The sequence below is a fragment of the Typopeltis vanoorti genome, chromosome 6 (assembly GCF_054136105.1).
Source record: "Typopeltis vanoorti isolate ZY-2024b chromosome 6, IOZ_Tvanoo_1.0, whole genome shotgun sequence".
NCBI classification, from domain to species: Eukaryota; Metazoa; Arthropoda; class Arachnida; order Uropygi; family Thelyphonidae; genus Typopeltis; species Typopeltis vanoorti.
In genome coordinates, this window is record NC_143554.1 from 97,231,336 (window position 1) to 97,348,665 (window position 117,330).

At 34.9% G+C, this 117,330-nt stretch overlaps 1 protein-coding gene across 2 annotated transcripts; it reads left to right on the forward strand.

Annotated features, from left to right (window-relative positions):
- Positions 1 to 2,747: 2,747 nt before the first annotated feature.
- On the forward strand, positions 2,748 to 107,187 carry LOC150105735 (N-acetylglucosamine-6-phosphate deacetylase). Of its 2 annotated transcripts, XM_090395042.1 has the most exons (10): positions 2,748 to 2,790; positions 12,259 to 12,519; positions 43,199 to 43,338; positions 55,453 to 55,507; positions 58,504 to 58,713; positions 67,611 to 67,699; positions 71,619 to 71,763; positions 85,596 to 85,725; positions 100,731 to 100,777; positions 106,942 to 107,187. In XM_090395042.1, the coding sequence occupies exons 2-10, from the start codon at positions 12,315 to 12,317 to the stop codon at positions 107,130 to 107,132; spliced, it is 1,212 nt and encodes a 403-aa protein (XP_090251168.1). In that variant the 5' UTR covers positions 2,748 to 2,790; positions 12,259 to 12,314; the 3' UTR covers positions 107,133 to 107,187. The 2 variants fall into 2 exon arrangements, with proteins under 2 accessions (XP_090251168.1, XP_090251169.1); XM_090395043.1 differs by lacking the exons at positions 100,731 to 100,777; positions 106,942 to 107,187 and adding an exon at positions 88,308 to 88,493.
- Positions 107,188 to 117,330: the final 10,143 nt, after the last annotated feature.

Consider the following 117,330-nt stretch of genomic DNA (forward strand, 5'->3'; position numbering starts at 1 on the left):
GTGGGAAATCCCTTCCGGCTTGTCGCAGAGTGGCGTTTGGGGGGGGGGGGGGGGGAACAATTTTCATGGGGCCAGTTTGCCTGTTTTGGAGGACGAAAAATTCAAGTTTCCAGTGAAAAAATCCCCTACTTCCGCATGAGACCGGCTAACTCACCTTTAGTCAAAAGAGACCAGATAAAGTTTCCTCACGTGTTGAACGGGAATCGAACCTAGGTCTTTCCAACAAAAGGGCTTCGTCTATACTGACTGAGCTACGGAGGCTCTATAATGAACATTAATAAATACTGTGCGAAAAAAAGAGAGTGGAGTGCACACGAGAGGTAGATCGTTAATCATGAATATTCTTTTCTATACTTGAGTCAGTTTAATGAAGCTGTTAGGGTCACTAACAGAGATGTGGAAATAGTATTCAATGGTTAAATGGATTCATACTGTTTAAGATTAATAACTATTCATAGGTAAATAACGTGAGGAATGAAAGACAAAAATCTAGTTTCTGAATTCTAAGGAGGTGATACCTGTAATATTTTATACCACGATTAGAGTTGTAGTTTATTCCAAGAGGAAGAAATCTCTTCTTATCTACGAATGTTAAAGTATTGTTATAGTTTAAGTCTTGTTAAAAAAAAAGTGGGAAATAGGGAATCTTGTGTTACTTTTGCAAAAAAGTAACATGAGATTAAGTTCACTTAATCCAGGATTCATTCACAAGACTTCAGGATTAATTACAAATTTGATAAAGATCCGATTACCATTACATGCAATCCTTAGTGAAAACTGGGCAATCCATTAGAGAAAAAGAAGACACACCATAGAATAGTATCTTTCTTAATAGACCTCTATCCCAACCTTAAAGTCTATGTTCAATTATTTGAGTTTCTTTTATCATCATCAGGGTTCTACAGAGTGCGCTTAGGACAGCAACAACACGAACTCCACGAATATCTGGTTATTGGATATATATTTCTATTCTCATATATCTGTTCTTCATCCTGAGCTTTTTTTTTTTCCACAAAGGGAGTAAGTTAAGACTAAATGCCATTCAGTTGTAACTTTTGACGAATAGTGGGCCGCTAGAATCCATCCTTATAGCCAGTCACAGGACAGTGGCCTCTAAGACTATCAGCGAGTTTAAATGGCGAATAAAGTACAGTAAACAACTGTCACCTTCTCGTGATTCCTATCCCTATATATTATTATTGTTTGAAATAGTGCGAGTCCTACGATCGATTTTCTTCAGTTTACCAGATGAAAAAAAAAAGTTTTCGGGAGTAAAAAACCGGCTTGCCCGTGCTAGAGATTGACTAAATCAGGAACAGGTCGAAGAATGACTAAATCGGGAACAGGTCGAAGAAAGGCTCTAAAAAATCTTTCTTATGGATGCAGCTGTTGTTTCCTCTACAGGATTACGCGGCCTTCTCAATTTTTTCCCAAATTTTACATTTTCGTCAGAATCAAGTCTGATACCAAATACTGTGTCCCCTCTCCTTCAAAATACATAGCTGGGTATGTTCTTTTAATACTCTTTTAATATATAAAGCTCTAATGAGATATAGCTTAATTTTAGCTGTAAGTTGAAACAGAAGGGCAGCTCCATTACCATAAGAGCTTTCCTATTTTTTTATTTTTAAGTTGTTGTTGATTGTTTAAAATAGGAGCTAGATGAAAAATTCAGAATTCCATAAAGAAGATGGGAATGTTGATGAAAGTCGATTGTGATTTCTTATCTTAGTTTATAACTCTCTTTCTTTCAATTTGATTTTCGTTGTACTGTTTAACCTGTGATTGTCTAGGCTTGGACTTTTCTTAGTGCTATAGTGATACGATATCAGATTTTAGCAACTGCTTAGGGAATCACTCCCACTTTAATACCATGCTTTACAGAAAAAAGTGTACGAGCTGTAAAGTTATCTTCTAGATTTTTCACTAGCAGGTGTCACAAAGCTATGGCAGAGTTTTTCCCCACTTAACCTCATTATTTCATAACCTACCTATGAAATTATTATTATTATTATTATTATTATTATTATTATTATTATTATTATTATTAATTTCATAACCTACCTGATAAGCCCTATCTGTATCTGAAATCGAATGACGAATCAAAGAAACGGCTAGCACATGGTCATTCATGTTGCTGGCTTGTTCATATTACAGATATTTAGTTGTTTAATTTTTAATTAATCTTTTAAAATCTATAGTTTCGATCCTTATTTATTATTTTCATTATTGGTTTTATTCTTGTTTTATGCTCATTTATTGGTTCTTCTTCGCCTTCAACATTTTTCCAAATTTCATACTATTTTCGGCCCAGTCAACAGTCAACAAATTCTGTACTAAACTCTATCTTCAAAAATATCCAGGTCTTAATAGTGTTTAATATATAACATTTCAATCATTAAAACTTAATTTGTAGCCTATAGGTTTGAATACATGGGGACTCCGTTACTGTAAAAGACTTGCTGTCTTCTTCATCTTTCCATCACTAAACGCTAGGATGTCAAAGTACAGAACTTTTGTTACCATACGCAAGTTACCACCAACATTGGATAAAAAGAAGCCTCATAACTTAAAGTTATGACCAAGACTACCGACGGAGCAACCTGTGTTTCGATCAAGATTGAATTCATGGTTGATTTTGTTAGATGGTACATTTTTCTTAGGGAAGTTGATGAGTAATTTCCGGATTGTATTTATAGGTGGCGTTATCGTTCACTGCTGTTTATCGAAGCACGTGAAATCAGTGAAAAGAAGTGTGCTTGGTAGGAATATGCTTAAGTTTGTTATAAGGTGAGCGTTTGCTAACCTTGTTGTTACTGAAAGTGTCATGCTGAATTTTACTTAATTGTGAAAGCTTTTGATTTTGGGATTATATGACATAATCGCCGAAAGTATAATTTTCACCTTATTTATAAGTGCTGTGATGTACTAGGAATTCGTTAAAAATAAAGATTTTTATAGCAAGTTCTGGGTTATAAGAAAAATAGAACAGATATTTTATATATTTATTTTTGCTCCTTTCTCACTTGCGATCTGTATATCCATTTAAGGATATAATGAGACTAGGTGCGTTTATTTGCGTGATAAGGCCGTGCTGTTATTCGTTTATTACACCATACACATGTAAACATCTCCCACCCTCGACGAGTCTGACATCACGAGAGTTAATGTAATAAAATATATGTATTTCTCCCCCACCCATCTCACGGTATCGGTCTTGTATTCAGTATAAAAGGAAGAGAAGGGAGGGGGGCGGTGGAGAGACATGATCGAGCCGTATAAGGGATAATTACCAGATTAACGTGGATGAGAATTTTCATAGAAAATCTGGAGATGGGAGAAGCCATTCCTGGAAGCTGTATAAGGCGAGTGTGGAGTAGGGTTTTTTTTTTTTTTTTTTGGTATGGAGAGTGGTGGGTGAATGTATTGCCTTCCAGTCAGTGAATGCATTTAAGTCAAGGTATGATGATCTGTGTATGTGAGGGTGGGACCTCGTGCAATGAGTGTCATGATCTGATCTGTAATACAAACCAAAGCAATTAATTTTTGTGATAGGGAAGTTTGTCTTCATTAGATTTTGTGTCATTATTTGAAATCAGTCAGGTAAAGATAACTTACTTGAAATGGTGGGATTCAATACAGCTTTCTACAATCATGTTTGTCAGATCTACAGTGCTTTTGCTGATATAACAAACTGTGCATAGAAATGTGACTGCTTCATTTTATTCTTGTTATATTACAACAAATATAAGCAAGAGTATAATGCCATTAGACAGCAACAAAATCCACTATTGACAGTTTTTTTCACTTGGTTATACTATAAATTGAAGGTGCCAAGAAATTATGGGCTTGGTTTCATCCTTTATCCAAGCATAAGCAAAGTTTCTGGGCATGAAGTAGCTTCATGACTGGGCTACTTGTATATTAAGGCTAATGACTTCATATCAGTTGCCTTTGTATCCCATAATGCAAGACACATATCCTTACAGACATGTATAATGCTACTATGCATTATGGGAAGGGCCATGACCCTGACTGGTTTCGACCCTTATTGAGCTATGTCAAAAGTGTGGGGATACCTTCCAAAAACTCTGGATGATCTACAAGATCACTCCAAATCTCACTGAGTGACCCTAAAGGAACACTACTAAACTCATCACTCCTGACCTGAATCATTCCTCAAGGAATGATTCAAGGCAGGCAGTGGCTCCATTCAGTGACAGGAAAAAACCTATCTCCAAGTAGTCTCTCTCTACTTCCTAGGAAGCAAGCAAACCCAAAGATGAACATCATTAAATGTTATCGCTGGGAGCCAGACTCAGACGAGATTGCGGTATGTTTAAGTGCAGGAATACCTCTCCCAAAACTCTGATTGATCTACAAGATCACTCTAAATCTCACTTAGTGACTTACTCCTGACCTGAATCACTCCAGGACAGGAAACTTAGCAGTGGTTCCACCAAGTGACAGGCAAAAAATATCTGCCACTGAGTGGAACCTGTCTACTCCCTAGGAAGTAAGCAAACTTAATGATAAACATTAATAAATGTTATCAGTGGGAGCCAGATCCAGAAGAGATACCAAGGTCAAAGTAATGCAGAATTTATATATTGCCCATATACAAATAGACAAAAGGTGTCACACCTTATTACTAAAATACTCTGGATTAGAGGATGTTGAAAATTTTTATCACTTGGTTATACTATAAATTAAAAATGCCAAGAAATTATGTTCTTGATTTCATCCTTTATCCAAGTGTAAGTGAAATTACTTGACATGCAAACTTTGTTTGCTCACACTTGCATAAAGGATAAAATCAAGAGCATAATTTCTTATTCTTTAATTTATAGTATAACCAAGTGATAAAACTTTCAGCATCTCTAATCCAGAGTATTTTAGTAATAAGGTGTGGCGCCTTTTGAGTACTTGTATATGGAAAATATATAACTTCTAAATTACTTCAACCTTGGTATCTCTTCTAGTCTGGCTTCCACTGATGAAACCTCAATAAAGGTCAAAAGTGGTCTGGGTTGTGGCCCTTCCCATAATGCATAGCATTAATGCAATTCATTGATGCTTAATGCATTAAGGCAACTGATGTGAAGTCATTAGTCTCTATATACAAGTAGTCTAGTTGCAAAGTTGCTTCATGCACAAACTTTGTTTGCTTATGCTTAGATAAAGAATGAAACTAAAAACAATTTCTTGTCATCTTTAATTTAGAGAGAAGTTTGTTGACATTTTTTGAAGGGTTGTAGTTGTTGGACAATACTTCATGACTGGTTCTCTTCTATTCCTTCCACCATTTTCTTATTTATGCAATTCAACACTGATTATTTATAGTCAGTGAATTAGTATAGTTCTTGCTAAATTAAAGTAGTTCAATATTCTCTCTCTCTCTTTTTTTTTTTCCTCAGTAAATCATTCCAGTTAGTGCTTGCTTCTTTCAGAAATTGTTTTGCTATTTACCCACTAAATTTTCATACACATTTTGTATTTCAACTTTCAGTTATTTTAACTATCTGTTGATATGCATTACAAAGGAGTTATTAATGATCAGTAACATTTAGTCCCTGCTTATGTGGTGGCAGGGTTTTACATTCTGCAAAACAGTCAGACTGTTTAGAGTAGGGGTCAGCAAACTTTTTAGACCATTGATCCCTTCATGGAATCCTTGATCCCTTATTGACTCCCATCATATTAAATAAATGTTATCAATAATAAATTTCTCGATTAAAAAAAAATAATAAAGAGATACTATATGATGCCTTCAGTCCTCCTTCATAATCTCTACTAACAGGTGCTTTTAAATTAAATTTGGTCGTTTGATGATCTTTTCTTTCAGAAAAGATCAGCCTTAAAAAAAATTAAGATCTTTGTTTTTCTTATCAGAGTGAACTCTTTCGAGATGGTCATTCATCTTTTCAGGCTTTGTGGCATCATTACTGAAAGTCTTTTCACATAATAGCGTAGACATTGTTTCATTGGTAAATGATGGTATAAATCCAAATTTTAAATACTCTTGTGAATACTGTCGGCACTTCTTACTATCAGGGACTGCCATTATGGGCACTATAACTTTAAAAAAATTATACAGTAAATTCAAAGTTATCAGATCACTGAACACCACTCTGATAGCTAAATGTGCACTAGCCCTGATTGTCTCTGTTCTAGATGTCTTCATTGGGGAGAGTGCATGCTGCTCCCTCGTTGGATCAGCCAGTTGGCGTTTCATGTTTACTAGGTGTTACTCAAAATCTTTGTAGGTGTTTATTGACCCCCCCCCCTTTTGACCCCTAGACATTTATCGGCCCCCAGGGATCAATATCGACCACTTTGCTGATCCCTGGTTTAAAGGAACACACCCATGCAGTTAATAGACATAATACACTAACCTTAGGGTACTAGTTGTTTCAGCCATAATTTAAAACAGCAAGAGTCCTAATGCCATGTACATTATTTTTATAAGTGAGGATGTAGTCCTTGGAGGATATTTCATGGACTGCTCCAAAGAACTGAGATAGATGGAATAAAAGATTGACTGAATAGCAGGGTTCAGTAAGTTTCTGTTCAACTGTTGCTTGTATTTCTGTAGGCTTAGCAGAAATGAGAGGGCATAATTCATGCTAGTTCTGCTGAGCAGCATCCATAGAAATCTAGAAGAGATGCAATGCAGAAACTGATTATGAGGTGAAGAGAGTGTGAGAGAGGGACTGAAAGGGGATCATCAGTCACCTGAACCACTATCTTCTGAATTGCATCAAGAATTTTTAGGACCCCTTGCTAAGTCCACTACTCCAAATACAAGAGTAGTATTCCAAGGGGGTGGATGGAATTGAGATTTTTACTGAATATACAACTGGCCAAAAGAGAGAGAATATCTGGAGTGAAAAAGAATGCCATGTTTTTTGGAAACCAAAGATGCCATAGAAATGACTAGGAGTAAGAGCTAGTCTGAGAAGAGAGATCTGGTCTTCATCAGATCTCTCTTCTCAGCAGTGGTTTATAGAAGTAGTTAATTTATTTAGTTTTAAAAAAGAATTAGACAGTTGTTATGACTTGAGATATGCTAATTATAAACTCGTAGTATAATGATTCTCTATTTTAGCACCATTTAGCATTTCAGTATAGATGTGTTTCTCCAGAAATTTGTATATAAAAATAATTAAAAAAAAAACATTCATAATCATCATCAGTGCTATGACACTTACTGGTTCCTGGCCTCTACGAGAAAGTTTTGTTACCTGTCAAGGTTCATTGCAGTTATTCTTCACTTCCAGATTCTCAGGTTTTTGGTATTGCTTCTCACTCCATTGCCTCATCTCAATCTTGGCCATTTTACTCTCTTCCTCTGCATGGCACGTCTTATCTGTCTTATCCATTACAATCTCATTAATTTTATGCACTTTATAATAACTGTATTCCTTAAAATGAGAGACAGAGAGAGAGAGCAAAAAATATAAATATCTTTGTTATGGCACCTTCTACATGACTCGCCATCATTGATAGACCTAATTCCTCTTCAGGACTCTCCTTACAGTTTGAGTTCTTGTCCATCTGATATAGTCATGACCCTATGTTTCATTGCCATATATAAGTACTGGTCATATAAAATTTTTTATCAGTTGATATTCTTATTTTTTTATAGTATAATTTTTTACTTCAATAAAATTTTACTTCAAATTCAATAAAATACTACAAACAGGAGAGATCCCAGATGACTGGAGAACTGGAAAGATCATCCCAATATACAAGAAAGCAGACAAAAGAGACTGCAGAAATCAATTTACTCCCTCACTGACATTGGTCAGACCAATCAATTTACTCCCTCACACCTATAAAATATTCACAAGAATTATACAAAATAGATTAAAAAACACCTAAGAAGAAATGATAGGCATAGAACAAGCTGGTTTCCAAGGAAACTATTCAACAATAGACCAAATTTTCACATTGCACCAACTAGCAGAGCTCAGCTGTTTGAGGCAGTCATGAGACTGCCTCAAACATAAAGAACTATATTGTTATTTTGTGGACTTTAAACAAGCTTTCGATAACATCAACAATCGAGAAATCCTTCTTAAAATTCTACTAGAAAAAGCAATAGACAAATATATAATACACTGTCTGATAAAATATTACTCTAAGACAAATGCAATAATTAAAAAGGACACACTTACAACAGAACCCATAGAGATCCAAAAAGGAGTAATGCAAGGATGCCCATTATCCCCATGCCTATTCAACATATATCTAGAAGTTGTAAAGAAGGCAATAGACAATGAGCCTGAAATCAATATCAATGGTATAAACATAAATAATATCAAATATGCAGATGATCTCGTCTTTCTCGCAAGAACCCCAAATGAACTACAAAAGTTGATCAACAAGCTAAACGAAACTTGTAAAGTATATGACATGACAATAAATATACAAAAGACAAAAGTGATGAAAGTAGGGAGGAACGGAATAGAACAAGTAGACAACTTCTTATACCTTGGATCAAAACTAAAAACAATAGATGAACTCAAAACAATCAAACACAGAATAGCGATAGGATGGACCACCATGGGAAAATTACAGAAAATCTGGAAAACATACAAGATATCTAAGCAAGCCAAAATCAAATTATATGAAGCAATAATTATACCAACAGTCATCTATGGTGCAGAAGCGTGGACAGTTAAAAAAAGAGTGTGTATATATCTCATAAATCAACAAATTTGGCTGCATGAGACTGCCTGAAATTTGGGAAACCTACATCAGAAGACCTTCAGCCCAATTGCCCAAGAATACCAACATTGCCCACTAGAGGGCACCATCAGGACTTTAGGAGAAATAATAGCTTCCTACTTCTTCCTCAATTACTATTTTATTGTGCCTGTGTGCACGTGTCTTTTACTTAAGTTCTTGAAAATGGCAAGAACTTATTGGAAATATTGAAGTATATTAAAATTTATTTTAATGTATATCCTAGTACGTTGTAATTTCCTTAAATTATATAGTGAAAATGCATAACCAATGTCTAAGCCTTTCCACGAGAATTAAAAAAAGAGAGGAGAAAAAACTGCTGGCATTTGAAATGAAATGCTTAAGAAAAATAAATAGAACAAGTTGGATAGAAAAGAAAACAAACATCACAGTCAGACAAGAACTATTGTATAAAAAGACAATAATAGAAAAAATTAGAAAACAACAACTGAGATGGTTTGGACACACTGTATGTATGGACGCAGATAGACTTCCTAACGTCCTAATCAATACTTTTCCGACTGAAAAAAGAAGACCCGGAAGACCAAGAATTACCTGGCTGAAATTAATAAAGAACATCTCGGGATGCAGAACATATAAGGAACTTTTTCGAACAGCAAGGAATAGAGAAGACTGGAAGATCCTGTTCAAGAGAGGACTCAACCCGTCTTAGATGGAAGAGAAGAGGATAATTTTTTAAATATGACATCACACAGGTAAGAGAAAACTAAATAGAATTTATTACTCCTATATATTTTGCTCAATATGTCATGAGCTTCATTCAGGAAGAAGGCAGAAAAACTGGTAACAACATTTAAATTATGAATACAAGAATGAATCATACAGCATGCATATAATATCACGAGTCTCAGTTGCAGTTATACAGTAGGAGGAAACATGGGTATAAATGTAAAATAATTTTAAAAAATTATAAACAGTTAACTGCACATCACTTTCCAAAACTCAGAGATAAGAATACGGTTTTGATTAATATTAAGATGGTGACATAGGGTTTCAGGATTCTAAAAATAGACTATCAAATTTGAACGAACATACTGTAGTGTAGCATATTTTATAACTCTGTTAGTGTCAGCATTAGAAGCAAGGTCTGAACCTTCAGATTCCAAAAATCTTATATAATTTTGATGTTCTTGGATTCTAATAGAATCCAAGAAAATAAATAGAACAAGTTGGATAGAAAAGAAAACAAACATCACTGTCAGACAAGAACTATTGTATAAAAAGTAGCAGAATGACCAGCCTGTCCAAAGTAGCACAGATAAACACCAGGCAAGATAGAGGTGATAATGTATCTTTGATAGGTGGTAAGAAAGATGACAACTTCCGGGATGGTTTGAAGGTAATATACAAATTATCTGCGAAGAACCTTTGCTATTTGTTCAGATGTTCCTTTAAGGCAGGATATTCTGATTTTTTAACATCGGATTGCAATCTGGAAGAGGGATAATAATTATCTGATATTTTCTGTATCAAGGTCTTGCTGTATTCATTAAATAATAGAGAAAGTTTTATTTTATTTACCCTGAGAAGAATAAATTGTGTATGTGTGCTCAGTGCACAAAGCTTTTGATAATACATTAGGTCCCCCCCCCCTGTATCTGTGGGGTTTGGTTCTATCGTCTTCCGAGGATACCTGAAACCGCGGATAGTAGCCAACCCTATATATACCATGTCTTCTCCTATACATAAATACCTATGACAAAGTTTAATTTATAAATTATGCACAGTAAGAGATTAACAACAATAACTAATAATAAAACAGAACAATTATAACAACATACTGTAATAAAGTTATCTGAATGTGAATGGAATCTTAGCAACCTCAGATGTGTGTGTAGCTTTCTCCACCTTTGCAACGAGTTGCCCTGGTGTTGGACAATCTCTGCGATCAGCTGAACTGTATTACCAAAAGAAAGAGCCATACGCTTCCTTTTGGCGATGTAAAATTACATAAGCAAAGTGTATATTAGATCCAACATTATCTCAAAGCTGAATGTTTGTAGAGACTATGAAAGTTTTGCAAGTTGACCTTTCATATGTTAATATCTTCGGACCAGGGTTGACCGCGGATGCGTGGGTCCTACTGTATTTACTTTTTGTGAAGGGATGATGATGTGTAGATATATCTGCCTCTAAAGGATGGCTTCCTGTAAACAGACAATTCAATATTACCATATAGTTATGATGTTTAAAGTATCCAAAAAAGGGAGAATATTGTTAGATTTTCATTCAATAGTGAACTTAATGTGAGTATTTAAGAAGTTAATTTTACCCAGAAATTGAAATAGTTCTGTTTCAGAGTGAGACCATATTGCAGAGATGTCATCCACAAAACATAGCCAAATGAGAGGTTGAGGAGGAGTGTTAGAAATACGATCCTTTAAATTCTCCATAAGTAATCAGCCAAACCATGGAAGTAAAATTCCTACTCATTTTAATGGGAATTTCTATTAAAAAAACTTTTATTTTTTGAGGATGCTACATAGGAAATTAAAAACAAAAAAAAATTTTTTTAGTGGAAATTTTCTCCTTCTCTCTCTCTTTCTCGTATGTTTCAATATCGTAACTCTTCCTCCCCTACATTCAAAATGACTTTCTTGCATTTTACCCAAATTTCATTAATTTGATTAAAATTTCTATAATTTAAGATGTTAATTTCTCTCAGTTGATTCTGCAAGTTGTTGTTTATATTTTTCTGCTTCATTTGACACTCGATGTTTGGAACATTTCATTTCTTGATTCTTATTCCCTTTACTTTTTTGGATATTTAGAATTCTGGAATGTACATGAGTAATTACCAAAAGGCAGTCAGAATCCATGTTTGCACCACTGAAGGTTTTTATGCTCATTAGATTAGACTTCTGTCTGGCACTTATCAACAATGATTTATCTGATTAAATGTTAAGCCATTCATTATACCCCCCCCCCATGGAGAGGCATTGGGTAGGTGGTTAGTCGGTGATTACTTGATATATGGTTACTCTTGTTCATCTCCCTTCCCCCCCCCCCAAAAAAAAAAGAAAAAAATCAACCTGAAACACATTTGAAGGTAATGTTATTTGTACTGTCAGGTATGGAATAGGAATTTGGGCAATTCATTCACAGAGTTCACTTGATTGCCATCCCAGATGGATTTAAGTCTTTTGGGGAAGATTTGTAATAAATTAAATGACATCAAATAATTGGAAACTGAGGATGGAAAAAAATTAATATGCATGTGTATTATGGCTCTGCAAAAGAGTCATAATGCAAACATATGTTAAATGCTAAATACCAACTGCTTCTGGTTTAATTGATCTTCAAATAAATAGTAATGTGTAAAAGGTTTAAAAAAAATAGTGGTCAAAATTTAGTGATGGCTGGTATTAAAAAAAAGTAGTAGTATTGCTTAGCAAGGTAAATTATTAATAATGGACACTAATAAATTAATTCAGTAATGGAATATAATTATGTTTATTATGTTTTGATTTTGTTTTCCTTCTGTAGTGCAATAGCTTTTCCTTGACTAAAATCAGAAAGAAAAATAAGAGGAAATTGGTATAATGGCCTCTCCAAAACAGATTCTTCAATTTCAAAACTGTTATATTTTGAGAGATCATAAGATTATCAGAGAAGATCTGTGGGTACGTGACAGAAAAATAATTAATCCAGAACCACTGTTTTTTGAGGAGAAAGTTTTGGCAGATGTAAAAATCGATTGTCAGAATGCCCTCATTGTTCCTGGTTTTATTGATCTTCAAATAAATGGTATGCTTTATTTATTTATTTATTCTAATTTAAAGCAGTAACATACTGTTTTTGACTGGTTTGTACTATTTTGGAATAACTAACTCAATAGTTCACTTTAATTTTTTGCATCCTGTTTGATAGGACTTGTTTGAATTCCCTTCAGAATACAAGGAGGAGCCACATAAGGGCTTTTTATCTGAAGTTGAATTAGTTGGTCTTGTTTGGAAGTAGCTGAATTTTTCATCTGCAAATTAACAGGCATAACATATTAACCTTGTATTCTTAGTTGCTTTGGTTGTAAAGATAACTACTCCAACCTTTCAGTGTACATTTCAGTTTCCATGAAAGCTTTTTGTATAGTTTTCATTTGTTTATTATTTGTTTGATAAAGTGGTTAAGCATCTCCAGGTTTTGATCATCAGGTTTTTGTTTGTTTAAACTCCATCATTGATGGAGATATGAAATGCAGAAAACTTGAGTAGATAATATTCAAACAGAATTGTTTACATATTATTATTATTATTATTATTCGTGACACCTCCGAGGAGTCTGAAGACTCATCGCGGGAGGGCACCTACTATACAACTGTCTCCACCACTACACCGAACCTCTACCAATCATCTCCATCAATGCCATCTACCGCCCACCACAACAACTAGTTTTTTTTTTTTTTTTGTCTGTAAATTGCGTGTGTTCTGAAGGGCCGATTTGTCTGCATGCGGGATGAAAAACCCTAGTTTCTGGATATGGAATTTTAAAAATTTTTTCAATGGCCAATGCATAATTTAGAAGGTAAAATTGCAGATGATTGGAGTAGAGCATTCAAGAATGCTCATCTATAAAAAGGGAACATAAAAATAAAACAGGATGTAGAAATTACACAGGAATTTCCCTACAGGGTGTTTTAGGTAATATTTCCAGCATACTTGAAAAAAGGCTAAGAAAAATTATTGAAGAGAAAACTGGTAAAAGCAGAGTGTTGGCTGAAATGGTTATCAATACCAGATTATTACTTTTAAGACAAATAGACAAGAATATGATATCATCAAATTTATGACAAGCACCCTTGGAGGGGGAATATGGGATATTATTATGATAGTATTGTACTACATGCCCCTTCCCTGGAATCCTCACCTTCACATGTTTCAAGGATGATTTTTATTCTACCAACAGAGCCTCCCAAGCTGGACAAGTCAATACTGAGGAACCAAACTAAGAGGGATTCCAACTAGGTGTAATGGCACTCCAAAGGAGCAGCTTCCCACTTGTGTCTGCTGCCTCTTGGGGTAGAGATTTATTAGTCTAAATGGACAAATAAAAAGTGAAATAGATTATATTTTATCATCTCATATAAGAATATTTAAAGATGCTTCAAAGATGTTTCAGTCATTAATTAGATAGACATAGGAAGTGATCACAGGAAGGAAACTAACAATAGAAGAAAAAATTTATAAGATGAAACAGAATAAAACAAAATATGTAAAGATAATGATACATTAATAGTCAACAAAAAATTATATCAAGAAGAAATTGCAAAAAAAAACATATACAATCAAAGAAATAACATGAATGAAAACAGAAATCCACAAATGGATAATATAGAGGAAAATTTTAATCTAATCATTATAAAAGTGCACATAAGTTACAAAAGATAAAAAGGTTAAAAATAAAATCCTCTCAGAAAAAAGGGGAAAAAAATTCTGGTGGAGAAAAAACAACTCATTGGAGAAGGAAAAGAAATACAATATTATTTACAAGAATCAAAAAAATATTAAATAAGAAAATAGAAGATAAAACTAGAAACAACATAAATATGCAAGTACTACAAAACAATCTCACACTAGGGAAAAAAAAAATAGAAGATGAAAATTGATGAGATATCAAAGATGAAAAGAAGCATAGCAGAAAAGGCTAGATAGTATTTTTCAGAATTGCATAACACCACAAGCATTGTTGAGAATATTACATGGAAACCAGAAGAACAGGAAGAGGAAAGTATTCCATAAATACAAAATTTTGAAATGGAATAAGCATTGAAAAATAGGAAAAATAATAAAATGCCATAATTTGGAATTATAATAGAGTAATAGAGGTGATGAAAGCAGCAGGAGAAATTTTAACAGAAGAATTAAAAAATATATTTAATAAATGCCTAAAAGATAAAGATATACCAAACAGCTGGAACAGTGCTATCATGATAATCTTGTTCAAAAAGGATAATAAGAAAAAGAGAAAATTACAGACCTATAAGCTTGCTGTCACAAGTATATAATAGTATAGAAAACTGTTTATGAAAATAATAACAAGCAGAATCATTAAATGAAACTTGGCCTAATGAACAAGCTGGATTCAGAAAAGGAGATGAGCAATAATGCTAAACTGCAGACATTGAATCAACTAAGAGAAGAATGCAGAGAATACAACATACCGTTGTACTTAGGTTTTATAGACTATAAGAAATATTTGATTCAGTTGAAAAACAAGCAATTCAGCTAATAAACAAACTATGAAAAAGCAACTGCTAGTATCCTTATATATATAAACAGAGCAACCCATTCCAAATAGATACCATCTCACCCAAATTATTCAGTGCAGCATTAGCATATGCCTTGAGTGAACTAGACTAGAGAGAAACAGAGGGATCAGCATCATTGTAAAAAAAACTAAATCATTTATGATATGTTGATGATATTGTAGTAATAGCAAACAACAAAAGAGAACTAGAAGAAATGAGTAAATTAAATACATATCAAATAAAGTAGGATTATGCATAAACTACAAAAAACTAAAATAATAACAAATACAGAAAGAAAAGATAAGACAACAAATAACGGACTAACAAAATAGAGCAAGTACAATAATACGTATACTTTGGAAGAACTTTTACATTAAGGAAAAAGAAGCATTCATGAAGAAATAGCAAGAATAATTAATCTAAGCTGGGTGGCTTTTGGCAAACTGAAAGATTCCTGTGTAGTAAAATAAAACTAGAAAATAGAACAAAACTTTTCATCCAGTGTATCATCCCAATTATGACCTATGGATCATAGACATTGCCAATAATCAAACAGATATTGGACAGAATGAGGAAAACTGAGAATGGAGAGAGCCATGCTAAACATTAGACTGCAAGACAAAATCAGGAATGACGATCTAAGAAAAACAAGTTTTGGATATAGGAGAAGAGATTTTTAAACTGAAATGGAGATGGGCAGGACATATTGCATGGATGAAAAGTGATAGACAAAGACAATCACCTTATGGCATCCATACTAAGGAAGATGAATGCTAGGATGACCAGAGAGAGAGAGAGAGAAGATGGAAGGATGACCTAGTGGAGATGGCTGGAGAATGCTGGCATCAGGAAGCCTTCAACAAAGAAAAATAGAAACAGATGGGGGAGGTCTATAACCAAAAATTGTTATATAAAAAAAAGACTTAGTGGAAGAAGAGACTACATGAAAAACTTGTGTCATTACTAACTTCCTATAGTCTGTTATCTATCAAGACTCTAATATTATTAGATTTATATTTCTTTCTTCTGAAGCACTTTTTTACTCTATCAATCTACATAGATATTGGTCTTTCTCTGGACTTTTTTTCCTGTCATCCTGACAAAGAACACTTGTTTCGCTAACCTTTCCCTACCCATCCTGTTTAAGTGACCATACTACCTGAGATTAGCTTGCTAAAACACACCTGAATGCTAACAGTGTCAAGTTCTTTCCTAATATCATTATTTTTAATATATGATACTGCCATGATGTCATCTATCCACTCCTAATTATTCTTAGAATTCTCATATCTGTGGTCTTAAATCCTTGATCAAGTGCCTTATTTCTTATCCACCTCTCAGAACCATAACATTCATTTGAACACCATCTTATATACAGCTAGTTGTGTTTTGACTAATTTCTCTTTTGTCCCATATAAATTTATGACTTCCTATCATATCAGCTTTGTTAATTCTATTGTCTATTTCCATATTTAATTCCATATGAAATGTAGTAGTTATTCTATAGGTTATTCTATATTCTATATTAGTTATTCTATATTCTATATCTTTCATTCAGGATGCAATTGATGTGTTTTCCGTGTTTCTGGCTATTTTCATTGTGTTTGTCTTTTTATTGCTGATTTTTACCAAATTTATTACAATGGTTACTAAACTCAGGGAGAGAATTCTGTAGACCCGTGTTTGATATATTTAGAAGTATGACATTGTCTGCATAAAAGAAAGAACTTAGATTAATATCTCCAATTTTAATAGTAGGTTCAGTACCATGTTTCTTCATAATGTGATCCATATAGATGATGAATAACAGTGGAGATAACGTGCACTCTTGTCTCACACCTGATTTACCATCAAACCATCTTCCTGTACCTCTGTCACTTCTAACTGCTACTTACAACTCTACAACTCAAATATAGGCTGTGTAATATTGCTTGATATAATGCCCCATTTACACCATATAACTATAGTGTTTTTGAATAATTTTTCTTTTGGCACCTTGTTATATGCCTTTTCGAGAATGACAAAACTTAAATACAGATCCTTGTTATATTCCCTTGATTTCTCAACTAATCGTCTTAAAGTGAAATTCTGATCCTAACAACTACTATTTGGCCTGAATCTATTTGTGCTTTTCTAAGCTTCCCTTTCACAATTTTTCTTAGCCATTTCTCAAGTATACTTGCATAAATCTTACCAGAAACACTCAGTATGGAAATTCCTCTGTAATTCTCACGTTCAGTTTTATTTTCCTTTTTATAGATGGATACTATGAGAGCTCTGTTCCAATCATCTGGAATTTAGCCTTCCCTGACTAAGCATCCTGAATTATGCAGTGTAGCTACTGTAAAATTGTTATACCTCCATATTTAAGCATTTCTGGTCAAACATTTAGAATATCTATCTTGAGTTGTCACCTGTATCATCTCTGATTCCTTTTACAATACTCTTTCCTCTATTTTTAGCTTTTTTTTTTTTTTTTTCAATATACTCCAGAATACTTTTCTACCTTTCAGATATTTATTTTCTATATGCAATTTCAAAGTTTTCCCATGATTTTTGTTTAGCTATTTTTTACATAGCTCTTCACTTTCTTAAATTTTTCTCTGTATTCTCAGCTGGCATGGTTGGCCAAGCGGTTAGTGTATCCGCTGTCCAGCCCAACGGCTGCGGGTTCGAATCTTGCTGTAGGCATGGATGTTTGTGATTGTCTATGAAAATACTAATGGTGGTGGGCGGTAGATGGCATTGGTGTAGATGATGGTAGTTGTAGTTGGTGGATTGAGTGGTGGAAAACGGAGAGTTGTGGAGTGGGTGCCCTCCCCTCGATGAGTCTTTGGACTCCTTGGAGGCGTCACATAATAATAATAATAATAATTCTCTCAAAGTTCAAGCTGACTTACTTTTAAGTAACTTTTGATACACTTTTTCTTGACTGCCTCTTTGACTTTCTGAGTCGACCATGAAGTTCTGATTTTTCTATCCTTGCATTAACCTCACCACATGCTTCTCTGGCTGAATCAATTATTTATTTATTTATTTATTTATTTTGAAAGTTTGCCACCAAATCTCCAAGATTTGGTTTTCAAACTGTTTCGTTTTTTCTTGAATAATGTTTTGAGTCTACAGTTCACCTCTGAAAGCTGCTCAACTTTAATTCATTTTAAAACTTTGTTACACTCTCTTTTCAATATGAATTTCAAATCCTTGCATATAACCTCACCACATGCCTCTCTTTATACTCTTGTGTCTTAAACCAGTGTTAAAAATTGCTATCAACAATAATATAGTCAGTGAGACTTCTTGATAGACAAATAAAAAAAATAAGCATAGAATAGAAAAAGATAGACAGATCAGTAATAATTGTTTAGAATTAAAGAAATTAGGTAAAGAAAATAAAATTGTAGAGTTGCATTCAAAAATAAAATTTCTTAAAAGAAAATAAGTCAACAGTTAAAAGATAAGAATGTTATTATAAATTCAGAAGACAAGATACAAGATGAAATACTTAATAGAACTTTATAATGACCACAGGCTGAACAAACAGGCATACTACCAAAAGACTTCATAAAATCTATTTGCATTCTGATACCAAAAAATAATAATGCAGCAGAATGTAATAATTTTAGAACAATTAGTATCATATCCCATGCTTCAAAAATATTATACTATTAACAATAAAAAAATAGAATGTTTTCTAGAATTAAATACCATATATGTATTTAAGTGAATAGTAAAAAGGATTCGTGCCAGGAAAAAGTAGAATGAATGCAATTTATGAATTAAAACTGTTACTGAAAGATCAGTAGAAATAAATAATAGCATATACCAATGCTTTATAGACTTTCAAAAAAGCATTTGATACAGTAAGCCTTGAAAAGTTAATAGAAATATTAAAAGATATTCAAATTGATACAGAAGACCTCAGAATAGAAACAGAATTATACTGAAATCAGAAGACAAAAATTATAAATGAAATTAACAATGAAACAATAGATATTACCTGTACTTTTCTATATATGCAGGGAAATGATAATGAAAGAATATGATGAAATGAAATGGGAATAAAAATAAATGGTGATAGAATTAACAGTATTAGATTTGCTGATGATTTGGTCTTCATAGCAAAATCAAAAACAGTTACAAAATATGATTGAAATACTAATCAAAAAGAGTCAGAATTATGACTTAATATTAAATAGAGCTAAAACCAAGTATAGAGCCTCCATAGCTCAGTTGGTATAGACAAAGCCCTTTTGTCAGAAAGACCTGAGTTCAATTCCCATCCATGATGTGAAGAACCTTTATCTGGTATCTATTGACTAAAGGTGAGTTAGCCGGTCTCATACAGAGGTAAAGGATTTTTCACCCAGAAACTAGAGTTTTTCATCCCTCAGAACAGGCAAACCAGCCCCGTGAACACATGATTTTACAGCTATGAATACCTACGACAGTATGGAAGAGATATGGTCCTCACCACATATCATTATGTCCGTAGTTAACCATGAGTCACACATGGTATTCAAGCTCCTGGATAGGAGATAGCACGTGAAGAGAATGGAAACCCAAGTATATGGTAATATGCAAAAAACAGCAAAAAAAAAAAAACACAAATTTAAGAGCATCAACCGGATTCATTCAAAATGTAAAGGCTTATAATTATTTAGGCGTAATGATTACAGAAGATGGAACAACAGTTATGCAAATAAAATCAAGAATAGCTAAGGCAAAAGAAGTATTTTGGAATAATAAATTACCAATGACCGCTGGAATAAACAAAAGACTAAATGAGAATAATAAATGTATGGTCCACATTGAATTATGGATGTGAGATGTGGACACATACAAAATCCATAATCAGGAAATTGCAGTCCTTTGAGATGTGTTGCTATAGGAGAGCACTGACAATTTCTTGGAAGGAGAAAAAAAACTAATGAAGAGATTCTGAAGTTAATAGGAACCAAAAGAGCACTTGTGGAAGACCTTATAAAGAGAAAGTGCAAGATGGCAAGACACATATTAAGAGGATCAGCAGGGAAAACATTTCTGTAAACACTGGAAGGAAAATTAGAGGGAAGAAGATCTCCTGATAGACCAAGAACTTCTGGTTGATTGATGTAAAGAAATGGATGGGTAACATGTGCTATTACAAAATAATCAAAAGGATGGCAGAGGAATATGGACACTCTGGCATATTTGCCAGATTGCTAACTTCCAAATTGGAGAAGCTACTTAAGAAGAATTCTTATTTCTTTCATCTCTCTCTTTCCATGTGAATTTGTACACATTTTTATCTTGGAACATGTTTATAGTAACTAGTCCATGTCGGTCCTCAACAGAAATCTAGCATGCACTTACCATTATTATTAGTTTTGCTCTTTCATTCAAATTTTTGCAAAATAGTTCTATATGTCTGGTAATCATTTTCTCCTCTGCTGTTTAGATCTCCAATTAGGACTGACTTTTCGTTTTTCACTATATCAGTTGCTTTCTCTTGTGTCTTGAAAAATTCTTCCACTTCTTCTTTAGTAGAACCTTCCATGGGACCATAATCAAAAATAAGTCTCATTGGCAGTTCTCTATTCTGATATTTGCCCATATTACTTGCCATTCAAGATTAATATCCTCATATTTAGTGTGGAAGAATATACCCATCTCTTCTTTTTTCCCGGATTGTTCTTTTTTGAATATAACATCTTGTATTTGTAGCTCAGATAAGATCTCACCAGTTTTTTTGTTTTCATTGTTTTGTATCATCTGTTATGCTGATCTTCTTCTTCTTTCACTCTGCCTTATCCCATGTTAAATGGGATTGGTGCACCAATCTTTAACCTTCCTCTTCCAAGTTCTCCGGTCCAGAGCATCCTTCGGACTCCATCCTTTCTCCCTAAGATCCTCTGTCATCTTATCCCTCCACCTGAGCTTGGGCCTGCCTCTTTTCCTCCTTCCCTCCAACTCCATATACTCCACTCATTTACCAACATACTCCTCACCCTTCCTCTCAACATGTCCAAACCACCTCAGCCTACTTTCTTGTATCTTCTTGCCAATTGGTCCCACCTTAACCGTCCCTCTGATGTAGTCATTCCTTATCCTGTCCTTCTTTGTCACACCACTCATCCATCTCAACATCCGCATCTCCACTACCTCCATCTTCCTCTCCTGTGCCTTGGTTATAGGCCACGTCTCCACACCATGGAGCATCGCCGGCCTCGCCACCATCTTATAGAGCTTTCTTTTCCTCTTACAACTCACTCTCTTGTCGCACAGGATCCCACTCATCTTTCTCCAATTCATCCAACCGCATGTTATTCGGTGCTGTATTTCCTCATCCAGGTCACCATTCCTCTCGACAACCGACCCAAGGTACTTGAATTTCTTCCCTGAAATTAGCCTTTCACCCTGCAGTCGTATGACGATATCCTCGTCACTCCCCGTTGATATATATTCAGTCTTCACCCTGTTAATTCTCATGCCGCTCTCCTCCAATGCCTTTCTCCACTCTTCCACGGTATTTTCAAGCTTCTCTCGGGATGATTCGCATAGAACAATGTCATCGGCAAACAGCATGCTCCATGGTGCCTCCTTCTTGACATCCTCCACTAGTACATCCATGACCAGGTCAAAGAAGTAGGGGCTCAGAGCTGACCCTTGGTGTAGCCCTACGACAATAGGGAACCCTTCTGTCATGCCGACACTAGACCTGACCTGAGTTTCTGTTCCCTCATACATCTCCTTCACCAACCTCACGTACTTCTCCGACACCCCTTCTTCCTCATACACCTCCATACCTCCTGCCTGGCCACTCTGTCGTATGCCTTTTCCAGGTCTATAAACACCATGTGCAGATCCACTTGCATCTTTCTATATTGCTCCATCAATCGCCTTAGCACAAATATTGCATCCATTGTCCCTCTTCCTGGCATAAATCCAAACTGCTCCTCACCAATTTTCATTTCCTGCCGTAACCTTGCTTCAATTACTCTTTCCCATATTTTTAATGTGTGTGACATCAGCTTGATTCCTCTATAGTTGCCACAGTCTTGAACATCTCCTCTTCCTTTGTAGATTGGGACGAGAATACTTTTCCTCCATTCCTCTGGTATCTTTTCCTGTTGGGCTATTTTACACATCAGATCCCATAACATATCCACACCCTCACAGCCCAAACTTTTCCACACTTCCCCAGGTATCTGGTCTGCTCCCACAGCCTTTCCATTCTTCATTTTCCTCAGTACCCAAACCACTTCCTCTCTACTTATGTCTTGCACCGGTCTCTCATTTACCTCTCCATCCTCGCACCTCTCTCTTGGAATCTCCTTATTTAGTAGTTTTCGGAAATATTCTTTCCATCTTCCTCTGATTTTGTCCTCGTCTTGTAATACTACTCCTGAGGCATCCTTTATCTGCTTGACTGATGTTATGTCTTTCGAGGCCTTATCTCTGGCTTTCGCTTTTCTCAACAACTGAGCTTCGCCACCATTTCTCTCCAGTTCTTCATAAACCTCATCAACTGCCCTCACTTTTGCCCTTGCCACAGCTCTCTTTGCATTTTTCTTTGCTAATCTATATGCCTCCTTGTCGGCTCTAGTTCCAGTCATGTCCCATTTTTTCTTTGGCTCTTTCTTTTCCTTGATCTCCAACTGCACCTCCTCATTCCACCACCATGCCTCCTTATCCTCAGGTGGTCCCTTTCGTGATGTTATACCAAGCACCTCTTCTCCAATTTTTCTAATATTCCGACTATTAACGTCCCACCATTCTTCCACATCCTCTGATAACTTCATTTCTTTCAATACCTCTTCTTTAAACTTATTCCTTGGTCCTTCCTCTTCCAATTTCCACCACTTTATTCTCCTCTGTACCCACCACTTTCGTCTATTCTTCTTTTCCCCTTTTATATCACGGTCTACCACAACCAACCTGTGCTGTGCTGCTACACTTTCTCCATTAATCACTTTACAGTTTTTCACCTCCTTCAGATGTTTCCTACGGCACATAATATAGTCAATCTGACTCATTCTATCCCCGCTCTTATAGGTTATCAGATGCCCAACTCTCTTCTTGAACCACGTGTTAGCTATAGCCAGATCAAAGGCCACAGCATATTTTATGATTTTTTTACCTTCTTCATTTCTTTCACCACTACTCCAACCTCCATGTACCCTTTCTTCACCACTTTGTCGCCTTCCTACATGCCCGTTCAGATCTGCTCCGACGATCACTCTCTCACCTTGAGGGATTCCCATTACTACTTGGTCAAGTTCTCTCCAGAATGTCTCTTTCTCCTCATCATCACAACCTACTTGCGGGGCGTAGCCACACACTATAGTAGCCACACTTCCTCCCATCTCAAGCTTAACGCTCATAATCCGATCATTCTTCCGGCACACCTCGTAGACTCCACTCTTTAGCTCCTTATCGATGATAATTCCAACTCCGTTTCTTCCCTTCTCATTCACACTGCTATAAAACAGTTTATATCCCTCTGCCAGTTCCTTTGCTTTATTGCCTTTCCACCTTGTCTCCTGTACGCACAAGATCTTCAGCTTCCTTCTTCTCATCATGTCCACTATCTCCCTACTCTTCCCATTCATCATACCCACATTCAGTGACCCGATTCTTACTTTACACACACGCTCTCTTTCTGTTGGACTCGCTTCTTTAGCTGAACCCGTCCATGGTTCAGTAGCCCTAGCCCACTTCTCACAGTCCTCAGGCAACAGAACTGTGCGTTGCTTACGGGGGACGCCCTAGCCGTGATCCTTTCTCTGTTATCTAACATTTCATCCTGGGTTTTGGCATGGTTTTTTTACGGCCGGATGCCCTTCCCGATGCCAACCCTCCCCATTTATCCGGGCTTGGGACCGGCACTGAGAAGACTAATTTGCCCTCCCCAGTGGCTGAGTTTCCTGTTATCTGTTATGCTGATCTGATACTTATTAATTTCTTCTGCTAGATTCATATTTTTCCTTTGATGCATCTTATGTTGATGGTGCCAATCTTGAACTCTACAAATGTTGAGTTGGAATTTGTTTCAGTAGCTGACTTTTTGCTGTTTGCTTTTGTTCCTTGATGAAAACAACAGTGGCCTTGTGTAACCAGGCAGGTGTCATGTTGTACCATTATTTGGTATAAGGCTTAGGCCATTAAGAATACCATTTGTTCAGCTAAATCCCAAAATGCTAGCCCATTTTCGTTCGTTCATTATCCAGCTAGATACCTTCAAGAAGGTGAAGATTAGACATTAGTTCAGTAGCCCTGGCTAATTCTCTACATTCCTAAATGGTATATTGAGCTCTTCTTCTAGTTATTCAGACTTGATCCTTAAGCATTCCCATTTCTAATTGTTTGTGTAATGAATTGTATAAATTCTTGCCATGTTACTCGATAACACTAATATCCAGTTTTCATGCGTAATTTAACAATTCTTTACATGACTGGATGGATTATTTTTAGCAATAAAATGTTAGATTGAAAATGACAGTCGTTTGCTGAAACATTTTTCTTTCCCTTTTTTTTTAAACACATTTCCCAAGTAGAGTTTTTTTATGGCTTTGACCGGTTACCCAAACTTTTGGCACACTTAATGTATTGAGTAGATTTTCTGTAATTTAAAAGTTTTCATTTAAAATAGTATAATAAAACTTTATCTAATTTTTTAAATTTATTTTATTTTATTTTTTATTTATTTTATATGCCAGCCTGGTTAGCTGAGTGATTAGCATATCCGCTCTCCAGCCAAAAGGCTGTGTTCGAATCCCACTATGGGCATGGATGTTTGTGATTGTCTTTTAAAATACTAGTGATAGTGGTGGGTGTTAGATGACATTAGTGTAGTTGCGGTTTGTTGTAGTAGATGGATTGAGTGGTGGAGACAGTTGTAGAGTAGATGCCTTCTCTCAATGAGTCCTTGGACTCTCTGGAGGTGTCACATAATAATAATAATTTATTTTTTTGCATTGAAGGCTTTCAGTCAAATAATAAAACTTGGAACAAATACTGCACAATGCTAAAGTTAAAGTGACTTATAATTTAGCCAGCTAGCTTTGAAATTTCTTCTTTTATGAATTAAATTTGTTTTTATTTTAGCCTTTCATTGGACAAGAATTGTCTATAGGATTATGGAAATTATCTGCATGGTTGACATTGTTTCTCTTATTTTTATTACACCAAAAAAAACATATGGAGTGATGACGTTTTTGATTTCTTGCACATTACTCATCTTTAATGTTTAAAATAAAGAATGTAAAATATAAAATTTTTCATTGAATAAATGTTAAACTTATGCACTCAAGGGGGAAAAAATCAATCAAATATGACACACACTTAGGCCAACTATTAGACAGAAATGAGTACTGCATGCTGTTGAATGTGCACCTGACAACTTGTAGTGATTCTGCATCTCACAACCATGATCATGTGACCCTTGATATGCAAGCACAAGATAATTACACAAGCCCAGCTATGATGCCAACCACTGAAAAACAGAATAGCATAATTATCTTTAATCATGGCAGAGAAGAACACTATGTACTGGTTATGGTGATACGGTATTATTATTATTATTATTACGGGTATCTCCATGGAGTCAGTAGACTCATCGCGGGAGACCCAAACTAGCAAAACAATATCTGTCATATCTCTTCTTGAATTCATTTACAGACGAAGAGCTCACAACTAAGTCAGGCAATGAATTCCACTCATTCACCACCCTCCAGGCAAAAAACCTTGTTCTGACACCTTTGTTAACCACACTCTTCTTTAATTTCCAGAGATGACCTCTTGTTCTTCCATCACTATCACACAGCTGAAACATTTCCCCTGCATCAATCCTATAAAAACCTTTTAGTAATTTGAATGTTTCTATCATATCCCCTCTTCTTCGCCTATCAACCAATCTCTGCAATCCACAATCTATCAATGTAGGGAGCATTTTTTATATCACTCACCAACTTGGTCACTCTTCTCTGAACCCTCTCCACAGCCTCCTCATCTCCAAGGAATCCAGGTGACCAGACCTGAGCACAGTAATCCAAATGTGGAAGTATCAATGCTTTATAAAGGGGAATAATAACCTCTTTATCTCTGGATGTCAGTGTGTTCCTCAACAACCAAGTAATCCTATGTGCAATCTTGGACACCTTAGCAATGTGTCCTCTGAACTTCATCTCCCTATCTACCAATACCCCTAAGTCCCTAGCCTCATCAATCTCTTGGAGTACCTTTCCATCGATGTAGTACACAGCTGGTAATCTTTTAATCCCAAAATGCATGACTTTACACTTTTCCACATTGAACTGACATCCATTTTCTTTTGCCCATTTTACCAGCTTATTTAAATCCTCCTGCAAACTTTCAACATCAGCTTGATTTTTTATTGCACTACACAACTTTGCATCATCAGCAAACAACTGAATATCTCCCTTTAAGCCGTTTCCTATATCATTTATATACAAATTAAACAACATTGGCCCAAGCACAGAGCCCTGAGGCACACCACTGGTCACCTGCCTCATTCTGGACTCGGCTCCTCCATACACCACCTTATGGTATCTCTCCCTGAGCCATTCTCCTATCCATATCACCAATTTAATATCCATTCCCATCTGCTCCAATTTGCGTAACAGTGTTCTATGGGGTATCCTGTCAAAAGCCTTAGCAAAATCCAGAAGTACCACTGTGTAGCCAGTTCCTTTGTCCAACTCAGATGTTATTCTATTATGAATAGTTAATAGATTGCTAAGGCAGGATCTACCTTTAACAAAACCATGTTGGCCTCTATAGAGTATCATATCCTGATCCACCCATTCTTGAATTTTGTCTTTAACCAACTTTTCCAATACTTTTACCACTACTCCTGAGATGGTGATTGGTCTGTAATTCAATACTGCAGTTTTAGAGCCACCCTTATGCAAAGGAACCACTTTGCCTAACTTCCACTCCCTAGGGACCATACCAGAGTTCAAACTTAAGTTAAATATCCAGGTGAGAGGGGTTGACAGTTCATTTGCACATTCACGCAACACCCGAGCTGATATTCCATCTAAGCCTACCGCAGTGTTTGCATTTAAGTTTTGCAATATATTTAATACCTCTGATTCTTTAGCTTCAATTCTCACATTAGGTATTGCTGTAGGTATAGAGATATCCTCACTTGGGTGATAGACTTTTGAAAAGGAACTTTTCAAAAATCTATCACCCAAGTGAGGTGGTAGTCTATCACCCAAGTGAGTGAGTCTATCACCCAAGGAGTTATACCCAAATATAACTATCAATAAGTTATTATGGCCGCATTGTTTGACATTATTTAAAAATAAAATAAAATAAATCTGTATTTTCTTATTAAAGTTAAAAAGATATTGTTTAGAAAGTTTTTATTAAATTAAAAAATTCCATTTTGTTCAGTCTGCAGTTACTTGTCAGCTGATAAAATCTACTTGTCACATATGAGCGGTATGTATTTGTCGAGCTCTGCCCTTGATTACATATATAATGAAATGATGGGATAGATTTTTGGAATAATAGTACTTTGTCAAATAAGCACACTTGTTGCAACTTATTTTAATTCAGAAAGTCTTTTTTGACACTTAGTGTAATTGGAAATCACTGAGGTAACCGCTTCAGAGTTAGCTCAAAAGACAAACAAATGTTCATGCAATACTTGCTAAAAAAACACAGCACAGTCTTACAAATGACAGCACATGCTGACTAGAAAATGTAATTTTGTTTCTACACTAATTAAAAGAAACACACGTATTAAACACAGTGAAAATTATTTAATTGTAAATATTTCATCCTAAGTATCCTAGGATATCATCAGTACAGTAGTTTTAAAGTAATAGGAATAACATACAGTTAGGGTGCATGATTACAATAGAATCTGATTAAACGTGCATAATATGCTACAGTAGTAAAAAAAAATAAATAAATAAATAAAATAAAATAAATTATTTAACACAATTTTGTATGACAATTTCCCATACTCTTTAGGAATAGTAAGAACGTCGTTGCGGTTTAAGTTTGGTCTGTGTAGTAGGGCTTCAGAACTTTCTTTGTATAAGCGTTCATGTTTATATAAAGATCTATGTAAAAGTTTAGACTTTTCCCAATGGATCCTATGGTTTGAAATATTATATGGTATGAAATATTTACAATTAAATAATTTTCACTGTGGTTAATACGTGTGTTTATTTTAATTATGATCACACTACAGGTTTCGTTATTTAAAAAAAAAAAAAAAGTTTCTACATTGATATCACACTATATCGATTATTTTTAAATACGCAGTTTTAGCAATTCACAATTACTATTTTAGATCTTTGTTAATGTCATTTTACTTATGAGGGCTGTTCAATGCATCTGTGCAAAGTCTAAGAGATGGCACCACCAGTACAACATATCAAAGTTATTTTTAGTTGCTGGCAACTGTTGGACGATCATACACTAAGTTTCAGTCAGATAGATCCATTACTCTGTGTTTGGCGTTCATTTGAATCGATCAAGTACCGTAATTTGTGAAAAATGGATGAGAAAGAATTTCGTGTAGTGATTAAACATTACTTTTTGAAAGGCAAAACTCCTCAAGAAACCAAAGCTAAGCTTAATGAACATTATGGTGAGTCTGCACCTTTGATTAGAATGGTTTATACAGGGTGTTTGGGATAAATTTGACAGTTTCGTAAGGAAAAAGAAAATCTTCTTTGTATCTATTAAATTTAATGAATTGACAAAAAAACATTACAGGCAGAGTTAATTACAATACGATCAACAAGATTTACTCAAAATAACCACCATTAGCATCGATCACAGCTTCAATTCTGCTTCGGAACCTCGAACAAGCTGATGCTACAGTCTCCCTGGGAAGGGCTGCAAAAACTGTTTTAATTTTATCCATTAACTGGGCTTTTGTATTACTGGAAGTGCGATTGGTGTCTTTTTCAACTGCGCCCCATACAAAATAATCCATGAGGTTAAGGTCTGGGGAGTTTGGAGGCCAAACATTTGGACTGGTGAAGTCGTAGAAATTTTCAGACAACCATTTTTGACTTTTCCCAGAGGTGTGGCAAGGGGCCGAATCCTGCTGCCATACATACGGCCTACCATTGGCTACCCTTGTTATCCAGGGCTTGACTACAGTTAGCAACTCCACAAACAAAGCCCGAATTCCAATGCCAGGGTTCTTCAACACCTGTTTCTGCAGATTTGCGAGGAATTCTGCTGTACGAACGCAATCAGATCGTCTGCTAGGGATCTTTCTTCTTGCTACATCCTCGTAGTCACCATTGCAAGTCTCTAGTTCATGCCTGATTGTTTTTACTGTATTCAGGGAGCATTGGGCAGCAGTCGTAATATCCTTATTTTGATGGCGGGCACGAATCATCATGATACAAGTTATTCTCTTCCATGATTCAGGTGGGTTCCAGCTATCCATCCTTTCTGACATCTTGTATATGAATGAAGAAGGGTCCAAACTTTTAAATGAAGAGAAGTGTGTGTTAATACATGTAACTTACGGAAAAATATAATTAATTATAAATATGTCAAATTTATCCCGAACACCCTGTAAGTGGTTTAGTAACTTTTGAAGTGGCCATATGAGCACAAGTGATGCTGAACTTTTTGGATGCCCTGTTGAGGTTACTACTCCAGATATTATTGAAAAAATCCATGATATGGTGATAAATGATAGAAAAGTGAAGGTGTGTAAAATTGCTAAGGCTGTGGGCATCTCAAATGACCGCATACATAATATTTTACGTGAACATTTACATGTGAGAAAACTATTCACAAGATGAGTGCCACGTTTGCTCACACTGGATCAAAAGCATCAATGTGTGAACTGTTGCAAGGACAGCTTGAAGCTGTTTCAACGGAATCCAGAGGAATTTTTGTGTTGTTTTGTAAAACAACATTAGTGGACAAAACATGGATTCATCACTACCATCCTGAGATCAAGGAACAGTCAAAACAATGGGTTGCAAGAGGAGGAATCTGCACCAAAGAAAGCAAAAACTATTCCTTCAGCAGGAAAGATTATGGCCACCGTCTTCTGAGATGCTCGTGGCATAATCTTCATAGACTTCTTGGAAAAGGGCAAAACAATTACTGGAATGTATTATGCATCTTTGCTGGATCATTTAAATAATGAAATAAAGGAAAAATGACCACACTTAGCGAAAAAGAAGATTCTTTTTCACCACGACAACACACTTGCTCACTCTTCTGCAATTGTGACCACAAAATTGTTCGATTTATGCTACAAAGTCCTTTCGCAACCCCCCCCACACACACTCTCCAGATTTGACTCCCTCAGACTACTATCTGTTTCCAAACATGAAAAAAACATGGCAGGAAAGAGATTTTCATCGAACGATGAGGTAATTGCCGAAACAACTGCCTATTTTGAAGAATTGGACAAATCATACTATATGGATGGGATTAAAAAACTCGAGCATCATTGAACTAAGTGTATAGATCTCAGAGGAAACTATGTTGAAAAATAAAAAATGTTTGTCCCAAAAAAAATTTTTTCCTTCATTGTTGCACGGACTTATCGAACATCCCTCGTATATGCTTTTGAGTTTAGAGTAAAGGATATGCTGTATGTTCATAGATCATGGGATCTTAAATATAATTCTAGATATTAAAGAAAATGTGAATTTTATCCAGACTATTGAGTAATGCTTTTAAACTTCACAGCACATGTCATCCCACCAGCTTATGTCACATGAAGTAGCAAACTGAGCACATATAGTAGAGTCAAATAAAATTAATTACAAATTTAAGAGAAATAAAGTCATTATAGTCAATTTATACTAAGTAGAAACCATAAAATCTAATGGAAAAATGTTGTCATCTGAGGGATAATGTCCACATGCAGGTGAAATATAGCTGGCATTGAATTGCATGCATTTTAAAGTAGATTAAAGCAAATTTTGAAGATTAAAATTACATCTAATTTAATTAGATGGGAAGAAGGGGGGGGAGGAGATATATACATACAGAATACATTACACATCTTCTGCATGTTACTGCAGTTACTTTAGTAGTATTTAGGGGATTTATCATTATTTTTATTTTTTTATTTTTCATTATTTTGATTCTTGATTAGCTTATTACATTTTCATATCCTTTTGCTGAGACTTCTTCAGGATACTACTTCAATATCTATCCCTCTCACCCCATAAAGAAAGAAGGAAAGCTTTATATACATATAAACTATAAATGTTTGTACTTTATATAGTACAACCAAATTACACATAACAGATTAGTCTTATTTCCATAATTTATCTGTCATCAGGAATGAAACCTGGTCATACAGTATTCATTTTCATTAATAGTCTGGAAAGAGCTTCTGGAAAGAAAAAGATGAGATCTGTTACTCCATGAATGGACCACTTCTCTGGATTTGATTTCTACACATTTGATTTGATTTCTCTAGATTTGATTTCTTGCTATAAATACTGTTAACCTCTGCGCTGTTCACAGAATTGCATGAACTCAATTCTGTAAGTGGTGCTGTGTGCAGCCAACATTCGAATATTTATCTGTAGAGAGATTTATGGCAAGAAATCAAATCTAGAAAATGTGTACGAGTTAATATGCAGTGGAGAGATTACGAGAACTGTGTAGCTGTAATAGCACTTCACATGGTTGAAATACGGCCACCTGTTATTTTTGACATGCTAAAAACATTTGGGATCAGTAGGATGTTTGCATATCGGACTATTAATTGTTATAATGATGCAGAAATGTATCTGACCACCAAAGAATAGGTTGATTATGCTAGGTTAGAATGCAACAGCTTGTGAGGGCTGTGAAGGCACGCCTCCACCGTAATCCTGTGAGAAAGTGATGTTGTGAAAGATGAACATTTCACAGAGAACGATGTCATGTATACTGACTGACCTGTTGGTGGAAGCCTGTTGTCATTCTGCTGGACATTTCCTAACACCACAATTTATGTAGCTGAGGATGATAAAATCAAAGACACTTCTCTGGTAATATGTGAACAACAGACACAGAGCTATCCTCTTCACAGATGAGAAGATTTTAACCATTGAAGAGTCATTTAACTACCAAAGCAATGGCCACACAGTACAGTGGTACCTTGGTTTGCGAGCATAATTCGTTCTGGAAATGTGCTTGTAATCCAAAGCACTCATATATCAAAGAGAATTTCCCCATAAAAAGTAATGGAAACTCAGGTGATTCATTCCAAAACTCAAAAATATTCATATAAAAATGATTAATACAAAATACATATACCTTTGTATACCTTTTTTTGTATTTTTATTATGTACTGTATTTAAATGTAATACTGTATACATACATAAAGTAATCGAATTTATTAATCACATTACAATTACATATTACAGTAATTGTATTGGGTAGGACGACTTTCTTGTCACTAACGGAATCATTGCTATCTGTTGACTCTTTTTCTTTTTGTGCAACTTTAACAAGGAACCTATCCAATGACACTTGCTTTTGCCTCCTTTTGAGGATTTCACGGAAATATGACATTGCATTGTCGTTAAACAGATTCATCGCTCCCAGTGCCACAGCCTTGCTCGGGTGGTGCTTTTCTACAAAATTTTTTGTTTTTTGTAGATGTACCTGGCAGTTTACTTACGAGGTCGGCGTACAAGGCCTTTACCTTCTCACAGATCAAGTTCTCGGTCACATATCACCTGCTAGTAGCTTCTCGTTTATCCACACCAAAAGCAACTTTTCTACATCTTCCAGAATACGTGGCAGTTGCTTTGATACTCTCGTGACTCCTTTTGCTACATCTAGCCCCCCTTAGTTCTTTCTTCTTTAATACTGTGCAAATCGTTGACGTAGACTTCTTATAAAATCTTCCGATGGTGGCCACTTGCATACTTTGTTTGTGCTTCCCGATGATTTCCTTCTTAACTTCCACCGTAACCATCTCCTTCTTACCACCTTCCTTTTCAACTCTTTTCTTCATTGGGACCATTGTCGTAGTACAGTTAATAAAAAAACAGTCACTACATTTGGATACAGAATAAAAAAATGCTTTATGCACACACACACACACACGTGGTCACAACACTAGCACGAATGTTGACTATATGAATGAGGTATGTCGACTGAGACCGAGCATGCGAGACGATTACTCACAATCTCGAGCGGCTTGTGATCACGTGATGCTCGGCAGACAAAGCGTATAGGTAATACTCGTATTGCAAGACCTCGCTCGTTTATCAAGTTAAAATTTATTAAAAATTTTTGCTCATCTTGCAAAACATTTGCAGACCAAGTTACTCGCAATCCAAGGTACTACTGTACATGCCATAGCACCCAGGATTCAGTGATGGCTTGGTGGTGGTGGTGGTGGTAGTGGGGATGACATCGGGGGGCGGGGTATCCAAATTGCACTTTTGTGAGAAAGGGAGGGGTCAAACCCTCTGCTATAGTGTATCAAGACACCGTGCTGGAACCTGTGGTACAGCTCCTGAACAACACCTTGTTTCATTGTAGGCAGTGGACCTTCTAACAGGACTCAGCTACACACAAAACAGTGGAGGCAAATGTGCCAACCCCCATATAACCATACATCTCAATGGCTGTGTGAAAGTCCCAAACTGAATCTGTTAGACTTCATTTGTGGTTGGAGCTTGAGAGAGTAGCCTGCAATAAATGACATCTCAGTATCTTCAGCCTGAAGGTAGATTTGGAGCAAGCAGTGGCACCATCAGTATGCCTCACAGATTTTTATCTGAGCGAGAAGGCAAAAGGGGAACATTTTGAATACTGAGTGCTGCTATATGCACATTTTACATGTAATTTGTATGTACTGAAAGCTGTAAAATGATTTACTGAAACATTAAAGATTTATTTGCTGTTCACGTTGTAACAATACTGTTAAACCTTGATTAGGTAGAATGGTATCACTATACTAGAATGCTGACTGAGCAGATAACAGCATATAATAATTGCCTCAGTTGTCAACAACTGTGATATCATGTTTATCATTTCTAATAACTATCATAGTGTGTTATAAACTGTCAGTTGTGTTTAGCCTATGAACAAAGCGATGTCAAAGATTGCGCTGAGAAAGGTATCTTGCCTTTTAGAGATGTTCAAATTATTTAACCATCAGCTCACTCATGGTATCAAATGTTCTATTTTAATATTTTTTGTGCAAATAACAGACATTGAAATGCATCTTTTTATTCTCCACATTCATGATTTTTGTTTTATCATTTTTCCTTTTATCTTTCAGTTTTTTTATCCTTTGAATTACTTTTATGTATCATTTTGTTTCATACCTTTTAGTGTATTCTTTTATTTTCTATCTTTTTGTTTTTAATTTTCTCAATTTTTTTTAATTGTTTCACTGGCTGTACCAAGATAATCACTGGATTTCATCTTGTACGTTTCCTGATTCTACAGGTTTTTTATCTAATATCTATCTATCTATAGAGCAGACAGATATTAGATAAAAGCCAGTATTTTAATGCATGAATCACTGCTGGCTATATTAATATAGGTTTATATAGTTTTGAAATTTTTCTTTATAAAAAGCATATCAGTTTCTTCTTTCTATGTACTTTGCAATTTTTTTTTATTATGCTTGGCTAGTTTGTTAAAGCACAAGAATAAAAAATATTTAATCTAATTTCAGTGCCAGATATCTTATTTTCAGCACAAACTTTATTTTTTTTTATATCAACATACAAGACGTTTTTTTTTTCTTTCCTTTGATATTTTATTATTATTTTTCAAGAAATTACAACATATCGATATTTATTATGATAACATTAATTAATATTAATACTTCCTTTATTTTCAACAATGTTACATTGCCATTACAAAACAATGATACATTCATGCAGTACTAACACCTGGGTAAATGAGGCTGAAGAAAGACCACTCTATTGCACCACAGCAAATACAAATATGAGAGGTTATTCATGGAATCTGCCTCAGTCCTGAAAACTTGTCAAACTTCACCAAATTTTGGTGCATGAAACTCCCCAAATTTGGGAAGCACTCATCCTCAGATCTACAGCCGAAGAGCCAAGACTACCTAATTTAGCCACTACTGGATGCCATTTAGGACTCTAGGCATGACTTTGGCTGCCTTTCTTCAACCTCATTTACCCAGCCTGCATGCACATGTTGTTTTATCCCTGATGATGGATGTAACATTGCAAAAATATAGGAAGTATTGATTAAAGTTATTATTATTAAGAGAGACCCCAAGGGAGCTCATCGAGGGAGGTCATACTATTTGCACCAGCTGTTATACCTGTTCTTGAATTCATTCACACTAGTTGCATACACATCATCCAACAGCAATCCATTCCAATCACACACTACTCCATGAGAGAAAAATCTAGCCCTAATCTCCTTCTTGAAATTATTCATTCTCAACTCCCATGGATGTCCTTGCATCCTTTCCCCACCTTCCATAAAATGAAAAATTCCATTTACTGAAATTTTGTATAACCCTTTCAGAAGTTTGTAAGTCTCAATCATTTTATTTTATTTTATTGTTTGTTTGCTCCTGCCCACAAAAGATTTATTGTGGGTGGGCTAAGGATTTTTTTTTCTATTTTTATCAATTTTTATATATTTTTTTGCATTTTTAATTAATTTTTTTTGCATAGTTTGGAAACCCTGCTCTAAAGACCAAACATGGAACTTTTTCAAGCCATTTCGGGTCTCCAATAAGCTGGCCAGTGGTCTCACACCAGGCAATGACATTCATCTTCCACCTAAACATAATCACAAACATCCATGCCCATGGTGGGATTTAAACCCATAGCCTGTTGGTTGGAGAGTGGGTACACTAACCACTCAGCTAATCAGGCCAGCCGATAGTGTCTTAAGCCTACAAATTCTCAATTAGTCTTCATAATCTGTATTCCACAGTTTTGATTGCACTCTCCACTGTATCAGAATCACAGGTGAGATCTTATCAAGGCCTTGCAAAGAAGCAAAATGATCATCTTTACATGTTAAGGTTTGTTTCAGCATTGCCATTATTCTGTGAGTTGTATTTACAATTTTTGCTATATGATCCTTGAACTTCAACTTCCTGTTTACTAAAACTCCAAGATCCCTAGCCTCATCGGTTTCTTCAAGCATAATCCCACCAATGTAGTATGACATTGGATATCTAATCACACCAAAGTGTATGACTTTAAATTTATTAACATTGAAATGACAGCCATTTTTACATGTCCAACTTATTCAAATCATTCTACAAGTAGTGCATATCAGCAGTACTCCTAATTATTCTACCTATTTGCATCATCAGCAAATAGCTTTGTCACATGTCAAATCCTTCCCAATGTCATTGATGTATAGATTGAATAACAATGGACCAAGGACTGATCCTTGAGGCACATCACTGGTTACCTTGAATCTTTTAGATTATGCACTCCATATACAACTTTTTGATATCTGTCAGTCAGCCACCTCTTATCAAGGCCAATAGTTTATAATCCAATCCCATATTCTCAAATTTATGCAGTGGTCTTCCATGCAGTATTCTTTATCCATTACCCTTGTCTAAGTCAATGGCAACATTGTTATAGAATGTGAGCAGGTTGCTAAAAAATGACCTTCCCTTAGTAAACCCATGCTGTTCATTGCAAAGTAGAGATTCTCTGTCAACCCATTTCTGAATGCGAGCCCTAACTAACTTTTCCAAAATTTTCGCCACCACTCCTGAGATACTGATTGGTTGATAGTTGGATACATCAGTCTTCACACCATCCTTGAAGTTATCATAATTAATATTGATTATATGTTGTAATTTCCTGAAAAATAATAGTAATGTATAGCCAATGTATAAGCCTTTCCACCAGAATTCTCTGATTTATTTTTCAAAACATTTGCTATGATAAATACATATGAAGAGAAAAGCATACTATTTCTTTGTTACTAATGGGCATGTATAATAAAAGTGAGAGCTTCTTTGAAGTTTAGAGGGTCATGCTGTACTATAACTTGGCTGGTGAGGAGGTTCATTTTTGAACATATATATATAAATCTTATTAGTATCTGCTCATATTAGTTTTACATTTATGCATCATCCCGGAACAACAACTCAATTCCAGATAGTGATAAAATGGAGTATTAGGAACTCCTTTAAGACCTGTCTGTCATAATAATGGATTAAATATAGTGTTATTGAGCAGCTCCTAGATATAAACTAAAATACACAAACATTATTCAAGAAAAAATGAAAGAGTTGAGTACAGGAACCAAACTTTGGAGATTTAGTGGCAAGCCCTGAAGAAAACACTGATTGATTCAGCCAGAAGGGCATGTGGTGAGGTTGTCTGCAAGGATTGAAAAATCAGAACTCTATGGTGGACACAGAAAGTTAAGTGAAGGAAAAGAAGAAAGCATATCAAAAGTTCCTGGCAAATAAGTCAATTTGTGCTTTTAGAGAATACAGAGACAAATGTAAGAATGCTAAACACTGTGTAAAACTAGCTAAAAAAAAAAAGTCATGGGAAGACTTTGGTAAGAACATAGAAAATAAATATCAAGAAGGTGGCAATATATTCTGGAGGTTGTTGAAGAAGCTCAGGAATGGAAGAAAGAATGCTGTAAAAGGACTTAGAGATGATACAGGTGACATGAAAACTGGAGAAAAAGATATCCTTGAAGTATGGAGTAAATAACTCTGCCTGAAGTTGGTTACTCTGAGTAGTGATCAATCCAGCCAGTCCCAAGCCTGGATGAAGGAGGAGGGGTTGTCATTGGGCTGGCAACCCAATCACATAAAAAATTTGATGCTACAAAACCTTCGAACAGTACTCATTGGCAACCGACCTGGAATGGAAAAAAGGATATGATTGGATTACGAAGTAGACCAAAAAAATAAGAATAAAATAAGAAGAGATATCAAAAATGGAATATGAAACAATGAAACAAATAGGAAAGATGAATGAAGTTGCTAATGAAATGCTGAAATATAAAATAGACCTCATTGCACTACAAGAAATGCAATGGCAAGGACGGGGGAGAATTGATAAACAGCATTATAGTATTATTTATAGTGGTCCCAATGAACAAACTGGTCAGCTGTGTACTGGCTTCATAGTAAGCAAGGAAATACGGAAAAGTATGTTAGAATATGAAGCTATCAGTGACCGAATATGCAAAATAAGATTAAAAGGAAAATTTAGAAACATTACTGTCATTTCCCATGCACCAATTGAGGAGAAAGAAGAAATTGATAAAGATCAATTTTATGAGCAACTTGACGAAGTCTGCTGTAAGACACAAAGGTATGATATTCTGTTAATCATGGGAGACTTTAATGCTAAGATCGGGAGAGATGAAAATCAAAAGCAAGTGGCAGGAATATTTACATTACGTGATAAAAACAATGAAAATGGTGATTTACTGATGCAATTTGCAGTCAGAAAGAAATTATTCATAAGAAGCACATTGTTTGCACATAAAGCAATTCACCTGGGAACTTGGAGGATACCAGGCATGAACGAAGTAAAAGAGATTGATCATGTTTTAGTGTCGAGACGTCATTTTTTTCTCTGTCATTGATGTGAGGAGCTGTAGAGGCCCTAATTGTGACAGCGATCATTATCTAGTGAAAATGATTATAAGAGAAAGATTATCAAATGTGATAAAGATGAGAAAAAATAAGGCTGGGTTATGGGACATAGATAAACTTCGTAATGATGTAAAGGAAGCTAAGAAATACCAAGATAACTTAAACTAAATTAAATAAAACTGAAAATAACATAATTGATGGATTCAGTGGTATTAATGGAAAATGGAATAGAATAGAAAATATTATTAAAGAAGTGGCTTCTGAAATGATAGGTGAAAACAACTCATAATGAAGAATGGTTTTAAGAATGTGATGCAGCTATGAAAGAGAAGAACAGAACCAGAACACAAATGATGCAGCTAAACACTAGAAGTAATCGGGAAAGATACAATGAACTTAGAAGAAAAGCAAATAATATACTAAAGAAAAAGAAAATTATTATGAAACAAATAAAAGAAATAGAGCAACTTAATACTCAAAATGAAAGTAGAAAATTTTATGCTGTTGTCCAAAAAATGAAAAAAGTATTTCAACCAAGAATTAGCGGATGTAAAGATAAGAAAGGAAATTTATTAGGAGAGGAAAATAAAATAGTAGAGAGATGGGCAGAATATTTTAAGGATTTATTAAATAGAGAAGAAAATGGGGAAAATATTCAATTAGAAACAAGAAAGGACATTGATGTAGAAGAAAATACCCATATAAAACCACCGACAACTAGTGAAATTGAAGCTAAAATACAAAAAATGAGAAATAATAAAGCACCAGGAGAAGGTAATATAGTTGCAGAATTACTGAAACATAGAGGGGATTCAATATGTTTTGCACTACAGAATATATTTTTGACAAGGAAGAAATGCCAGACAGCTGGAATGTTGGCATAATCTGTCCTATTTATAAAAAAGGAGATAAACTCGACTGTAGTAATTATAGAGGTATTAGGTTAATGTAGTTTATAAAATTCTTACATCCATAATAAATGACAGGCTTAACCACGCTACCGTCCAGGACGTATATATACGTCCACATTACCATGGATGCTAAGTGCATATTAAAATTGTAATACCATTGATATTACATTGAAATTTATGATGGATACAAAGCTTTTGAGGATGCGTATTTGATCTTTAATGGCTGGTAAGGTGATTAAAGAGATTACTGAAAAGAAAATAGGAGAATATCAGTGCGGATTTAGATCAAAACAGAAGTACCATTGATCAACTTTTCATTATCAGACAGATGATGGGAAAATGTTTTGAGCATGCAATAGACCTATATATGTTATTTATAAACTTTAAGCAAGCATTTGACAGTCTAAACAGAGATAGTCTACAAAAGGCTATGAAAGAATTAGAGATACCACCAAAATTAATTAGATTAGTAATGATGACGATGAAAAAAAACAAAAACAAAAGTTAAAATAGATAATAAATTTAGTGACCCCTTCAAATTTAATAAAGGTGTAAAACAAGGAGATGCGCTATAACAACATTATGCGATTAAAGATTTAGATCAAAGAGGGACAATTTTTAATAAATCAAGTCAGTTATGTGTGCTTATGCTGATGATATAGTCATTGTGTGAAGGACTAAGAAACGGTTAACTGAATTGCATAATGAACTGGAAAGAAAAACTAGTGATATGGGATTAGAGATCAATGTAAATAAACTAAATATATGGAGATGTCAACTTCAGAAATAAGAAGAACACCACAGAATCTACAAGTTGGACAGAAAATTTTTGAAGGAGTGACCAGATTTAAGTATCTAGGAGATATTGTTGAGAATGAGAATTATAGCAACTAAAGAACACATTTAAACTGGTAATAAAGCATATTATGCAAATATGAACATGATTAAAAGCAAGCTAATAAGCAGAAATACTAAAATACTTATATATAAAACTCTCATTAGACATGTGGTTGCATATGGAAGCAAAGCATGGACTCTTAGTGAAAAAGACCAAGACAATTTGAGGAAATTTGAAAGGAAGATTATAAGAAGAATTTATGAACCTGTTGAAGAAAATAGTGTATGGAGAATATGTTACAAAGAAATTAGTCAGATACTATAAGAAAATATTGTTAGGTACATAAAAGCACAGAGATTGCAATAGTTAGGTCATGTAGAGGGAATCGAAGACTTCCGTATGCCAAAAAGAATACTGAGAGAAAAGATATATGCAACAAGTGAAAAAGGAAGACTGAGATTAAGATGGATTTATAACATAATCCAAGACTTGACTACTATGAAAATAAAAGGCTGGGAAAGACTAGGCAAGGATAGAAGATCGTGGAGGTAAGTTGTACAGGAGACTAAGGCTCACAGTAGGCTGTAACTCTGGATAGTAGGTAGATTTGGAGTAAATACTTGAAAAAATTGTTAAACGAAACAAGCAATGATAGCATAGTGGTAAAAAAAGACTCAACAAACATGCTGTCAAGAATACATATCCATACTTGAAGTAGAAAAAGCCATCAAAGGCCTGAAATGCAGAAAGGCAGCAGGAGTAGATGATATTCAACCAGAATGCTCAAGTCATATTCCCCATGTGCCCTCGAGGGTACGGAAGTCTGACATATGTCAGTTTACAGGCCGAAGTTAACCCTGTGAGAATGGCCAGTCCTCAGCAAAGTGCCAACAGCATCGAACGATTGGTTCCCTTCCAACTACTTACCACTCAGACTTGCTTAATGTTTTGCATGAGCCATTAGTAGCGGAGACGCTCTACCAATCGACTAACCTTTGCAGAAATGCTCAAGTATGAAGGTAGTATAAAAGTCTTACAATAGCTGCACTGCATAGTTCAGAAGACCTGGACAGAGGGACGAATTCCAGATGATTGGAGTAGAGCTCTCATAGTACCCATATATAAAAAGAGAAATAAAACAATGTAAGAATTACAGAAGTATTTCTCTACTGAGTGTTCCTGATAAGATTTATCCAAGTATACTTGAGAAATAGTTGAGAAGGATTGTGGAAGAACAAGCTGGATTCAGACAAATAGAGGCTGTCAGGATGAGATCTTCACTTTACGACAAATAGTTGAAAAATCATGGGAATATAACAAAGATCTGTATTTAAGTTTTGTAGATCTGGAAAAGGCATATGACAAGGTGCCAAGAGAGAAGCTATTCAATACGCTGCAGTTATATGGTGTCAATGGGGCATTATATCAAGCAATACTTAGTCTTTATTTGAGTTGTAAGTCAGCAGTTAGAATTGAAGGAAGTACAGGAAGATGGTTTAATGTTATATCTGGTGTGAGACAAGGATGTACATTATCTCCTCTTTTATTCATTATCTATATGGATCATGTTATGAAGGAAAGTGGTATTAAACGTGATATCAAAATTGGAGATGTTAATGTCAGCTCTTTGCTTTATGCAGACGATGTTATCCTTCTAAATAAATCTGCTACAAGTCTGCAAGATTTCCTGACTAAATTGAATAACTGTTGTAATAGATATGGTATGAAGGTCAGCAATAACAAGACGAAGACAAGGAAAATAGGCAGAAGATATCAACTGCATCGTGAAAGGAGAACCTATAGACCAAGTAAAACATTTCAACTACATAGGCACGATTTTTAGTGAAGATGGTAAATTAAATATAGAAATAGACAAGAATCAACAAAGCTGGTATGGTAGGAAGTCAACTGAATAAATTTATATGGAATAAGAGAGAAATTAGTCAAAACACTAAATTAGCTGTATACAAGACAGTGTTCAAACCAATTTTAACTTATGGATCTGAGAGCTGGGTTAGAAGTAAAACACTTGACCAAAGACTGGAGACCACAGATATGAGAGTCCTGAGAAAGATTAGGGGCATGAAGGGATGACATCAATGGCAATATCATATTAAAAACGAGGATATTAGGAAAAGACTTGACATTGTCAGCATCCAGGAATGCGTTAGCAGAGCTAATCTCAGATAGTATGGTCATTTAAACAGAATGGGCGAGGAAAGATTTGCAAAACAAGTGTTTTCTGTCAGGTTGGCAGGAAAAAGACCCAGAGGAAGACCAAGATATAGGTGGATTGATACAGTAAAAAGTGCCTTGGAAGATAGAAATATAAGCTCTGATAATGTTGGAGTCTTGACCAGTGGCGCACCCAGAGGGGGGACCAAGGGGCCTGGGCACCCCCCAAAGAAAAGGGAAAAACACTAGAAAGATTTCCAAAAATCTTTTCGTAATTAAAATTCATTTTTTTAATTTATGTTGTGTGCTACTTATGAATTAGCGATCACTGTAGATGCTCAGTTATAGGTCATATGCGATGTGTAGTGTGTATTCGCAAAATGTCTACTCAACTCGGCCCCCTCCAAGATTAAATCCTGAGTGCGCCACTGGTTTTGACAGGTAACAGACTGATTTGGAGGAAATTGTAGATAGTACACTCCTTGAGGGTACATGGCAGGAATCTGATGATGATACAGTGTTATTCCTGTTTTCTATATTATTGCTGCATTGTTTTTTAAAAAAATAGATATTTGAGAACCACAATTAACTTCTTTATAAATTCTGTATGTTAATATTTTTATTTAATTCTATAATTAAATAAAAATTCATTATATTCATTATATAAGTATTCATTATATTTTTATCAGGTGGTTTTGGTGTAGATTTTTCTAACAGTGTGAAGAATGTGAAAGAGGGAATTGAAATAGTAGCCAAAGGAATACTAAGTCATGGAGTTACATCATTCTGTCCAACACTTATCACATCACCACCTCATAAATATGAACAGGTATAATATCTCTTTTTCATGTACTTAATTAGTGTGACATCAGTTTTAAAATTTTGTATCTCTCCTCTCCTCTACAATGTATTTACTGAATAATAGTCAATATTCTGAAATTGAGTAGATTTGATAGAATTAGACAATGAAAATCCTTATTTATTATTACTACATCATACCTCCAGAGAGTCCAAAGACTCAAGGGAGGGTGCCTAGCTACAGCTCTCCATTTCCACCACTCAAATCCACCAAGCGTACATCATATACACCAGGGCTGTCCAAAGCTCTGCCCATGGACCGCATGCGGCCCGTGGTGCAATTTTGTGTGGTCCGCCTTGTGAGTTTTGATTTTCACAAGCAATAAAATAACAATTTGAATCAAATGCTTATTAGATATTTTAATTCTATCATTAATCGATAATCTCGATGTTGGTAATTTTATTTGGTGTTTTTACATCACTATATACTCGCATGTTTTTCAAATATTAGATGTGTCAAAGAAGCATTCTTACTCTGTTTTGTTCCAATGTGCATGCTCCAGGCACTCACAGGGAACGTGAGCATGCAATTAGTGTTGTTCGTTTTGTTCAACTTTCAAGGTTTTGTCGCTGCTGCTCACCAAATTACTAGATTCACATTGTTATGCGGCCCTCGGATAAATCTTTTTTTTTTTTTTTTTTAATGCGGCTCTCGGATTACCTAAGGTTGGACAGCCTGATCTACACCAACGCCATCTACCACCTACCACTACTATTTTCACAGACAATCACAAACATCCATGTCCACGGTGGGATGCGAACCCACAGCTTTTTTTTTGACTGGAGAGTGGATATACTAACCACTTAGCCAACCAGGCCGAGTGGTTATGATAGAAAGAAGCTTTAAAAAACAGTCAAATCATCAGCTGGCAGTGTTATCAATGTTTCCAACTGACTTTTATGAACAATGATCATCCCCGACATTTCCCATGGTATGGTCTCTTTCCACAAATGGGACTCGGGTGGAGCGAGTATTACAGTCTTGAATGTATATCTCCCCTTGTTGTGAGGAAATACCAACTGAACCTCTAGGTGGTTTAGTCTCCATAATTTACCAAAATTAATGGTTAATGTCTTTTATCACCTGGTGAAAGACCACTGCCCTGATTTTTGGAGGTGTGAAGTAACTACTGTCATATGTTTCATCCCCAGAGTAGGGTCTGGCTTCTGTTCCCACTTTCTTCTCACAATAACACACAGTAATTGTTATTCACCTATATAACTACAGCACATAATAGTCACTTATTTTTATTGTTTCATGGCTGAAAAGAAAACTGGAGGTGTGTCACATAGTAAAGCATGCACAGAGTGAAAAGAATCTTATAATGTTGTTGTGAGTGAAATGGGGAGATTTTTGGAACTCAAAAGCAGATATTTATGAAGTCTTTCATGTAGAAAGAAAAATGTTTATAAATTATCAATTCTGTTACAACAATGATGACAGAACAACTGTTGGAGTATGGGGGATTGTGGCAGGGTTGATTTTTTAATTATTATGAAAAAGCAGATATTTAGGAAGTCTTTCATATAGAAAGAAAAATATCTATAAGTTATCAATTATGTCCGACAATGATAACAGAAAAACTGTCGCAGTGTAGCCACTTGCAGTGGCTGCACCGCATAGTTCAGAAGGCCTGGACAGAGGGACGAATTCCACTTGATTGGAGGTAGAGCTCTCATAGTACCCATTATACAAAATGGGAAATAAAACTGAATGTGAGAATTACAAAGGTAATATTTCCCTACTGAGTGTTCCTGGTAAGATTTATGCAAGTATACTTGAAAAACAGCTGAGAAGGCTTGTGGAAGGAAAGCTTGCTGAAGAATAAGCTGGATTGAGGATAAATAGAAGCTGTCAGGATCAGATTTTTACTTTACGACAAATAGTTGATCATGGGAATATAACAAATAATGAATATAAATCATGGGAGTATAACAATGATCTGTATTTAAGTTTTGTAGACCTGCAAAAGTCATATGACAAGGTGTCAAGAGTCCAAATGGCAAACACATCATCAAATGGTAACCTCACTAGGAACTTGCATGTAGCTGTGGTAAGTATTTTGTTTTCAAAGTATTCCATGTAAAAGTTTGTTAAAAGGGGAAGGAATCCATAGCAGTATCATGAATATGTTTGTAGATTTTTTCTCTCCATGTAAAGTAACCTTTATACATTGTAAATTTGAAATATAGGAAAATTTAGACTTTATTAAATTAAGAGTGTCTATTAGTGGTACATTGTCCGTGTGGTTAGCCTAGTGGCTATGCGCTTCGCACCATATGCCTGGGGAAGGAGTGTCCTGGGTTCGATTCCCGTCGAGGAGCTTAAGGATCTAACTCAGCCATAGCCAAGTTAGCCGGTCTTGGGCATGGACAGCTGAGTTTTTCATCCTACAAGCAGGCAAACCGCCCCCCCGTGAACACATGGATCTACAGCCATAAATACTTAACCCCCCATGAGGGGGCTCAACTCACCCCAATAGGGAAGGGGGGATTTATTTATTCATATGGAGGAAACTCCATATAAATAAATAAATAAAGTGGTACATTAGTAATTAAAGAAATGACATCAGAACTAACCATTGTCTGAATTTTTAAGGATATGATTTTTAACTAATGATATGATATACAGAAGAACAATAACTTGTTTGTCCCTGCCTGTTAAGTCTTTTTCAGAAACCAAGTGATTTGATGAGCTGATTTAGCCACTTTTGTGATGTGCCTGCTAAACTTCAACTCCCTATCCACCAACACTCCCAAATCCCTGGCCTCATCAATCTCCTGGAGTATGGTTCCACCAATGTGTTATACTGCTGCTAATCTTTTCACCCCAAAATGCATAACCTAACACTTTGCCACATTAAATTGACATCCATTTTCCTTAGCCCAGTCCTCCAAACTATCATTTTGCACAAGTTTGACATCCTGTGCACTCACAATTGCTCTACCCAACTTTGCATCATCAGCAAACAAGTGAACACTTCCTCTCAGATCCTTTCCTATATCGTTAATGAACAAATTGAAAAGTAGTGGTCCAAGAACAGAGCCCTACGGCACACCACTAGTCACAAGCCATCTTTTAGACTCAACTCCTGAATAAACCACTCTCTGGTATCTCTCCATCAACCACCCTCCTATCCATCTCACCAACCTTATATCCATCCCCATCTGCTCCAGTTTACTGATTAGGGTTCCATGTGGTATCCTGTCAAAGGCCTTGGCAAGGTCCAGTCGAATCACTGTAAATCCATTACCCTTATCCAGTTCAGCCGTCACCGTGTTATAAAACATGAGCAAGTTACTGAGGCATGATCTACCCTTCACAAAACCATGTTGTCCCCCACAGAGTATCCCATTTTCATCTATCCAATCCTGTATTCTTCACGTGACTAATTTCTCCAAGACCTTGACAATGATTCCTGATATGCTAATCGGTCAGTAATTTACAATAGCAGTCTTGGAACCTCCTTTATGCAGTGGAACTATTTTCCCCTCTTTCCACCCCCTCAGGACTAACCCAGACCCGAGACTCAAATTAAATATAATGGTCAAGAGTACTGACAATTCTTTAGCTGCTTCACGTATGACACGAGGTGGTATACGATCCAATCCCACAGATGTATTGACATTGAGGTCAATGTCTCATTGTCATTGTCAATGTCACTACTCACCTCCACTTCATTCACCACAATTCCCATATAATCTATTGGTTCATTCGTTTCTGCAATGTCACCACCTGGATGATATTATTCTTGCAAAGTGCTCGCTCGGTAATTCAACTATATCAACTGATTCGGTTACCTCCCTACCATCGGCATTCTTTAAAATCATTCTGCCATATAAATTTTTTCTTTTACTTGCAACATATCGAAAAAACTGTTTTTCGATATGTTGCAAGTAAAAGAAAATTTAACCCATTTAACCCCTACTTGATTTATTATTCGGACTCTAGGTATACAGCCAGCCATTGCTTCATGCAAACACTTCTTAACTGCCTCCCATGCACTATCAACTTCTAGCCCTTGCAGTTGTACATGCCATTGCACTGAACCAATCAAACTCCTAAGCTTGTCATACTTACTTCATGTTCTTCATGTAAAGTGCTGATAGAGTTCTTGATAGAGAAAGCATCATGAGTTCTTCATGTAAAGTGCTGATAGAGCTGTTTAACTGAGTAAGCTCTATGCAAGCAGCGGCTATAGGAGTGCTAAACTTGCCTGTCAGTAAATTCGATGTGCCTTTGCCAAATTTGACTTTTTCTTTAAATCTGAGAAAAGTAGGAATAATATTGCTGTCACAGCATTGTTTTAGGAAGACTAACCTGTTCAATTTTCTGGCCAGTTTCAGTTTCAACTTACCAAACTGTCATGCTTTGTATACAACAACAACATCTTTGTGGAGAATCATCAATCTAATAGATAAGCTTAGGTGTTGAATATTATTCATAACTTACTTTAATAGTAATTAAGGGGATACAAATCCCTTGTTGTTCAACTGCCAGTAAGCAAACTTACTTTTTTGCTTATTGGCAGTTGAACAACAAGGGATTTGTATCCCCATAATTATTATTAAGGATGCCAGAAAAATAGCCGTTTGGCTTTCAATTTACTTTAATAGTATTAACAACATCAAACGATCTATTTCATAAAAAAAATGATGTTTATTAACTGGCTTATATTTCGCTGAAATTCAAATCAATATCTTCAGCGACAAAGTAGTATGTTATAGCTTATACTTGACAATGCATTAATTTGCCAAAAGTTTGAGAGATTTATCTTAAGATCAATTCCTGCATGCTGTAATACTTTTTTTTTTTTACAATAGAGGGTGCCAAATTAGGACTGTAGATCTTTTATCCATTACAGTTTGAATTGTTTCACTTATTCATTGTTGCAAAGAACTATAACATGCTGCTTTGTGCTCTGAAGATGCTGATTTGAAATTCGGTGAAATATAAGCCAATTAATAAACATCCTTTTTTTAAATAAAATAGTTCATTTGGTGTTGTTACCAATGCGTTAAAAGAAGTTATGAATAATGTTCACCACCTAAGCCTATTAGATTGTTTTCTGTGTGTTTTATGTGTATTATTACAATTTTAATATTGCATTCCTGAAGATGTCTCTGTGACAGAGATGAAATATCAGAATGATTAAACAACGCTGTTTAATTATTTCTCTTTGTGCTGTACCATTAAATTTTCTTATTATGCTGATCAGTTGATGCAATGGAAGTATTGTACTTCACCCTCTTTCCACCCTACCAACCCAGAGCTAAGACTTAAACATGTAGTCAAAGGCACTGCCAATTCCCTAGCACTTCCTTGTAAAACTCAAACTGGTATACCATCTAATCCTGTAGCCGTATTCACATCAAGATTCTGTAATATCCTATGTGCCTGCAGTTCACTATCTCTATTTCCATATAAGCCCCCCCCCCCCTTGTTACTGCAATAATACTCTCTACCTGGATGATATACTCTTGCAACGTGTGTTCACTTAGTAATTCATATATTTTGTCTGATTCAGTTACCTCCCTACCATCAATATGCAGTCAAAATTATTCTTCTATAAACTTTCTTCCTTTTACTCACAACATACAAACTCTTTGGGATTATCTTTGGCCCACATTGCTAATTTCCTCTCATACTATGATTTTGCCTTTCTTACCACACTGGTCACACTTCTGACCAGTGCTTTGTACTTATGTGCCTGCTGGTCACCTTTCTCTCTGAATTTCCTCTGCAGATTTTTCTTTCTTTCTTTCTTTCTTTCTTTTTTTCCTAGCTCCTGCTTAATGATGCCATTTAACTCCCACACTCTAAGTAATGCAGTCTGCTATTGCTTCCCTGAAATTTGGGATTTAACTTGTTATTGTAATGTCGTTTTTTTCTATTAATTTCTATTGTAATACTCCAATCACTTCCTTAATAAACTAATTTAATTTCCTTCTAAATATCAAGATTTTTATCTTACTTCAAAACTCCAATCAAATTCTTATCAGCTGCGCTCCTTCTATGATTTTCCATAGCCTATCCTAGAATTAGAATCGTGTGCAAAACTCAAACAAAGAGAATGCCTCAAGCTAGAGCCAATTTCTCCCTGATTGAAAATCTGGTATCAAATCCTTTTCGGAATTAAGAGAATTTATTTGTTTAGCTGCGCCATCTTAGTTCCTATACAAGATAGAATTTCTTGTCAGAGATATGATTCACAAATTATTACGATTTCCAAAACTATCAGAATTACTCAAGCCCTTACTAATTTACTCTTAACTGCAGTCATAACCGTTTCCTATCTTAAACTCCCGCACTTCTTACATATACAGGTTCTATAATTAAAGCAGGTGGTGCATTGACTTAAATGATCAGACATGTATTTTGGGTTAAAAGACAAAGAAATTTATTCATACTAAATACAATACATGTTAAACAAAACTTATACTAGTTGAAAGGTCCTTAAAATTAAATAAGCTAAACTAACACACACGATAAGGTTCACAATGAGTATTTCTCATCAGATGATATATATAACAAAATTTCAACCTGCCCATATCCCAATTACTTAATATAAATAAGTAGATTTAGTCTCACTTCCTCCTTATTTAACTTCAATACAATGTGACATAAAATTAACAATAATGCTTGAAACTTTACACTTCTAATACTAAAGATTTTTGTTAAAGGAATAGGTGCTAAAGTCCTAAATTCTGCTTTAACGAGTCCAATTTACAAATTTTACACACAATTGCTCACCCTGGCTTCAAGATATTATACAATAAGACATAAACTCTACTTTACCAGCCTGACGAATTCAATTAGACGATATTTCTCATTCTGTTCCTTTAGACTTTCTTCTGATCGCTTCCTTGTCTTTCGATTCCTTGTTCCTTGTCTTGGCCAGTCGATAATTCTTTGGACACGTGCTTCTTTCTAACCTTATGCTCAGGAACCCATAAGACGGAAATGTGCGCTTGGTGCTACTCGAAACCTGTTCGTCTCGTCACATGGAATGCTATGCTTGGACAAGCCCGCTACTTAGCCACATCTTTGCCGCCAAAAGTCACTTACTTGTTCCTGTCACATCGAAGCAACCCCATGGAAAACCGCAGGGGACAGCCAACACTCAAAACTTGAACGAGTTGAAAAATAACCACCAAAAAGAAGCCCTGAACTAGCATCGCTAAAACTTTTATAGGCGCCATGTCTGTTCTCCCTAATACGTCATTGATTTTGACGCCACCCAAATTTTGCACATTGCACCTTCTCTTCTCATTGTGTCTTCGTGAGGTTAGTTTACATGTGCCTTCGGTTCGTATCCCAATTTGTCTGCAGTCATGTTATTAATCGGGTTATGCTAAACTTTGACCTTCTTGTTACAAAGTCGCCTTTACAATACCATATTTTCTTGTCGTTATTTAAGGACCATTTACAATCTTATACATAAAATTTTTACATGAAAAGACTATTAATATTATATGTACAAAGATTCAACTATTATCTATTTACAAGTAATTTTTTTTTTTTTTGAAAGATGTTGCATCTCAGTTAACTCTCGAATGAAACACTGAAAGACAATTTAAGTGTTCATTCCAGATTTAACATTATGTCTAAACACAGATGCTAGGAACATTAGTTGCTTTAGAGAATACATTGTTGCCTAAAATTATTGGTATTAGTGAAACCTGGCTCTCAGAGTCGGATGTAGTAACTGGAATTGAGTATAAAGGATATAATACTTTTAGGAATGACAAATGATAGGAGAGGAGGGGGGGGGAAGTACTGTTAATGATATCAGATGACTTTCTCTCCTAACAAAGAGAAACAATGAAAGCAATAATGGTAATAATATCCCATGTAGCAGTGAGTTTAAAGCTATCTGGTGTGAAGTGGAAGCTAACAAGATGAAATATATGGTGGGGTGTTGCTTCAAAGACAGTTCATTTGCTGGGGGGTGAAGAAATGCATGGCCAAATTATTCTGCTCGGTACCGAACGAGTAATTATTATGGGTGATATTTGTTGTTTAATTCATATATTAAATTGGAAAGGGCCTGACAGGAGATCTTGAATTGTTTGCTAATGATGCAAAGATGGGCATGGTAATTAAAGAAGATACTGATATGCAGCATTTATAGGGCGATTTGAATAGGCTGGAAGTGTGGACAAGTGATAATAGCTATCAATTCAATATTAGTAAGTGCAAAGTTATGCACTTTAGAGATGAAAAATCCAACAGTATGTTATATTGGTGGGATTATGCTTGGAGTAACTGACAAGGCTAGAGATCTTGAAGTTATGGTGGATAGAAGCTCAATGGTCATGTAGCAAAAATTGCAAATACAACTCAGAAGACAATTGCAATGTTAAAATGAACATTGACATATAAGGATATGGAAGTCATTTTGCTACTTTACATGGCCTTGATATGACTGCACCTGGACTTCTGTGCACAGATTTGGTCTCCTGTGTTCCAGAGATATAATAAAACTGTTGAAAGGCTGTAAAGAGGTACAAAGATGATATCAAGATTTTGAAATGTAGATTGAGGATAGATTGAAAGTATGTGGACTGCAGACAGTAGTAGATGGGAGAAAGAGGGAAGATATGATATAGGTCTATAAACTTTTGGGAGGGTGTTATAGGATATCGGTTGATAAAATGTTTCATTATATGGAAAGTGGGGGAGTGGACAAGAGGGTATCTGTGGAACTTAAATTTGCATACAGTTAAGAAATGGGTGAGATCTAGATTTTTCTCTCACAGAACTGTGAGTGAGTGAGTGGCATAGTTTGCCTATTGAAATATTGAATGCTAGTGTAAATGGATTTAAAACAAGGTATGACAGCTAGTGTGTGTGTGTTGATACATTGTTCCCTGATGAGTCTTTGACTTTCTGGAGGTCTAATAATAATAGTAACAATAATGTATCAACACACACACTAGCTGTCATACCTTCTTTTAAATCCATTTACACTAGCATTCAATATTTCAACAGGCAAAGAAGGTTTTTGTCCTTCCAGAGTGGGGAAATGCACCGTGTTATTCCTTTCAAGTTGCACTTTCCACAGCCTTAATTTATCTTCAAATGATTTCACGTTTGAAAACAGGGAACTAAGAAGCTGGTTGGGGCCCCCTGCAGCTTGACGTTCAGCTCTGAGAGGTACTTGGTAATGTCCACCATGAACACCAGATCACAGCCACTTGCTATCACTGAGTTCCCTGACAGGTTTTCCCTTCATCTCCATGAACTGCTTGACTTCATCCTGCAGTTCGTAAAACCTCATGAGCATGCTCCCGCGATTCAGCTACCGCACTTCACCGTGATAAACAAGATCACCGTACTCAGACTCAAGATCTTCACTAACTACTTAAACTGGCGGCTGTTAAACCCTCTGCTTTTGATAAAATTTATGCATGACACTACTGTTGACATCGCATTGTTGAGCCGCAATGACTGTGCACAGAGACTTTCTTTAGTGTATGATGCAGTGGCATATAATGAAATCACTTGGATCAAGATTGAGACGATTCAGTTCTTTCTTGACAAATGCAATTAACCCTTGTTGCAAGCCAACCATGGCTGGAGCTCCATCTGTAGTAAGGCCACTTAACTTTTCAAATGTTAGCTCAAGTTTTTTCATTGATAAAACAAGTCCTCACCTCTTGTAGTGCCATGCATGGCTTCCAGCGACAACAGCTCCTCTCGCGTGTCAAACTCTGCAGTTATCCCATGAATGAAAATGGCCAGTTGAGCAGTATTTGTTATGCCCATTTTCTCGTCACAAGCCAGAGAGAAAAATTGGAAATCTCCTACAGAATCCTTCAATGTTTTTTCAATATCTTGTGCTAAATCAGTAATCTGATCTGAGGTGGTTCTCCAAGACAAACTAACACTCTAAAACAATTTTACTTTGTCTGGTGCTAACAACTCCGAAGTAGCCATGATGCACTCTTTCACAAATTCTCCCTCTACATGAGGCCTCATCTTCTTTGCGATTAGCTCGCTCACTACATAACTCATCTGAATAACGTTGTCTCTCTTGCAACGAGGCCTAGTGAAAGCAGCTTGTTGCAATTCCAAACTCCACTGAAGAGTATTGTTTTTATCCAGATGCATTTGGCCTCACAGTTCATTGAGTTTAGCATGTTTTGAGCTGTAACGATGATCCAGATTGACTTTTTTCATTACTGCGAATACATCACCACAAACTAGGCACACAGGTTTGCCTTTGACTTCAACAAAAAAATAATCATTTGTCCATTTCTCTTGGAAAGATCGACACTCTGCATCAACTTTTCTTTTCTTTGCAGTCGCCATTTGTAGGATGTCACACCACTTAAGTTTTAATAACTATCCAGTGTGTGTGTGTGTGTGTGTGTTGCTAGCGACGCGATTATTTTGTTTTGATCGCTGTTCTAATCCTGCATCTTGGATTTGGAACATATCCAACATTCGTACCATCGACTCTCGAGGTCTTATATGTGTCTATCCTGTCATGTACTTGTATGTGTCCTGTTTATCCTGTACTGGATGTTCCTTACTTGTCCCTCAAAATTTACATCATTATTATGATTCACTTAATATAAATTTATGTTGCTATGGAAAAAAAAGCTCCTAGATTTATTAAATTTTGAGTTCTACCTGTGGTTGCCTTGGAAGGGACAGACTAAATGATTTTGCGGGCCTTACACAGCCCACGGGCCGGACGTTCCCCACCCCTGGCTTAAACAGAATAAGAGAGGACAGATTAGTAAAACAAGTGTTTGACATGTGGATGGAAGAAAAAGACCAGTATCAATCCACAGACCGAGATCTGTGGATCTGTACAGTTTGCAGTGTCTTAAAAAACAGAATGTGTAAGATTTAACAATATTGGAGAACAAATTAAAATGGGGAAAAAAAAATTGTTGATAGCAAACTAATAATGATGTAAACTTAATCATGTAGCACTGACACATGTTTAAGTACGTTCATATATATGTATTTCCCTTGAGGATTATTATTATTATTTTGCGAGTCTTTGGACTACCCTCCAGGGAGTCCAAAGCCTCATCGAGGGAAAGCGTGCCAACAACATTGAATGATTCCCTTCCAACTACTAACTTCATTCAAACTTGCTTAACTTTTTGCGAGAAATTAGTAGCAGAGGCTCTACCAATCGGCCAACCTTTGCTTATCAAAAATAAAACTTTTGATTTTTTTTTATGGCATAACATTTTATTAAGCATATTTCTTTTAAAAAATGCATTATGAAATATTTTATGTAAAATGAATAAAGCACTGTTTTTTTAATTCATAATAATAGTAAATGTTTTTAATAGATATGTGAGAAAAATTAATCACAAATTGTTATAATATTAGAAATATGATACATCGACAGTATTGCTACACTGTTTGCAAACTCACTCACTTTCTGAAAATGTTAACTGTGGGAATTGAACTCCAATAAGAAATGAATTTTGCTAGCAGTCAGCTTTCTCAAAATCCATATGGTTCTAATCTGTTGCAGAAAGTGCTTTATAAAGTTATTTAATTCATTGAAATTTATTATATATATGTATATAACTGACTATTTCTTTTAACATTACTGCTGTTTCATTTCTAAATTCTGAGCTGTGTGAAGGAGCATCCATAAATTCAGTGAATCATTTGAGTATAGTGACACTGTTAATGTACCCACATAGAGAAACTTCCTCACATATTTTTTTTTGTAACTAATACACAAATGTTACCAGTTACCACAAACAAGGAGGAAACAATGTCATCACAGTTGTGTGTTAGTAAAAGGATATAAATTAATCAGTAACCTAACCTTGAATTGATTGATAGTCAGTTTACTTGTGCATGTGTGTTTTTTTTCTTTAGCTAGCTGATAATTATGAAGTTTATAACCATATGAGTTTATAATTGTATGAATGCTGGTTTATAACCAGCATTCATGTCCTGAATGTTGAAGAAACTTCTGGATGATATGAATAAGAGTAAACAAACATTACTTTTTCAAGGAATATAATTAATTACCATTGTATTTTTATATGTATACATATATTATACTTTATATATATATTTTTTTATATATTTTAGATAATACCATGTATAGTTAAGAGAGATGGAAGCAAAAATGGAGCAGGAATACTTGGTAAGTTAACAAGCTTGAAGGTTAGTTTTTTTAGAATCAAAGAGCTGTGTTTTTATACATTTTTCCACTAATTGTTATCCATAAAAGGTTTATTATAGCAGTTAAGAAACAGAAATTTCATAATGATAACCAGTCAACTTCTATGTCAAGTCAAAAAAAAAAGCAATAAAATGAATTAAAATTAAAGAACATTCACTTTTAATATGATCCCATATTTAACATGCATCATCTATTGCAACTATTAAGCGTCTTCTACTTATATGTGAATACAAAAAAGAAAAACGTAAATTGCCATCTATGAATCAGCCACCAAGGCATCATACATTTTTATTTTTTTGCTCAGATAGTTGATGGTAGGCAGGTCAGTGAAAAAATTAAAAGGAATATATAAACAGTGACTGGGAGTAGGTGATCAGGAAGTGGGCATCCTCTTCTAGTTGTTGTATCCACAAATAATGATTCAGTAAGTTATTGTGATTATACATAAATGTGTTGAGTAATCAGCCACATATAAATTATGACTTTCACTGAGCTATTTTTACATAAAATTCATATAGAAAGGCATAAGTTTTATTGATGATTCATAATGTTTTACAGTATAAAAAAACACCAAGAAAGGAAAATATATGTGTGTGTTTATTAAGCCCACTAATATTTTGCTGGTTTTTAACCTGCATCATTAGAGCACAATTAACTGATAAGCACTCAGCACTAAACTACATAATTGAGGAAAAGAATGTAAATTGTAACTGACAACAGAACTAATGTCCTTACATGGTGCCCTCTATTGGTTGGATAACCATAAAATTAATTTAGAAGCAGTCAGGCAATCAGGTCTTAGAATGATAGTGCTCCCAGATTTTTTTTTTTTTTATGTTGCTCCCACCCATGAAAGGTTATTTGTAAACTTATAGTACTGTAGGTGGGCTAAGAATTTTATTTTTATATTTTTATCAATTTGTGTGTGTGTGTGTGTGTGTGTGTGTGTAACTTTTATTTTTTATGTAGTTACTGGATGTTTAATAGAGACATAATATTTTAAATAGCAGCTTCATACATGTAAGAGAAAATTAAATAGAACTTATTACTCCTATATACGAGGTCTGAAAAGTTCTCGACCTTAACCATAGATGGCAACACTATCATCATGATTTTTTTTTTCTAAGTTGGTTCATCTGTCATAAGTATCCATGTGAAATTGCAAGTCATTCTATCAAGTAGTTTGTTTATACAGCTGCCTGAAGCAAAAGTGTTGTCTTTATCCCTTGAAATATAGATAAAATTGAGTATCGTGCAGTTATAAAATTCTTTGTAAAAGAAGGTTTAACACAAAAAGAAATTCAATCAAAGTTCATAAAAGTTTATGGGCACTCTTCTCCTTTGTTTTTGACAATTAAGAAATGGGCTGCCGAGTTTAAATGTGTCTGTTCCAGCCTTGTGATCCACGTGAAAGACGTCCAAAAAGTGTAACAACATGAGAAATCATTGATCAAGTGCACGATATGGTATTAGATGACCAGCAAGTCAAAGTGCGTGAAATTGCTGAGACTCTAGGCATTTCAAAAGAATGTGTAGGATATATTTTGCATGAAGAATTGCAAATGAAAAAGCTTTGCACAAGATGGGTGTTGTGGTTGCTCACAGCAGATCAAAAACGCACTCACATGAAAATCTCTGAACAGTGCTTACAGCATTTTAACAAGAATAAAACTGATAAAAGATAAAAAATTCAGTGTTGAGATAAATGCTGCAAAGGAAGTAGTTCCCACATAGTTAAGTTTTATTTATTTGTATGGGATTTCACCTGTTCCTCCACCATCCCTTAGGACTAGTTGAGCCCTCCTAATGAGGGATTAAGTATGTATTTTATGACTGTCAATCCACTTGTGTTCACGGGCTGGTTTGCCTGTTCTGAGGGATGAAAATTCCTCGCATCATGGACAGGAATCGAACCCAGTTCTTTCCAAGGCTTCGTCTATACTGACTGAGCTACGGAGGCTCTCACATAGTAAGTGAAACTATAGAACTTTTTGCTGAATGCTCACATTGTTTTGTATAGTATTTATCATTCCTCAGAAATAAATTTAAAGTGAGCATCAGAGAGATTGAAAAATAATTTTCTTTGAGGTGTTATTGCATAATTCTTAAATTGGTCATATAATTATCTCTTGTATTTAATCAGAATTTACCCAGCTTATGAAAAACCCAAAGTGACTTGAAAAAAGGTACTATACTAGGTTTGATCTTTAGAGCAAGATTTTTAGATTATCTCATTTTAGCCTGCTGACAGTACTAAATATAATATACGTTTACAACCTTTTGTAGATGGCATTCACATTTAAAAAATAAAAGTGAATGCCACCCCCACAAATTAACATAAAAAAGTAGATACTTTTCTTTTCACACTATAATTGCATATATTATTACACATAATCATATAACCTTATATATTTGTTTATATTCATGCCTGATGCTTATCAAACCTTAAACAGTTGATTCAGGTTTTTTACATAACATAATGCATACTATGCCACTGTATTATGTTTAAGATGCTCATATTCCTAATAACCTTCCTTCTCTGTAATCATTCTCTATGTGGTTGCTGCACAAACAACAACAGTTTGAATTAGTATCTCAGTTTATTGTTTTTCTGCTTTAATCCATTTTAGTATCATCTAGGCCAGCCTGGCTGGCCGAGTGGTTAGCATATCCACTCCCCAGCCAAAAGGCTGTGGGTTCAATGGATGTTTGTGATTGTTTGTGGAAATACTAGTGGTTGTGGTCGGCGATAGATGGCATTGGTGTAGTTGCAGTCAGTTGGTGGATTGTGAGTGGTGGAGACAGAGTTGTAGAGTGGATGCCCTCCCTCAGTGAGTCTTTGGACTCCCTGGAGTTGACAAATAATAATAATAATAATAAAAATTATTTTCTTGTTAAATTCCCTTCGTCATTTTGGTTCTGATTATACAATGTTCACTATCATTTATATTTTAAAGGGGCTCATTTGGAAGGACCATTTATCAACAGAGAAAAAAAAGGTGCACATCCAGTACAGTATATTAGGAATCTGGACTCTGAATTTCAGGCTGTATTAGAAGTTTATGGAAATCTTGATAATGTTGCTCTAGTGACACTAGCTCCTGAACTTGATAGCAATGGGAAGGTCATTAGTGAGCTTGTAAAAAGAGGTGTTGCTGTATCTTTAGGTAATAATTTTTATTTTAGTTAGTTATGAATAATACATTTACATTATTATTATAATGATACTATTAACAATTAACATCTAATATGTGTAATTAATTGTTAATAGGCTTTTGTTATATAAAACCTTTATCTACTACCCCTGATGATATATGTCTTACAATGCACAAAACTTGTCAGGTTTTAATTACTTATTTTTAATAAATTCCTTAATTATATTATAATACTCACAAATGCTTAGGATCCCTACACAATGCAATAAAAATCAAGGCTTAATTTTACATCAAGTATGGTCTACTTTCATCAACAATTTAACTGCCACAGACCTAGGATATAAGATGCGTGACACCACAGAATGTAATAGCAACAACTTGCTAATTGCTAGCAATTAGCAATTGCTGGTTCATACAATGACAAATTTATCATTTGTATTCTAGTTTATCAGTTATATTTAACAGTTGTGAAGTTATCAAAAACATCTAATATGTGTAATTAATTGTTAATAGGCTTTTGTTGCGTAAAACTTATGTGCCACTAACCCTGATGATGCAAGTCTTATGATGCATGAAACTTGTTGAGTTTCAATTATTTTTAACAAACTCCTTATTTATATTACAATTTATATTACTTCCCACAGAACTGCTTAACCACAGAAATCTACATGTACAACATGTGAGATTGTTAAATGGGTGTGTGGTTTGTAAATAGTATGGAGATTATTTGCAGAGAACTTTTGTTATCTTCTCTGTTTAATTTTGAATATAAGTGATGTGGATAGTTTTGCTGAGATCTTACAAGTTGGTTGCAGGGAGTGGGGGGAGGGTGACAGGATTGTAGGGATTGTAGTCATTGATTTAAAGGGAAAGTATTGCAGATTATTTATTTTCCTCTGGTGTTGTTTATACTGAGAAATTTATTATTTTGTTAATTTATGCAGCAAAAATTACAAGCATCATTTATATGTGAAGTCTATTTTTGCCATTCATGCACCATGACATGAGAAGGAATTTCATGGTGCAAACTTTGCTTGCTGTTACTTGTTATAAATATATTTTATTCTTTCTTAAAGGTTTCATAAATCACTAATTTTTTTCTGTTATTTGCAGAATTGAAAGATATGTGATGTTTCTTATCCAAACTTTCATTTCCTGCTTTGTCATATAATTAATCATATAATTAGTCAACCTAATTAATGGTAAATTTACATTTACCATTAATTAGGTTGATTTTTTTCCCAGATATTTCATTGGTATTCAGAATGCATTTATGCATTCTGAATACCAATAAAAATGCTTGTAGAAAGGGCATATTGCAGAAAGAGCATTCGTGAGAAAGTATTTTAGAGAGAGAGAGAGAGAAAGGGATTATCTGTTAGGTGGAGTGTTCACTTTGATTTTGTGACTTATAAAATGTAATAATGCCAGGATATTGTTAAAATTAAGAGAGAGAGAGAGAGAAAAGTGGGATTCTTTTTGTTTCAGGTAATAAGACAGCACTGTTTTGGCAACATTGAAATTCACTAGATTATCTTCCCCACTAGAGAATGATGAGGTGATCTGTTTAAGACATTGGTTATGGAAAAATCATGAAGCTCGAATCTTTTGAATACTACAAGGTTTCTTGAATGAGGAAAGGAATGTAGAGTACCCTCTCTTTAGTAAAACTATGGATACTTTGCTGAATCTGAGGTAAAAGAGAAAGGGTCAGTTTTGGATTTAAGGAAGAACGTGGATAAAAGTACAGACTTCTGGGGTACTCCAGCATTGACATTTGTGACAGTGCCAAATTATTATTATTATTATTCACATCACGTATACAAATTATGCATATTATACTATTCAACTTGTATAATTATGACAATATTTCACAATACAATTCAATGAACAGTACAATGTTACAAAATAAAATTCAAGTATTACTATCATATTCTGTTGGTACTAACACTTATTATGGCTATTATTTTATTAGTTAATAAAAAGTTTTCTCATATATGCAATTAGAATATAATATATTTCGAATGGTTTCAAAGTTATGATAAGTAATTGGTTTAGAGTAATGTAAGTTAGTTAATGCAAATATGTGTAACCAAGGGCCATAGCCATACTGATTACTAGAAAAGTAATTAGCTTAAAACAGACACTGAGAGTCTGGGGACCGCTCCCTTACCAGTTATAATAATGTACATGTTGATATTTTAATTCCTAATTGAATGAACCAATTTGTAAATCAATACCTTAATTGGTTATGATATATGAGTTATAATGATCTCTTATCATCATCATCATGAATCATGGGCTCACTGCCCGTTGATGTCTGATGCCTGTTTCACTATCTTCTTCCAACTTTCTTTGTCCAGTGCACAGTGTCGCAGTTTTTGTACACCCATTCCACACCAGTCTTTTATATCATCTATCCATTCTCTGTATGGTCTACCTCTTCTGTTTAAACCATCCAAAATACCAAACATAAATGTTTTTATCTTCCGGTCCTCACTCATTCTACAGATGTGTCCAAATAATTGCAGCTTCCTTTTTATAATCTTCTGCATTAGATTCTGTTTTGGTTGTATCTTCTGATAGAGCTCTTCATTGGTGATTTTCTGTACCCATCCTATTCTTAGAATCTTCCTGTAACAAGTTCTTTCAAATGACAAAATTCTTTTTCTTGATTCCTTATTTATTACCCACGTTTCAGATCCGTACAGTACACTGCTGAAGATGCATGTTTCCAATACTCTTAGTTTTGTTAGCAGACTGATCACTTTACTTTTCCAGATGTTATCCATGGCCTTCAGATTTGTTCTTCCCTTTGCAATCCTGATCTTTATTTCTTTTTTACAGTCCAAGTCATATGTCAGTTTACTTCCCAAATATGTGAATTGTTCTACATTTTCTATATCAGTTCCATCCACTTGTATCTTTTGTTTCATGTTCTTCTCACCAAATACCATTGTCTTTGTTTTTTCAAAGTTCATAACAAGTCCAAATCTCTTCCCTTCCTCATTTAACAATTTCAGTGTTTTTTGTAGTTCTCTTTCATCTTCTTCAATAATAACAATGTCATCTGCAAATCTCAGATTGTTAATTCTCATTCCGTGTACAGATATTCCTTTGGCATCTTCTTTCATTTTATCCATTGCTCTTTCTAAATGTGCAATGAAAATGCTTGGTGATATTGGGTCTCCCTGTCTAGTACCTCTGCTTGTTTTAAACCATTTCCCCAAATCATCATCTATTCTAATTGCTGCAACTGAATTCTGGCAAACATCTTTTAATATAGCTATTAGTTTTTTATCAATTCCATAGGATTCCAGAACTGCTAATGTCACTTTCTGGTCAATACTGTCAAATGCTTTCTGAAAGTCAACAAAGCAAGTATATATGTTTTTGTTTTTTCTCCTAGCTTTCTCTGCTATTAACCTCATTGTCAAAATCTGTTGAATTGTAGTTCTATCCTTCCTAAGTCCTACTTGCTTGTCTGCAAGGTATGCTTCTCAATCTTGTGTTCTCAATCTTTCTGTCAATATTATCATCATCACTTTACCGAAGTGACTTATCAAGGCAATTGTTCTATAATTTTTATATTCTAGCTTATTTCCTTTCTTGTATAATGTTACTAATATTGATTTCACCCACTCCTCTGGCATTTTCCCTTCTTTCCATACCATATTTCATAGTTGGTGCATTTTTTTGTAACCATACTTTCACCACCATATTTAATCATTTCTCCAGTAATGTTATCGTTACCAGGACTCTTGTTGTGTTTTAGCCATCCTATTGCTTTTTCTACCTCTCCTCTTAAAATGTCCATATCATGCTCATTACCTGGTGGTGATATCTGCTTCAATTCTTCAGTGAGTTTCCCAATGCTATCTGAATCTAGTTTTTCTTCATATAACTCACTACAGTATCTTGTCCACTGCTGTACAGTTTTTTCTTTATTCATCAATACTTTGCCCTTTTCATCTTTAATTGTGGTCTGTTTTGGTTGCCATTTTCTATTAATGGTTCTGATCATTTTGTATACCTCCCTTGTTTTATGCTCTCCATAGTACTGTTCTATATTTTTGCATTGGGCTTCTAACCATTTCATTTTATCCATTCTGACTGCTTTTTTCACCTCATTACACTTTCTTCTATATTGCTCTTCTATTTGTTCTGATGTATCCCTTCTTATCTTCAACATTCTTTTCTTCTGTACTAACTTCAGTGTTTCTTGTGTAATCCATTTCTTCTTGATTTTCTCTTCTTCTGGTACTGTTTCTTCAACTGCATCTTCTATCGCCTTCATTACTCTTTTCACTCTTAAATTCGAGTTTTTTTCTTTTATACTATATATTTAAATCTCTTATACTATACGTTTAAAATAATTGTCAACATTCTTTAATCCCATAAAGTAGTTTCTCAATCCTTTTCTGAATACATATTCTGAGGTTATAGATTTAATTTCATTCGGAAGTTTATTATAGCTGCTCGTCGCAATGTACTTGAAAGATTTATGGAAAATTTCTTTGTTAGCCTTAGGTACTTCCAACCTTAGGTACTTCGACTGCAGTGCAATCCATAGTCTACATTATATACCAAGAAACTTTCAGTGTTTCTTTTTACATATAACAGACAACCATAGAGATATTGTTTCTGAAATGGTAGAATATTATGAACGATATACAGATCATTAGTTGAATGTGCAAAGTCGGTAGTAGTTATGGCTCTAATTATTCTGTTTTGTATTCTTATTAATGGAAGCAGATTGTTATAATAGTCTTCTCCCCAACAGGTAATGTTATATGAAGTGAAGAATTTACCCAGGAATAGTATAAACATCTTAAGAATGCTGCATTTACAAATTTTTTAACATAATATATTCTGTTAATTATGAACCTAAACTTATTTGTTAAGAAAGTGGTGTGGGAGTTCCACTTCAAATTGCTATCGATATGGAGGCCCAAATACTTGACAGTTTTTGTTTTTTTGATTAAGCTACATTTACAATTTAGTTTCATGCCATTTTATAGTTATACTGTGATCTAATTTGTCTGTTAATGTAAAGTACATATATCTCATTTTGTCGGTATTAATGTTAAATCCGTTGTTGCTAAACCATATACTTAGTTTTAACATACATACATACATCTTCAAGGCCCACTCTTCCTAATTGGGTTGTGGGGGCAACAGCTGCAAGAGGAACTTCCAATGGTCACGATCCTCTGCCACCAAGCTCAGGTGTTCTGGTGGGATTCCCAAACGTGTCCACCCAAGGTTTTGGATATAATCTATCCAGCGAGTCCTTGGCCTTCCACGTGGCCTCCCACCCTCTGGCTTGGCAAAGAGGGCCTGCTGAGGGAGCCTCTCTTGTGGCATTCTGACCAGGTGCCCATACCAGCATAACTGTGATCTCTCAACACGGAGAAGCAGCGGTTGAGTATTGAGGGTTTCCCGAATTGCAGAGCTTCTGACTCTGTCGAGTTTTGTCAGCCCTGCAACCCCTCGAAGGAACCTCATTTTAGCCGTTTCGATTCGTGTCCGCATTCTTTCGGTCATTACCCAACTCTCATGACCATAGGTGAGGATGGGGACATAGACTGTATTGAAGACAGCCAGCTTTGCCTTCTGGCTTAACTCCCGCTTCAATACTACCGAACGGCCAAGCTCCCGCAATATTGAGCTTGCTAAGCCAATTCGAGTATCTAGCTCTATGTCCCATTTTCCATCATTCGTGAATATGGACCCAAGGTATTTAAACTTCTCCACCTATCTCATTGGGACTCCACTTACATGTAGAGTGCACTGGGATGGTTGTCTTGAGACCACAAATGTTTCAGTTTTGGCCACACTGATCTTCATCCCAGCATCTGCACAAACAGCTACAAACCTATCCAGGGTCCGCTGGAGGTCATGTGTGGAAGAGCTAAGCAGAACTAGATCATCTGCAAAAAGCAGACGTCCAATGAGTGTGTCAGAATTTTCCAATTCTGACACACTCATTGCCTCGGCTGTGCCTATCAATCCAGTCTATAAATATTATGAAAAGGAGGGGTGACAGAACACACTCTTGGCAGAGGCCAACAGAGACTGTGAAAGGTTCAGACTTTGTGCTGTTTACCCTGACACAAAACTCTGGGCATTCATACAGGGACTTGATGGCAGCTAATAGTTGACCATCCACTCCATACTCCTGTACTACTTGCCAAAGCTTATCCCGAGGAACCCGGTCATATGCCTTCTCCAAGTCCACAAAACATATGTTGACATTCTTGGCATATTCCCAAGATTTCTCAAAGACTTGCCTTAAAGTGAAGATTTGGTCAGTTGTGCTTCTACCAGGACGAAAGCCACATTGTTCTTCCTGGAACTTTGACTCAACTATTCTCCTGCACCGTCTTTCCAAGCACTTAGCATACACTTTCCCAGGCAGGCTGAGCAGAGAGAGAGAGAGATGCCACGATAGTTACTGCAATCCTTCTGGTCTCCTTTCTTAAAGAGTGGTATTATTATGCCTGTCTGCCATTGCTTTGGTGCTCTCCCAGATATCCAAGCAGCCTGACACACTCGAGTCAGCCAGAGAACACCGTCTTGATTTAAGGCTTTTAGCATTTCGGGGCCGAATTTCATCATCGCCAGCAGCCTTGCCTGATTTTAGCGATTTTATTGCTAAATGGACCTCTTCTGCTGTGAGACTTAGTTTTAACATATCACTATTAATCCGATTTGTTTGATTTTCAAGGATTGTTTCAGTGTATACTAAAGCCGTATCATCAGCAAAGGATATCATTTTGCCAAAAAGTTTGTATTTACATAGATCATTATTATATATTATGAATAGGATGGGTCCTTGTACCGACCCTTGTGGGACTCCGTATTTTATTATGTTTGTTGTGCTTTTAAATATATCATAGCTGGTATATTGTTTTCTATTATTCAGATAGGATCTGAACAGTCATTAGTAATTCCCCTAATGCCGTATTTGGACATTTTTAATAGCAATAGATCATGATGAACACAGTCGAACGCTTTAGATATATCAAGAAAAACAGCTGTCGTGTGCATTCCTTTATTTATTCCACCATAGACCTTTTTCAGTATTGCTTCCGATCTGAACCCATATTGATTAGTAGCATAAAAGGATATTGTATTTAAATAGCTATTTAAGCATTTTTTTATCAGAATTTCAATAACCTTTGAGATTGTGGATAGTATAGATATTGGTCTGTAATTTTTGTTTTGATTTCATTTCTGTTTCCTCCTTTAAATAATGGTACAACTGAAGCAGTCTTTAGGTGTTCTATAAATTTACCATGTTCGAAGGATTTATTAATGATATTTGTAAAGAATTGTAATTTATGCCTAATGATAATGTTTAACTTTTTAACATTTATGTTGTCACATCCCACTTTTTTCCCTCTTTTTGATCCGATTACTACACTCTTCACCTCATCTTCATTTACTGCATGTAGATACATAGAATTCTTAATCCACTGAAGGTGTCTGACATACTTTGCCCTTTCTGCAGGGTCGAAAACACAACTGCCATAGTTGGTAAGGTGGTTGTTCATTTTGTTAAGTATATCAGTGATGTCATTGCCCTCTGGAAATTCTCGCGTTTTCTGTTTTGTGTTACCTATTATCATATTGACCAACCTCCATTCTTTACTTTTATCATTACAAAAAGAAAGAAATTTCGATAGCAGGGAATGTTCTTTTGCCTGTTTTATTTTGACAGTGCCATATTCCAGAGAGGAATTTGGCACTGTCACAAAAGTCAGGGGGAGACTATAAGATGGTGGTTTGGTTGAAGACCTCAATGCCAGGCATGATGAAATGCCTTGGAAATATCAAGGACAGCCATGTGAGTTTCTCTAAATTTTTTCCTTGGCTTCTATCTATAGGTGGGTAAGGTTAGTGTGGAGACCTACTGTAGAGGCGAGAATGGTGGAATCCATATTGTTGACTGCTAATTAACTGATGGCTTCCCAAATAGTGAGGAAGCTTGTTGATGTCTTTTCCATCGCATTTAAGAGAATTGAAGTGAAGGCAATGAAGCTATAGTTTGATGAAAGGATTGCCAGATATTTCAACCAGAAATTTACATTTAATCATCAGTGGCAGGAAGGCTAATAAGTACAAGGTGAAACATTAACAATTGATTATTTAAGAAAACAGTATGAACTGCATGATGGTATAAAAGGAAAACAATGCTATACTTATCCATATTGTGTTGTTCCTTTTATACCATCACATGGCTTGTAATGTTTTTTAAATAACCCTATAAGATAGTAAATACAAGATAGAATTAATTAATAACTTGTATTTATTAGCCTTCCTGCCACCGAAGATGAAATGTAAATTTCAGGATGAAATATTTGGCAATTAAAGTTTATTACTTTGTTTCATTATCCTTGCAAGCATCTCTGTAACATCAACAGTAGTTTGATAGCTACACGTGGAAGTGACATTTCATTACATACAACATTGTTGTCTCTGATTTAGCTGCTTGCTGCCAATTAAATGAAGGCAAAAGTATTTTTTTAAATTGATTATTTATACAGTTGTACTTGAATTAATTTATGTTTAGAAGAAACATGGAAATTCCAGCAAGACTAATACTATACTTGTTAGCCAATAACAGATATCAATTTACAATGTTATAGATACATAAAATAATTATAACGATAGATGCATAATTCTTAAAACCAGTGGTAAGTTTTTTTTTTTTTTTACAACCATTATAAAACAAAGTTCTTGCTGGGGGAAAGAACTTATAGTCCTCTCATGCAAGAATGCACCTACAGTTTTTTTTTTTAAATTTTTAGAGTACTTTCATAATCCATATTGTAAGAAGAAGAGTGATATAATCTTAATTTGTTTTATAATAAACTAAACATATGATTTTTAATTTCTTCTAGGCCATTCTATGGGAAATCTGTTAGAAGGAGAAGCTGCAATGAAAAAAGGAGCCTCTTTCATCACACACCTCTTCAATGCCATGTTGCCAGTAAGTTACACATGAGTCTAATTAAATAGAAAAATAGTAAAGAAGCTCTTGAGAACTTGAAATTGTTTGACCACTGCATAATTTGCCCCCCCTCCCCCCAGGACTTTTAGTGTTATATTATATTTTACAGTTAAAAATTCAGCTATCTTTAAATTTCCTTTTGGAAAGAAAATCAAACAGGTTTTCAGTTTCTTTACTTATGGAAGATGAAGCGATTAACCTGTCTTTGGTACAGTGTTTGTTATTTTATGAAAATTCCATAATATAAAGACTGATATTACTCATCTTCTCATCTTCAACAGTAGAACTACTCTATCACCATAAAGAAAAGACAGCAAGTTAGCCATTTCCATTCCTACAGCCAGAATGATTTTGAAGAGAATTTAGATATAATTTTGTTTTCCCAATAGATATAATTTCTTGTGCTTTCTTTGTCTGTTTGAAAAGAAAATTTGAGAAAACTCTTAACTTGCTACTACATTATTTGACCAAAAATATATGGATGCACACTCCTACCAACTCTTATGCTAATATGAAAGACATTAATATGGAGTTGGTTCACAAATTTTCTGCCCTAACAGCTTTCAACCTTATGGGAATGCTTTTGCCTAGATTTTGGTATGTTGCTGCAGTACATGCTTCCATTCCAAAAGAGCATTGGTAAGGTCATTCACCAATGTTGGACAATTTGGCACAGCCCACAATCAGCATTCTAATTCATGTGTTTGATGGAATTGATATCAGGGCTCTGTGCAAGCCATTCAAGTTCTTCAATATCCATCTTATCAAACATTCCTGCATTGACCTCACTTTGTGCATAGAGGCATTGTCATGTTGATACAGGACAGGGCCTTCACTGAACTTTGTCAAAAGTTCAGTGAAGCACAGAATTGTCTAGAATGTCATTATAGGCACAGCATTATGATTCCCCATTACTAGAACTAGAGTGGCCCAGCATAGACTATGAAAAAAAAAAAAAGTCACAAAACACAATGCCATCTCCATCCAACTTTATAGTTGGCACAACACATTTGGGCAACTAGCATTCTCCTGGCAATGCCAAATCCAGACTCCTCTAGGGAACTCATTTCTACTGCAGTGACAGTGAGCTTTGTACTACTTCATCTGATTCTTGGTGTTGTCCTTGCTGATGTGAGGCTTGTGTATAGCTGTGCAGTCATGGAAACTTATGTTCTTCAGCTCCTGATGAACAGTTGTGGTGGGCAGTCAATCAAAGGCCGTGTTTTTTTGCTTGCTTCAATACTCAGCAGTCCTGCTCTGTGATTTTATGCAACCTACCAGGTCACGATTTTGCTGTTGTTGCTTTTAGGCATTTCAACTTCACAATTATATCACTTACAATTGATTGGCATCCTATGATAGTGCTGTGTTGAAAGTCACTGATCTCTTCAGTACAGTCCATTTTACCATTATTGTTTGTCTGTGAAGACTGTGACACTCTATATGCTTCCTTTTATACCTGTATAGCAATATCCATTACTCTGAAGGGTTGTCGAGAGATATTTTTGATCAGATAGCATAATATGAATGGAAAATACATTTCACAAGCATTCAGATAAATTCTTCTACTCTGCACTCTAGTATTAACCAGAACAGTAGTCTTCTATTCTTCTGGTTAATACTGTTCTACATGAGGATATTTTAATATATAGTCAATCTTCGATATACAAGGGGGTTTTGTTCTGATAATCCAATCGTAAGTCAGAAAGGATATCATTCAGATATTGCTACATCGACCATCAGATACGTTAACTATTAACATGCCAGAAAGCTAAAATGTTTGTGTGTTTTGTTACACTTCTGATTTTCCTCTTTGTTTATAGTGAAATAATACAATACACAAATTACAACATAAAATTTCTGTACAGTGCACTTATGTGCTTACAGTGAAATAATCAGCTGACAATACAGTGGATTCTTGTTAATTGGACCATATTGGAATAGCATAATAGCTCCAATTAAACAAAGTTGCATGTCAAGAGTTAATTAAATTAGCGTTAATTAAAGTAAAATATTTGCCATAAAAATAATTTCATTTATGTATGTTTTAAATATGCATGGAGTTCTTAGCAACATAGGGATGGATCAAGCATAGTCTCTTGTTTTTATTGACCATAATTAAACAGAATCAGTGCAGGTATCTTCTGCAGATGTGATATTGCCTTCTTGCTTGAAATAGTCAGAATCCAGTAATAAATTTTCTACTGTCTGGCAGTCACTTATTCAAGCTCAGGAGTGTCATCCTCATCACTTTCTTTTTCTTCTAATGTCCTCTGATGTTTTGCTTCAATTTTCTTCTCGAAATCTTCATTGTCATTATAATATTGAAGATGACCATCAATAGATGCAAACACTTCATAGTTTTTGATTTGGTTCACATCTATAGGACATAATTTTCAGTATTGCCCATATTTGGCATATTCATGATGCAGTGATTGTTTTGCTTACTGTGGTGAGCAAAACAGTTTTGGATGCTCTTGTTGTTTATTCCTTACTAACTATTGGCCATAAACTATATTGCATATAAAAGATCAACTTTTGTGCTGACCTTCTTGGCAGTTGTCGAGACCCAGTAAAATTTTCTTAATTTTTGTTGTAATTCTTGTCCAAACTCATAACCCAGTTCTTAAATTTAGATATCATCCATGCATTTTTGTTTGCATGGTACTAAACTAGTACCTTCAGATTTGTCCCAATAAAATGGATCTACTGGATCAAGAGATTCTTCAAAAATGCATGGTACAAAAATGTGTGGATGATATCTGAATTTTTTATAAATTGGCTTATGAGTTTGGACATGGAATTATAATGAAGACTCTCCATTCTAATCTCTTTAAGCATTGAAGTCTGCCCTTTTTCCAATAACTAACAGCTTTTGTTTACTAGTTCCTAACATATTTCAACAGCATAACACTGTTACATGATCTATTGATTTCATTGATCCAAATAGTGTAACGAACCATCAATCTTATTGGGACAAATCTGTTCCTCCAGATTTGTACCAATAAAATGACTTCTCCAATTAACTGGAATCTACTGGATCAAGAGATTCTTCAAAGCTGCTGCTTTATTAATTGGATGATTCACTAGATTAGGTAGGGGAGACTAGGTCATCAAGAACAAATTCTTCGAATTCAGGAAATTCAACAGAACATTCTGATGGTTCACCAGATGCATAACTTGTGGAAGGTCTAGTCTCATAATTTGTGTGTGTGTGGGGGGGATGAGGTAACTGACAGTAGTAGTAGGCCTTCTTTAAAAATTTGAACACAATGTCCAACTTTCTGCACAATTTGCCTTTTTCTTTTCTGCATTAATTTCTCTGCAGTGTAACCAATTGCAGCTTGTATCATTTTGTCTGTTTTGCAAAATCTCTCCATATTAGGGCATCATTTTCTTATTTGTCTTTATTAACAGAGACAAATCCTGCCAATTTTTTCACTGTAAACTTTTTTTGGAGGTTCAGTTTTCTTCTTCTACAACTTTCTATTCTTCTAGCTTTTTAGGGTCTTCATTTGCTAGCTCTTCTTCCACATCTTCCACCAACTGTTCTTCATTGTCAACCATCAAGTCTTCAACTATCAGCATTATCTTTTCACCAGTTGCTTGTAAGGTTTTTTTACATCAAATCCAGTGAATGTAGAAACATATTTTCAGCAACTTTTTCTAAACACCATTCATACACTTGCTTTCATCTCAATAACTGGTACCAGGTAATGAATGTTAATGGGATGGCTTTCGTAAATATGAGCAGTTGTAAGTTGCATACATTGTGAGTCAAGGACTGGCTGTATTTTAATTTTTGATCAGAGTTAATAACAGATACATTTAGCAAATATGACACCATGGTCAAGTATATTTTGTTTTAGTGAATAAGTCAACTTACCATTAATTGCAGTTCCATCACAGGGATCCTGGCCTGGTAGGTTTGTTGACTACAGAAAAGTTGCCACCTGAAAAGACAGTTTATTATGGAATCATAGCCGATGGTATTCATACCCATCCTGCAGCATTAAGAATTGCCTACAGAGCCAATCCCAAAGGTCTGCAATTTCTTAGTTAATGTATTTTTTCATAAACATTTTATATGTTGGAAAATATTTCTGCTTACATAATTCAATGAAAAAAAAAAAAAAAAATATATATATATATATATATATATATATATTATTGGCATAAACTTTTTGGCCTAGTATCAAGGGCATTTCCAGTATGACTTTCAAATTAAACAACCCAAGAAAACAAACTGTTTGATTCAACAATGAAATGCTCAAACTACACGTACATAATGTAGAGATTATTACTTTTAATGAGAACCTTAATTTTCTTCTAACAGATTTGGTGTCTGATGATAGTGTGTTCTTCAAGTCCTAAATTGTTCTGGCTCATGGAACTTACCATATTCTAAATGTTCATCACAGTGCATGGCCATAGATTTAGTTGTTTGGCCAAAATATGATAATCCACACTGGTAAGGAATTTAATATGCTTCGGGTGGGCCAAAAGCAAAAGCTTATATTTAGCTGAGCCTAGAACAGAAGCTCACTTTTCAACAAGAAACTTACAGAAGCTTCTTGTTGGTAGCATAGAAGGATACTAGTAGGCCAACAAATCTAAGTAGTTTAGCTATACCTTCTGAGGCACCTTTAGTACAAGGAATGGTGACACAATGGACCACCTATGTATCACTGTCACGATGAAAGGTAGATGACAGGAAAACTAATTATTGAGCCTACATGTTATCTTGTTGACATAAGATTGGGTAAAGCCATTAGTAAAGAAGGCAGAGTGGACTTGATATGATTTATTTCTTAAGAGAGTAGCTGTTGTGTCACCGTGACACTACATCATGTACATGCAGTTCACATGTTTCATTGTTGAATCTACTGGTTTTTGTTCTTGTTTAATTTGAAAGTCATATTAAAGATACCCTTGATACCAAGGGTAAAAATTTTATTCCAATAAAATATTATGTAAGTTAAATCTGTGTTATGTTTAACTAATTATCATGTCTCACATTCCACTTTGTCAAGTTAAATATGTACACTATCCTGCAAAAATACTATTGACAACTTCTTTTTTTCAAATACATACCAATGATACAGCATAGCAAGGTATTTTCAAACGAACTCTTACTTTTAGTTTTATTTTCAACAATGCCCAGATCTCTAGATGAGATAAGATGCCATTTCTCAGCATTGCTCTAACTCCAATGTCTTTTGGCATAAACATATTACAAATATCACCTCCTCAGCATCAAAAAATTTGTTTTCTTTTTTTTTTTTCTTTTCTCAAAACAGCTGCTAATTCTATGCAAATCAAATTCTTACAATCATTACATATTATTATCACATTTGGGATGGTATCCTTAGGAATACTGGATTCAGTACAGAAGACAGAAATTAGTTTGATTAATGATTCATTTTATTTCACTTTTTTTACACAGATGTTTAATTACTGCTATTTGCATTTTCTACAAACATTTTTTAACATTTATTTATTTATTTACAAGCATTTATTTAACACCTCTTCACTGATCAGCTCCAAACTCACAGTACATATTTTCTTCTTATTCATTTATTCTTTCTATTACTATCTTTTGGACCAGTCTTAAAGAATACAACACAGTTATTTAAATCCAATGCAGACAAGTTTTTTCTTTCTCCTAAATTTTGGTCCATACACAATGCTGTTGTACTATAGGTTGAAAAACCACTTGTGGATGGCATTACAATAAACAGTAAATAAAACTAAAAAATGAATGTACATATTGGAAGAATAACCTGGATTAATTTAGAATGTAGGAAAGTGTCAGATGCTTTAAAAATAGCTGTTAGGCAATCACTTTAGTAAGGTATACATCTCAGGTAGACCCATTCTGTTTGTGTATTGATGTGGAACTAGGTGAAAGGATAAAGGATGAGATGATGAGTTGGGGGATATTAAAGTTATTGCAAGAGCTTGATTACAACATAGTAGTAGGATTGTATGGGATACCTCGCTGATATCTCAATACAGTGAGATACCCAAAAATAATTGGAATCTGAACTTGGCACACGCACATTTTCTAGTTACAGATGATGATGATGCTAGGTATCGTGAGTGCAGTTTCCTGTGCCAATCTGGCAAGTGGTGTCATCCTCTGTGAACTGGTTTGTTGTTCTGGCTGCTTTTTTTTTTTTTTTTCTTAGAGTGCATGATGAAATTTCGTTTTCTTTTGGATAAAACTGCTGCTGAAACTGTTGTTATGCTTTGGCAATAAAAGGGTGGAACCAATACAGAGCAACCAATTATAGACCAATCAATATCTCTGGAACAGTCTTTAAGATGTTGGAGAGGCTTAATTAGGCTCCCTATCTCATTTGGGTAGTAGCGCCTTAATCCTTTATATTTGATGACATGGTTTTATTAAGGATATGTCTTGTTTTAGCAATTTGCTGTTATTTTATACTAATGCTTGCAGAATTGGATAAGGGGAATGGATATACAACAATACTTTTGGATTTTTCCAAGGCATTTAACAGGATTCCACACTGAAAGTTATTATACAAACTCAAAGAGATCCATATGCAAAATATGCTTGTGACATGGATAGGAGTGTGACTGACTGACAGGTATAAGAGGATGTATGGAGATAATAAGTCGCAGCAGGATTCTGTACTTGACATTGTTATTTAACTAGTATATTAAGTGTTATTGAGGTTGATCTCAATAGTTCTTTGCTGATGATGCAACATTAAGAAGGATGATAAGTCATCAGATTACTGCATTGTCGAAGAGAAAACTATATTTGCATTAATAATGAAGATATTCTTCCCCTGCACAGGAGAAAAATAACTGTGCTCAGTTATGGCCACCAGCGTTCAGAGGAGATGAGAAACAATTGAAAAGATCTGGCATGGATTAACCAAGATATCTGATTTATAGAATTATCCATATGGGGACATGTGATTTGATTTTAATGTTGAAAGTAATGCAGAATTCATATTTCCATATACAAGTAGCCAAAAGGTGTCAGGTTATTACTTATTATTAAAATACTCTGGATTAGAGATAGATGTTGAAAGTTTTTTCATTTGGTTATACTATAAATTAAAGATGACAAGAAATTGGCATCTTTAATTTATATCTATCTCTGATCCAGAATTTAGTAATAAGGTGGGAGAACTTTTGGCTACTTGTAAATGGAAATATGAATTCTGCATTACTTCAACATTAAAATCACTTCTGGGTCTGGGTAGTGGCCCTTCCCATAATACATGTTCTGTAAAGATATGTGCATTGCATTATGGGATACCAAGGCAATTGATGTGAAGTCGTTAGCCTCTATATACAAATATCCCAGTCGTGAAGTGACTTCACGCACAAACTTTGTTTGCTTACACTTGGATAAAGGATGAAACCAAGAATATAATTTCTTGGCATCTTTAATTTATAGTACAACCAAGTGAAAAAAACTTTCAACACCATTTTCTTTATACTGTCAAGGTAGCATCTATAATATTGGGGTTAAAGAGATGTTGGTCTGTTTCATAAGACTACTGCCATGTAGAAAGCTTTGCATTATCCAGGAGCAATGTGTATCTGTCATTGTTCATCTTCCAGGTGCTATAAACAAAGATTTTAGTCTATAATGACCTGGAAAAATAGATGCTCCACATTATCATTACACCTCTACAACTAAATTTCATGTGTCCTTGAGATGCAGTCTTTTACCAGTATAGTAAACAGAAAGTCCATTGATATTCATCCTATGCTAACACATCTTTCAAAATCTGTCTTCTCCAGCCGTGGAAAGATTGATAAGAATATAAAAGATAAATATCAGAAAGTCAGCAAAATGTTATGGAAGCTATTGAAAAAGCTTAGGGGGAAAAATAAATCAAAAGATAAAGATATTCTAAATGTCTGCAGCAATTACTTTGAAATATTAATAAATCAAATAAGATTCATGACTTATTTTTCACAGTATTAACAACACCACAGACACTTTTATCAACAAAGATGTTTTATTAACGCTAATATTTCACAGATTTTCAACTCAGCATCATCAGAGCACAACACACATGTAAATGCGACAGTGAGTGAGTGAAACAATATAATTGCAAAAGACAAAAGATCTAAAGTCCTATTTTTGGCACCCTCTAACGGGAGAAAAAAATAAATAAAAAAAATAAACAGAAATAAACTGGCCCGGCATTTAGCTAAGTCGCTTGCCCCTCTTATGGGCAACTCCTCTACTTTTGTAAAAAATTCAATCCATTTCAAAACACTGGTTAAAAATCTAATCCTAAAAAATTCAGACATAATGGTTAGTTTCGATGTCACCTCCCTATTTACCAATGTACCACTTATAGACATTCTTGATTTAATCAAGTCTAAATTTCCCCCAGATATTTTTGAATTATTTCAATTTACCATGAATGCAGGTTTCTTTACATGGGGGGGGGGGAATTCTACAAACAGATTAATGGTACTGCTATGGGTTCCCCCCTCTCTCCCCCGTTAGCAAATTTTTACATGGAACACTTTGAAAACAAAGTACTTACCACAGCTACATACAAGCCACAAGTGTAGTTGCGCTATGTAGATGATGTGTTTGCCATCTGGCCCCATGGACAAGACACTTTAGATGCTTTTATCACCTACCTAAACAGCCAACACCCCAAAATTCACTTCACAGTAGAAAAAGAATCAAATAACTGTTTACCATTTCTTGACACATTAGTCACCCGCCTTTCAGATGGATCACTATCTTTTTCTATTTACAGAAAGCCTACACACACAGGAAGATACCTACATAAACAATCACATCATCATCCAGTCCAACAGTACGGCATTTTAAAAACACTTACACACAGAGCCAGAGCCATTTGTTCTAACGATACAGCTCTGACCACCGAACTCCAGTACCTGCGCCATACGTTCTTAGCCAACGGCTACAATCGCTACAAAATAGATAAAATACTACATAGGCCCATTACTCTGCCCTCCCCTAATACACAAGAATACAACATGACCATTTCTATTCCCTATATCAGATGTACATCGGAAAAGATAGCCAAAGTATTGTTGAAACATGGCCTTTGCACCACCTGCAAGCCTCATGTCAAGCTGGCAACTCTGATCCGCTCGCCAAAGGATAAACTTCACCCTTTAGCACACCCAGGAGTGTATGAAGTTCCATGTGACTGTGACTTGGCCTATTATGGGCAAACAGGAAAATCAGTGAACATCCACCTGGAAGAACATGAAGATAAATTCGCTACTATTACTATGGCAAGTCGGGACTGGCAGACCACGCTTTGGACACTCCTTCACACAGGATTAGATGGAGGAAAACGAATTTGCTATTTAGGAGTTGTTATAGATCTGAAAGATTATTTTTTGAGTCAGCAATGGCTTTGAAGAATTCTCCCAACCTTAACAAATATGGTTGCATTAATTTGCCAAAAATTTGGGAGACGGTTATCCTAAGAAAAACTCCTGGATAACTGCTGTTTTTTTTTTTTTTTTCCCCCGGCACCAAAAATAGGACTTTAGATCTTTTGTCTTTTGCAATTATATTGTTTCACTCACTCACTCACTGTCGCGTTTACATGTGTGTTGTGCTCTGATGATGCTGAGTTGAAAATCAGCGAAATATTAGCGTTAATAAAACATCTTTGTTGATAAAAGTGTTTGTGGTGTTGTTAATACCGTTAAAAATAAGTCATGAATAACCATCAATGCCTAAGCTTATCTGTTAGATTAAATCAAATAAGAGGTGACAGAATGATGAAAGAAAATATTCAGGTTGAGTGCAATCAGGAGTAAGCGTCAATATTCTATGTAGAAAAGGCATTAAAAAAACCTGAATGTATGAAAAGCTTCTGGAGCAGAAGTAATCAAGTTTCACAAAGGCTACACTGCATAATTCAGAAGGCATGGTTGAAGATTGAATTCTGAATTATCGAAACATATCTCTCATAGTACTTATCTACTAAAAAAAAGGAAAATAAAACGATGAGAATTATAGAGGGATTTCCTACTTGAGTGTTCTTCTTAAATATACTTGCATAAGAATTAGCAAGCATACTTAAGGGGCTAAGAAAAATTATGGAAGAGAAACTTGGAGAAGAATAAGCTGGTTTCAAGGGTTTTGTCATCTTGGCCAGATATTCACTTAAGACAAGCAACTGACTGATCACAAATATAACAAGGATCTGTATTTAAGTTTTGTAAATCTGAAAAAAAGCATGTGGCAAGGTACCAAGAGAAAAGCTGTTCAAAACACCACAGTTATATAGTGTAAATGGAAAATTATATTGAGCAAGACAGCCTGTATTTGAGTTGTAAGTCAGCAGTGTGCACATTATCTGCACTCTTTACTCATCATCTGTATGGATTCCATTATGAACTTAAGTGGACTTTCTTCTTGATATCAAAATTCGAAATTTTAATCTCAACTCTTTACTATATGCAGGTGATATTATACTTAAATAAATTCAGAATGGGAACTAGACAATGAGACTTATTTGTACCTATGGTCCCATAGAAAGTTCTACTAAGGTAGAAGTGGAGGAATTTTTTGAGGCTTTAGAGAAAGCAACTGACAATGAAAAATGAAAAGTTGGTCCTTGTTGGGTATCTAAATAGCAGAGTAGGAAATGATTGTCAGACACAAAAATATTTTGGGAAAATTTGGATAAAAGAGCAAAGCTAATAATAATGGCAAATACTTGTTGGATTTCTGTTCAGGACATGGACTGGTTATTACTAACACCATGTTCCAACATAAAAATGTGCACAAATTCACATGGAGAGAAGAGGCAAGGAATAAGAAAAGTCTCATTGACTATGTTATTGTTGATAGTGATGTTTTCTTCCTGGTGCAGGACACCAGAATGTACAGAGGATTTGAAATTGGAAGCAATCACTATTTAGTCTTGAGCAGGATAAAATTGAATTTCATATCGAAAAGAATAACATGTAAGAAAGTTTTAAAGCAAATAAAAGTTGAGCAACTCTCACATGTGAACTGTAGACTAAAATACACAAAGATTATTGAAGAAAAAATGAAAGAGTTTGAGAACAGGAACCAAACCATATGTAGATTCAATGGCAAGCTGTGAAGAAAATCCTCATTGATTCAGCCAGAGAGGTATGTGGTGAGGTTGTCTGCAAGGATAGAAAAATCAGAACTCCATGGTGGACACAGGAAGTTAAAGAGGCAGTGAAGGAAAAGAAGAAAGCATATCAAAAGTTCCTGTCAAATAAGTTTGCTTTCTCTTAGAGAATACAGAGACAAATTTAAGAAAGCTAAACAAAAGTCTTGGGAGGATTTTGGCAAGAACATACAAAATAAATATCAAGAAGGTGGCAAAATATTCTGGAGGTTGTTGAAGAAGCTTAGAAATGGAGGAAAGAAGGACTTAGAGATGATAAAGGTGACATGAAAATGGGAGAGAAAGATATCACTGCTTGTTTCACTTCGAAAAATTGCTAAATGAAACAAGCACTGATAGCACAGTGATAAAAAAAAAAAAAAAAACACACAACAGGCATATAGTCAGAAATACATATCCATACTTGAAGTAGAAAAAGCCATCAAAGGCTTGAAATGTGGAAAGGCAGCAGGAGTAGATGATATTCCACCAGAAATGCTGAAGTATGGTGGTATAAAAGTCTTACAGTGGCTGCACTGCATAGTTCAGAAGTCCTGGATAGAGGGACGAATTCCCGATGATTGGAATAGAGATCTCATAGTACCCATATATAAAAATGGAAATAAAAGTGAATGTGAGAAATACAGAGGTTTTTCCCCTACTGAGTGTTCCTGGTAAGATTTATGCAAGTATACTTGAGAAACTGTTGAGAAGAATTGTGGAAGAAAAGCTTGGTGAAGAACAAGTTGGATTCTGGCCAAATAGAGGCTGTCAGGATCAGATCTTCACTTTACAACAAATAGTTGAAAAAGCATGGGAATATAACAAAGATCTGTATTTAAGTTTTGTCTATTTGGAAAAGGCATATGACAAGGTGCCAAGAGAGAAGCTATTCAATACGCCACAGTTATATGGTGTCAATGGGCCATTATATCAAGCAATACTTAGTCTTTATTTGAGTTGTAAGTCAGCAGTTAGAATTGAAGGAAGTACAGGAAGATGGTTTAATGTTAAATCTGGTGTGAGACAAGGATGTACATTATCCCCTCTGTTATTCATTATCTATATGGATCACATTATGAAGGAAAGTGGTATTAAACCTGATATCAAAATTGGAGATGTTAATGTCAGCTCTTTGCTTTATGCGGATGATGTTATACTTCTGAATAAATCCGCTACAAGTCTGCAAGATTCCATGACTAAATTGAATAACTGTTGTAATAGATATGGTATGAAGATCAGCAATAAAAAGAGTAAGAAAATGAAAATAGGCAGAATCATTGAAAATGTCAACTGCGTTGTGAACAGAGAACCCGTGGAAAAGTAAAACATTTCAGCTTGTTGGGCACAATTTTTAGTGAAGATGGTAAATTAAATATGGAAATAGACAACAGAATCAATAAAGCTGGTGTGGTAGGAATTCAATTGAATAAATTCATATGGAATAAGAGAGAAATTAGTTGGAACACTAAATTAGCTGTATACAAGACAGTGTTCAAACCAATTTTAACTTATGGATCTGAGAGCTGGGTCAGAAGTAAAACACTTGACCAAAGACTTGAGACCACAGATATGAGTGTCCTGAGAAAGATTAGAGTAATGAACAGATGGCATCAATGGCAATATATTAAAAACGAGGATATTAGGAAAGAACTTGACATTGTCAGCATCCAGGAATGCATTAGCAGAGCTAATCTCAGGTGGTATGGTCACTTAAACAGAATGGGTGAGGAAATATTAGCAAAACAAGTATTCTCTGCCAGGTTGGCAGGAAAACGACCCAAAGGAAGACCAAGATATAGGTGGATTGATACAGTACAAAGTGCCTTAGACGATAGAAATATAAGATCTGATAATGTTGTCTTGACAAGTAACAGGCTGATTTGAAGGAAAATTATAGATGAGAAGTTAGTAATGATGTAAATTTTTCATGTAATGCTATCATATCCTGTACACCCCTTGAGGGTACATGGCAAGAATTTGATGGTGATGATGAGAAATCCAGTGGTGGTATGCAGGATTCTTAACTAAATTGAAGAATTGCAATAACAAATGAAAATCAGCAGTAAAAAGATAGTCCGAAAATAGGCAAACGTTGAAAACATCTCAAGTGGGAGAACCTATGGCACAAATAAAACATTTCATCTATTTAGGGACAATTTTTAGTGAAGATGGCAAATTAAATCTGGAAATTGACAACAGAATAAGTAAAGCTTTTATAAACAATCATTTGTTTAAATTTTTATTGAATAACATAGAAGAAAAGACTAAGATTTACATGGATTGATGCAGTTAGAAGTGTCATAGAAAACTAGAATAGTAAGATCTGACAATATTGCATATCCTGAGCGGTAACAGCAGACTGAGTGAAAGAAAATTCTTGATGAGAAGTTTGTAATAATGTAACCTTTTCATATAGTGTTATCATAGTATCTCTGCACTTCTTGATCTGTTTGTCTGTTGAACAGATGTGGTCACAAAATTGATAAGTTCAGTGAACAACAATGCAGTAGCAATTTCTAATTTATCTAATTTTTTGCTGGTTGCTACTTTTTCATGGGTTAGTATCTTTTGCTGTTGTCACTATTCACAATGTTCTAGTTCTTTATAACCAGTGGTATATTGAGAAGGACCTGACAGGAGATGTTCAGTTCTTTGCTGATGATGTGAAGATTGGCAGGGCAATCAGAGGTGGGAACCAGCACTTTCAGAATGATTTAAATAGGCTGAAAATGTGGTCAAATGGCAATGGCTGTCAATTCAGTGTTAGTAAGTATAATGTTATGCACTTTGGTGTGATGAGATTTCCAATGTTATGTTATATTATATTGGTGGGATTATGCTATGAGAAACTGATTAGTCTAGGAACCTTGAAGATATGGTGGAAAGGAATTTGAAGTTCAACAATCATATTAAAAAAAATTTCAAATACAACCCAGAGAATAATTGCAGTATTGAAACTATGTAGGGATAAGGAAGTCATTTTGCCTTTTTACAAGATCCTGATATGACTGCACCTGGAATGCTGTACACAGATTTGATCTCCTGGGTTTTGGGGGAGGGGAAATAAAGAAGCTTGGAAAGGGTGTGTAAAGAAGAGTTATAAAATACTGGTATTATGGAGTGTAGATTATGAGAACAGATTGAGAATATGTGGCCTGTGGATACTGATGTAAACAAGAGAAAGAGGGGTGATGTGATATGATAGAGGTCTATGAACTTCTGAATAGTTGGTATAGGATATCTTCTGATTAAACTTTTCATCATATGTAGGTGGAGAGCGAATGCAAGAGCATCCATTGAAGTTAAGTTTGTGCACACTGAAAAAGGGGGTAAGAACTAGATTCTCTCACATAGCAATGGGTGATGTATAGCCTTTCTTGCTGAGTCTTTGGCATTCTGGAGGTCTCTGATGAGGATAATAATAATCTGTGATTATAACACCTAACCTTCTCAAACAACTCCAGCCTACTAGCTAAATTCTCTTTAAAAAAAAAAAAAATTCTAGTTTGGCATTTTGTCTATTATCTGAATGTTAAATTCTTATCTATCATCATCCAAAAAATGTACATTTTTTTAATGATTAAAGTTGTTGTTTAGCTTATTGTTCATTCTTCCAGTTCCCTTTTCCCTCTATCCTAACATCCAATTATTTGAAACAGCTAACCCTTATGAGAAACAGTTGTCATGTAACCCACTATTATTGTTATGTGCCATCCAATTGGTTTCAACTCTTGGTGATCTTGTGAGTAAAGGTTCTCGATCCTACTTAGCCTCTTGTCCTTTCTTTCAGAAACTGTAAGTTCATTTGGTAAGATCTTTTATGTTGTCCATCCAACTCTTTTGTGGTCTTCCTCTTCTCATTCCCTCAATCTTCCCCAATATAACTGCCTTTTCCAATGATTCATCTGCTCACATAACATGTCCAAAGTACATCAACTTCTGTTTAGTGATCATTGCCTCCAAGGAGCATTCTGATTTTATACTTTCTAAAATCTTCTTATTAGTCATTCTTGGTCCAAGGGATTCTTAAATTTCTTCCATGCCCATAATTCAAATGACTCAATTTGCTTTCTCTCTTTCTTCTTAATAATCAGTCCTTCACATCCATACATCACTACTGGAAATACCATTGCTTTGACAATTCTAACTTTCATGGCCTTACTCACCTCTATCTTTCATGATTTTCATCAGGTTCAACATTAGCTTTTTTTTTTTCCCCGATGACTATCCTTCTTTTAATATCATCTTCACGTTTATCATCATTTCTGATTCTGGACTCCAGTAAATCATAACTTTCAACAATCTCTATTTTATTTCCCTCTATTAAAAATTCATTTAAATTGCCAGAAGCCATCACTTTTGTTTTGCTGATGTTTAAATTAAGCTCAGGTTTGTTACTTTCTTCTTAACCAATAGAATCAACCACTCTAGATCTTCAATTTCTGCTATGAGAGTTGTATCTTAAATTATTTATTTTTCTGCCACCAATCTTGATTCCAGTCAGGTTTTTGTCTGAGTTAGCCATTCTCATAAATATTTCACTATAAATATTAAATAGATAGGGTGACAGTATAAAACCTGCTGCACTCGTTTTTCCATTCAAACACTGTCTGTCTGTTTCTCCAAAGAATGTTTTTACTGAAGCTTTCTTATCAAGAGAATTAAATGCTCAGGTATTCCCATTAATTTCATTACAATCCACAGTCTGTTATCATCCATGCAATCAAAAGTTTTGTTTTAATCAATAAAACAGATGTATACTTCCTTCTGAAATTCTCTTGTTTGTTCCATAATCCATCTCATATTTGCTATCTGGTCTGTAGTTAATCTACCTCTCCTAAAGCCTGCCTGTTCTTGTGGCATTTTTCTATTCACATATGGCTCCAGCCTTTGTTGAATCACTTTCAGCATGACTTTGCTTGCATGTGAAATTACAGGCAATGGTTCTATAATTCTCGCCAGTCTCTGGGATTTGATTGTTTTGGAATTGGGATGAATACTGATGTTTTCCAATCTTTAGGCCAGTATATTTTCATCCAAATCTGTTGACAAAGTCATGATTCACTACTTCATCCCCAGCTGCTTTCAATAATTCCACTAACGCTCCATCAGCTCCAGGAGCTTTTCCTTTTGGCAGTGTTCCATTGCTAATTATCACTTCACTTTTTATTATCATGGGTTCCTCAACAAATTCTCTCCTTTCAAATTCTCCTTCAATATTATTATCTTTCTTGTACAAATTCTCTACATACGCTTGCTATCTTTTTTTTTTCTTTGCTACTTCTTCTTCCATCAAACATTTTTCCAAATTACTTTTTACAACTCCTAATCTAGGGATAAACTTCCTTGTAATTTCATTTATCTTTCTAAACAGATCTCCTGTTCTACACATAATATTGCTTTCTTCAATTTCTTTGCACCTTTTGTTTAGATGTTTTTCCTTATCTTTCCCAGCCTGTCTCTGGAGATTGCAATCAGTTATCTAACCTTTTTGTTTGTTTTTTTTGAAGTTTCATTTTTCTTCTTTCCTCTCCTATTTGAATACCTTCTTCTGGCAGCCATCTACAATCTTTCTTTTTGTTGCTTTACTTAATCTTCTTTGCATCTTCTATTACTGTACATTTTGTTTCTTCTCACAGTTTTAATTCTCTTCATATCCTCTCCATACTTTTTAATTTCTTTCTGACTTCTACTTTATATGCTTCATTTATTTGATTTAAATCAAATCTGATGCTGTCCTTTTGTTTCTTCTTAGCACTAATTAATTTCAGTTTAACTTCGGTTATCAATAATTCATGATCTGTCAGTCTGCACCAGGTAGTGTTTTTGCTGCTTGGATAGCACTTCTCCACCATCTGCTAGCAACAATATAATGTATCTGATTTCTGTATTCACCATTAGGACACCCAGGCCTTCTGGCACTATATCACGATAACTTAAGCCTCTGTTCATAAGATTTTCTTGGCAAAATTAAATTGAATTAAAATATATACAGAAGTGGCTTGCTGCCTTCTTTATAAGTTTATTGATTATCAATATTACATTGTTTCAAAATGATTTCATAGGTTTAGTACTTGTAAGTAATATCAGTATGTAAGTAACATAATTATGTATATAATCTCAGACAATGGTTCACTAGATATCAAAATATGAGATTAAGATTTATTTTAATTAAAATGACATGTAATTTTTAGGTGTTATGTTTAACTCACAGTTCTCTCAACATGCAGGTTTTCCTGTTTAATGTTGCAACAAAGACATATTTCTGGAATTAAACTAAATGTGCATCATATTTGTAAAGCCACCACCAAAGGTCTGATTTGCTGTTTAAGAATTCAAAAGTCAAACCCATAATTTCTTTTGCTTGCAAAATTATTTTATTTAACAGTTTTCAGGTATAAGAAAAATGCTCTGTTGTATACATGTAGTCTGAAAATGAGTTTCCATCATTAAAAATTTAATGATTAGACTAAAGCATTTATATTTATCAAAATGGAGACTTCCAAGAATGACATAAATATATTTTAATTAAAGTGTCATATAATTTTTAGTTATGTTTAGCTGACAGTTCTCTCAACATATAGGTTTTCCTGTTTAATGTTGTTTAAAGCATTCATATTTATCAAATTGGAGACTTCCAAAAAACACATAAATATATTTAAAATGAAAATTATTTATAAGTTTATTGCTTATCAATATCACATTGTTTCAAAATGATTTCATAGGTTTAGTACTTGTAACAGATGCTATGTCAGCTATGGGTTTGGAGGCAGGTAGACATCGAATTGGAGAACAAGTTGTAGAAATTAAGGGAAATAAGGCTGTTGTTGCAGGCACAGATACACTCAGTGGAAGGTGAGCTATTTTAAGTTTTCAGACTGTATTATTAGCTTTCTTTTTGTATAAACTGAAAATGTTTTTGAGAAGTAAAAAAAAAAAATTTTATTGTTATTCCCAAAAAAAACAACATTACCTAGTCAGTAAGGATATTGTAACTAGTATCAAACTGATGGATTCTGTATGTTTTAGGGATAGATTCCATCCACAACACGTCATGATTTGGTACTTTGTGTTGAGTATGTCAAAACACAAGTTTGATTAAATAATGTTAAATTATAATAATAAAGAAGATCAATATTAAATTAATATAAGTTGAATGGATAAGATTTAGAAAAAAATTAATAAATACAAGGATTTAGGTATTTTGGTTGATAGGGAATTGAAGTACAGGAACCATATTGTTGTGACAATTAGTAAAGCTAAGAAGATTGTAGGCATAATGAAAAAAAAAAAGCTTTTCTATATTATGACTTCCTTCTCTTTTAAAGAAGAGAAGGAAGTTATAATATACAAGTCTATAGAAAGTTTTCAGTATTGAGACCACATGTTTTTAAATAAAAAAAAATGAATTTAATAAAATAAACACTTATAACCCTATAAGTTTTTAAGTCATATAACCCTATAAGTTTTTAAGTCATCAGTATTACATCAGTAAACATTGTACACACACAAAAAAAGACTAGAAACAATTAATTACACATGGATGTTATAAGAACTTCACAATTAGTATCTGCCAAATATCTAAGTACTTCTATGAAATAAAATGACTATCATCACCATCAATTTCCTGATATGTATCCTCAAGTGGTGTTCAGGTTACTATGACAGCACTATATGATTAAGTTTACATTATTATTACTATTCTCCTATCATAATTTTCCTCTAAATTAGTCTATTATTTCTCAGCACTCCAATATTGTCATATCTAACATTTTGGGCTTTTAAGGCACTTTTGACTGAATAAATCCACCTAGATCTTGGTCTTCCTCTGGGTTTTTTCCTGCCATCTTGGCATCAAACACCTGCATCACTAATCTTTACTTTCCCATTATGTTTTAAGTTGTCGTACCACCTTAGATTATCCATGCTCACACTTTCTTGAATAATGACAATGTCAAATTCCTTTCTGTCTTCATTTTTAATATGATTCTGCCATTAATGCCATCTCTTCACTCCCCTAATTTTTCTCAGAACCCTCGTATCTATGGTTTCTAATATTTGATCAAGTGTTCTATTTCTAACCCAACTCTCTCTCAAATTCCTTTCTGTCTTCATTTTTAATATGATTCTGCCATTAATGCCATCTCTTCACTCCCCTAATTTTTCTCAGAACCCTCGTATCTATGGTTTCTAATATTTAATCAAGTGTTCTATTTCTAACCCAACTATTTCCTTAAAATTGCTTTGAACACTGTATTGTATATTTTTAGTTTAGGGTTTTGACTAACTTTTCTCTTATTCCATATAAATTTATTCATCTGGCTCCCCATCATACCAACTTTGCTTATTCTGTTGTCTATTTTCAAATTTAATTTGCCATATTCACTAAAAATTGTGCCTAAATAGCTGAAATATTTTACTTCTTCTATAGACTCTTCATTCAGAATATAGCTGACGTTTTCTATGTTCCTACCTATTTTCATAGTTTTGATCTTTTTGTTACTTATTTTCATGCCAGATTTGTTACAGAATTCAGTTTAGTTAGAGAATCCTGGAGACTTGCACTGGATGTGTTTAGGAATATGAAATATTTTCTTGGGTCAGTGAAGGATTGTGCTTTATGTTCTCTCTTTCTGATGTTAAATCTTTTAAATATGAAGGTCATGTTTTCCTGACATAATGTTTTATGGTTGTCCTGCTGTTCCATAACCACAAAAAGTGGAAATGTAAGTCCTCCTTTTATATATATATATATATGTGTGTGTGTGTGAGAAATGTAGAAGGCTTCTCATGCCTCTTATGAATTCAAAATTCTTATGAACCTGAACTCTCTTCAAAATTGTTTTGAAGGAATCTGCAAACAAGAACCACTCTTCCAGCTCATAAACTTCATTTCTCAGAAAATACCATCATGTTATAGCAGTAATGAATGCCATTCTTGTCAAAATACAAAACTAGGATTTTGTTTTTGTTTTTAAAAATAGCATTTATAAGAGATGTCCATCTGAAGGTAGGTTAGCCAGTCTCATTCATGGCAGGGTTTTTCATCCTACATAACATGCAAAGTAGCTAGAGACAACACACACATGCACACAAAATATAAGACATGATATACTTGTCCCTCACAGCTTTAGTTGTTTTTTGTATAACTTAAACAACCAACCAACTTCGATATAAACAAAATAAATCATCATCATTAGACATTCATTTAGTATTCAACATAAAATGAACTTAAAAGCATGCACAACTATATTTGATTAGCAGGAGAAACAGGATTCAATTTGAATTATTAAAAGTATTAATAATTTAGTTAATTCATTGAATTAATTCAGTCTATATATATTTAGTGTAATTAATTCACTCTTTCAACTCAGCTTGAAAACTATCTTCCTTCCTACCATCAACAAAGGATACATTACCACCTCTTTCCTTACCAGGTGTCTATCAAGTAACCTGATCATGTCATCTTTCCTATTTTGAGTACATTGGCCATTCTGCCTTGATTAGAATTCAAGAACATCAAAACTACATTATATTTTTGGAATCAGAGAAGTCTGGCCTTGTTTCTAAGCACAGAGTTCTTTGGAACCAAAGAACTCTGTGCTTAGTTTTCATTGCAATGATATGGCGTGAAATTATATGATATGAAATCGTCTGAATCTGAACCGATCAGACTGTATGCCAATATCCAAGTTTTGGGAAATGATCACTATTAATTGTTCATAAGTTTTTTAAATTAATAAAATTATTATAAATAATATTTATCTATGCAACTCACAATTGTTCCTTTGAACTCAATTTAATATTGTATACTTTTTTTATACTTTTTCTGCGACCAAGACACAAGCTAATATATGCATGATTTATGACTAATTATTTTCATTTATCTTTTGACTGTATTTAATGGGCTATCTCCCTGATGATGTTCATGTAACATTGGATGAAATGTATTAGTTTTTGAATAAATTCTGTATAATGTTTGATGCATGTGTAAGCCTTAAAGTTATTTTAATGTCTACTGTATATGTTTCATTAAAGCCATTTATTAAAAGTATGCTAATTTGTCTGAATTTGAATTCACTAGGCCTTAGATTTATTATCATTTGAGCATTTTTCAAAGTAATTCAGCTATAGAACGCTTTTGGACTTGAAATATATTGCTCAAACCTAATGTGCTGATTGGAGAGGTGATGTGAAGTATTATTGTTAGTATGCAGATATCTCCATGCAGTCAGAAGACTCATTGTGGGAGATCCCATTTATTCACACACTAGCCATCATTCACAATACCTATCATACTTCTCCTTAAACTCATTCACTGATGAAGCACCCACAACCACTCTGGCAACTCGTTCACCATCCTCCAAGCGAAAAACCTAGTCCTAACATCCTTGCTAACCACACTCTTATACGACTTCCACTAGTGACCCCCTCTCCCTTCGTCCCATGTACTGGAAAAAGTCTTCTGTGTCAATTCTGTAAAACCCTTTAATAATTTAAATACTTTTAACATATATCCTCTTTTTCATTTTCATCTGTCAGCTAATTTTTGAAGCTTACAGAGTGTCAAACTATTCTTATAGGGAGCATTCCACAGACCTGCCACAATCTTTGTCACTCACCTCCAGATCCTCTCCATAACTTCATCAACACAGAATCCAGTGGGATGTTCTAGGATAAGCACAGAATTAAGACAATTTTGAACAAAATTTTAGAAATTAAGCATTTCATACTGAAAAATTGCTGCTTGTAATATCTAAAAATTAAATTTTAGATATTATCTAATATCTAAAATTTGTGATTTGATTTTAAAAAACGCTTTTTTTTTGTGAGATTTTTAATTGTGTGAGATTCTTTGTGTACGGGAATGTATATATTTTTATTTACTTCCCTCACACACACTCCAAGTGGTTAAAACTCTTAAATTCACAATAAAAAGAACAACAAACTAAATCTAGCTTGCACACAGATTTGTATCTCAGGACATCTCACATGTACAAGGGCAGTCGGAAAAGTTCTCTGCCTAACAATGAAAAAATGAATTCATAATGTCAAAATTATTTTTACTTTTCAACATAATCTCCCTTAAGACTAATACATTTATTCCAGCGATACTCCAGTGCCATTATCCCATCCCTGTAGTGGTTCTCAGTAAAATCTGGAAAATACACCTCTACAGCTGCCAATCACCTCTTGATTCGAAGAAAAATGCTGACCAGCGAGGAAAAGTTTTAGTTTTGGGAAGAGATAGAAGTCAGAGGGAGCCAAATCTGGGGAATAGAGTGGATGTTCCAACAATTCATAGTGCAGATTCCTTAATTTCCCATTGCCAAAACACCTTTCTGGGCAGGTGCATTGTCCTCATTAAAGATTATTTTTTTCTTTTGCTGCAAACCGGGTCTTTTCTCATGAATTTTTTCGTCTAGTCTGGTTAAAAGATCGGAATAATATTCTCCCAGTTATTGTTTTACCGTTTTCAGGATAATTAATAAACAAAATCTTTAGCATCCCAAAACGCTGATGCCTTGACCTTTCCTGCAAGAAAGTCTGTTCCTGATAGAACCGACTTTGTCTTCTTTGGTGCTGAACAACTGGCTTCTGTCCACTGTTTGGACTGCTGTTTGCATTCTGGTGTGTAATGGTGAATACAAGTCTCATCCATAGTAATAAATCAATGCACAAAATCAGTTTTATTCTTGTTAAAACGCTCTAACCACTGCTCAGAGATTTTCATGTGAGTGTGTTTTTGATCTACTGTGAGCGAGCGTAGCACCCATCATACACAAAGCTTTTTCATTTGCAATTCTTCATGCAAAATATATCCTACACATTCTTTTGAAATGCCTATAGTCTCAGCAATTTTATGCACTTTGACTTGCCGGTCATCCAATACCATTTCATTCACTTGATCAATGATTTCTGATGTTGTTACACTTTTTGGATGGCCTTCATGTGGATCATCTTCAAGGCTGGTACAGCCACATTTAAACTCAGCAGCCCATTTCTTAATTGTAGAAAACGTAGGAGAAGAGTGCCCATAAACTTTTATGCACTCTTCTCCTATCGTGCGGTTATAAAACCGCACGATACTGAATTTTATCCATTTTAAGGGATACAGACAACAATTTAGTTTCAGACAGCTGTATAAAACAAACTACTTGATAGAATGACTTGCAATTTCACATGGATTCTTATGACAGATGTACCAACTTAGAAAAAAAATCCGATAAAAATCCGCAAACTTAACTGTTTTGCTTACTTGGGAGGAGTAAAAAACCAAGTTTATAAAATTACTTGGTATCCTTAATATATATTATCCCCAAGGTAAAAAGCTTTTCACATCTTTATCTCATCCAGAGTTTCTTATTCAAAGTAAAAGCACCTTGTAGCAACTTGTATAGGTAAAGTTGATAAGGCTCTGTATTACTAAAAACCTTGGTATTTCAGGGTCTAGCTACTCACAGGAGACCTCAAAAAAGGTTGAAACCGGTCTAGGTAGTGACCCCTCCCCCACCCATAATATGTAACAGTATACATCTCCTAGTGAGATGTGTTTTACATTATGGGAAGTACTAAGAATAGTGATCAGAGCTTTACCCACCTTTACCATGAGTTGCCCTGGTGTTGCACTACCTCTAGACTTGAACTACATTCAGGCGCAAACTTAAATGTTTTGCTTACTTGGGAGATGGAGTAAAAAACCAAGTTTATAAAATTACTTGGTATCTTTAATATATAGTATAAATATATATATACAGGGTGTCCCTGAATTCATGGAATTCAGGGACACCCTGAATACACACCGAAACCACCAATATTCGTTATAGAATATGCAGAGTGAGGAGTCGGAAATGAAGGATGGGCAGACACAGGTTTCCAGAGTGACATTTATTGGAGCTAATTACAACAAATGCTCAAACATCTGCCCACCAACGTTGATACACGCAGCACAACGGCGGAGTAGTGATTGGCGTAACTGCTCGTAAACACCGGGCTTGTCGCGCACATCGCCGGCTGAGACGGACAGTTGGGCTACCAGAACCTCTGCAGATTGCATGGCCGTCTCGTATACGACACTCTTCAAATGTCTCCACAGAAAGATCGGGCAATCTTGTGGGAGGACCACCGTGCCCAATCCATCGGTTCCCAAATGTGGTATTAAGATGCTGATGCACGTCCATGCTGGAACCACATACGAGAGTGGATGGCGACTTGAACATCCTTAAGCAATTCTGGCAAAACCTGTTATAGAAAAATACGGTACGTTTGCCCATCGAGGCGGTCTGGCAGTAGGTAGGGTCCAATTATCTAGTCATACATGATCCCCGCCCAGACATTGATGCGAACTGTTGCTGGTACGACTGTGGACGTGTACAGTGGGGGTTCTGGGCCACCCACAAATGCACATTACGGACATTGGCTACACCTTCACGTGAGAAAGTTGATTCATCTGTAAAGAGCACGAGCATGGAAATTGGGCTGCACGACACTTTGCTGCAGGAACCACTGGGCAAAATCCATGCGCAGGGAATAATCAATGGCTGTCAATGCCTGCACTCACTGCAAGTGATAGGAGGTATAGTAGCCCTTCTTCATGCAGTACTCGCCAGACACTGTTTCGATGCACACCCAGGCTCCAGATCACGTGCACCCAGGTTATCTGTCACCATACACAAGATGTCTTCGCTCATAGCTGGCGTTCTGACCGTCCGTGCTCGTTTGGCATCATGTCAACTGATGTGGAAGGTGCCTGCCTCATACAGCTGATGTTGCAGTTGCGCAAACATTTTCTGATCAGGCGCATAGGATATTGCTCATGGTACAGTCTTTGGCCCTCTCTGCCATTGTCCTCAGCTACGCCGTACATCAGGTGCATATTGGCTTTCTCTGCGTTCATAAACTGCTCCATCTTGTGTCCAGTCGATGCTGAAAATTCTGTGGTTTAGCCGATCCAGCGCTTTTAAGCTGTGCTGCCTCGTCTATGCTCCCTACCGGCACCAGGCTGCATTTGCAGCTGCATATTCTATGACGAATATTGGTGTTTCGGTATGTACTACCATCCCCTCACGTTTGAGCCATGAATTCAGGGACACCCTGTATATATATATATATATACATGTTAAAGATACCAAGCAATTTTAAACTTGGTTTTACTCCATTTTTCCCAAGTAAGCAAACAGACAAAAATGTCAAGTTTGCGCCTGCAAGTGATGCAAGACAAGCTGATCCTACAGGTAGTGCAAGACCAGGGCAACTCGTGGTAGACGTGGAACCTAGAAAGTAGAAAGTAGAAAGTAACCTTATGGTTACTTTCTACATATATATATATATAGAAAGTTTTTTACCTTGGGTATAATGTATGTTAAAGATACCAAGTTATTTTAAATATAAACCTGGATTTTCCAAGTAAGCAAACTTGACTGACTTGTCTGTTTGCTTACTTGGGAAATGGAGTAAATAAAACCAGGTTTATATTTAAAATAACATGGTATCTTTAACACGCACGCACGCACGCACGCGCACACACACACACCTAAACCTCTTTTTACGCGATAGATATGTTCCTAAAAATTATGCGTAAATAGAATTCACTTAAAAAGAACTACTGACTCCATAGAAAAAGTGAAGATTGGTTCTAAACCTGAAATATAAGCAAAATAATGAAAAAACAAACATGAAATTCGTTAGGATCATAAGATTTTTATTTACATTTCATGGAGAACACACATACATACATATAATGAATTTTAATAACTTTAAAAAAAACATTCATTTCAGTTGTTTGCTAAGGATTCTATAAAAAAATTATGTCATTCGCTATCGGTTTCTGACAATAAATGCGAAAGCTTTCGTTTTTGTGAGACTGTAATATCATTACGAACTACTAGATATGGTATTATCGTCATCGATTCCGCCTCAACTTGTGGAATTCTTCTTGTCATGTCTTGAACAAAAGTACCACTGGTTGTTTCAGTAGTTTTAGGCATGAACTCAGTTATTAATCGCTATGTTGATGTTTTAGATAAGTCGCGATATAATTCTCTGTATGAAGACATTAACAACTTAAGCTCACGTGAAAACTCCCCAGCATGTTGTTCATTTGGATCATGTCGGGAAATAATTGCCTAAATTACTGGCCAGTTTAAGATCTTTAATTATATCAACAGTAAAACTAGGATTATCTTGATCATTATCATTAACTTCTTTGCTTTCAGGAGTCTCAGAAATAATTTCCACTATTTCGTCTTCGCTAAGAGGTTTATCAAATAACAATTCTTCTATATCTGCCGACGTAAGATCATCAAATCCTTCTCTTGCCAATTTCACATGCCAAACTTATTATATTGGGGAATTCTGCAGTATGATTTAAGGGAACAGGAGCATTCTCTTTAACACATGCAGGCCAAATAGCTTTCCAGCATGCATTCGTAGTTTCTGGTCTCAATTCAGATAATGATAATCGAACCTGATCAATACAATCCATAATTGAAAATTTTTTCCACACATCCATAACTGACTGTTTTTCATCATCATTTAGCTTGTTCAAAACGTACTGAAATGTTCGTCTGACATAATATGTTTTAAAAGTCGCAATTATACCCTGATCTAGAGGTTGTAGAATTGATGTGGTATTGGGCGGCAGAACAAAAATTGCACATTTGGGTGTTCTATATGGCAGGATGACCAGGTGCATTATCAAGAATCAAACGCACTTTAAATTCGAGACCCTTGTCATTCAAATAGCGTCTAACTTCTGGCACAAAATGTTTGTGGAACCACTCAGTGAAAATATCAATGGCCACCCAAGCTTTTTTGTTGGCCATCCAATGAACCGATAATTTTTGAAAATCTACGCCTTTCATTGGCCGTGGTCTTAACGATCGATTTATGAGCAGTGGTTTTAACATCTGATCTCCTAAAGCGTTAGAACAAAATAGGAGTGTTATGCAATCCTTTGCTGCTTTGAACCCACCAACAGTTTTTTTGCATTTTTGATACGTAAGTTCTGTTTGGCATTTTTTTCCAGAAAAGGCCAGTTTCATCCATATTCCGAACTTGTTCACGAGTGTAACCTCCATCTTCAATTATTTTAGCAAGTTTTTGTGGAAATGCTTCAGCAGCTGTTTCATCAGCAGAAGCCGTTTCACCTTTAATTTTTATATTATGAAGCACATGTCTTTTAATAGACTTAGCTAGCCAACCATTGCTTGCATGAAATTCATATTTTTTTTCACGATTGAGATGAAGTATTTGGCTGCAGTTTTTTAATCTGTTCCTAAAATCTCAATGGTGATTGCTTGATGGAATTTCCATCAATGGGCATTCTTTTTTGTACATTATCTTCTATCCACATCACTAAAGCTTTTTTGGCCTTTTTTAGAACAACATCTCTTGTGATGTGATGATAATTTTGCACTTGATTTTGTACCAGAACATGCTGCTTTTCTGATAGCCTCTTCATTTTTCTTTATAGATCTGACAGTTAATTCACAGACTCCAAAATGCTTACCCACAGCCATCGCTACTTCCCCAGTTTGACGATCTAACATTTGAATTTTTATATCCAAGGAAACGGATTTCCAGGGTGTTTAAGGATCAAAGATTTATAACTGAGAGGAGACCTCCACATAGCCTTAAAAGGAATGTGGAGAACCGACTAGGGCTTCTGACCTAATGTCCAATCCTCACCTTCTTGTGGTGCACCCTGTTGGGTATCTACTTGGATACTGAACAAACGAGGATGGGCTGGCAATTTGAGATTTAGCTGACCAAATTGTATTCTTATTGGTTAAACCAAAATAAAAAATGATGGTACAACATGACAAAATTTTATGCCGGCTGGGGAGTCGCCCGGTTAAACAAGGCCCCTGTTGTTTTTGCCAGGGAACCAGGGCGAACAGCGAAAAGTCAGCTACTGGAACAAATCTGAAAACACACCCCAACTCAACATCAGAGTTAAAGATCGGTACTGTCAATATAAGATGCCTGAATGGCAAAGAAATGGAGCTAGCTGAGGAATTAGATAAGTACCAGATCGACATAATAGGGGTGACAGAAACAAAAAAGACAAAAACTGGTGACATCTTTCTAAGAGCAATAAATACAAAATGTTATATTCAGGCAATGACAATCAAAGAAAAGAAGGAGTAGCCATAGTATTCAACATAAAATATGAGGCTAATCTTCTTGAATGGCAGTTAGTCTCAAGTAGAGTAATGTGGGCAAATATGAGAATGGGGAACTGGACAATGAGACTTATTTGTGCCTATGGTCCCACAGAAGGTTCTACTATGGTAGAAGTGGAGGAATTTTTTGAGGCTTTAGAAAAAGCAACTGACACAATGAAAAAGGAAAAGTTGGTCCTTGTTGGGTATCTGAATAGTAGAGTAGGAAATGATTGTGAGATATACAAAAATATTTTGGAAAAATTTGGAGAAAAGAGCAAAGCTAATAATAATGGCAAATACCTTTTTAATTTCTGCTCAGGACATGGACTGGTTATTACAAACACCATGTTCCAACATAAAAATGTGCACAAATTCACATGGAGAGAAGAGGCAAGGAATAAGAAAAGTCTCATTGACTATGTTATTGCTGATAGTGATGTTTTCTCCCTGGTGCAGGACACCAGAGTGTACAGAGGATTTGAAATTGGAAGTGATCACTATATAGTCTTGAGCAGGATAAAATTGAATTTCATATTGAAAAGAATAACATGTAAGAAAGTTTTAAAGCAAATAAAAGTTGAGCAACTCTCAGATGTGAACTGTAGACTAAAATACACAAAGATTATTGAAGAAAAAATGAAAGAGTTTGAGAACAGGAATCAAATCTTGGAGATTCAGTGGCAAACTCTGAAGAAAACATTGATTGATTCTGCCAGAGAGGCATGTGGTGAGGTTGTCTGCAAGGATAAAAAAATCAGAACTCCCTGGTGGACACAGGAAGTTAAACAGCCAGTGAAGGAAAAGAAGAAAGCATATCAAAAGTTCCTGGCAAATAAGTCAGCTTGTGCTCTTAGAGAATATAGAGACAAATGCAAGAATGCTAAACACTGTGTAAAACATAAGTCATGGGAGGATTTTGGCAAGAATATAGAAAATAAATGTCAAGAAGGTGGCAAAATATTTTGGAGGTTGTTGAAGAAGCTTAGGAATGGAGGAAAGAGTGCTGTAAAAGGAGTTAGAGACGATAAAGGTGACATGAAAACGGGAGAAAAATATATCCTTGACGTATGGAGTAATTACTTTGAAAAACTGCTAAATGAAACAAGCAGTGATGACAGCACAGTGGTAAAAAACACTGACCAGGCATGCAGTCTGGAATACATATCCATACTTGAAGTAGAAAAAGCCATCAAAGGCTTGAAATGTGGAAAGGCAGCAGGAGTAGATGATATTCGACCAAAAATGCTGAAGTATGGTGGTATAAGAGTCTTACAGTGGCTGCACTTCATAGTTCAGAAAGCCTGGAGAGAGGGACGAATTCCCGATAATTGGAGTAGAGCTCTCATAGTACCCATATATAAAAAGGAAAATAAAACTGAATGTGAGAATTACAGAGGTATTTCCCTACTGAGTGTTACTGGCAAGATCTATGCAAGTATACTTGAGAAACGGTTGAGAAGAATTGTGGAAGAAAAGCTTGGTGAAGAACAAGCTGGATTCAGGCCAAATAGAGGCCATTGGGATCAGATCTTCACTTTACGACAAATAGTCGAGAAAGCATGGGAATATAACAAAGATTTGTATTTAAGCTTTGTCGATTTGGAAAAGGCATATGACAAGGTGCCAAGAGATAAGCTATTCAATACGATGCAGTTATATGGTGTCAATGGGGCATTATATCAAGCAATACTTAGTCTTTATTTGAGTTGTAAGTCAGCAGTTAGAATTGAAAGAAGTACAGGAAGATGGTTTAATGTTAAATCTGGTCTGAGACATGAATAATGTATAATGTATTATACATTATACATTATTGGATAATGTCTGGATAATGTACATCCTTTACATTATCCAGACATTATCCCCTCTGTTATTCATTATCTATATGGATCACATTATGAAGTGGTATTAAACATGATATCAGAATTGGAGATGTTAATGTCAGCTCTTTGCTTTATGCGGACGATGTTATACTTCTAAATAAATCCGCTAAAAGTTTGCAAGATTCCCTGACTAAATTGAATAACTGTTGTAATAGATATGGTATGAAGGTCAGCATTAAAAAGACCAAGACGATGAAAATAGGTAGAATCATTGAAAATGTGAACTGTGTTGTGAATGGAGAACCTGTGGAACAAGTAAAACATTTCAGCTACTTAGGCACGATTTTTACTGAAGATGGTAATTTAAATATAGAAATAGACAACAGAATCAGCAAAGCTGGTATGGTGGGAAGTCAATTGAATAAATTCATATGGAATAAGAGAGAAATTAGTCAGAACACTAAATTAGCTGTATTCAAGACAGTGTTCAAACCAATTTTAACTTATGGATCTGAGAGCTGGGTCAGAAGTAAAACACTTGACCAAAGACTAGAGACTGCAGATATGAGAGTCCTGAGAATGATTAGAGGCATGAACAGATGGCATCAATGGAAATAGCATATTAAAAACGAGGATATTTGGAAAGAACTTGACATTGTCAGCATCCAGGAATGTGTTAGCAGAGCTAATCTCAGGTGGTATGGTCACTTAAATAGAATGGGAGAGAAAAGATTAACAAAACAAGTGTTCTCTGCCAGGTTGGCAGGAAAACGACCCAGAGCAAAACCAAGATATAGGTGGATTGATATGGTACAAAGTGCCTTAGACGATAGAAATATAAGATCTGATAATGTTGGAATCTTGACAAGTAACAGACTGATTTGGAGGAAAATTGTAGATAGGAAGTTAGTAATGATGTAATTTTTTCATGTAGTACTATCATATCCTGTACACCCCTTGAGGGTACATGGCAGGAATTTGATGATGATGATGATGATGAAACAGATTTCCTTTATCTTTTTGGTTATCGGCAACATCATGTGAGGGCTGGATTAAAATCTTCGGTTAATGAAATGAAAGTTTGAAAATTACATATAGCTTACCATTTATTATTTCTTGGCAAAATTATTAATTTTATAACGCGATTTTTATTTTGATTTCACTTAAAAAATGCAAATATAAAAAATGTGGTAACTGTGTTGTTTACTCAAACACCAAATTCAAAGTGCTAAGAACTGCTTTTTTATGCGCAGTCAGTTATGTAATTCGGGGAATTCCCAATAAATGAAATTCGTAAGAATTTAGAATTTTCATAATTGAAACGAGAATGCAACTCTGCAAAATTCTCAGAATTTTCTTAATTGAAACGAGAATGCAACTCTGCAAAATTCTCAGAATTTTCTTAATTGAAACGAGAATGCAATTCTACAAATTTCTCAGAATTTTCTTGAATTACGGATTTTTTCCTAACTTTAGGTTGGTCACGTAAAAGTGAATAAAAATCGTGTAAAAATTGGGATATCAAAAATTTTTTTTTGATATCCCAATTCGCATAAAAAAAATTCGCATAAAAAGAGGTTTAGGTGTATATCTATGTTGCTCCCACCTACGAAAGGTTATATAGAACCTATAGTACATTTTTATACTGTGAATGGGCTGGAAATCAAAGTTTCCTTTCAGTTTCAACTGAATTCAATCCTGTGTGGATTAATAATGCAATAAACTTCCCATTTATCTGTTTATACAAGGATATCCTCTCTGTTTTCTAACTTCTCTTCTAATTTCTTTCCAGTCTTCATATATTGAAGACAGAGAAACTCCGTTTTTCTTAGATGTGGTCCTTTCCTACCTGTCCAGGTAGGAAAGGACAGTGCAAAACATTATTTAATTATAATTCAAAATGAAACAAGTGGAAATTATAACAGTTCTTCATTTCACAATCTTTTATGCACCAAGGCGAGCTCATTTGATCACTTCCAGTAATATAGTGGTGACTTTCGCTTCCCTCATCACTTAAAATTTTGTAGACGTTTGTTTAGATACAACACAAACATTGCTTTTTTGACAGCTCATACAAAATTATAACCAGTTGCTAATATCTAATTTTAAGAAATTTATTTCACCTCTGAGCAAGACTTCGGTAACCAAAGATAAGAATAACATTAAAAAATGTCCTGCTTACGACATACAGAAATGTCAAACAAACGTTTAACTAACTACCTTACGGAATAATACCGTATTACTAACTTCTAACTTTGATTCATTTATAGATTTTAAACTTGTGTAATATCTGAATTTTAACAGATATCTTACATTGTATATTCTACAAGGAATAGGTAATAAAGATTGCAGAACAGAAAAATAGCCATATATATATATTGCGATATGTGATTGTATGAAATGAACAAATATACAATTTTGGATGTATTTATAATTATTATCATACTGAAAATATTGAAGTAAGTATTATTCACATATAATTTCATATTTAATACTTTAGAGAACTTATATACTAGCACCAAAATTCCTAATGAAGTTTGCATTCACATCAGACAATAATTTGTAGAATACATGTAGCAATATTGCAATATTTTGAAGTTTTCTTAATTTGTGGACCAGTTTAATTTTATTTTGTAGCTATCTTTTGCAATATATTTATTTTAAAGATCTTCCATACTATTTCTAAGTAAGAATTATTTTTTATTATCTTCATCATCAGTTCAGCTTCTTTTGATTCGATAGTACTTTATCTTATTATTATCTGGTATTATAGTAGAAGTGCAGAATGGGGTGAGGGGAATCGAAATTCCTTCTATCATTAACACTGTTCAAATGATAATGATGATAATAAAATTGTTATATTTCTTTCTAGCATAGCCAGTTTGGACCAGTGTGTCAAATTTTTCTATCATGAAACAGGTATGCAGTTTTTATAATACACATAGAAATAGCAAAAAAGAAATCTAATCAGAAAATCAGATCAAAAATGTTAGTAAACTTCTTTTTTTTTTTTGAAGATGTCATAGAAAAAAATATTTATACAGTATCATTTTATTATCTATTAAACTTATGTGAATGGCTGTAAACCAAGAATTTGGACAGAGGAAAAAAAGTAAAATAGTAATGGGCAAAGATAAAACAGGAATTGATGGAGGGTTTTTCACTTGGCTATGCTACCAATTATATATATCGTTTAATCCTTTATCCAAGTGTAAGCAAACAAAATTTGCTCCTGAAGTATTTTCAGGACTGGGACAACTCATGGCCAAAGGTGGTATAAGTTCTCATCATTTGCCTTAGTATCCCATAATGCAAAGTACATCTCCTTGAGGACATGTATAACGCTATGCATTAACGGAAGGATCACTACCCAGATCGGTTTTGACCTTTATTGAGGTCTCATCAGTGGGAGCCAGACACCCCCCCCCCCCCAGAGGTAGTGATACTAAGGTGGAAGTAATGGAGAAATCATATTTCCTTCAACTTACCTCTAATCCAGAGAATCTTAATAATAAGGTGCGACACCTTTTGACAACTGGCATACAGAAATATGACTTCTCCATTACTTCCACCTTAGTATCACCACCTCTAGGTCTGGCTCCCACTGATGAGACCTCAATAAAGGGTGAAACCAGTCTGGGTAGTGATCCTTCCCTTAATACATAGCATTATACATGTCTGCAAGGAGATGTGCTTTGCATTATGGGATACTAAGGCAAGTGATGAGAACTTATAATACCATCTTTTCCGAGAGTTACCCCAATCCTGAAAATACTTCAGGTGCAAATTTTGTTTGCTTACACTTGGATAAAGGATTAAACCAAATATATAATTGGTAGCATAGCCAAGTGAAAAAACTTCCGTCAACTTGCCTCTAATCCAGAGAATTTAATAATAAGGTGTGACACCTTTTGGCAACTGGCATATGGAAATATGGCTTCTCCATTCCTTCCATTTAGAATTACCACCTCTGGGTGTGGCTCCCACTGAAGAGACCTCAATAAAGGTCGAAACTGGTTTGGGTAGTGATCCTTCCCTTAATGCATAGCATTATACATGCCCACAAGGAGATGTGCTTTGCATTATGGTATACTAAGGCAAGTGATTAGAACTTATACCACCTTTGCCACGAGTTACCCCAGTCCTGAAAATACTTCAGGTACAAATTTTGTTTGCTTACACTTGGATAAAGGATTAAACCAAATATATAATTGATAAAACAAGGAATGTTTTATCTTTTTAAAAGTGAATTCCTTTAATAATTTGATCTACCATTTGTTTTCTCCATCCTATGTTTGCTACAGTCAATAGATGAATTTGAAGACAGAGCATTTTATGTCTTAAGACAAAGCGCTCTTTTCTTCTAAATAATGGTCTTCATTATAGTGTGTATTATATCATAGAATACTGGAGAAAAGAAAGAGACTCTATTCAGATAGAAAAAATAACTGATTTCATCAATACGAATAGATTGTTTAGAAAAGTGTCAAGTCAGCAGAGTTTTATTCTGTTTCCTCTCATGAATAATTTTCTGAAGTGGGATAATTTTTCTAATAAGATGTTTACTGAGATAGGACAAGAATATTTCTTTCTTTAATTTTAGGAAAAGAATAATTTAAGAAGAATATTAATGTTGAATCCAAGTGAGACAGCTTTCTTTGTATTGAACTGATTATATTGAATGTGTGTGTTGGATGGCTAAAGTTGTTACTCCTAGAAAGGAATAGCAGAGGATTTTGTTTTGTTAGAAAAACCTTAATTTCAGGAATAAAATATATATATATATATATATATTTGTGTGTGTGAGAGAGAGAAAAGGGTATCTCTTATTAAATCTTTTTAAACAAATTCGATGTAAATAATTATAAATGTATATTTTTTAAAATTAATTAAGCAGTTTTTTTGTATTACAATTTCTTTCTCTTGTTTATGAGACTTCTTCTTTCACTGCGCGTTATTCCCGCTTCCTATGCAGGGTCTGCGTGTTACTTAGATGTGACTTCTTGTTAGTACCACTCCCAACTGACCTGTCGCCTAGCCTGCCACGGGGGGGATATATTTTTGACTGTAGAAGCGTATGTTCACGGGCCGGTTTGCCTGCTTGCAGGATGAAAAACGCCAGATAAACTGCAGAAAAAAAACCTACTGCCAGTGCCCAAGACTGTCTAACTTGGCTATGGCTGAGGAAGATCCTCACGTTCCTAACATCTTCGACGGGAATTGAACCTGGGACACTCCTTCCCCAGGCATATGGTTGCGAAGCGCAAAGCCACTAGACTAACCGCGTGGACTGTCTTGTTTATGAAACTAAGATAAGTAAATCTAATAAATGAGATTTAGTGTTAAAGATTTGGTGAAACTAGTATCCTTTTACACTAAAGAAATTTAGATACTGGATTAAATATTAAATAATAAATATTAAAATAAAAATTTTTTTCTCATCATCATCATCATCATCAAATTCCTGCCATGTACACTCAAGGGGTGTACAGGATATGACAGTACTACATGAAAAAATTACATCATTATTAACTTCCTATCGACAATTTTCCTCCAAATCAGTCTGTTACTTGTCAAGATTCCAACATTATCAGATCTTATATTTCTATCGTCTGAGGCACTTTGTACCCTATCAATCCACCTATATCTTGGTCTTCCTCTGGGTCATTTTCCTGCCAACCTGGCAGAGAACACTTGTTTTGCTAATCTTTCCTCTCCCATTCTATTTAAGTGACCATACCACCTGAGATTAGCTCTGCTAACACATTCCTGGATGCTGACAATGTCAAGTTCTTTCCAAATATCCTCATTTTTAATATGATATTGCCATTGATGCCATCTGTTCAAGGCTCTAATCTTTCTCAGGACTCTCATATCTGCGGTCTCTAGTCTTTGGTCAAGTGTTTTTACTTCTGACCCAGCTCTCAGATCCATAAGTTAAAACTGGTTTGAACACTGTCTTGTATACAGCTAATTTAGTGTTCCGACTAATTTCTCTCTTATTCCATATGAATTTATTCAATTGACTTCCCACCATACCAGCTTTGCTGATTCTGTTGTCTATTTCTTTATTTAATTTACCATCTTCAGTAAAAATTGTGCCTAAGTAGCTGAAATGTTTTACTTGTTCCACAGGTTCTCCATTCACAACACAGTTGACATTTTCAATGATTCTGCCTATTTTCATTGTCTTTGTCTTTCTATTGCTGACCTTCATACCATATCTATTACAACAGCTATTCAATTTAGTCAGAGAACCTTGCAGACTTGTAGCGGATTTATTTGGAAGTATAACATCATCCGCATAAAGCAAACAGCTGACATTAACATCTCCAATTTTGATATCAGGTTTAATACCACTTTCCTTCATAATGTGATCCATATAGATAATGAATAACAGAGGGGATAATGTACATCCTTGTCTCACACCAGATTTAACATTAAACCATCTTCCTGTACTTCCTTCAATTCTAACTGCTGACTTACAACTCAAATAAAGACTAAGTATTGCTTGATATAATGCCCCATTGACACCATATAACTGCAGCGTATTGAACAGCTTCTCTCTTGGCACCTTGTCATATGCCTTTTCCAAATAGACAAAACTTAAATACAGATCTTTGTTATATTCCCATGCTTTCTCGACTATTTGTCGTAAAGTGAAGATCTGATCCTGACAGCCTCTATTTGGCCTGAATCCAGCTTGTTCTTCACCAAGCTTTTCTTCCCCAATTCTTCTCAAACCGTTTCTCAAGTATACTTGCATAGACAGGAACACTCAGTAGGGAAATACCTCTGTAATTCTCACATTCAGTTTTATTTCCCTTTTTATATATGGGTACTATTAGAGCTCTACTCCAATCATTGGGAATTCGTCCCTCTGTCCAGGCTTTCTGAACTATGCAGTGCAGCCACTGTAAGACTTTTATACCACCATACTTCAGCATTTCTGGTCGAATATCATCTACTCCTGCTGCCTTTCCACATTTCAAGCCTTTATATGGCTTTTTCTACTTCAAGTATGGATATGTATTCCTTACTGCATGCCTGGTCAGAGTTTTTTATCACTATGCTCTCATCACTGCTTGTTTCATTTAGCAGTTTTTCAAAGTAATTACTCCATACTTGAAGGATATCTTTTTCTCCTGTTTTCATGTCATCTTTATCATCTCTAACTCCTTTTACAGCACTCTTTCCTCCATTCCTAAGCTTCTTCAACAACCTCCAGAATATTTTGCCTCCTTCTTGATATTTATTTTCTATATTCTTGCCAAAGTCCTCCCATGACTTTTGTTTAGCTAATTTTACACACTGTTTGGCTTTCTTACATTTGTCTCTGTATTCTGTAAGAGTAAAAGCTGACTTATTTGCTAGGAACTTTTGATATGCTTTCTTCTTTTCCTTCACCGCCTCTTTAACTTCCTGTGTCCACCAGGGAGTTCTGATTTTTCTATCCTTGCACACAACGTCACCACATGCCTCTCTGGCAGAATCAATCAATGTTTTCTTCAGAGTTTGCCACTGAATCTCCAAGGTTTGATTCCTGTTCTCAAACTCTTTCATTTTCTTTTCAATAATCTTTCTGTATTTTAGTCTACTGTTCACATCTGAGAGCTGCTCAACTTTTATTCGCTTTAAAACTTTCTTACATGTTATTCTTTTCAATATTTTTTTCTTTATATTCCATATTGAGATGAAAAAGTCTTTCATCATATTTAAGAAATTAACGAATTGGACGATCTCAAGCAATAAGATTGTCACTTTTCCGAAGGGCTCTATTAAAAGTAGCCCAGCGGTGTCAGGAAGGTTGCTACAGGTCATTCTTCTGTCAGATGCAACTTCATCTGCTTATATTGTCCTGACAGAATTCATAAAGGTATTTTGCATTTTCTTTCTTTCTTTCTTTTACAAGAATATTTTAAAGGTGCCTCCATAGCTCATTTGGTATAGACGAAGCCCTTTGGTTGGAAAGACCTAGGTTCTATTCCCATCAGTGATGTGAGAAACCTGTATCTGGTCTCTTTTGATAAAAGGTGAGTTAGCTGGCCTCATACTGAGGTAGGGGATTTTTTCACCCAGAAACTGTTTTTTTTTTGTCCCCCACAACAGGCCAACCGGTCCCCCCCCAAACACACATCTACAGACATAGGACACACTGGAGGCATAGGGCTAACCACCTTATCCTTATGATGGGTATGATTTGGAAGGGCTTAGGACATCTGTAATAGGCCAGTAGGCCTAATACGAAAAAGGAAGAAGAGGAAAAATACTTGTTGTATGAGCTTTTTTTTAGTTATGAAGTAAAAACACACATATAGAAAAATATGTATATATATTTGATGTAATGGATTTTCTATAATTATATATATACACAAACACACACACACACACACACACACGTGTGTGTGTGTGTTTGTGTATAATACATAAATAAATAAATAAAACAGACAAAATAAGATATCAAGCTATCAGACAGAATCTTGGGTAAGGCCTTTACAAGAAAAAGAATTTAGAGGTTTTTCCATCTTTAATAGGATGGACATGGGTAAAATATCTTATAAGGTTTGGGAAGCAAAATGTGCAGGAACCAAATCCAAAGGGTATGCCAAAATGGAATGGCAAAAGCAATCGAACTAAGGTGCCTCTTGCTTAAAACAACTGTTAAGAGAATGACAACAGACTGTGTAGGATAGTCTGAGCTGTGGCACAAACTTTCTTTACTTGGGTAGACAAGGAGCAGCAAAGTTTTTAGAGAGAAAAATCATTGTTTTAGCAGAACTAAAACATTTTAATATTAGGAAGGTATATTATCATTAGCAGTTATCCAAAGTGATCACTTAAGTAATTGAATAATACCTTACTGATTGTGATAATTATTATTTTAGACTTCTGGAAATGATAAATATTTAAATATATAAGGTATTAGCACTATATGTTTTATTAATTGTTATTGTAAACTACAATTATGTTGAATACTACAGGATATTTATTTCCTTTCATTTATGTAGATTCTTAAATATCTGCATTGTTTATATTTTTTAAAGAAATTTAATCATATAATGATTTCGTTATTCACCTGTTAGGATGCTCTGAAGTGGAAGCCTTGGAGTGTGCTACCGTACATCCTGCAGAAGTGCTAGGAATCACTAAGTCTAAAGGAACTCTAGACTTTGGCACAGATGCAGATTTTGTTTTTTTGGATAAAGACTTAAATGTAATGGCTACTTATATTGCTGGTGAATGTGTGTGGAAAAAAGAAAGTAAGGTTTCTTAACTCAAAACTGAGGAAAATTTGCAATACATATTCATCAAACCTCTTTATGAGCCTATTTTAGGGTATTAAGGGAATGATTATTACAAGCAAACCAAATAAACTGGAAATCTTTTATACAAGTTTTCAGTATATGCTTTATTTTAGATTATTTCTGAATAGAAGGATGTGAAATATATAATGAAGAAACAATATTCAAGTATATAAAATATCAGTTTGTGTTTTACAGAAATTACTAAATTTTTGTAAACAACAAATAAGTAATAGCATGTCATATTTTGTATTCTGTTGGTGCACTCACAACCCTGTCTTTACTATGTTGTATCTGCTAATCTTCCAACAGTTTAAATTGCCAAGAAATTATGTTCTTGTTTAATCCTTAATCCAAATACTATATAATATTGGGTTGGCAAATAAGTTCATTCGGTTTTTCAGAGTGGAATGAAACACATTTTATTTAATATATATAATACATACTAGTCAGTTATATATTGACCCTTTTTATTAATGACCTCTTGCCATCTGTCCACCAACTTGATTATGCCACATTCATAAAACCCCTGGGGTTTACTGATAAAAAACTGATCCAGGTGTCTTTTGACAGCCTCCTCATTAACAAAGGTTTTTCCCATTCAGAGAATTCTGCAACGATTGGAATAAGTGGTAATCGGAAGGTGCCAGGTCCTGTGAATACACAAAGGATGCGGCAAAACATCCCAGCCAGGATGTAACAATTTACTCCAGGTTGTTAACAATGTGTGGGGTCTGGCATTGTCGCGGTGAAAGACAACTCCTTTCTGATTTGCCAATTCAGGACGTTTTGTGCTAATTGCATGGGCCAGTCACATTAACTGTGAACAGTAGACAGTTGAATCAATCGTTCTGCCTGATGGTAACACCTCGTAGTGGACAACACCTTTATAATCCCACCACACAGAGCATGATCTTCTTTGGGTGCAATCCCGCTTTCAAGGTTGTTTGCAGCGGTTCGCTCTTGTGCCCCCCATGATCTTTTACATACCACATTATCGTACACGACCCACTTTTCATCTCCCATAATCATCCGCTTCAAAATTGGTTCTTTTTCTTGGCGATGTTGGAGCAAATCACAGATGGATATACAAGCAGTCATATTGGCCTCAGTCAATTCATGCAGCACCCAAACATTGAGTTTTGAAACATATCCCAGCTTGTGCAAATGGTTTTCAATGCTTGTATGGGATATGTTCAGTACTGCAGCAATCTCCCGCACTGTTTGTGATGGATTTTTGTCTACGATATCCTTCACAACACTCGAATCAACCTCGGTCGGACGACTGGTGTGAGGCGCATCACTGACATCAAAATCTCCAGAACGGAATTTGGCAAACCACTTTTGGCATATATGTTCTGTTAAGGCACCATCCCCATATACACTGCATATTTTTTTATAGGCCTCCGCAGCTCGTTTGCCTTTTTTGAAATAAAAAAGCAAAATATGCTGGTAATGTACGTTATTTCCTTCCATTTCTAAAAATATGATACACACTCACAACTGAAGTAGGCCGAACGAAAATTCACTGAAAGGTTATGTGAAATGTCGCCTTTCAACTGTGCAATAGCATTGCACAGTAGCGCAACAATAGCGACAGGCGAAGCGGCATAAACTTGTACTAATGCATAAACCGAACAAACTTATTTGCCAACCCAATATGTTCATGAAAACACAAGGTGAAAATATTATTGATTATAATATACCACCAAATAATTCAGTATGAAATTAACAGACTATTGTCAGTGGCTTAAAAACAGTTTTTAAAAGGTAGAATGCAAACAGTAGATTTATTTGAAATGGAACGAGCCGCATGATGTTAAATCATCAATGCTTTTCACTGAAGAAAAGGTTAATCATAAAAATGTACAATAAATTGCATATATATATGTATATGTATTAGAATTCGTATTTACTCGGTGAAAATGATATGAAAATTAATGAAATTTGAATGACTAAACACCGAGAATAATAAAGAATGGGATTTATTAGGAACACTACTAGTTTCATTGATAAAACAACTTCAGGAAGCTGAATGCTATTAAATCCCATTCTTTATTATTCTCGGTGTTTATTCATTCAAACTTTATTAATTTTCATGTCATTTTCACCGAGTAAATATGAATTCTAATATCATAACTCCTTATGATGAAGATATACTTTTTCACATCAAGAAGCATTGGATTATTCATCAACAGACTAGTCTCTTCCTTAAAAGATGTAAGTGCAATTCAATCATACCTCGTTTTCTTAATTTCAAGGAATCAATTAAAACAATTTGAGCTCAGAGAATTTACCATAAGGCTAAACTGGAACTTCTGTCAGAATGTATCGCAGACACCAAACGCAACCTAGCCTCTTTTTTCTCTAAGAAGTCTTCACTAGAAAACTGCTTAAGTAATTCTCTAGACAATTTGTCTTGGAACAAAACTAAAGAAATTAGTGCTCTTTGAGCTTCAAAATCCCAGAACGCAAATAAAATTAAACTTGTCAAAAAATTTGATTATCTTAGTCGCACGCAAGATCGTTCCTCATCTCATTATGTTTCTACCATTTTTAAAAAAAGTAGTTATAAACAAATCTTCCCATTCTCTTTCATTGGCAGAAGAAAGTGTTCTTGCAAAGGGCCTCAGTTTTGTTCTCGCATCTACTTCCATTCCAAAAGAACTTTTCCTCACAAAAACATCCTCTCTGCCAACCCAAAAAGCAAACTTTCTACTTATAAAAGCTATATTCACAATAAATAATGCTAGACCCCCCTACTGATAACATTTCTCAGTGAAAGATTAGCCATTAAGAACTTAAAGAAAAATAAAGATATCATAATTCTTCCAGCTGATAAAGGGAATGCCACAGTCATCCTGAACAAAACTGACTACCGCAACAAAATACTTGAATTATTGGAGACAGACACTTACTCTGAACTTAATAATGATCCAACAAGAGAATTTCATAACAGAACCAACAATCTTCTAAAAATTACTTCAGAATTACCAAGGCACATCTGTCTTTCTCTCAGATCTGTTCATCCTTTAATCCCACGATTATACGGCCTTCCAAAGATCCATAAAATCCATACTCCCCTCAGACCAATAGTTGAAGGTATCGACTCACCAGCTTACAATGTGTCTAAATATCTTGCCTCTTCCTTAAGACACCTAACAGGAAAATCTTCTTTTTATATAAAAAATTCAGATGACTTCGTCTAGAAAATCAAAAACTTCAAACTAAAAAAATCAGATTTAATGGCAAGTTTTGACATAGTGTCTCTTTTCACAAATGTTCCAACCCAGGAAGTTCTCAATCTCCTTAAGAGCAAATGATCCAAAAAATTCTTCGCCTTACTCTCCCACTGTGTCAATTCAGGATACTTTAGATTTGGAGACAAGATATTTAAACAAAACTCAGGATTAGCTATGGGCAGCCTGCTCTCTCCAGTTCTAGCAAATATATTTCTTGAAGACTTTGAAGAAAAAGCGATTAGTTCGTCTACACTAAAACCTAAGATCTGGCTGCGTTTTATTGATGATGTTTTTTCTCATTTGGGAGCACGGCCTAGATAACCTTAATATTTTTCTGGATCATCTCGACAACTTTCATCACAAGATTAAATTCACCTATGAACTAGAAGCCAACAATTGCCTCCCTTTTTTAGACTTAAAACTTACAAGATGCTCTGACAATATCAAAATCTCCATCTTCAGAAAGCCTACACATATGGACAGATACCTTCATGCATCCTCCCATCACTACCCTCCACAGAAATTTGGCATTATCTCCACCCTGGCACATCGAGCCAGATCATTATTATCCGACGAGATAGAACTTCAAAATGAACTTAATTTTCTAAAAAAGGACCTTCCTCAACAATGGTTTCTCTCTAAAAAAAATAGTGAGAAATTTCTTTTCTGCCATTGTTAACCTACTACGGAAGACTTCTTCCCCAAGAGTGTATATCTCTTTGCCTTTTATCAGTTCCCTCTCTCCCAAACTGGCTAAAAGTCTTAAGAAATTCAACATCAAAACATGTTTCACTATGTTTCCTAAACTGCGTTCCATCCTCAGTCAACCTAAAGAAAAACATCACTTTCTTCAGTACCAGGAGTTTACAAGATTATTTGTAATTGTGGAAAGCCTTCTCAATAAACTCCAATGAAGGCCGCCAACATCTTATAGACTGGTCTCAAACTTCAAACATACATAAGTGTTATAATGAACTTGGGCGACGTATTCTCAAATCCAAAGAAATTTCACTCGATTCAACCCACTTGAATAATAGCCTCAGCTACAATTTATTTGATACACACATTTCTGCTGTCCAGTACTGGCGCTCTCACGATATTTCACACACACATGCAGTTACATACAGCTGGAACTATAGCATGTAATCCAGTTTATAATAGATCTGTTGTCGTTATTATGTAATCTTTCTGTAGTTTTTTGTGTATATAATTCTTTATAGTTGGACACCTGAAGAAGTTGTTTTGTCAACGAAACAGTAGTGTTCCTATTAAATCCCATTCTTTATTATTCTCGGTGTTTAGTCATTCAAACTTTATTAATTTTCATATATATATGTATGTATGTATATATATAATTTATAATACCATACTAAACAGATCATCAGATAGATGTAATATCTATCTAGTTTTCCAAAAAACATACTCTATTTAGATTTCCTTTTTAGCATCGAACGAAACTTATTTTAACCTTTCCAGTGAAAAGCTAATAATCTCTGCTTAGAAGTTTCATCAATCCTACTTAAATCCAAGCTTCCATCATCTAACATATCTCCATCTGAAAAGAAAGCTTTACATTCCCTAAGACACAACAATCACCTTTTTTCACCAAAGCAGACAAGGGAAAAGCTACAGTAGTTATGGATTATGCAAATTATAAAAGAAAAATTTCTCTTTTACTACGAGATCGTTCAACCTACCAGGAACTGGATCATATCCCACAAACTGGCAACTTAAGAAATTGAACTTCTAGATGAAGTTATAAATTTAGATGCAAACAACATAGAAAAGTTACTCATTTTTCAAGAACACCAAGGTTTCATGGTCTACTAAAGATCCATAAGAAAGACATTCCATCCATTTGTAGACTGTATTGATTCACCTACATATCGCATAGCCAGATATTTTAGCAAACTTACTGAAATCACATATAGGCTCGCTCTTTTTAAAAAAACTCTTTGGATTTCTTAGACAAATTAAAACATGTCTCCACACAACCACTGATCTTATGGTGAGCTTCGATACAGAATTACTATTTACAAATGTACTTCTCAAAGAGACTTTACAACTACTTAGTGAAATATTTCCACAAGATATAGTAAAACTATTTGAATTCGGGATGCATTCTGGATAATTTTCATCTCACCCTCAACCTTCATTTTGGGTTAGATATATAGATGACATTTTTGCAGTGTGGCCTCACAATATAGATACATTACCAACTTTTTAGCTAATATTAATACTTTACATCCTCATATCGAATTCACTATGGAAATTGAAAGAGATGACAAATTATCATTTTTAGACATTCTTCTCATCTGCTCACCATCAGATAATTTAACATCATCAGTTTATAGAAATGTAACGTCCACTTTCACTGGACGTTACATTCTTCAACAATCTGCACATCATCCTTCTCAAAAGACAGGACTCAAAGTGTTTAATTCAACAAGCTAAGACTAATTGTTCAACTCCCTATCATTTACAGGAAGAACTCGCTACTATCAAGCAATATATGAAATTAAATGGCTTCTCCGAAAGGATGACACAATATCTGTTTTGACTCCTACAAACCTAACGTAAACAACAAAGAATAATATGTCTGGTTCCAGTCCCATACATCTCTGGCATTTCAGAACCTAGTTCAAGAATTCTGAAGAAATATGATTTAGTAGCGACTTATATTCCTATTAAACTCTCAACATATTTCCCCTCTTTTAAAGATAAATGCTCACCTATCTTCTAGGTGTATTATTAATACTTTACATCATCAGTTAACTGGTAAGACAGTTTTTTAGCTGAATATGGAAACATTTCTACAATAATTAGCTCTTCATAAACGTTTATGAACATGGCAGTTCTGTTTATCTGCATCTACAGATATTTTATAGGAGAAATTCAGCAAATTCTGTGATAGAACTAAAACAAAGCTGATTTTTAAAATTAAAATATTACCCAAAATATGCGGACTCTGCATAGGAAGCGAGAATAATGCATAGCGAAAGAAAAAGAAGATGTATTAGTGTGTGATTTGTGAACACTCACATTAATAAAGTTGCCATTGCCAGGACTAATGAGAAATCGTTTTTTTCGAGATTAATAGGATGTTATTTATAATAATTGTACCAAGTTCCATGTGACTGCCATCTTTTCTACTTTGGGCAAACTGGATGTTCAATAGAAAAAAGAATCAAGAACATCAATCATATATTTTTCATAACAAATCTGATGTCTGGATTACCACAACATGAAATAGAGGCAGACCATAACATTCTCTGGATGATGTGGTCTGCATAGATAGTTACAAATATATATATGTGTGTGTGTGTGTGTGTGTGTGTGCAATTTATTGTATGCTTTTTTGATTAACCTTTTCTTCAGTGAAAGCATAACACTATTCACAGTTTAATATCATGCGACTTGTTCTATTTCGAATAAATCAATTGTTTGCATTCTACCTTATAAAAACTGTTTTTACAAGGTATTTCAATTTCAGACTGAAATTTTTGGGAGTATGTTTAATAAATAATAATACTTTAACCTTTTTGGTGTATATTTTATGTAGTACTATGGCACAAGTTTCTCTTAAAACTAGAACTTTATCCAAGTGTAAGTAAACAACGTTTGCCTATGAAGTATCTTCACAACTAGGCTATTTGTAAATAGAGGTTAATGACTTCACTAGAGACTAATTGCCTTAGTATCCCACAATGCAAAGCACATATCCTTTTCGACATTCATAATGTTATGCTTTGAGGGATCACTACCTAGGCCTGTTTTGACCTTTTTTGAGGTCTCATCACCGGGAGACTGACCCAGAAGGAGATGCCAAGGTTGAAGTAATGCAGAAGTCATATATATGAGTAATGAAAAGGTGTATCACCTTATTATTAAATTACTTTGGATTAGAGATAGTTGTAGAAAGTTTTTTTTTTTTACTTGGTTCTAATTTAAATTAAACTTTCCAAGAAATTAATGTGAAGTCATTAGCCTCTATATACAAGTAGTCTAGTTGTGAAGATACTTCACATGCAAACTTTGTTTGCTTATGCTTCAATAAAGGATTAAACAAGAATATAATTTCCTGGCAAGTTTAATTTAAATTATAGCTAAGTTTATATGTTTTCAAGTAGGGGTAAGAGAATATAGGTTTTCAGGAGGGAAAAGGCTATAAGACCTGCAATTGAAAAGCCATTGTTTATTGTGACCTAAATCTAAGTTTTTCCAATCACAGGACATAACTCCAGTTCCTCTCATAAATAAAAAGACAAATCAGCCTAAATATATCTAGAACACTGCATGGCCGTTAAGTTTTGAATCTAAATACATTGTAGTAGCAGATGCAAAATTACAAGCTTTTTATTTAATACGTGTATGTATTAGTGTCTGCCCCAGTGGCAGGCTAGGCGACAGGTCTGTTGGGAGTGGTACTAACAAGAAGTCGCATCTAAGTAACGTGCGGACTCTGCATAGGAAGTGAGAATAACGCATAGCGAAAGAAAAAGAAGATGTATTAGTGTGTGATTTGTGAACACTCACATTAATAAAGTTGCCATTGCCAGGACTAATGAGAAATCGTTTTTTTCGAGATTAATAGGATGTTATTTATAATAATTGTATATGACAGATTGTAAAACGATGACTGCTGTTTCAGTCTGATGTTCTTTTATAGTGATACTTGAAGAAAATATATTGAAAACTGGTAAGATAGTTTTTTAGCTGAATATGGAAACATTTCTACAATAATTAGCTCTTCATAAACGTTTATGAACATGGCAGTTCTGTTTATCTGCATCTACAGATATTTTATAGGAGAAATTCAGCAAATTCTGTGATAGAACTAAAACAAAGCTGATTTTCAAAATTAAAATATTACCCAAAAATTATCCAGTGCATTAAAATTATTCAGTTGCATTAGGAAATTAATTTGCTAGTCTGAGGTCTAGTTACATAGTGCAGTGTCAGAAGGATCACTAATTATAGAACTAGGTTAGTGCTAATTCTGTGATATTAGCACTCGATAAATGCATTCTTAAGGCATTAAATTTTTGTATTTTAAGATTAATTCTCAAAACTTAGAGACTTTCAGTATACATAATGATCTAGCATTCACGTATGAAAAATAAGTTGCAAATATGAATTCCTGCTATATTCTGAATTTCTGTGTGGTCTTTAATAACTAGTCTTTAATTAAAACTGGACTTGCTATTACAGATGAACACAGGATTTTAAGCTTATATATCAAGGTCATCTTCAAATACAGTGAACTCTGTTATCCAAATAGCTTGGGAAATAGCATCTTTAGATAATGAATTTTTCTGCATACCTAGAGTGTTGCTTTCCTTGTGATGCATATGCAGGGAATGTATTGTTCCTGTGTGTGTGTGCGCGCGCATGCATGCTTTGATATGTGAATTTTGTTATCACAATGCCAGCACTCTTGGTCATGTCATGAATTTCATTGGAGGCAGGAGAGGATTGAACTATTAATTTATAATGCATACAGAAAAATAAAATTATGAACTAAAGAATGAAAAGAGACACCCTGAGCTGTACTTTTGTTTGAGATATGAAACATTTATCTCTTAAATTAATACAGAATGGTAACCTTTCAACATAAAATGAATAAGCACAAACAAAGGAAACTGAGGCACAAAAACATATCCCTTCTCTCTTCTTGCATTTTAATGAAGTAACAGCAAACCAAAGTTGGCACTATAAATGGGAAGTTTTCCCACATAGTCCACAAATATCATCAGCAGCATAATTGTCAACTTAATTTATTTTTGCAGTAAACATTTGCAATTTACTAGATGTTTAATAGGGACATGCATGGTAGACATAGTATAATACTTTAAATAACATAATACTTTAAATAACAGCTTCACACATGTAAAAGAAAACTAGAATTTATTAAATGCTCCTATAGGAATATTCTAGTTTTCTTTTACATGTGTAATTCTGTTATTTAAAATATTGCTAAATGCAGTTTGATTTGTGCAGTTGACAAAAGTTTATAAAAGATGAATAAATATATTCCTTAACCAAATATAAGTGAACACATTTTGTACTTAAAAAAAAAACCAAAGAACATTGTATATAAGATGATAATCAATTTATATTGATCATCCTCTTTTACATCATTATAGGCATTTTCACCTATCAGTCTTGTAAATTTGACATCAATCGATGAATCATTACAGTATTTATTTCTACAGTCTCCCATGTTTTTTGTATAAACTGCCATAATTCTATTTTTTTTTTTTTTAAATGTCATTTGCTCAGATTTGGTTAAGAACTATATTTATTCATTTTTTTTAAAGCATTTGTCAATTGCATTTAATTTGCAAAAAATAAGTTGAGAAATGTAGCAAGTCATCAGCAGTAACTGTCATTTGCAACGGTGTGTGTGTTTGGGGGGGGGGACTTCCCATTTCATAGTGCAATGAAAAGTTTTAATGTGAGATATCAATCTTGCATCAACAAGTATGGTTCTATTAATTGGAAAAATAATAGTGCAGCTCAGACAAGTCTCTCCTTTATTATTATTCCCCCCCCCCCCCCTGCAGTCAATAATTTTGTTTTTCTTATTAATAGAACCATGCTCACTGGTGTGAGATGGATATTTAAAAAAATGTGAAAACAACATGCTACCTGTATATATCCAGAAATTATTGCAATATCATTCATTTTTATACTTTATTTGCCTACTTGGCATTAATATTTATCATTTTGAAATACAGTTCTAAAGATTTTACTGCAGAAAAAATTGGTTATAAGAATGGTAATCATAAACATACCTAATCCTAAATTTTGACAAGAAAAATTCTGCTTAAGTTTCGTGTTAGTTTTTCTGCAACTTGTTAAAATTTTAATTTTCAGTCATGTAGAACTTTTAATAACTTTCCCAGTAATGAATTACTGCAGTGTA

Excerpts from the sequence above, each read along its gene's own strand:
- LOC150105735 (XM_090395042.1), top strand. The coding sequence starts at position 12,315 with ATGGCCTCTCCAAAACAGATTCTTCAATTTCAAAACTGTTATATTTTG. Across the intron at positions 12,520-43,198 it reads TATTGATCTTCAAATAAATG|GTGGTTTTGGTGTAGATTTT; the intron begins GTATGCTTTATT and ends TATTTTTATCAG. Across the intron at positions 100,778-106,941 it reads ATTTTTCTATCATGAAACAG|GATGCTCTGAAGTGGAAGCC; the intron begins GTATGCAGTTTT and ends TTCACCTGTTAG.